Source organism: Thamnophis elegans, chromosome 5 (genome assembly GCF_009769535.1).
Source record: "Thamnophis elegans isolate rThaEle1 chromosome 5, rThaEle1.pri, whole genome shotgun sequence".
NCBI classification, from domain to species: domain Eukaryota; kingdom Metazoa; phylum Chordata; class Lepidosauria; order Squamata; family Colubridae; genus Thamnophis; species Thamnophis elegans.
In genome coordinates this window covers 25,384,970-25,506,217 of record NC_045545.1, presented here as the reverse complement: position 1 = coordinate 25,506,217, position 121,248 = coordinate 25,384,970, and the positions used below count along the sequence as shown (strand labels likewise).

At 37.6% G+C, this 121,248-nt stretch overlaps 4 protein-coding genes across 7 annotated transcripts; 2 read left to right on the top strand and 2 right to left on the bottom strand.

Moving 5' to 3' along the window:
* The first annotated feature begins 9,570 nt into the window (after positions 1–9,570).
* Positions 9,571–13,451, top strand: TCTEX1D1 (Tctex1 domain containing 1). The gene is made up of 4 exons (XM_032217326.1): positions 9,571–9,683; positions 10,268–10,359; positions 12,425–12,549; positions 13,248–13,451. The coding sequence occupies exons 1-4, from the start codon at positions 9,571–9,573 to the stop codon at positions 13,449–13,451; spliced, it is 534 nt and encodes a 177-aa protein (XP_032073217.1).
* Positions 13,452–15,703: 2,252 nt separating this feature from the next.
* Positions 15,704–17,169, bottom strand: INSL5 (insulin like 5). The gene is made up of 2 exons (XM_032217265.1): positions 17,001–17,169; positions 15,704–16,061 (listed from the first exon to the last, which is right to left on the bottom strand). Exons 1-2 carry the CDS (start codon positions 17,167–17,169, stop codon positions 15,868–15,870), a joined length of 363 nt encoding a protein of 120 aa, XP_032073156.1. The 3' UTR covers positions 15,704–15,867.
* A 4,237-nt stretch (positions 17,170–21,406) lies between these two features.
* Positions 21,407–61,847, bottom strand: WDR78 (WD repeat domain 78). 2 transcript variants are annotated; one of them, XM_032218125.1, is made up of 17 exons: positions 61,519–61,847; positions 50,465–50,648; positions 46,443–46,633; positions 43,810–43,916; positions 42,957–43,113; positions 40,486–40,625; positions 37,295–37,450; positions 36,363–36,560; positions 34,644–34,885; positions 29,541–29,627; positions 28,904–29,055; positions 27,882–28,039; positions 26,795–26,910; positions 25,153–25,251; positions 23,090–23,316; positions 22,455–22,608; positions 21,407–21,561 (listed from the first exon to the last, which is right to left on the bottom strand). In XM_032218125.1, exons 1-17 carry the CDS (start codon positions 61,569–61,571, stop codon positions 21,511–21,513), a joined length of 2,472 nt encoding a protein of 823 aa, XP_032074016.1. In that variant the 5' UTR covers positions 61,572–61,847; the 3' UTR covers positions 21,407–21,510. The 2 variants fall into 2 exon arrangements, with proteins under 2 accessions (XP_032074016.1, XP_032074019.1); XM_032218128.1 differs by lacking the exon at positions 61,519–61,847 and adding an exon at positions 61,031–61,110.
* MIER1 (MIER1 transcriptional regulator) lies at positions 61,034–110,796 on the top strand. 3 transcript variants are annotated; one of them, XM_032218130.1, is made up of 13 exons: positions 61,034–61,093; positions 74,900–74,924; positions 84,730–84,875; positions 87,533–87,679; positions 97,490–97,610; positions 99,427–99,491; positions 100,549–100,621; positions 102,080–102,231; positions 102,682–102,763; positions 103,524–103,618; positions 107,916–108,043; positions 109,310–109,449; positions 110,159–110,796. In XM_032218130.1, the coding sequence occupies exons 3-13, from the start codon at positions 84,777–84,779 to the stop codon at positions 110,476–110,478; spliced, it is 1,422 nt and encodes a 473-aa protein (XP_032074021.1). In that variant the 5' UTR covers positions 61,034–61,093; positions 74,900–74,924; positions 84,730–84,776; the 3' UTR covers positions 110,479–110,796. The 3 variants fall into 3 exon arrangements, with proteins under 3 accessions (XP_032074021.1, XP_032074020.1, XP_032074022.1); XM_032218129.1 differs by lacking the exon at positions 61,034–61,093 and adding an exon at positions 62,005–62,171; XM_032218131.1 differs by lacking the exons at positions 61,034–61,093; positions 87,533–87,679 and adding an exon at positions 62,005–62,171.
* The last annotated feature ends 10,452 nt before the right edge of the window (positions 110,797–121,248 follow it).

Sequence of the window (121,248 nt, the reverse complement as noted above, 5' to 3'; positions counted from 1 at the left end):
TCCTTAATAACAATATAACAATGGACAAAAACGTAAGTATTGCTCTTGCTTAGTGATATGATTGTTCCTTACAAACATCCTTCTCCTAGTTTTATGTGAGCAAAGCTAGCGATTAAACGGGAATATTTTACTCCTAAGGCTCCTCATTCTAGCCATTACTACAGGTAATTCTTCTAAAATAAAGGCTTACCAAGATCTATAAAACTAGGAAGGACTTTATAGAACATTTTAACCCAAATCAGGTTATAACTATAGTTTTGTGTCCAGCTTGATATTTCATAGCTGGAAACAAAATGTATTAGATGAAAGTCAGAACATTAATCAACAGGGTAAGCATACAGATATATGAATTCTGTGCTGCAGCTGAATGAATCATCTTTATAAAAAGCATATTCCAGAAACTCTGCTTCATAAAAGAAAAGTAAATGAAACATCTAGCATGCCATTTAAGCAAGCTACAATGGGAAGCAATTGCCTATATTGGTGTGCAAGGACTGTCAAATGGATCGTGTTATCATTATAGCTGTAAGCAGAGCCCTATTCTGGTGCACACTTATTCGCAGGAAAGTCTCATAGCAGATCTGTGATGGGGCTGCCTGCAAATATCCATAGGATCAGGCTCCATGTAGAAGAAATTATTATTTAAAAAAAACATTTCTATTAAAAAAAAATAGATGTTTTGTTTCTTCTAAAGCCAAGCCATCATAAATTACTATATTAATTTCAAGGACTTCAGTAAAGTCAGGAAAAAGTCAAATTGGTTTTAAGCCCATTTAGAAAATGAATATCATCTATGCTGCTTAGGTAGCCAGCTAGGTTTGGTGGACTTATATTTTTATTATGAATTTAAGACAGCAATTAGAATATAAAAGGTCTTTGTTCTTCCTCCTTTTTGTTGCTCTTATTTAGTAGCAGTGTCTGTTGGTTTTCCACTGAGACTGCTTAGTAAAACCTATTGATCGTGAAAGCACAAGAGGTGTTGTTTTTCATGTAGCTTGTTGCAGAGCTGGATATGGATTAGCGCTGAGAAAGAATGACTGGTCCAATGATCACCCCAATTAGCTTTTGGGCCTAAGGAAGGACTAGAACCTAGATCTTTGTGTTCTTAATTCAACACCCTAACCCACAGGTGTCATACTCGATCGCATCACATGATGTATTGTGATGGTTTTTTGCCTTTGTGGAACCGGGGTGGGTGTGGCCTGCACGTGACAGATCCAGTCCGCGGGCCACCAGTTTGACATTCCTGCCCTAATCATTATACATAGTCCTGGACCACAATTGGGACCAGAATTTTTTTTGCTAAGTTAAGGTGGTTATTAAGTGAATTGTGCCTGATTTTACAATCTTCTTTGCACGGTTGTTAAGTGAATCACTGCGATACTTTAGTGAATCAGACAGTTGATAAGCGAATCCGGCTTCCTCCATTGACTTTGCTTGGCAGAAGCTGGATGGGAAGGTCAACATGACGGTCACATCACAAGAGGACACTGCAATGATTGCACGGTGATTGCCAAGTTCTCAAATTTTGAGCATGTGACTGTGGGGAAGCTTGCAATGGTTGTAAGTGTGAAAAATGGTCATAAGTCACTTTTTTCAGTGCTGTTGCAACTTTGAACAGTCATCAAATGAATGGTTGTAAGTCAAGGACTACCTGTCTCCTCCCCTGGCTTGCTTCCTACTTCACGCTTCCACATTTTCCTCTAATTTTATTTCTTTGATTTATTGGAATGGGAGAATAGCCTTAGAAAATTGCGGGGGGGGGAGCAGGTGAGGGGAGATGCTACTCTGGGAGCAATCAGAGTAAAGGGGAAGTAATCCACCACTGAGTAATTGGCCAGAGAAAGGAAGTTAGAAAAGATCTTTCCTAAGTTATCAGAAGGTAGAAAGTGACTGCAGGAGATTTGTACTTTCAGACTTGCAAGATTCTGAGAATGTACCTTTACAATAAAATAGAATTAACTTATCATGTCACGTTTCCTGTCTGATCTACTTGGGAGGCTGATATTTATGATGTGCCTCTGTTTGAAAGATTGGATTTATTTTGAGAAGTCATTCAGACATTTTTTTTGTTCATGGTGCCATAAAAGTACTGCTTTCATCATCTACACAGCACTCAGATAGTGTATATTTTAATTGCTCAAGGATAAGACATACCATACTAATTTGAAATTATGCTGTAAAGTATGTATGTGCATATATGTATGTACAGTGTGTGTATGTATGTGTATATACATATACAGACAGACAGACATACATACATACATACATACATACATACAAACATACGAGAGAGAGGGAGGGAGGGAGGGAGGGAGAATGCTTAACAGGTAGTCCTGGAATTACAACTGTAATGGAGCCTGCCCATTATGCTTGTAAATTATCACGATTATAAAGTGAGTTGGTCATGTGACTGATTTTTCTACCTTTTTCTCCATGGTCATTAAATGACGCAAGGCTTTCCATGGGGCCAGTTTTGGCAAAAACTGGAAGCAACTGTTAGTTTTTCATGAAATTATTGTAAAATACTGTCATAGGTCCATAGGACACTGCAAATGACTATAAATGGGGTCCAGATACAGAGCCCTCCTAAAGTGTGATCTTTAGGTGATTGGTCATTAGTCGAGGACTACCTGTACTATGCTTTAATATGTGTATTAGAATACATTTCAAGCATCATTTAAGAGCCATGGTAGCTCAGTGGTTAGAATGCAGTATTGCAGGCTAATTCTGCTGACTGCCAGCAGTTTGATTCCCAGTGGCTCAAGGTTGACTCAGTTTTCCATCCTTGCGAAGTCGGTAAAATGAGGACCCAGATTGTTGGGGGCAATAGGCTGACTCTGTGAACTGCTTAGAGAGGGCTGTAAAGCAATATGAAGTGATATATAAGTCTAAGTGCTATTGCTATTGCTATCATCTTTGTATAGAAAAGTATGTGTGTTTCAATTGTTCCTTTACATCATGGAGGTTCACAAAATAATAGTTTTCTTTTTGCTCCTGGTGAGTAGACTAGGCTCATCTTGTTCTTGGATATGCACTCTCCCAATAGCTTGAAAATCTTGCAAGTCTGGTACTCTCCGTGTGTGATTTTCTATTATGATTCCTAGGTACAGCAGCCATCGCTAATGTTAGCTCTGAATCTGGAGAGTTATACTCCAAGGCATATGAAGGGTAAGAGAGGGATATCCTGATCCTGTGTGTCAAGATCGTTCCAAAGGATGGAAATATCTACTCTGTAACATATGAAATAAATGTACCTACTGTTGAGGGTGTGTGTATGTGTTATATGTGGGTGTAATTCTTCTGCCTGGGTTCCATCTGAGACTTAGGGGAACTACTTTTTATTGTTATGTCAACCATCACATCTACTTTATGAAGAAACTGCACATACATTTTATTTATCTTTATGAGCTATGTATTATCAAATTGATCTGGGCAGAAGACATTTCTTAGATATGACAAAATAAATGCATTAGCTGAGAAATGCATATTTTTATAATTTTCATAATTATATTTTAATAATTTTCCCCATTTTAAATTCCTAATTTAAAAATTCATCATGGTATTTTATCATGATAGCCAAAACACTTGATTACTTCAAAATCAAACTGTTCAATCATTGAGTCAAACTATTTTTGCTTCCAAATGTACAACTCTGTTCCTGGCAGATTCTGAAAGTATCAGTTGATGCAAGAGCTAATTCCAGTGATGCTAATCATCTTAAACGATTAAGAATGTGTCCCATAGAGTCAGTAAAAATGCAAACCACTCTGAACAATTTCTCTTTTTTAAGTGGCAAGAAGGATTTGCTACAGTTGAAGGTGGTACCTTTTAGATTTCAAATGTTAGGGTGTTTATTTATTAGATCCATATCCCATCTTTCATTCAGCTCAAGATGTTACACATGACATCATTCATCCCATTTTTCCTTCTAACAATCTTAAATATCAGCATCTAAATGAGAGGAGCAAAGCAAGGAATGTGCATCAAAATAACACCAAGAGCACTGCAATACAAGCCCTATTTTCTATGTTCATCACATCGCATACCCCACCAAAGATATACACCTTATACCCAGTGCCACTTTCACCATTGTGACTAGTCTGAAATCGCCTAATGGATTTTTGTAGCCAAAAGGAGTCTAGAACCTAGGTTTCCCCAATCCAATATTACACTGGCAATGATTAAAGTTGGTTATTGATTGTTTGGTGAGCATTTCAGTGCAGACCAAGCAATCTGTGGAAGTCTAAAATCTGCCTTACATACTTATTAACTTCTTAAAAATTGTATAATTGTGCTTCAGATGAACGTGCATATGAGAACTGTTACCTTCAATCTGTGAGTCTAAAAATGCATCTCAGTTGGGGACACTAACACACTAGTAATATTAGTGCATTAGAAGATACTAATTTTCTGAAGTTATGTTTTAATGGCTGATAAACTGTAGGCATGCATGTATTTTGGATTAAAGGCTCAGAAAAACTAAATATTAAATTTCAGTCATGTTGAACTGTTGTATACTTTATATTAAAAAAACATTATTTACCGGCATGCAGTTTAGCATTTGCAGATCCTGGGTTTTACTTCTAAAAGATACAGTATTTGAGTCCTGAAATAGATTCCATGGTGTTTTATCAGATATCATACTGTATCATTTTATATTTAAAAAACCTGTGTACAAACTGTTTATAGATATTTGTGGACACAAAATACACATGTATATTTTTAAACATTAAAGTTTAAGTCTGGACATCTCAGATTTTGTGTGAAATGAAATACACTATCCTTATAGTCTAGTTGGCTGTTTACTGCTTAGTTTATGATGAAACATTGCTGCCAATATGGTGGTATCCCTCCCAAAAAATGTAAATTGTAGAAAACGTTTGTGGCATCAAGAGTTCCTGCCTCAAAGTTCTGAATCAAGCCACTGGTGATATGAATGTGTTGTATTGACTTGTTGAAGATAATCATAAAACCACATATTTTGAATGTTTCTTTTCCTTTTAGATTAGAAAACAAATGTCTATTTTTTTGTAAATAATGATTTTTATAAATGGATTTTCTTCATAATTTCCCTTAAACATCCATTTCACAAAAACCCAAAATATGCAATTGTTTATCACACATATTATACAAATAGGGTTCCCATTTCAGAACAAACTTTATGAAAGTTACACAAGGAGAACATTAAATAACAATTAAGCTGTAATTTAAATGTGACTTTCTTTTTCCCTTTGAAAATAAATGAGAAATCTAAAAGTAACATTTTGTTTTGGCTTTTTGTTTTACTTCTTCCAACTCACATTACTTTTAATTAATAGCTCTATTTGTTTAATACTCTCTTAACATTAGCAGTACTGGTAACACTAATAATAACTAATGTACAATTAGTTTTTGAAGAAAGTCTGAAACAAATGGTGCTTCAAGGAGTATTACAAAAGAGGTAACTATGATGTTGGTATAACTCTTCTCCCATTGAAATGTTCAAAAACACTGGCAATTAAACATGCTTTTTATTTGAGGCAGAATCAATTCAGAAGAACAAATTCATATCATGTCTGAGGGTGCCTCCTCTTGATATGGGAAAACCACTCACAAATCCTGGTTTTGACAGCATCAATTCAGCAATGTTAGAGACAGGTGATTTTATTGTGGTAGAACTATCAAAGGAGCTTTCTGCTGTGGTGAAGAAACTAATATCTCAATAGTTAGTTATATTCCATTTTTCCAAGTTGATTTTTCACCTTTCCAATTTGGCCAATAGCCCTGGAATTTCCAAATGATCCCCATCTAATGCTAACCAGTTTCTGACTTTACCCAGTTTCTACGATCAGCCAATGTAAGACGCTACCATCTGCGAAGATATCACATCAGTTAAAATGATGGTGATAATGATGTTATCCGTTGAATCATGCCCAATTTTCGGCGAATCTCTGGACCAGCTCTTTTCACATTTTCTGATCTTGAATTAACTTGTATGACTTTTTCAGGGTTTTTTAAAGTCTGGCTGCTATTGGCTTTGATAGTATCTAGCCAGCAAGTTGTTTTGTGGCCTCATTTCCATTTATTACTGATCATTCGAAGCATAACTGCTTTTCTAATAAATTTGATCAGCTGCTATATTTTTTTGCAACCCCACTGGTTTCATAGCCAGCTTCAATCCTCACATGCAGGGAAAGGAAGTGGATAACAATGTTTACGCTCTGTAAGTCTACCAAGCTAATGTAAACCCAGCAATCTTTTCTTTCACTTTTATCTTCAGCAAATCATACTTATTTCAGGAGCCCAATACAATTAGCTAAATAAATGGGAAAGCCTATCTGGGTAGCCATAGTCTAGTGGGCAGCTAGTTTCTCTAATGAGAAAATAAACCAAGTGTGAAAGATACATGCAGAGATGCATGTATGTCCAACCACACAAAGACATGGAAGTAGAGGAAAAAGATGGGGCTGGAAAGAATTCAGAATATTTGCTATTTTCAATGTACTAAGACTAGTTTTCACTGAGCCCCATGCGGTGATAAGGGCACATCAAGTGACATATATGGGGGAAAAATCCCTTGGGCAATAAATTTTCACCAGGACATATTGTTTTGTATTCCATTCTAGGTCTTTTAAGTTGTCTTCATGTGTACCCAATTTTAATTATGTTCCTTTTAGTTCATTTCCTATCCAATATCAGCCTTAAAGATGACCACAAAATGTATCTATGATGTAATTCTTAACAATAAAAGAATGTCCCAGACATTTAGATGAGAAAGGGATAATTAGGTTGATGCCTGTGTCCTTACAGGAGAGAGGACTGGGTGACTTTGGGTCAGTCACTCCTTCTATGATCTCAGGCTTTGGCAATAAGCCAGTCAGTCAATTCCTGTCACAACCAGTAGATCACCACTCACTTGATCTGGGGGGGGGAAAGCAGATCCGGCACTTGAGGGAAAACGCTAGGAAGAAGCAACAATTTTTATATATTAGGCAAACACTGTAGGTCATATTCTCAGGAAGCCAAAGTTGCCTCATAAGCTAATAAACTATTAAGGGGTTTTCCTCAGTACACACCCCCCCCCCCCCCGGCCCTTCCAATCGTGGGGAGGATCAAAAGGCTGCTGGCCTAGATATTCAGAGACATGAACTGCAAGATACTGGAAGTCCGGAGTGGGACAACTCACCAGGGCCAACTTGCCGAGCGGACAACTCACAGGCCATTTTAACAATTCAATTTAATTATTCGAAATATAGAAACAATGATTTCATTTTTTGTCACCCACATTCCGTTCTGTCCCTCCTTTGGCATCCTTTCTTTGATGATTCCTATTCCACCATGTATTTGATATTAGTGTAACTCTTGTCCCCCAGCAATTTGTCCCATGGCGAGTTGTCCCGCGCCAAGTTGCCTGCGGCGAGATGGCCGTGACTTATTGTCATAGACCCCGCTGGAGAACGCGGCTCGGGGCAGCCCAGAGAAAGGCTACAACGCTTCCTCGCCCCGAGCGAGGCCGACCAAGAACCCCGAGCGCGCAAGATTCCAAGGCGGAGCAACCTCGTAGCGGGGAGAGAAAAACGGGAGCCGAAAAACCCACTCGCGGCTCGGGAGGCAGAGCGGCAAAAGGTGCAGCTCGGGAAAGGAGCCGGCGGGGTAGATGCGCGCGCAGAGCTTTTGCTTTAAACTCCCTTTTTGGCTGGCGGCTAGTCCGCTCTACCGCTTGAACGGTGGAGCGGACTTCCAGTCGCGTTCTTCGCACGCTGCGCCCTGGCAGCCTTCTCTTCCACCTCAACATGGGCGCCTGAAACCACAAATGCCAACCTGTCTTTCTCTCGCCGCGAGTCGCTCCGCTCCACTCCCTCACAGCCTCTCTTGGAGGCGGGGGCAAGGCTAAGACCGCCCTTCCCTCTCAGCCGTCGAGGGCCCAAGTTGTCGTCCGGGAAACCAGCAACATCTCCGGCTTCCCAGGGTTGCTGCGGCGAAAGCGGTAAGGACCGCGGCAACCGTCTTTCGGGTGCCAGCGTCCGGATAGCTGGCAAAACGCAGCAAGGAGTAAAAGGTTGCTTCTCAGTTGGATGCCACTTAGCGGTGGTTCGGATGGTTGGCAGTCGAGATAGGACGGCGCGGTGAGCAGTCTGGCGGACTAGTTAATGGGGTAAAGAGCATGTTTTTGTCGGCACTGGGTTGGGTTCGGACTCAAGTTGGAGACCTGGAAACGTCCCACAAGGACAATGAAAGCCCCTTGATCTCCTCCAGGCGATCGGTCGAAGTCGGATTCCCCTGGGAGAAAGACTGTAGAGATGATCAGCCATCTAGGTCATGCTTGTCCCAAAGGTGCATTTTCAGGAGGCAACTGGACTTGTCCAGTTGCCTCCTGAAAATGCACCTTTGGGACCCCTGAGGGAATGAATTTTTGCAGACCTGGTGGGGTGCTTCATTTAAAGCAGAATATAGCATTTGAAATAATTAAACAGATCACTGATTTCATTTCACTAGGCATTAAAATCCCCAAAGAAATTGGACTTTCTTGTTTTGTTTTTTCTTTGAAGACTTAGCTTCTCACCCAAGACCTGAAGAAAAGTTTTGGATGAGAAAGCAAAACGTTTCCAAAGGAAAAAACAACAACCAAGAAAGTCCAGTTGAACGGACAAAAATAGAAGGGCAAAACTTAAGTTTAAGTTTTATTTTATTTATATGCCGCCCTATTCCCTAAAGGGACTCAGGGCGGCGAACAACTCAAACGGGAAGGGGAACATACAAATACAAAACAGACATTTAAAATGACCAACAACCACACCTGTCGAGAGGGGAAGGGAGCTCATCAACCCCAGGCCTGCCGACACAGCCAGGTTTTAACAGCTTTTCGGAAAGCCGGGAGAGAGGTGAGGGCCCGAATCTCCGCGGGGAGTTCGTTCCAAAGGGCCGGAGCTGCAACAGAGAAGGCCCTCCCCCGGGTCGTAGCCATATGGCATTGGCTGGTGGATGGAACCCGGAGGAGGCCGATCCTGTGCGATCTAATGGGTCTTTGGGAGGTAAAACATCAATAGGGATATCTCCTGAGGAGAATGTAGAGTTTGTGGAGCATGAATTGAATGTTCAACTTATGGATTTCTTATAGTATTAAAAAAAAACTGGAAAACACACTGAATGTATGATAGAAGTATAATTGGCTGTGGGTTTTCCCAAGAATAAATTTGCTATTTTAAAGTGTCACTTGTTGAATCTGGATAGTAATAAGTGCAGATTTTGTATCCCTGAATTAACAACTTTCTCTAAAGTACTCTTGATTTTTGTTAGTCCCCCGTTCCTCTCATTTTGATTGCAAACAAGGGAGTTGCAAAATCTTGTTTGTAGTGATGCTGTGATCATAGGTGGTTCTCAATTCCACTTTGCACGTTACAAAAGAAAAAAAAACATAATTATGTGATGATATAATTGTTTTTGCCGAAGACTTTAAAAGCTAATGCAATGTATATTTATGCCTTTTCAGTTATTTGATTTTGTAAAATGGACATTCATTTCTTTATCAGCTGCCAATACCTTTTCAGCTAAATATTAAGTTTAAAGTATAATTCATGTCTAGTAAATATGTCAGAGATCATGAAGGATAAAGCCACCCGCTTGGCCAAGAACAGAGGCAGCACATCTTCTTTGGGGAGCCATGAGATCAGAGCAAAGGATTTCTTTGGAAGAAACAAAGAGTAAGTAGCAGTGTTATATTTTCTTATTTTTCATCTTATTAATTCTTTGGTAGTCTGTTGGGTTATTTCCTTTGGGCACCCTGAGGTTAACACTGTTTTATATTTAGCCATGGAAATGCCCGGTGATAGTTAAAAACTCCTAGAGTATTTAGCTATTTTTAAGAAGCTGTCCTGTCCTGAGAACCATATTGAATAAAGATTCTATAGTTATTTCATAGCATGTTGTTCTACCATGGGGTATGTTCCAGTTGCAAGATGAGATTGGAAAGAATAGACAGAATGGAAAGGAATAAAAATGGCAGTTTTCAAGTAACTAAAAGGTTGTCATGTAAAGAACAGAGTTGTTGTAGAGCAATATTCCTCAACCTCAGCAACTTTAAGATTTGTGGACTTGTACTTCTCCAGGCATGGGAGTAATTCTATATCAAGACTATACTTATTATTATGAACAAAATCAATGGAGCTTAACATACCAAGAATCCCTATTCTGATAGTTCTTACATTCCTTGATAATACTTGAACAGGTTGTTCATTTTTAAATTAATATGGCAATGAATACAGTTATTGTTGGTTATTATGTTTAGCTCTGTAAGTACTGTGTCATATATGGATGAACCTGGCCACCATGAAGATAGCCTGCGTCCAGCTATTCAGATGGAGAACACATACCGATTAGGTAAATATAATTTTCATATTGATTGTCCAGTCCCCCATGTAAGATATTTAGGACTTACTGTATTCTCTAGACCGGATTAACTTATGCAAGACTGATAATAATGGTGAAACAAGTATATTTAATAAAGGTGATGGCACCAAGCAGTAGGAGCAGCCTAGGTATTTCATAACCAGACATCATTCTTCGGTTTCTAGGTCATGCTGTTTCCTTCTCTTTCCAACTTTGACATTCTAATCTCCAATTAGAAGAATATATCTTACTTGCATGTTCCATCAGTTCCAGACTAAATTTGATTGCCAAAGTCATCAACCTCTAAAGTCATTATCTGTCTTGAGCATCTTCTTTTATTATTGCTACCCGATATAGGTGCTTCTTCTTTTAGCTGGGAAGCTGGGTTCAGCTTCGTACCCTTAGTATGAACATTGAGAGTATGCCTGCAGGCTCTTTGAACATCCCTCCCAAGATTACCCTTCCTAGTAAAATGACACAATATGGCAGGCTTTGAGGATGGATATACTTTACAGTAACGTCCTTATATTTTGTTAAAAGCAGGGTTAAAACTGTTTACTGCAAAATAAAGTTGTCTTCCTGCTTTCAATTGGGTAGGAATGAAAAACATAGATGCAGAACAAATAAGGTATACAATTTAGAAAAGTATATGTCGGAAGGAAATCTGTTGGGAAAAAAATTGATCGGCAGCAAGACATCCATAATCTTGAAAAGGCAATGTTTCAATAGAGTTATAAACTAATAACTCTATTGAAACATTGCCTTTTGAAGATGATGGATGTATTTTCAATTTTTTTGGTATGGAGCTGCCAAACTTTTTATCAATTTGGAATGATTTCATAATATAATTTCATGCATATACTGCACTTTGAAAATAAAGTTATAGGTTTAAAAAAAACCATCCAAAGATTATATATAGCATACCTTGACAAATGTATAGTTACATTAAAAATAATTTTAAAAGAGAAATCAAATTTTAAAAAAGGGAAGGTTCATAAACAATAATATGGTCCTTTACTCTTTATAAAAATGCTATTATTCAATTCTTTTGTAAAATCAACAGCTTTATTTAAATCCAGTTTGGAAAAAAAGACATTCACAGATACTAAATATATGCATTCTGCTTTAATGTAATTCAAAGTTTCAGGGAGATGCTCATTAAAATATAAAGTTGCCATCCAACATGAGAGACTAGCAAAAAGCACATTTAACCCAGAAAGCTACTAACAAAAGACATAGCTCTGAATAATTCAAACATCCAACAGTTTTGCAGTGTAACTCTTTTCCATCAATTGGTTTTGAGAAGGAAGGGCTAAGGAGTTACTTTTTGAAATCACAGATCATTTAGCTGCTTTGTCTCAAAGCATTATATTCAGTCCTCCATGCTGTTCAATATCTAGATTCAGTCACCTGGGAGATCAGAATCTTGGAGTGAAGTGCCATCAGCACATCAACAAAATCCACCATTATTCTAAAAACCCTCTTTTCTGAGTTGGGCTGAATGGGGGGAAAAGTTGAAATTAAAATTTAACAATAGAAATGCTGATGATAGATAGGAAATTTCTTAGGGCACTTGAGCATCACTGAATCCATTTTTTTCTAAGAAAGGCTCCAGAGATCTCAGCAGATTCTCAAAGAGAACACACACAAAAATTAAGGACCTCTGCTCTAAACAGCCTGAGGACCAACTGTTTGAAGGAGAACATCCCCCCCCCCCCACAAGTGTAAATCTGTTCAGGCTTTAAGAGCAGAGGCCCTTTTGAAGATTCCCCTTTTATGAATATCACAAAATGGGCATCTGCAAGAAGGTCCTATTCCTAAATCCTTTCAGGCTATGGAAACCACTTCCTTAGAAATTACCCTAGCTCCATTTTCTCTCTGTGTTTAGCAAATTTATAAAGAAGGGACTCTTTTGTCAAATTTTAACTGATGATTAATATTAAAGTCAGTTTACACACCTTTCCTATTTCTGTTTTAATAATTGTTATCTACTTTTTAATCAAATAGAAAGGAATGACATGGATTAAATAAAATGAGTTATCTCTCTGCTTCTCAGGTCCTACAAAGTATTTCCCAGTCACTGCTGTGAATAACATCTTGAAGGATGTGGTAGTAAGTTATCTACAGGAAGAACAATATGAAGCAGAGTTGTGCAGGCAAATGACTAAAACTATATCTGAGGTACAAAATTATCACTAAAGTAAGAATTAAAATCAGTATTGGAATAGATCTTATAGAAACTCTAAAGTGCAGATAGAGGGGAATCTATCTTAAGCTTTATTTGAACGAAGTTTCAATTGTTTTTCAGTAACACAACCCAACAATGGGACATTAAGAGTGAAATATTAAGATAGCTTTAAAAATATTTGATAATTGTGTTAGCCTGTGTCAGGACATATTCAAATGAACTTTTTCAGCTATGATTTTATATCTCAAGTTATTTGTTGAGAAGCTCATAGTGCTACTTTACTATTCTTTTGTAAAATAAAAAAAGAAATTGCAAAGAACTTTTCAGGCTAATCAGAATGTACTTTTCTCTATTATATACCTTTATATATTTCCCATATATTGAATACGATGTCATTGCTGCATGAGGGAACAGCTGAAGGTCAAGAATTTATGATGCAATCTATAATTTAGGAATTTATAACTGTCTACACCATAGGAGTAAATTGCCCTGAATAACTGTAGAATCAGCTTTTGTGACTTTCAATCAACAGTACTTGATCTTCTAAATTATTTGGAATTATAAATCCAATTTCATAATCAATTGTACTTAAAATGGAATGGTTTTAAACAGATTTGTACTGTATTCTAAGAATTTCTAATTCTAACTCTAACAGTAACTAAGAGTTTAAGCAAGTATATATTTCTCCTAGGTAATAAAAGCCAGGATAAAAGACCTGATGGTACCAAGATACAAAATTATTGTGATTATATACATTGGACAGCTAGGTAAACAGAGCATGCAGATTGGAAGCAGATGCCTTTGGGACACTACAAGTGATACTTTTTCTTCATATTCTTTTAAAAATAGATCATTGTTTGCTCTTGCAAATGTCTATGCCCTTTACTCTGAATGATGATGCAAAAGATGTGAACTGAAAAACAAATTAGATCTTATTTTTTAATTATACTTCTATCCACATTACCTCCACTACCAATCCACATTACCAATCACCTCCACTAGACCGATTAGATCCCACAGATTAGGCCTCCTCCGAATTCCATCCGCCGGCCAGTGTCGACTGGCGACTACCCGGAGGAGAGCCTTCTCTGTGGCTGCTCCGACCCTCTGGAACGAACTCCCCGTGGAGATTCGAACCCTCACCACCCTCCAGGCCTTCCGCAAAGCCCTTAAAACCTGGCTGTTCCGACAGGCCTGGGGCTAAAGAGCTGTTGCCCCCGTCTCGAATGGTATGACTGTTGTGTGTTTTTAAATTATGCATTGTTATGTTTCGTTTTTTAATTTTTTGTTTGTACCCCCCTTCCCTGATTTGAATTGTGAGCCGCACTGAGTCCCCTTCGGGGGAAAAGGGCAGCATATAAATATAATAAAATCAAATCAAATCAATCAAACATTAACATGGTGATAAGTTGTATTAATAAACGAATGTGCATAGTTGTTATGTTTACTAAATAATCTATTAATTATGGAAGAAAACATTAATTAATTTTTGAGACACCCGTATTTTAATTGCAACTAATGACCCAGCTATTTGGTCCTGAATTCAATGGTGCTTAAAAATTTGTGAACCCTTTTGACTTTTCAGTGGTTCTGCATTAATGGCGTGTGGTTTGGTATCATTTTCCTCAATAAATAAACAAGTATGATGTTCCTGATTCATTAGTTTAATTAGGTTCTCTTTAATGTGGAGAACAGGTCCTATTTTAAGTAATATTTGTGCAGAAATATTGAAAATTCAGAGGGGTTCACAAACTTTGAAGCACCATTGTAGTTTTCAGGAAGAGATTCAGTATCCCTGTTATAATTACCTGTGATGGAATAATAGGTTTAAATGTGAGATACAATTACCTGTTTACATTCTTGAATAATGATTGGTGTATAAGCATAATAAGCAGATTTGTTTATACTTACACAGATAACTATTTTGAAAGGTAAGCTGATCCATTAGAAACACAATTTGGCTTTTCGCATAAATGTATGTGTTAATAGAAAGGCAGTGGGAAACTATATGGTAGTGTACACAGTAGATAATAGCAATAGTAATTTGTGTTTTTTCCCTTTCTTTTTGTAAAATGGTTAGATAAGAACATGACTGGTTAAGGAGCAGCCCACTTCCTAAGAGGCTGCCTATTGAGCAGATACAACTAAATAATATAAATATAAAAATATTTAAAAATCACTTGTTAAATGTATTGATAAACTGTATAAAGTTTCAAAAAAGAAATACAAGGATTCAATTTGAAATAAAAACATGTAGAAACCATTTATAGTTACCTTTTGTCTATTTGTATTTATGTTTTTCCATTAATAAGTACATGATAACTCGTCTTAAAAGATCAAGACGCACAAGAATAAATAGCCCAGATGGTAGCACATGATTTGAAGCTGATTTAAATTTCAGGCATGAAATGTTGGAATCACAGTAAGGCAGTCACAAAACTTTGCGGCTTATGAGTAGAGGTATCACAGTCACCACCTGAAATCTGTAGTCCAATGGAGGCAACACCCTCCCCCAATTAAAATGCATTTGGAATGAGGCTGTGAGATGAGAGTAATGTGAAATATGTAGCCCATATGACTGCTAGCTGCAGCTGTTCTGGAACACTGACCATTTCTTGAAACCAAATGTTTTTCAACCAAGAATATTGGTAGGCCTTTCCCTATCTCTGTAAAAAAAAAAAATTACAACATTCTCTTTCCTGCATTCCTTCCCCAAATAGTTTTTTTCTTTTTCCACCAAATATTTATCATCACTATTTGCAAGTTTCCTTGCAAAAACCTCAGAAGTATCTTTATTTTGAGATCAGTCCAGGCAAAAAGTAATTAGAAGAATAAACATTGAAATGCCTAGATCGGTATTGTCTCTTCTGGCTGTCATTCCAGGATTTCAGTCAGAATTTCCATTAGCTTTATCATGGATTAAAGCTCCTAAACTGAACCATCGAGCTCTAGTCATTCATTCAAACTGTTCTTTGAATTCCATAAGAAAGTGAAACATGTTCAGAGATATTTTTTTTAATTTGCAAGCCCAATAGTATTTTTATGCATTGACAAGAACAGTTTAGGGAAACTAATTTATTGAATTGCACATTTATTTCAAAAGTTAGGAAACAAAGCAACTAACTTCAGATGGCTGATACACAAGTATGGATAATATGTTTCTAATTTATGTAATATCCTAAACAAAATAGGAGTTAGGAGCATCTGCAGAGCTGGGGAATACAAAGTGTAACAGAAAAGATTTGAAAATGCTATATTCTAGACATGATGCGTCTTAATTAGATAAGCTTCCATAGCAGGACTTTAATATTTTAGCACAGTGAATTTATAGTGTTTGCACTACATCCAATAGTACAACAAGTGATTGTAAGCTGCACAACATCCTTGCTTCTTTTGTGTACAGACTTCTGTTGCATGTCTTGCAAATCTTTCTTAGACTCCATGTAGTACTGGATTAATTCGTTGCTTTGGGATTTTGACTTCTCCATGTAATTTCCATTGGCATCTGTGGAATGAGATTAAATTATAAATATGTATGCATTTCTTGTTCCATTACATAAAAATGAGAGGCAAGCAAGTTCAGATTTTATGTCCATAAACCTAAAATTTAAAACTATTACCAAATAAAAGTTGATGTTTTTAAATTTTTCCTGTGTGCATAGTCTGTGTTGTTAATATTTAGAAGATCAACCTGGAAGTTTCAGTCTAAGAATTTATACTGGAACAACTGCATTGCTTTCAGAAAGCTTTGCTTTTCCAGAAAGTATATCCTAAACTGAAGCTAACTTCTTTTCAAAAGAATGAAGATGATTATATTTTCTTCCAAATGCTTCTGTAATTAGAATAGGAATTATATATTAACTTCAAAAGATCAAAAGCAAACTGATTTTGAGTTTTGTAATCTTGGTCATGCACCTGATTTCAGTGAGCCTTAAGAGATGTTGCTTCATTCACCAAAATATATTTCTGAAGACTCCTTTAAAGTTCTGAATTTCTATATTCTATATTCAATTCTCTATATCTGTCTGTCTGTCTGTCTAGCCATCTATTTAAAACAAAATAATCCCAACACCTATCATTAAAAATAGCTTGTAGAAATCTAAAAACTGATTTATATGTATTATCCTATGCAATTTTGCTCACAATATTATGTAGCATATTTCAAAGCTTGCATAGGTTGAGACATAGGGACTTGAATAGATAACTGCCAGCTCTGGTCCATTTAAGAATCTCTTCTGGTGCTCCTACCATCAAAATAGGGCAGAATGAGATTTCTCCATGTTAGTTTCTGTTTTATAAGTTATAATGTTATTACTTTTATAATATAACTCATCTTTAAAATGTTTTTTATTAAACCATAGCATAGTAAAATCAAGTTAATGGTAAATTTATTTATGACTGATTGCTTGCCAAATTATGAATATTTGGGAAATTATATGCTTACCTATGAGCACTTCTGAGAAAGGGTCACCAAGTTGTCTTCTCCACCGTGATCCTCCACAAGCAAAGACAACAGCTCTGACAAATTCTCTCCCACAGAGTTTAATAGTTGTTGCTTCAGAATGTATGGCCATGACACAGAGGAAAAGCAGCCCTACTAGTACCACCTTCATTTTGTAGATAAAACTTGTAGCAATTTGAGCAGGAAAGAAGTAAAGAGCCGCTAAAGGTTCATGCTGAGATCTGGCATCAATTTATATGTATCTGGGCTGTTGGTTGAATGACGTGGGCAGAACTAGTAAAATATTTTCTGATGGCTTTAAGTGCTGTAGGTTATGTGCCTGGGTTGTTCTCAAATAGTTACTGATGTTTCAGTATATCACTATATTGGCTAAGAACAGCTGCACAGTCAGTGTTCCAGAACATTTATAGAATTATTCTGAATTATTCTTATTGATTAGATCAATATTATAAATGTGCACTTCATCCAAACATCCCAAAGTTTCACTTGTGATATTTAACTAAGTGCAAGTTATTGTGGCTGCTATAATTTTTAAGCAGTGGACATTGCTTAGCTAGTAAGAACATTCCAGGTTGCTTTGGAACATTTAGCAGAATTATTGGATTCTCTGAATTTCCAATGCTTTAATCATATACTGTATGTGTTGGTCCAGCAATTGATCTTTTGTATTGAAATTTTGCAGATTTTGAAAACCATCAATGAATAATTTTGGAATGAGAGAGAATAATTTTGTGTTTTGATTTGTTTTTCTGTTTCTATTGCACTCTGATATAATCTATTTTAAGATAGTATCCGTTTCTGAAATTATGGATTTCACGCAAGGATGACATAGGATGTTGCAAAGAGTTGAAATTCTGAGAAAAAGCATTTAGATCATAAAAGTATCTTGCTTCAGCTTGCATGTGTAGATAAAACTAAAATAACTAGGAGCAGTTACTCACAATTGTTGAAAGCAATTGTTGATGATAACAGAATTAACTTTTGACAGAACTCATAGATGTCCACAGCTAGCCATAGTGATATTAAAAATAACATGCATGGATGACAATGTAACTCAAACTCAACTTATATAATTGCATCCTGGTATCCATACAAAATATGTTACACAGACCTTGCATTGTGTCTTCATGATCAATGTTTTGCCACCTGACTCCACATGCCTATATCAAAACAATCATTTTTGATTGCCTGATCCTTGAAAAGTGAGTTGAGCTTGCTAACTTTTGTCTTTTCCATGGACTCTATTTCCATCACTAGAAACAAGAGAAACAGCCAGATTGGTCTAGTAATTAAGGCACCAGGTTAGAAATAAGGAGACAGTGAGTTCTAGTCTCAATTTAGGCATGAAAGTTGACTGGGTGACTTTGGGCCGATCACTCTCAGCCAATTTACCTCACAGAACTGTTGTGGAGAAAATAGGAAGTGGAAGGATTATTAGATATATGTGCTGCTTTGAGTTGTGTGTAAAAATAATAAAGGCAGGATATGTATAAACAAAAGAAATGGACACAAGATTAATACTGTTATCAGGCTAGTAACCTATTAGAACAGTAGGATACCATCCTAGGAGAGCTGTTTCCAGCCCATTTCCAGTCTATGTGCAGTAAATCATGCAAGATGCAATATTGGAGCACGAACAGCAAAACAATCCCCAGGTACAATGACAGAAATCCCTGGTAAGCGTAACATGAGGAAACACATGTAATCTTCAGTTATGTTATTCTGTGAAACTCACAAAATTGCAGTTTGGGGTGCAATGCAAGCTACTTTTTGCCCTCTGGAAAAAGAAAGCACCCATATCTTTTCTGTAAAGAAGCAAGCTAGCTAGTTCAGAAAACCTTCTATAATTAAGAAAAGCAGCCTGTCAGTGTGCAAATGTAGATCGTCTTCATTTTCCTTTGACAAATTCTGATCTGGATTGTTTGATAAATTGCAATTGTAGTTCATTACACACTTGGTAGTTTGGGTTTGGAGATTTTTTAGAATTTATTATATGGTGCTTTTTTTAAAGGGTGTTTTGGGAGGTTGGCATGTGTACTCGTTTTATGGATTTCTGCCCATAAATCCAAATCCTTTGGAATATCTACTAAAAATTAATTTAAGAATAATTTACCTTTGGACTAGAAAGAAAGTAACTTGCTCAGAATCCCTTGAATAGTGGCCAGCTATAAGTATAAATGGGTCGCTTTCTAATTTTTTTATTAGAAAAAGTAGCTGAGACTAGTTGCTCATCTATTTATGCTTTGAAATACATAGTAGCTATAATATAAAGAAACTTATTGATACCTTACATCACACATATTCTCCAACTTCAAGGCTTGTGTTGATGACTGTTAACTTAGACATAGAATACTGTTAACCTTGATATTTTTCAGTTTACAAAAGCATTAAAATATTCAGTTCTTTAGTAGAACCAACAAATAAAAACGATCTCTATCTGCTCTTAAAAGAAAGGATGCATCCTTTTGTCACTTTTAGAAGGATAATGATTAACACACTGTTCACTCTAATGCATTTCCTCTTTAGAAACACGACAGGAGACAGTTGTCACATAATTTCTTCATAAAAATGTGTAAACTGCACTTAGGGAGGTGTTAATGCTTTCTAACCAGTTTATCATTTGTTCTATTTAAGCATTCAGTTCTTGTTGCCATGCTTGGGAAGCCAATTTGATGCTACAACTAAAAATTATAGTATTTGTTTGTGACCGCTCTCCAGCTTTCAAGGTTTAGAATTATTCAATAATGTAGAACTTTTAAATCAGTTAAGAATGGAAAAGCCATATGTCTTACATATGGAGGAATTGGTCTAGACTGGGGTGGAGATTTTCTGTTAACTGCAGATTATTGCAGACAAGACCAGTTGAGGTTTTGTGTTGGAGATGGGGAAGGAAAACTTGTTCAGCAATAGCCCTTGCCCTTTCCAGTGTCCAGTGCTGTTTCTAATAAAGCTTTGAAGACTCAGCAATATTCAGAGCAAATTCTGATAAAGAGCATGTTGCCAGGTTTAAAGAAGTCCCATTCCTAAATTTGCCCTTAAGTTGAATTTGTATATAAAATGGAACATGTTTAGTTATGTGTTTGTCTTACCATGAACTGCTGAAAACAAGTTTAGTGTGCTAAATGCCCCAGATTTGTATAGCACAGCACGCCCTTCAAAATACCTTAAAAAAAAAAACCACAACCCACAAAAGCCAAACATTCCCCAGAACTGATCTCCAAACCTCCTAACCTTCCAATCTCCAGCACTCGCTTGGTTTGTCAGAGCGCGCACACACACACACACACAGACATACAAACAGGAATACATGCAAAGTGTGAGCTGAAGAAGAGAGGGTGGAAATATAGCAGTTGGACAATAGAAGGGGCTGTGTTGCACAGCTACTCACAAGAGAGAAACACCACTAGGACCACCCTGGCTGCAGCACAGGGACTCTCCTTTCCAGCCTACACTTGCCTTTCTTTTTTTGAGACAGATCTCTTTGCCAGATGGCCATCCACCATAGTGAATAATGCAGTAAGCCTATTCATAACTAGGAGTTGTTTTTAACATGGAGGTTCATAATCTGGAGACTTCCTATATTTATATGACCAAATTATAAATTGGACTCCCTTAATTTGATGCTAACTGATCAATACCAGTATGGATCTTAGTTACCTATGGAAGAAAATTTGGGTTTTTCTTTCTTTGTCTTTCTCTTAACATCCCATTCCCCTACCCAATAATTTAAAAAAAAATTAGAATAGCATCAACAAAAACAATCCTGAATCCAGGCATAATTTAAACACTGACTTGCCTTTTTCTAGATGTCATTCATAGCAAAAAAGAATATTTTTCATTATTTGTGTTTGAATGCTTGTGTTTGTTTCTGCAGGTACGCTTGCATAATAACTATTCATTCAGAGGCCGTTTAAAGTTACAGTGGTGCTGAATGTGGAGACTTATCTACAGTCCTTGAAGTTGTGGCCATCGCAACACCATGTAATCTGGATTTGAGGGATTTGGGAGATTTGTAATTATAATGATTGCAGTGTCCTGCAGTCACATGATTGCCATTTGTGGCCTTCACTGCCACCTTCTGACAAGCAAAGTCAATGAGGAAGCTGGCAGGAGATAGCACATGGTGGTGATATGACATCCCACCTAGCTACCGCAACCAGAACTATTAGTACTGTTATCAAAAGTTGATGTGGACACGTAATATCATGCTTTATGACCATGTCACTTAATAATGGAATTCCTGGTCCCAATTATGGTAGCTAACTGAGGATTACCTGAAATAAATTATTAGTACTTTCCATAAAAACATTTAGGGGCTTTTTAAAACATTCATCACAGATTGTCTTTGTAAGTGTGTTATATATGGAAAACAATTACAGACATATACATACAGAACCACATACATATTTAATAATTACATTTTTGTGGTGAGTTATTAAACACCATGTTTTACATCATCTTCACTTTTATTAAATATTTCGGTTAAAAAAACCTACTCTGGACTGGCTAGATTAGAGCCGATCATATCATGCAACATATCCATCTGAAAAAGAAATAAATATATACATAGGTATAAAACATAAATATTGAAAGGCATTTTGAATACATACACTATGCACTCTGTTCTAAAAAATCTTAAAGAAAATTAGCGTGTAAGACTTTAAATGAGAATGTCCAGTATTTATGGTGTGTGTGTGTGTGTGTGTGTGTGTGTATGTATGTACATAGTTCTTAAATCTTTTTTTAATCTTTTAAGAGCCGAGGTGGCGCAGTGGTTATGGTGCAGTACTGGAGGCCACTTCAGCTGACTGTTATCTGCAGTTCAGCGGTTTTAATCTCACTGGCTCAAGGTTGACTCAGCCTTCCATCCTTCCGAGGTGGGTGAAATGAGGACCCAGACTGTGGGGGCGATATGCTGACTCTGTAAACCGCTTAGAGAGGGCTGAAAGCCCTATGAAGCGGTATATAAGTCTAACTGCTATTGCTATTGCTATTTCATATTTCCCATTTTGTAAACAAGTTGAAAATGATGAACTTGGATCTTCTATTTACAGTGCATCACAACTGTCAATCCCAGACTGAAACAGCTGAATCCCATTATCTTGTACATCACTTTCTGCCAATTGATTGACTGATTGTTTTTCTTCTGAGACAATATTTCTGAGCTCAAGCAACAGAACTCAACATTAGGTCATCCTAGTGCTGGTGCTTTAATAGCTTGTCTTCAATTTATAGGCAGAAACAATGCCTTAAGAAAAAAAAAACCTGTTCTGCAGTTTCATTCCATTGCCTTAGCATCCACAGCAAATACTGTCTGAACAATGATGCAGTTATAGGTCATTATTCAGCAGATTCAAAATAATAAATTACTACTAGGAGTTTAGTTGCTTGCATCAGGTGCAAAGCAATGCTGACTTTTCATGCAATGAAACGTACCTTCTTTTTGTCTGAGACGCTCATATTTTTCAGTGCATAAACAGTGACTAGTCCATCACTATCCCCAATCAGAAGGCAATCTGCACTTTTAGCAAAAAGCACAGTTGTGAATTTCAAATTGCCAGTAGCAGGATTCACAATCAGGGGATCCAACCTATAAATAGCAAAAGAGGTGCAGTTGGAACTGGAGAGTTGTTTGGCATATTCCACTGCAAGGCATAATGTATGCAAGGTACCTGATTATTGTTTAATGTTATTTATTTATTTATTTATTTATTTATTTATTTATTTATTTATTTATTTATTTATTTATTTATTTATTGTTTCCTAAAAATGTTTTCTATTATTTTAATTATGTAACATTTTACCCACTTTTCAGACAATTGTCTTGCAAAATAGCTTACTACTAAGATTATTACTTAAGAGAGACATACAAGGGAAGGGGAGATGTAGAACAAACAGATAAGTTCTTCCAGGTCAGAAATATGAATAATGTGCTGGATAAATTTATTAACATGGTGGCAACGCAGTTGGTGTAGTCCAATTATAGCCACAGGACAATAGAAATGTAGTGTATGATCTTTATTCTATTTAGTGTTGGTCGGAAATCATTTTTAGGAAATGCTGTTACTTACGTGCTCACACTTAAATCCCAGATTTCTACCCTGGTTTCATTCACTGCTGCAAACACATAGGCGGAACCTGGAGACCACATGATATCATAAATAACATTGGTAGTGGAAGTAAAGATTAAAACTGGGCGAACTGAATCCTGGCGCCACAGCATGATAGTCCAATCTGCAGAACAACTTAGAAACACTTCCGTGCTGAAAGGATTCCATGTGATCTTATACACAGGGCCCTTAAGGAAAAGTGAGAGAAATGTAGGTATTGAAATGCAAAGTTAGTACATTTTTGGAAATAATCATATTTGGATATATTCACGAATAGGGCAACAAAGATCAAGAATGATATAGCAATATTTATGCAAAAGTATACTGCTCAACTAGAAGCTCAAAAAGATTTTAGAAGGTAGTAGAATTCTGAATGCTAATATGCTGAATGACACACTTTTAACCAGATTAACTATATTGATTACAATCCGGAGGAAAATGAATAAAGACATAACTGGAATCTTTTACATTCTGATACTTGTGCAACTTCCAGATGGATTGGCAAAGGAAGCAGATTAACTTTTGGTTCAGTTCCTGCAGAGCGAGTTTTGTATGCTCCCTTGGAAGTTGTGGACTGACCAATTTTTCCTTAATGGGAATACCCATTCTGTCTCTCCTTGTAGTTCTAAGATTTACATAATCTTCCTTGAGCCCAATACAGCAAAGTACTTTATCACCATCTACCTGACTTTCTAAGAGCAATGAGAGTTGCTTATGCCACTCTCTACCCTACCTGGTCGAGTCACCTTTTTTGTTCCTTACTGCTAACATAAATGCAATAAGGAAATTATGACAATAGGGAGCAAGGTATTGGCTTAGATGCATGATCCTCCACTGGCTGGCCAGGTGGTTGTTCTATTCACGAGTTCCTTATCTCTCACTTCTAGTGAAGATCTGTGTGGCCATGCCACGTTACTGAAGAAAATAAGTGGTAGGCAGTGGGAGAGAAATGCCCATGGGAACTAGGCAAGAAACAACAGAAGCCAATCAGTCCTTCTCCTAGGTTAGCAACAGAATTTAAAGAATGTCATTCTTAAGATCCTGCTGGTTGCCGCATATAAAAAAGCCATCGCAGGTGTAATCCACACAAAAGGGAAATAAAACACATTATATGTTTGCAATATATGTTTGCAATATATGTTGCATATGTTAAGTCTGGTCATTTACAAAGAAAAAGGAAAGAAAAAACGAGGGAAGTTTTCCTGAATGCAAAGATGACTGCGAAGATATCATTCCCCCTGTCTTAAAGAGCCTTGGTAGCACAGTGGTTAGTATACAGCATTGAAAGCTGCTTCTGCTGACTGCCGGCTGCCAGCAGTTTGGCAGTTCGATCCCCAGTGGCTCAAGGTTGACTCAGACTTCCAGCTTTCCGAGGTCAGTAAAATGAGGACCCAGATTGTTGGGGGGCAATATGCTGACGCTGTAAACTGCTTAGAAAGGGCTGTAAAAGCATTGTGAAGTGGTATATAAGTAAGTGCTATTGCTATTAAAACCCTTTTGTGGGGTATGAAACAATAGCAGCAGCATTTCCATATCTAAGCACATTTCTCTCCCCCCACCACTTCAAATCTCAGTATATTCTCAAATAGACAAAACCAGGACTGCATATTTCTGAAGTAGTTAGAATAAGGGAGAGTATATATTCTAAACAAGCCTACAAACAGATACCAAGAAAGATTATTTTGAGTCACAAACCAGGGGAGGCAATAGTTCCTTCCCACCAGTAGAGGAGGGAAGAGGGGCAGCAATCCCTAAGCTCTTCAGAACTGGAGCAGAACAACAGTTTTGTTCTGGTTTCAGGGAAAGCAGGGCAGAGTCAGAAAAAAAGTAGACTCATTTCCCAAACTAGCCCATAGCATGAGTCTGGAAATCTCAATCTGCTTGTGGACTGCTGGAAAGTCCTCAGATTGAGATATTTTAACAGAGAAAGAGTGAGACATTAAAAGAGAGAGAGAGGGAGAGGGAGAGAGAGAGAGAGAGAGCAGGATGGTTTATTTGATCAGGTTTGTTTTAATTTTTCTTACCTTGTGTCCTCTGTAGGTCTCCAGGTACTGCTCATTATAAGAACAAGAACATTTATGAATATAACCTTCTTCAGTTCCTGCCATGTAGATATTAGTGTCCTGAAACAAAACCAAATTCCTGTGGGCCCTTTTATTTTATTCAACTTATATGTCTTTGTGAGAATTTTTAATATAGGAAGGTTGCTTTTCTCCTTTCCATATAACATTTGAAATTATTAAATTCTAATATAAAGGAATTTTCAAACGTTTAAATTACTGAGCTGACATAATCAGGTGTTTTACTAAAACAATATAGAATAACCAATCATATTTATAAAGGCAAAAAGGGTGGATGTCAGGGGATAGCAGAGAGTAGGGAGGGATCTACCATCATTTTCCAGCATTCTTTCCAGCATTTTTCAGGGCAGCATAACAAAATTGCACAAGCTGACAATGAGCAGCTTTCCACTTTGAATGCCATCAGCTTAATCTCCTCTGACTTTGGGAACCATGTTTGAAAACTGCTAATGAATATTTCCATAATATTCCATTTTAGCCTCAAACCTACTATAGCCATGATGGCGAACCTATGGCATGCGTGCCACAGGTGACACGTGGAGCCATTTCTTAGGGCCTGCGAAGTGTTTGCCCTGTCAGCTCCAACATGCATACGCACACTGGCCAACTGATTTCGGCCTTCATTTTCAACTGTTTTTCGCCCTCCAGAGGCTTCCCTGAAAACGGCCCAACAGGAAACCCGGAAGTCCATTCCCAAACTTCCGGTTTGTATGTTGGGCCATTTTTTGCCCTCCGGAGGGTGAAAAACAGACCTACTGGGCCCACCGGAAGTCAGAAAATGGGCCATTTCCAACCTCCGGAGGGCCTCCGAGCGGGTGGGGGAGGCTGTTTTCACCCTCCCCAAGCTACGGGGAAGCGGGGGGGGGGTTCATACGTGCATGCGCAGGGAGCACAATGCGGGAGGGCATTATGTTATGGGGGTGGGCACGCAAGCAAGCGCAATAGTGTATGCACCTGTGCTTTTGGCACCCAAGGTGAAAAAGATTCGCCATCACTGTGCTATAGTCATGCCATACTTTATTTCTCTCCTCAGAAAGAGATCCTCTTCTTTCATGATATGCTATTTTTTCACATACTGTATGTGTTTTCCATGATGTATAAAGAAATCTGTATGTCTTTTCACTTCTTGGGAAGTTACCATATGTGGGGGGGGGGGGATCCTGCATGAAAATATACCTAGTTTAGACATATGGATGAGGTAAATTCCTGTTTTCATTCTTTTACTACTTCTTGTTGAGCAGAATGTGGTGGTGATTAAAGGATATACTGCTTTCAAGTTTCCCAAAAGCATGACTACCCAAGATTTCTGGACTTTCCATCTGATACCAGGTAATAAAGAGCCAAAGGTGTTTTACTGCATTGAATAGAGCATGAAAGCTCTGCCATCTTTGAAAAGATGCCCATTTCTCTGCTTAGTTTGGAGATCTAAAAAGCTGTGCCATGCAGCTTGTTCCAAACAGTTGTTAGAAACAACCCATCAGTATCAGGTGCTTCACTATTTGGAATAATGTTCTTGCTATGACTTACATGATAAAATATTTCAAACCAGGGAATATGAATTAAGATGTTATAATCAATTAAATACCTTTGGATGAAAATCAAAGCATAGTCCTGGAGCCTGTCGAGATATAAGTGCTTCACTTTTCCTTTCTGTTCCTGTTTTTTTCTTTTCAGCTGTAGTTCTCTTTAGCTTCATTAGGTCTATAATTTAAACAATTGCAAATATCAGGCCTGATTACTTTTTCTCACATACAAACAATGCAGAATTATTTGTTTGGAATAAAAGGGGAATGTTCTTATCACTTTTTAAAACCACATGCAAAAAATGATGATGCACCATATGAACATAAAAGAGGGTTTACGCTCCCCACCTACAATGCCACTCCACTACAAAATCTCAATCGTGAGCACAATCTCATGCTTATACAATCATGGGTGGCGTGGGAACGACTCTCATGCAATGGAACTGCTCTCTATGTACATTTTAAGTTATACACAGTTCTAAAATACTACAGTATCCCTCCAGTCCCACCAACAAAATTATCCAACAATTTTCCCAACTTGACATCATCTGAGTGGGTTGGATTATGACTCCCAAAATTCTGAAGGGTCTCAGTCTAACATTTCTGGAAGGCACAAGTTGGGAAGAGACTGATCAGTGCATCTGAATAGATGCATTTAGCAGTTTTGTGAATAAAAAACATGCAAGAAGCAAGAATGATAATATTAGCAAATTAATTCCTTTTAGAAAACTGGATCTTATCACTCAATTATCAAGAAGAGAAGTGATAATGTAAATTCTATGACATTAATGCCAGCTATTTTGCAGATGTGCTCAGCTTGATCAAATGTTTTATGTGAACAAAAACACATTTATTTTTTATCTCAGTTTTTATTTTACCAGCCTATAGCAAAAAGCTGAAGAAGGAAAATGAAAGAATAATGCAGTCCTTTATTTCATTTTTGCTAATGATAGTAGATATCCCTGTGGGTATTTTTGCATAAATGTGAAAAAAGTTAATATAGACATAACAAATCTGTCATTATAAAACTATTTTTATAAAATCCATTAACATTAAGATAATAAATCACAAATAAAAATCAACACAAACCAGTCTTGAAATGCAACCCTTAAATTATTTCAGATAATTGTATAATGTGAATATATTTACCTGTGAAGCTCAGTCCTTTCCGAACAAACCATTTAGTTATTCTGCCATCTGCTGAAATGGAGACGAGGATCTCCCCTTTGTCTTCTCCACTTGTTCCCCTGTCTTGTTCCACCCATCTCAGCTGCCACACAGGCCCTAAATGTTTATCGTGGGATTCGCTGAAACATATTTTTGTAAAAACACAACTCCTGGATTTATACAGCAACTAAAGCATAATGGTACAGATGAAAAAAAAACTTCAGGGGTATAATTATATCCCTTATTTTTATATTATATAAGCAGGCGTACATGCAGCTTATGAAAATGCATTATCAACTTGAGACAGTTACCTGACATGTAAGCATAAAGTCGGAATTTTGTACACACCAGCACTATCTCTCTTACTACAAAGAAATTAAAAGAAGATAACCTCTGATGGTGAAAGTTTTTGAGGTTTAGACTAGATCCCAACAAATAACTTCTGTAACTTAAAAAAATTCTTAACATTGAGGAACGCTTATCTAAATAGAAGGATGAGAGGCTTAAACAGTTTGGAAATGTTCTTAAAGATTTACCCTTAAGACACTTGAAGAGGAGTATGTTTCCTACCCATCAGCAGCACATTTTAATTAAATAAAATATACATATAGACATTTGAAAGAAAATAAGACTCCTGCTTTTTTGAGAGATATACTTTAACTCTATTTGTTTGGAAGTGGAAGAAGATATCTGTTAAAGGACAGCATCAGATGAAATGGGGATATCTCTCTGGAAAGTTGTTTCTTTCAAAGAAAACTGCTGAAATTGAGATGAGGATCTCCCCTTAAAGCTGCTCACCATTTAAAAAACAGGAAGAATACCTGTCATCCCTCCAAATTTCAAATGAGCCACAACCATGCCATACAGACCAGGAATTAAGTATTAAATTAAATATTACAAAATGAGGCCTTAGCACTGCTTATAACCTGTATTTTCCCCCCAAAACAATTCATTATAACAATAAGAAGTTTGAGGAGGAGCTTAGAAGATTTATGGTGTCATACCTGTTATCTAAAACTGAAATTTGATTTCGGGACTGGACATTGTAAATTTCTATTGTCCCATTAAACAGTCCAACTGCTAGGAGGTTTGGATTGGCTGTAGAGAAATCCAATGCGGTTACCCCATGAACACAGTTGTAGATACGTTCTGGCCACTGAACAGATTGTAAAAATAAAAAGTTAAATAATAAGCCATAACATCAATGCACAATGGTACACACATTATTAAAAACAGTATAAGCCCTAGTCATTAATTTAAATAACATTTGTTCTACACCTTAAAAGTTTATGTCCCAAAAATACGTATTGTAATAATGTTAAAAAAACCACAATACTTTTAAATAATTGAGTAAAAAATTAATTTAAATTAAAATTAGGAAATTATTTCTAAATGCTAAAAGATAAGATAGGACTTCTGAGATAATATGAATTTTATTAAGCAGCCTATCTTTCAAAAGAAAGGCAGGCTTGTCAATGAATCATCTGGATTTTACCAAATGTTTTGTTATGCATTGGTCTGAGATTGTAAAAAATATGATATTAAGCAAGCATAAAAAATATATTGCATCATTATCAATTGCAATAAAAATGTAATCAATTTAATTAAAATTATTTTTAATATTTTAAATGTGCGCATTACCATAGGGTTTTTCAGTGACCAGCAGCATGCCAAGCCTTTCTTCTGCTCTTGAAAACGAAACTGCCCATAACCAACAGCTAAAAGATCCTAAGAGCCAAGAATGTAGATTACTACCAGCCAACATAGCATTGAAATTGCCATGACTTCCATTTTGAGCAGTTCAGTAAAACAAGCCAATAAATAATAGAGCTTTTCCCACAATGAGATGCCCTCCACATCCATAGAGACTACCATTTCTAAATTTCCAGTCAGTTTGGCACCAAATTGAGCATTGCATTCTTCAACCTAAAAAGTATCAGGTTGAACAAGTTGTCTTATTGGCACAAAGCAGCCTTGATAGTGTCAAATTAATGCTAATACAATCACAATTCTTCAGACCCTTCGTTCCTTATTGAACAGTTGTCTAGATTTGACAGAAGATTTCCAGACCCAACTCTGCATACTTAGCATCTTTACTGCCAGTAAGAATGAATACAATAGCTCTTTGCAGGAGGCAAAGAGATCAAAGAGAAAAAGTCATTTTTCACGGTTTAAACTTTAGGCATCTCTCCCTCACCCTTTCCACTTGGGGGCCAGCCTAGCTGATTGAGATATGGTTACATACTGGCCTTCCCTAGTGTAAGAACTGCTGCTTTCAGTTTTACCAGCCCTTACGAGTAAGACCAGCTAAACAACTCAATAATAACTTATTACTAAAGCGGGACAGAAATAATGTTACCAACACTGGCAAAATATATATAAATATATTTATATTTATATATAAATATATTTATATTTATATATAAATATATAGATTTATCCAAGTTACTCTGACAATGAGTGGAAAAACACATATTTTTCTTGCTAACAATATATATATATCTGTGTGTGTGTGTGTGTGTGTGTGTGTATATATATATATACACACACAGACACACACACACACACACACACACACATATATATATATATATATATATATATATATATATATATATATATATATACACAGACACACACACATACACACATCATATACACTGTATATTTCTGAGGTTATATATATATATTTCTGAGGTTTTCGCAGGTGTTAGTATGTAGGTCTTTGGTTATTCGGGTTTTCTGCGTAAAATTGGAAGTATCCTGGTGACGTTTCGACGAAGTCTTATTTGTCACCTTCAGGCTTGTTTACTTGGCTTCATGCTTCCAGGAGCAATGTGAGATCTCAGCTATTTCTTTCTTTTACCTGCCAGTGGGTGTTTGAGCTGATTGGGTGGGAGCTTGGCTGTGTTCTGATTGGGTGGAGGTGTGTTCTGATTGGTTGGGGGTTTGTGCTTCATGTATGGATTGGAGGGGTTTAAAGTGGCTAATGGTGCAGTTGCGGTCTGGCTTCTGGTCCTTGGTCGTGCCTCATCATCAGTGTGGGTTTGAGTCTGCTTTCTGTGTGGATGTGTGGTGGTGACATCCTGTGTGGCTCTCGTGAGTGTGGGTCTGGTGTCATTCCTTGTGTTAGGGACTCGTTTGTCAATAAGGGCAGGTTTCCAAATGGCTGGTAGGCGGGAGGTATCGTCTCGTTTGTTCATGCTGTGTGGGCGTTTTTCTATCTCGATAGCTTCTCTGATTATTTTGTTGTTAAAGTGTTCAGCTTTGGCAATAGTTCTGGTGTTTTTAAAGTCAATTTTATGTCCTGTGGCTTTGTGTTGGACCATGAAAGAAGTTGGTTCCTCTTTTCTGATTGCGTTCTTGTGTTCTTCAATGCATGCACTTATTCTTCTGTTGGTTTGTCTGATGTATGTGGTGGGGCAGGTGGTGCATGGGATTTCATATACTCCTTGATTTTCTAACTCAATTTTGTCTTTGGGTTTCTTAGGATGGTGGATATTTTTTGGTTTGTGCAGAAAGCTGTCTTGATGTTGTGTTTGTGGAGGATTTTGCTGATTCTGTCTGTGATGCCTTTTATGTATGGGAGGAGGGCTCTTCCGTTTTCATGTTCTCTGCCCTGGATTTTAGTGGGGGTTTCTTTTTGGATTAGGTCCATACAATCCATACATGAAGCACAAACCCCCAACCAATCAGAACACACCTCCACCCAATCAGAACACAGCCAAGCTCCCATCCAATCAACTCAAACCCGCACTGGCAATTAAAAGGAAGAAACAGCTGAGATCTCACATTGCTCCTGGAAGCACGAAGCTGAGTAAACAAGCCTGAAGATGACGAATGAGACTTCATTGAAACGTCGCCAAGACACTTCCAATTTTACGCGGGAGAAAACCCGAATAACCAAATATATATATATATATATATATATATATATATATATATATATATATATATATATATATATATATATATATATATACCGTATTTATCGGCGTATAACACGCAGTTTTAAAACTAAAATTGCAAGCTTAAACCCTGCCTGCGTGTTATACGCCGATACTCCGGGTGGCAGAAGCCCGGGACCCAGTCAAATTCGCTGCGCAAGGTGAAACGGCCGGCAGCAGCCCTGCTCTCCTGCTGCGGCTTCTGTTTCAATAGGGAAGAAAACTTCCTTTCGCTTCCCGGGCTTCTGCCGCCCGGCAGAAGCCCCGGGACCCAGTCAAATTCGGGAAGCGAAAGGAAGTTTTCTTCCCTACTGAAACAGAAGCCGCAGCAGGAGAGCGAGGCTGCTGCCGGCCGTTTCACTTTGCGCAGCGAATTTGACTGGGTCCCGGGCTTCTGCCACTCGGCAGAAGCCCCGGGACCCAGTCAAATTCGCTGCGCAAGGTGAAACGGCTGGCAGCAGCCTCGCTCTCCTGCGGCCAGCGTCCGTTTCAGTCGCTTCCCTTGTCCGTCTTGATTGCTGGAAGCAGTAACAAACGGCGCGTCCGCTCCGCATCGCCCTGACAACCACCCCAGCCGGCGGCTGCCAGGCCTCACTGGAGTCAATTGCAAAGCTGCGTTCAGCGCTTTGAGGACCTGAGGCATCTTGGGAAATGTAGTTCCCTATCAGAAAGAATGGAGTAGCTGCGAATTTGTAACAACATAATATAACTTGGTGCTTCGCAGGTTACGAAAATCTCGTTTGATTTGCACACTGTTTTTTAAAAGTTAGATAAAGAAATTATGCTGTGAAAGCGACTAGATAGCCCCCTCCCCTTCCTGTGTGTGAGAAAGGGAAGGAGAGGAAGGAAGGAGGGAGGGGGGAGGAAAAGAAGAAGGGAGGGGGGGAGAAGATGGAAGGAGAAAAGATGGATGGAAGGAGAAAGAATGGAAGGAGAAGGAGGAAGATGGAAGAAGAAAGGAAGAAAAAGAAGAAGGGAGGGAGAAGGAAGGAGGTAGGAAGAAAAGGGGAAGAGAGGGAAAGAGCAGAAAGACAAAGAGGATGAAGTTGATAGGCAAGAGGAAGGGGGAAGGAAGGGAAAAAAGAGGGAGAGAGTGAAGATGAGGAAGAGGTTTTTGGTTTTCCAAAAAGCAGTGATTCTGATTAAGTTTTTTTGCTCAAAGAGGTGTTTTTTCATTTCATATTTGCCTTTTAAGAGGAGTTAATGTTATAATTCATGTTCTAATGTTATAAATTTTAATCCAACATTAAGTTCCGAGCTTCCAAGTCATTTATTTTTAATGAAAAAAATTTTTACTCAAATTTTTGTGTTAAAATGGGGGGTGCGTGTTATACGCCGGTGCGTGTTATACGCCGATAAATACGGTATATATATATATATATATATATATATATATATATATATATATATATATATATATATATATATATATATATATGTATATATATATATATATAATCAGAAAGGTTGAGAAACATTTATCCAGGAAGAGCACAGAAGAAATGAAAGTATGAGAAAAAGAAGAGAAGGGTGTTAAGTTATTAGATAGGTGAAAAAATATTGATAAATACGGCTAGAGAGAAAGTCTGGAATTCAAGAGCCCTCCCCGAAAATAAGCCCACCCCCAACTATTTAAGTGCATGTGCAACCGGTCGCCGCCATTATGACTGTACCACCTACCGGTACAGCTTGCAAGGCAAAAAGAGGGCCCACTGCAAAAACAGCAGCAGACGAAGCAAAGTGCTTCCACCTACACCCTTCCCTCCTGTGCAAAAAGAGCCTGCCACAAAAAGAGCGGCAGGCCAGCAATGCGATCATCCCCTCCCACCTGTTCCTTCTCTTGCAAAAAACCACTGTCCACCCCAATCTAAAGGCAGCCTGCCTGGTTCTCTTCCCCGCCGTCCCTTTAGCGAGGGGTGACTGGTGGGGAGAAGCGAGGTGCGCCTCTTACCTTTTCAGGTCCATTGTGTTCCTCGCTCTTTTGTCCAGTGAATCCCCTTGTAAAAAAATCCTCATGAGTTCAACTCGCAAGGTTTTTTTTTTTACAAGAGGCTTCACTGGATGAAAGGGGGAGGAAAGCAATGGACCTGGAAAGATAAGAGGCGCGCCTCGCGGCCCAACACTGCCTACCTCGCCCCAATGGTAAAGGCAGCCTGCCTGGTTCCCTTCCCCACTGTCCCTTTAACGAGGGGTGGCGGGGGTGGAGAAGCGAGGTGCACCTCCTACCTTCCCAGGTCTGTCACGTTCTTCGCCATTGTGTCCAGGGAAGCCCCTGGTAAAAAAAATATTCCCACGACTTCAAGAAGTTTGATTGAACTGGCGAGAAGGGTTTTTTTTTACCAGAGGCTTCCCTGAACACAATGGCGAGGAACGCGATGGAACTAGAAAGGTAAAAGGTGTGCCTGCTTCTCACCTGCCCCAGAAAATAATAAGCCCTCCTCCTATAATAAGCCCAAGGCCATTTTTCATGGGGCAAAAGAAAATAAGACCCTGTCTTATTTTCGGGGAAACACGGTAGAAAAGTAGAATATTTCTCTGCGCTATATTCTTCTCACCACAGACTTTTCCTGTTCTTGAAAATGACATAGAAGGTCAAGAATGTCTGCTAAGGTAAGTATAAGAGGAAAGGAGATTCCTGAAAACTATGTAGAAACCTTACACAAATGGAGCTCCTTTGACCTGATCACTTGTACTGGGGATTTAAAGGTGGAAAGAAGTGGGAAAGTTCACTTCTACCAGCCCAGTTGCATACCCTTAAACATAACATTTAATATTCAGAAATTTGGTGGTCTCTTACAGGGTTGAACTTGTTCCAAGCCATACAGCTCACATTGTTGCCTTTTGTTAAACTGCATCCATAGGACCACAAGGCTTCCATAAATGGTGGTGGTAGTTCTTCTTGTCGTTCACCAAACTCTAACAGCAAGGATGATTTTATTGATGGGCGTTCTTCAGCCTCTTCTTCCTCCTGCTTTTCCTCTTCCTTTACTGATACATTATCAAATTCTGATTCACTATATTCAGATTTGGCATCTGGCTCTAAGAATATAAGCAGAAAAAACCAAGAAAATACTGATATCATTATATTCCCCAACTGGCATTGCTTATACTTGCTCAGGTCAGTGACAGCCTGACTAATATCTAGATACTAATGGCTACCATGATGTTCTCATTTTCTCCTTTAAAAAAAAAAAGGTTCCCAATGTCCACAGGTTACTTGTCATTGTATCTACCATGTTCATATCTCTTCTGAATTAACAGGATTTTCATGCTTTGAAAAACAAGGACCTAGTGTTAAGAAAAGCTTTTAATGATTTGTTTATTTCCAGCAGTGCCTCCAAAAAATAAGAGTGGTGATTATCTACAGATCAATAATTTGTTATAAAGAATGCCCAAAAGGGAGGAATGGAATGGTAGAACATCATTCATTCATTCATTCATTCATATTTTCCTCTTTCTCTCTGAATCTACTAAATCTCAGGGCAGTTTACAATTAGCAACCAAATAATTTTAATAAAAGGAACAGAACTATAAAGTCGGGAGGAGGGAGAAAGAATTCTTTCTTTACATGTCTATAGCAAGATATGTTTCTCTGGATTTGAGTAGGAAATTTTGTCTAGATTTTAACTGTTCTTTTCTTTTCTTTAAGCTATCAGTATAGTACTATATGTCATTAAGACATGTTTTGGGAAATGTTGCCTCTGTATGCTTCTGGGAGGACTACCAGCTCTCTTTCTGTAAAATGTTTTTCTGGCATCAGGGGATCATCCTACCTCTTTGTTTGTACTTATGATTTTATGGTGGAAGTTACTTTAGTTCCTCTTTTGTGAAATGGATTTGGTCTCAAAATATGAAAGTTCATAAAACCTATGTGCACTGCCTAGGGGCTCAAACTCTTCTTCTGCCTTTTACTTATAATACACACACACACACACACACACACACACACACACACACACAAACACACATGAAGATGGCGAGTGAGACCTCGCTGAAACGTTGCCAAGACAATTTCAATCTTACACGGAAAAAGACACGAATGCAACAAGACCTGTGTGTGTGTGTGTGTGTGTGTGTGTGTGTGTGTGTGTGGAGTTTGTCTTGTAAGGAGAATGTTCTTTGTAACTGACCACATTTATCTTGACATTTGGAGAAAAGTCAAGCCTTGAGGAGCCCTGATTTAACTCTTCAGCAACAAAAAAGAAATAATGGGGGTGACACTGATGTCTTTTTGAGGTGTAACCTACTAACTGAAGATCTTTGTCCTTGACTGTAGGTAAACATTCTAATACCTTATTTGTAAACCAGGCTAACATTTTCTTTTCAGGAAGCAAATTAGGACTTGTATAAATAAAGTTGATTCATAAGGGTTTCAGAACTCTTTCCCTACTATTTCCCTACTCTTTCTTCTAAGAATAACATTTCTGTATTGTGTACTAACTTAAATATTTTTTTACAATAAGAGAAACTGTTCCTGAACTCATGCTGATGAGTAAATACCTGATGACTTATGTACCTATGAGGATAGGAAGTTGCCGATAAGCTGCAAGTTTAGCCTGGAAAATATTCTCCATTAGGACTCTTTCCATATAAAAGAGATCTTGATTAAATTTATCAGATTTAAATATAATTTCTGACTGGTCTTCTGTTTCTTCCTGAATTCGGGAAAGAATTACACTTTCAAGATCAATAATGGAACTTGAAGTAAAGCTTTCTGAAAGGAAAAACAAAAAAAAACAGCAAATGTTACAAAGCGAACACCTGACATATTAGAAGAAAGAGAAAATAATGCTCCATTTTTCATTTTCTGAACTGACTTGGAATTTTAACGGCAAATAAACATCTATTAATAAATAATATATTAAATGTTACAATATGCTATTTTATTTTATATTCTTCTATTTTTCCACAGAAGATTACTCTGTGACATTTCAGTCTCCAGTTCAATCTACAATTTGGATGCATGTATATGTGTGTGTTTCTGAGTGCCTATGAGTGCTTTCCATGCACACCATGAAACCACTTCAATAGAGATGGAGTTCTAGGCTATAAACTATTCCTTCACTATTTATATATTGTTAATATAAAAATAGGTATTAGTGCATTTTTTCATAAATGCTGAAATGCTATGGACTGGAGAGTAAACTCCATTTTTAAAATGGATTTTTGTCTAGATTAACATTTATAGAATTACTCATTAAGATTTATTTGATCCCATATCAGAAAATTGCAAGAAAAATAAAAAGAGAATTCATTACACTGTGATAACTGAGAGTCAATAGCAATAATACCTCATCATTTAAAAAGATATAATCTAGTTAAACGGGTAAAACCCCCACCCCCACCCCCATATACTTTTTAACATATAATCACGATATACAGATAATATGTAAGTCTTGATTTGGTTGGGAGAAGATACGGAAATTTAAATACAGTATGTAAAAGTACCTGTTTCCACAGAACCAAGGGATATAGCTTTGTCACGCTCTTTGGTTGCAGTTGGTTTACCAGCCACTGTAGTTAGTGCTTCACTAATTGTTTCTGCTGTTGCTTCTTCCAAAGCATTAAAAGAATCAAATAAATCCCAGGTAGTGGCCATTATGTCTATGGGGAAGAAAGAAGACATGATTAGTTCTGGTTTTTTTTCTATATGTAAGTACAATATATTTATGTTACAAGGAAATATTCCTGATATATTTCATAAAAACAAACTGGTTGAATTTCTTTAACTGGTTTAAGAAGCTAAGATAACTATAACTAGATATCACAGAATTCTCATGTTTTCTTTGTAGAACTGCACATTCTTCCGGAAGATCATAAAGGATGTGTTTACATAAAATATGTCACATCAGTTTTCTAAAGAGACGTCTCCATTTTAATTTTTTTCAATTATCTTTTAGGAAGGTTTATAATTGCTTCCACTCACCTTGGAGGGGCAGCATTTTTGCACAAACCTACCCTATACTTTTAAAGTACTTTTTTAAAAAAGTAAAAGCATCCTTGACTACTGGTGGTTTGGTCCATGATATTTTACTGGCAACATAAAAAAACTGGTTTGCCACTGCCTTCTACTGGGATTCCCACCCTCCCCTAATTTCCATGGCTATCCAACAACCTTGACAGTTCCTTTACCCAGATACTAACTAGTGCTGACTCTGCTTACTTCTGAGCCAAGGTCAATTTGATTCTGCTGCCACCTACTGAGGTTTTAAAATAGATACACCTATACAAAAAAGAAGTCACTTATCTCCTTAGTTGTACTGACTAGAAATTAGGCTCACTTGAGCCATGGAGAAAGCAAAGGAGAATGGTGTTTAAAAACTGGAAAATTGTGAGCTCCAGTCCCTCCATAGACATGATAGGTTTAGGTTTATTGGATTTATATGCCGCCCTTCTCCCAAGGACTCAGGGGGGCGTACAACATAAAAGAAAACACATATTACAAAAATTAAAAGGGACATTAAATAAAGCATCCCAAAAAAACACAATTGATATAAATTTAAAAATTAAATTAAAATTAACAACCAAATTAATCCTATATTTTATTCTATTCAGGCCAGGCCAGCTTGCTGGAAAAGCCAACTTTTTAGGGCGCATCGGAAGGACTGGAGGTTGGGGATTATGCGAAACTCCGGGGGCAGCTCATTCCAGAGGGAAGGCGCTCCCACAGAGAAGGCTCTCCCCCTAGGGGTCATTAGCCGACACTGTCTGGCCGACGGCACCCTGAGAAGGCCAACTCTGTGGGATCGCACTGGACGGTGGGATGCTACTAGTGGCAGTAGGTGGTCTCGCAGATATCCTGGGCCTAAGCCATGGAGAGCTTTAAAGGTCAATTAGTACCTTGAATCACACCCAGAAGACAACCGGCAACCAGTGCAGGCTGCCTAAAAGGGGTGTACCTTGGGAGCACCTAGGTACCCCCATGATCACCCACGCAGCTGCATTCTGGACCAGTTGAAGCCTCCGGGTGCTCTTCAAGGGCAGCCCCATGTAGAGAGCGTTACAGTAGTACAGAAATTTAGAAGACTATTTTGAGTTAATCAAAATTAAAAAATAGAATATAAGTCTTAATAAAAACAAGAAGACCAGCAATAATGTCCAACACTAAGCAGAAACTGAAGCTAAAAGGATTATTTCAACAGGACAATAATCAGAAGCATACTACAAATCAATTATGAAGTACTTCCAGGAAAGAACAATAAAAAATTGGGAATAAATTGCACAGTTCCCAGACTTGAAGATTATTGAAACATATTTCTTGGCTAAAAAAAGAAGAGGACAACAACAAGGAAAGCTGTGGCAGAAAAAAAAAATCAAAACAATTCTCAGTTGGTTACAGGAAATGTTTGGAAATTGTATATTTTCAGGGAAAGATTACTTTTGTCTTGATATAAAGGGTGTCCAAATTTTTGCACCAATGATATTCACTGTTTTTCTACACTATTTATTTATTATACTGTCTATCTAACATCCACTTGAAATCATTCTTGGCCATCTACATAGCATTGGATGTATATAAAAATACACATACAAGTAGTCTTCAGGTTACAACTAGTCGTTCAGTGACCATTCAAAGTTACAATAGCAATGAACAAGGGGAACTTATGACCAGTCCTCAGAGTTCCAGCTGCCACACATCCCTACAATCATGTGATCACCATTTGTGACCTTTCTTGCCAGTTTCCCACAAGCTTAGTCAATAGGGAAGTTGATAGAGAAGTCACTCCTGCAAGTCACTCCTATCACTTTTTCTCCCAAAGATCCCCACGTGGAGTACGAGATCCCAGGATCTGGTGCACCATAAGCCCCCTGCCTGCACTTTGTAGCACCTGCCCCTAGCCCCCATTAGTTCACCCATAGCCCTTGATGGTCTGCTTGGGCTCATAAGTGCCTGCCTATGACACTCATGTATTCACCCCCTACTTCTTACTCACTGTCCTGCTTGTTTTAAGATTCCAGTCCTCTCTTAACCACAAAGTCTTTGGGTTATGACAGCATATTGCTAAGTAATGCAGTCACATAATGATACTGTATTTTATGACCCATATTGCTTAACAACAGAATTCTGGTGCCAATTTTCGATAGCCTGTATTTTCACCCCTAAACGACTCTAATGCCTGCCACATGATTTTAATAGATAGATACATTAAATTACTAAACGGGCATCAAATCTTACTCCCTGCTCAGTGTGAAATCATTGTGTAAACATTTAATTTATTCTTTCTTTCGATCTCCATATCCTTACATCTTATTTAGCAACCAACCTTTAATTCAATATTCAAGTGTTCTATCATTCAAGTCTATCCACTTTATTATAATATTTTTTGAAAATCAATATATAGAATACTATAGAATACTCATATGTAGAGTACTAACTCTGCAAACACAACTTTACAAAACATATAGATGTAGATGTAATATTTTATATTAGTCGATACAATTTCATAAGAAACCTTTAGAAGCAATATTAATTATTTCTGCCTAAAGAAAAGAAAAAAATGCATAAAGCCCAAACAATTTTCTTGTTTATATATTTGAATAGGAAACTAAAAAAAATATTCTGGTGTTGCTTCCAAAGTTGAAACTATAGATCTTTCTATACAATGTTAATGATCTATAAATAATTCCCACTAATTTACCTTTGTCAGCCATTATAATTTTGTCACATTGTACTTCCTTTATCTTTGGTGCTCCATTCAATGTTTGCATCGTTCTATTGGCATATTGATCATTGCCAATTCTGTTTTTACAGAGTTCCATATAAGCAATATTCCTTTTCCTTTGGAAAACAAAAGATATGCATTCACAGTGCTGATGCAAATATTTCAACTTCAACCAGATATCCTTTTTCTTTGCAGATATCTTCTTAGAAATAATATGTCCATAAATATTGTACATGAAAACTCATTCTTAAATGGTACTACAATAGATATGAAATTCTGAAATTGCAGGCCCTTAGCTGGGAGTAAGTTCTCTGTTGGATTTGCTTTTAAGCAGATATGGAAAGAATTGCACTGTGAAATGTTTCAGAATTCTTTTGAGGGAGTTCTGAAATTTGCATTTTTCTAACCAGATTAACAGCTGTGAATCAGTAAATAAACAATATTGCTTGTTTTTTGACACTGCACATTTTTATATTTCTTTATGCACAGCTTTGTTTTACTGCAATTGCCCATTCGATTCTTAGGATCTAGAGAAGCAACCATGGTCCCTTTACAATTTATGGATTTCAACATATGGCTGGCTCAGGAATCTGGGACTTGAAGTCCACAGGTCATAAATGGGCCATAATTGCCCACCTCAATCTAGAAGAAATAACTGTTACAGCCAGTGGTGGGTTTCAATTTTTTTTAGAACCTCTTCTGTAGGTGTGGCCTGCTTTGTGGGAGTGGCTTGTTGGCCATGTGACTGGGTGGGAGTGGCTTGACAGCCATGTGACTGGGTGGGCATGGCCAACTTGTAAAATGTGGTGAAACTCACTTAACAACGCTCTTGCTTAGCAACCAAAATGTTGCCTCAGAAACTCCGGCATTTGAAGCACGCAAATCTTAAAGCTGTCAAGTTACAAGACCCTTGCACCCCTAACCTTTTAGAAAAAAAACCCAGGGGTGTTCAAACTTGACAGCTTTAAGACTTGTGGACTTCAACTCCCAGAATTCCTCCTCTCACTCTTCATCTTGATGATGTGCGGACGGGCGGGGGGAGGGAGCTGGAACCGGTTCTAAACGGCACTGTAGATTTGTGGAACCTCTTCTATAGAAGAGGTTAGAACTGGCAGGAACCCACCCCTGGTTACAGCTCACTTGCAGATAGATATAATGAGGCAAATAATATTTGTGTTGTTTTCCCATAGCTGACCAGACTGTAAAATATTAGATATGCTCAGTGATGGCAGATTTATAGTATGAAATCAATCATTTGAGAACGTATCAAGCAAGGAACAGATGACTGGCCTGCTAGCTTACCATTTTCGACAGTGACTGGCAGTGATTGAGAGGATCTTGTGGGGTGAGACACTTGTGATGCAATACAAATGTGATTTTCAGAATTAGGAGCTGGCCAGAGATTTGGTGATGATGGCTATTGAAATACTTCAAGTTCTCTTTAATCATACATGCCCTCCTTGAAAATGCAACCCTTCATTCTGCTGTGCAACATGATCATTTTTTAAAATCTCAGTCATACTTCATGCATTATCAGTGATTGCTAATTTAATGAAAACATATAAAGGACTTATAATTGGGTATCTTAACATTTAATGACTTATTTCTTTTTAAAGTAGCTTTTGAGATTGCAGGAAGGAGTTGAGAATCATAATTCAAAACATCTGAAAGGGCATTAGTTGGAAAATACCATCCTAAAACATAATATGAACTACTGTAACTTGTAGATTAATATAGAATAGATATAATAGTTAACTACAGTAAGCACATACATTTCTTCTTGTGCAGCCATGACATGGTGGAAACTTTCCCTTATGGTTTAAACTACTCAGATTGGATCTCTAAATTAACTGTGACTTATTAAAATAATCCAGCTTCATATAAGAACACTCTTCAAAACTTGAACTTTATATGAACCCATCTAGTTCTATAAATCTATGTCCATGCAGTCAGCAGGAATTGAGCTAAATTCAACGGATATTTGATTTGACATTTGCAATTTCACCAGATTCAGATATAAAGCTAAAGTGTAACCAGTTAAACAAGAGATTATCTTTTTCAAGTACCCGTACAAGAGGAAACAGGAAATGGGAATGCATAAGATAAAAGCTGCTTTAGATAATGCTAAACTATAACTCAGTGTAACAATAAAATACTTTGTTGCTAGGAAACACACTAGAAGGCAATATGTGGCTCTCAAAACTTGTTCCACAATTTCCACAATTCTTCAATACTGGTTGTGTTGCCTAGAGCTGCTGGGAATTGCAGTTCACTAACCTAGAGTGAACATAGATTGCTCTTCATTGATACAGCAGAAACAAAATACATTTTGTTATATTTGTAATACAAACCATCATAGGAACAATTTCTGAAGTTATAAGCCATATTTCATTGCAAACTTGCTAACAAGAGGCAAGGTTATGTAATAACCATTGCACTGTACTTACCTGACATCATCAGCTTCTTCAGATTCTGAGGATATCATATCAGTTGGCATGTTAAATATCCAAATTGTTTCTGTCTCAGTCAGTAATATATCCACAGTCTTTTCTAAATCGTGCTTTGTCAGTTGTTCTAACATCTCCTCTCTTCTAACCTGGACATCTACCATGAGAGAAAATGAATTCATACTTTGCATTTAGAACAGCATGTATAAGTCATATGCAGGTTATTGGAACAATGAACATATTCTTTTCTTTTATATGAATAGGTTTTTCTTCTAAAATGTAGAGACTTCCTTGATGTATAGACTTGCTAGAGAGTGTAAATACCTAAAAGCAACATTCAGTATGTTCCTCAATTCTTGATGTTGCTTCAGGAACATTTGGTAAAAGAAGGTTTCAATGTAGTAGGTATAATTCTATTCATCAATAAACTGGTACGGGCAAGTAATACTTAAAACTAGCCAAGACACGATATCAAGCACTTTTTAAAAAACATGTTACCAGGGAGACATACAGAGGAGATACAGTTCAGTAACATCCATAGCATAGACCTCTGATCAGAGAGTGTATGGTATTGACCATTTTACACTAATCACCAGGATTGTTATTTACTGATAACGATGCCTTTGATTTTATTAAACATCAAAACATTTTTGTACTATAGTTATTTTTATTTTGTTGTTTTTTATTATTATTACTATCATCATTAGATATTTCTTCCATCCTTTTTTATATAATTTATAATTCATGTTGTATTGCAGGCTGCCATGAGTCTGGCAGAAGTCAGAAACTTATATTAATGGTGCAGAAGGAGAAGGAAAAAATGATTATTCAAATATTTTATGTAGATTTTTACCTGTAAAACTAGAAATTGTGTCTCGTCTAAATCCGGGCTCCACAATCTCTTCTGCCATTGATTCAGAAGAAGCAGTTGATTTTGTAACACTGCCACTCCCATAAGTTCTGTAGTTTCAATAGAACATTTTATAATTAATGGAAATGAAACAGCAAATGACAAAGAAGGAATATTACATATCAACAAAAACATATTCACAGAACTACTGATGGCTTAGTAGTTTTCAGCTGCTTATAACATTATCTACTAGAGGACAGAACATTTACATGTAATATATTTGTACTGACTTTGTTATAGAAAAGGCAAATACATAAGAAATGAGGAGACAATGAAAATGGAGCAACAAGAAAAAGAAACTTTAACATTGCAAATGATTACGTTTGGAATTGAAAAGATCTTAGCAGTAACAGAAAAAATTGAGAAGAGATTTGAGAATATAGAACGCAGCACAGTAAAATTTGATGGAAAAATTGAAGATGTTTATCAAATGGAAAAAGTGAAGGACAGAGTTCTAAAAATTGAAGAAAAAAATAATCAAAGAAACAAGAAAACTGTTGATATTGATAGTAAACTGAGCCTGGCTGGAAATGAAAAGAGTGGAATATGGAAAGGAGAGATAGATGGACTGGAACTCTATCCCAGACTTCAAAGTACAGAAGAAGAAAAGAGAGAAAAATTGATGGAATTAAGGAGAGAAACTTTATCAGAAGCAAGAGTGATAACTAAAGATAAGCTGATTGAAGAAGCAAATGGAGGGTTTCGAGTTTACATAAGAAATGAAATGAACAATAACTTGCGAAGAGAAGTCTATATAAGACTTACCAAGAAATTAATCAGAATGCTAATGCTACAAATGGCAAGAGACATAAGACTGCACTATTACTGGAAAGACACAGGTTGATGTAATGAAAGCTGATAATAAAAATTGAGTAACTTTAGTTAAATTTAGAGTATTATGTATAAAATGAAGTGATAATGGTTATACTTAAATAAATGATTGATAATGATAATAATGCATATATATGTATTGGTTTGTTAAGAGGAAATTCTATATAAATCCAAATGGAGAATATGAAAGGAAGTTTAAAAATTAAACATAATCAATTTTTTATTTAGAACATAGATGCAATTTTATTGTAGGATGTTGGGAGGAGTTAATGGAATGCCATTATGTGGTTTTGCTCTAAATTGGAATATTTCATATAAAATGATGTAAAAACAATTACAGTCAAATGAAGGCTGAGGTATGATGAAAACAATGTATATAAATACCGCATACTTGATTTAAAAATATGTGTATCGATATGAATTATAGTTGATGACTGTACTGTGGAAGGGACGCACAGAAGGTTTTGTAACCAACCGTCACACTTTCTACAATTTGTAATGGAAGATGGTTTTGTGTTTTTTGTTTTTGTCTATTAATTTAAAAAAAACTATTAAAAAAAAAGAAATGAGGAGACGTTAATTTGAAATCCATTCTTCATGAAATAGTTCACAAAATATTTCTAGTCTACTTCACATAATATGATTTCTGATTAAGTTATGTTTCCAAATTAGTTTGCTTGCCACAAGGACAAGAAGAATGATACATGAAAAAAAGAATTAATTAATAAATTAAACTGCTTTATAATAGAATGCAATTCATTTCTTTCTATATATTTTTGTAGGACCCAGCAATTAATTCTTCACTTGATGAAGTCTATGGGCTAAAGTTCAATAAGAATGAACAGGTAAGCTCCGATTCATATATCTTCTTCCCACCACAATATACATAACAGAAATTCCACCAGTTTATGTTTTCTATCAACTATGCCTTAACAGTTACAAACCAGATCTTATAAACTATTTCTCATTTTAGGAATTGTATTTTTTTTAAAGAATGCTTCAATTATTTTAATTACAATGGGGGGGGAGCTGGCTTGCTTTAAGAAATGTAGTTTAAGCCACTGCTTGAGTTTCAGAAGCTATTAAATGTGGAGTTAATCTACCGCAGATGAAGAAACTTTCAGTATCTTGTCAAGAAGAAAGCCTTTAGTTTTCTGCATCTGTTTCTCATATATTGGTAGGCCCAAGCTTTCCAATATTTTAATAAAATTATATTTTTCTTGTTTTTTGTTGATTCAATTAACATCTGTTCTTTGTGAAGCTTACAACAAATAGCAAATCCTTAGTTACAATATGGTATTCAGCAGAGCTGCCCACGTTTACCCTTGCTTTTTGACTTAATTCTTGAAACTTTAGCTACTATTGTTAGACAATCTTCAGATATTATTGTTTCTTTGGCACATTATGAAAATTTAAATTGTAAATTTGATATTTCAGTTCTCTGCCTAATATTATACAGATATATAGTATATTGGAAAGTATTCTGGTTATAAGATCAATTGGGATAAATCATGTGAGAAACAACAATATTCAAGAACTTTATGTAGATGCTACATTAGAATAGGGCTGTCAAACTCACTGCCTGCGGGCCAGATATGTCACCCACTGGCTATGCCCACGCCCAGTTTAACAAAGGGGGAAAAAGTCACAATATGTCATGTGACACTGCTGAGACAATGGGAATTTAACAACCCTGCATTAGACAAAATCAGTATGGGTTTTGACAAAGTGATGTCATATCATACCTGGAAAATGGACCTGCTAAACTAATACTAGCTACAGAAGTTTGTTGCATTGATAAAGAAGACAAGAAATCAGGTTGAGTCACCCCAGCAAAATCATGTACTGATAAAATTTTGCTTGGTCTGTGTGCGACATTCAATTCTGAACGATAAAGTGGACGAGGTGTCACATCTTTTCCCTGATCATCAAAAACCTGTAGATGTAATAAAAGACAAAAGTATAGTAAAACAGCTGACTTCCCTCAGCCCCAGTCTAGAAACCAATAGAAAATTGCAATTGTTACCACTAAGAAGATAATATGATATGGCTTAATTCAAGACTGCAGCTTTGAACTGATATTCTATACATAAATTTAGAAGAAAGGAAAACAAGGCACATATTGATTATAACAGCACATGCTTCCAGATTTCAAATTATAGCATTTTTTCCATAGGACCATTTTATTATGAATGAACATAAAATTTCTTTTTTCTGATTTTTAAGAAATTACCAGGCTTAAGCAGATATTAGGAAAAAGGAGAGCTTTTTAAAAATTGGCTTTAATTGATTGGATAAGCTATTAATGTGAAGTCTTATTTATTCTAGAGTTGTCTCCTTGTAATCCAAATTGTTCCGATGGAATGTTGTAAAACAATTTTCCAAGCCATCATAAATAAGCAAAGAAATAGTTAAATACATAGTTATATAAGAACATAATTGTGAATTAAAGAAAACACTTGAATATTTTATTTTAACAATATTTAAAATAATGGTTTTCCCCGTTAATTTGATTAAAAAGATTCAGATCTTTTCTTTAAAGAGTGGGTGTCTCCTACTATACCAGATATGCTGCTTTTCTTCATTAAATCTTTCAGGGTACTTTTAAGAGTACATTAAAATATTAGGAGTTAGACTGCATTAAAGTAGCATGGAGACTATATAACATCATGGCTGAAAAATTCACAAAGCACATTAAGATTCTTATTCTGTTTTAAGAGTTTTAGGTAATTGTTTGATTTATAAAATGAATAAATTGTTCAGCCAATGTGTGAAATAGGGACTGAATGAAATGCCCAATTCTGCAATCCACTTATTTATAAAAATAAACATTTCCAAGCACATGAAGAATATCAAGTTGAATGACTCTTCTAACTAATTTACTGATACAAGCCACATATTTTGTAGTTAATCCAGCTATTTCCTATCATTTCTATTACATTTTTTTTAACGGACTATTCCTTGAACCTGAAAACATTTGTATGCAAACCATATTCATTCCAGATTATATATTTGTTTACATAGCATTATCAATGTGCAAGAAACTTTACAAAATACAAGATCAGGAGGACTTACATGTTAACAACATGGAATAGCTAGAGGATAACAGAGGAAGAGAAGGAAAATGGACTTCAGAAGAATAGAGAAAAAAGTTTAACTATTTTTACTTCCAAATAGCTAGACTGTTTACAAGACTTAATGAAAATATGGATTTTGAAAGGAGTAAGTATGATATAGGTGTTTGAGCAACAGAACAAGCCCCAGGAACATCTATGGAAATTCTCGTCATCCAGGTGATGGTTGTCCTAAAGGTGCTTTTTTCAAGAGGCAACTGAACTTTGTAGTTTTCTTTAAAGATGTTTCGCTTCTCATCCAAGAAGCTCCTTCAGCTCTGACACCATGCCCAATATCCTATCAGAGATGAAGAAGCTTCTTGGATGAGATGCAAAATATCTTCAAAGAAAAACCACAAAGTCCAGTTGCCTCTTGAAAAAAGCATCTTTGGGACAAGCACCAGGAACTATAAACAAACAAAAAACAAGCAGAATCATTAGAATGGCAAGATTAATCATTTGAAATTTCTTCTGAAGTCATGAAACTATCATTATTTCACTGTTAATGTAAAGGGAACTGGTTTAATATTATCTCAGTAAAGATTGGGTGACATTGGAAGATGCTGTAAATCACTAATTGAAAAACAGCTTGTGTTACAAAAAATGGAGTTTCTTATGTTTGTGATGGGTGACCATATAAATTGAATACATAACTAAATAAATAAAAGTTAGTACAGGATACTAAGAACAACATAAGCTTTCCTATGTACTCAAAATAAACTATTTATCAATTGCTCAGTAAAGAGGGTAAGGCTAACAGACTTACAAAGAAAAGGGAGAACTACCAAGCTTTTCATTTTAACTGAGTCTTTTCCAATAAAAGACTTATATTCTACTAGCCAGTTATGAAGAATAGTTTGAAGGAATAAGCCTTGCATCTTCAGCTTGATGTGGGGTCAGGGGACACCTAGTTGTTCTGAATATACCGTATTTTTGGACTATAAGATGCACCAGATATAAGACTCACCTAAATTTACAGGAGGAAAACAAGAAAAAGATTGTTTTATGCCTCCATGCATTGCATTTTCACCCTCCGTGGCCCCCAGAAGCACTCTGCAGTGCTCCGTGCGGTCCATTTTCAGCAAAAATGGGCTTTTTTTTGGCCTGCAAAGTGTTTCTGGGGGCGGTGCACTGAGGGCTTGGGAACTCAAAAACAGGCTCATTTTTTGGCTAAAAGGGGCTGTGTAGAGTACTGCAGAGTGTTTCTGGGGGTGGGGGAGGCAAAAACATGATGCGTGGAGGGCTTGGGAGGCCAAAAACGCCTGTATTCGGTCTATAAGACACACCTACATTTTCACCTACTTTTAGTGGGGAAAAAGGTGTGTCTTATACTCTGAAAAATACGGCATTCAAAATTTCAGAGCCAAATCCATTAAAAATATTTTTAAAAATTGCTGATAGCCTGGCTAGACATCTAGCTATTCTTTATATTACATAAGTAATATAATTACATATACTTATATAATGTGTTTTAAGTAATATAACGCTAATTATTACATAAATGGAAGAGGACAAATGTCTCTTATATTTAAATAGGATGAAAGGAGGATACAAAGAATTGCAGAGCAGTCAGTTTATAATTGGGAAGATTCTAAAACAGATTGTAAAGTAATTGTAAACAGATAATTAAAAGCTATATAGACCTGGTGAAAAAAGATACAAAATCTTACAGTCGTTCTCAATGGGTCTACAATGGATGTTGTACCATATATAAACTCTCATAATTAAATGACAGACTTACGTTTATACAAGAATTAACTTTTGATTAAAACAAAAAATATGTACTATATCTGCAGCTTAGAAGACAACTAAGCAACTCAGGCTTTGGGTTTGATCGAGTATTTTATGTTCCGTTGTTTCCAGCCTTAATATTAAAACCACATAACCAGGTATATAATAAGAGCACAAAATAATATTTTTTTTAAGAAATAGATGCAATTCTTACATTTCATTTATGTTTACAATAGATTTAAATATTCTTTTTTCAATCATAATTCAATTTTAAAATTGTTGCCCATTGCTTGAATTTTTATTATTTCTTCAAATGATCTCTGGATAATGGTTAGAAAATAGCTCATTTCAAGAGATAAAATATGCAATCACATTTACTGTTACATCATGGAGCAAAATGTTACTATCTTGAATTGGCATTATTATTTAAAATAAATTATCATTTAATTTGATGGAATGATATCAAGGGAAAATAACACTCATATTTCTCACTTATAGAACTATTCAAGAAGAAAGATTTTAATTTATATGTTATCTGAAATAATAATAACAATATGTTTTTGTGGCAAAAGAAAGCAAAGGTAGTACCAATAGTACTGGCACCTTGGATGCAATCGTAAAACAACTGCAGTATTACTTGAACACCATCGGCATTGACAAATTCACCATTAGTTACAAAAGGCAACTTTGCTCACAACAACTTACATCCTGCAATGATACCTCTAACACCATTGAACATCAACATCTGCCTATCCTTGGAAGGATTTGACAGGTAGATAAGAATGCCACATTCAGTCACAAATCTGGTTGATTTGTGTGATGAACCAATACATTTCTAACATTTTTGCATCTTTAATAGCCCTTTATCTTAGATTTAACCGTTAATTAGATCTACATTTATAATTAATATAGTGCCTGATTACCTGGACAAGAGGTTTGCTGGGTAAAGCACCCTTTTCCATTTTTGGTTCTGAAGTGATTATGATACTCCTGCGACCCATTGAACTAATTTTACTGCCTTGCATGGCACTAGCGAAGCTCAATCGTCTTCCAGATGCTGAAGATGATGGTAACTTCTTATGTGCATTTTGTTCTTTTGTGAGGCTCCTGGTAATAATTAGATGAGTATACAGATTAGAAGTTACAAGGTTGATTCAAATTAATTTGCTCTTTAAAATGTGACACATTTACTGTAACTCATTTCTCAAAACAATATTATAATTTATCATTTCTTAACCAAGCCAGGTGTTATTGGACTATAACTGAGAATACTTGGTGACAAATATAAAACTATAGTCCCGTGATGGCGAACCTATGGCACATATGCCACAGGTGGCACACGAGCCATCAGCTCCAGCATGTGCATGCCGGCCAGCTGATTTTCAGCCTTCTGGAGGGCTGGAGGAGGCCACTTTCACCCTCCCCAGGCTTCAGGAAAGACTCCGGAGCCTGGGAAGGATGAAAAAAAGGCCCAACGGGCCAACTGGAAGTTTCGAAACAATGTTTTTGGCTTCCAGAGGGCCTCTGGGAGGCTGGGGGAGGCCATTTTTGCCCTCGCCGGGCTTCAGGAAAGCCTTCAGATCCTAGGGACAGTGAAAAACAGGCCCAACGGGCCAACCAGAAGTTCAGAAATGATTTATTTCTGGCTTCCGGAGTGCCTCCACGGGCCCGAGGGAGGCCGTTTTTCCCCTCCCCAGGCTCCAGGAAAGCCTCCAGAGCCTGCGGAGGGTGAAAACGGCCTCTCCCAGCCCTCCGGAGGTGCTCCCTGAAACATTCTGGTGTCAACGGATGTGTTTCTGGTCCCCAGAGGGCCTCTAGAGCCCAGGGAGGCCATTTTTGCCTTGAGAAAAGCCTACAGAGCAGGGCAAACCCCCCATGCCCAGGGGGGTCGCATGTGTATGTGCAGGTGGTGGGGGTGCATTGCATTGTGGGGTGCACACATGAGCACACAATTTTAGCACGCGAGGACAGAAAGGTTCGCCATCACTGCTACAATCAGTACATTTTAAGGATCCCAGATTAGTAAAGTGTGCTATAGGTCTTTATAGTAAACAGTATCCTATGGAAAGGTTAAGATATGAGGTGCTTAGTTTTAGTTGACAAACTGTATGAATCTAGATAGCATAAGATTATATATGAATGTAACAATTGTGATTTCTTGAACAATCTACAGTTGAACAAAACGTGGGTTAGAAGAACTATGTGTGAACCCAAATGGTGGAAAAGTTCACACACTAGTTTGTCATCCTCAGTGAACATCTTTGTAGAGGAACTGTCTCACCTGTGAAAACTGGTTTCTATATGGTGAGTTATTTGAAACTATCAAGTTTTTAAATCTTAACCTCCATTATCTAAAGTATGTAATCTGAATTCCATATTTTGAATGTTTCAAGACTAAGGTGATTAAGGGTGTTTCTATGAGTGCCATAATCATTTTATAATATAGACAAACATGGGAAAATGGACATCTAGATTGTTATACCTAACATCTCTTATTACTATAGTATGGTTTTATACAATTGCATATCATAAGGAAAAAGGAAAAAGTAGAATTATGGTAGATAGTTTGTGTTCCAGTTTTTCAGCATTGTGCATCTGTGCTTTAGTGGATACACATGTTCATGAATTCAATTGATGGCTAATTGCTATAATTTTCTAATAACATCATGAAATGCAAAAATATCAATCTATTATACCCAGCTGTTATGTAAGTAAATTATTATTTTTTTAAAAAAATCCTTTCTTACTTGAGCATATCACAGGGCAAACTCTGGATAAATTACAATGTTCATATAGAGGACTAAAGTAGGAAAGGACATCATGACTGATTTAGATACTTCTACCTCTATCTCTAAGTGTGTGCATCAACACACACGTCCACACACATATTTTACATGTGTTCAATGCCACAATGTCTTCATTTTAGAATTTGTATTTTCCCATTATATTTTCTATCTTTTTAGTCACTAAAATCTATTAAGGTAGGACAGAATAGATGCTCAATGTATGATCAAGAACCATTTTTCTGCAAGAACTTTTATTGTTTTTGAAAGAATAAATAATTGATAAAAATCCCAATATGGAGACAGATATCTTATTCATTGTGGTTTAATATTATGAATTTGAGACTAGCCAATTCTATTTCTTTCATTCCCTTTTCTAGCATGGCTATTAGGAAGGGTTCGGAATAACTTGTGTACACACATACCCTATTAACCTTTCTCAACCACTTGCAATCTCTTCAAATAAAGTTTTAAAAAACCCTTAATCATAAACTGATAAGCACAATTAATGTATTATTTAAGAATAAAACTTAAATATTCTTAATTTAGTAATGATCCTAAAATTTAATTGAGAATATTTCAATTAATACATAGTTGTATCTTAGTACTCAACTTTTTGAAACTCATTGAGTTTGGTACTCAATGCATTTTGACATGAAAATTTTGTCCTGGTACTCAACACACAAGCTAAAACTTGTTGATGTCAGTTGCCTTGTTACTCACTATATTATTCCTCATAGGAAAAAATTGTTTGGTACTCATCACACTTCTCAGAAACAATTAACAATGAGTACCAAGGTATCGCTGTATTTATTATTTAGCAAGCTACACTTTTACTTCAGAATGAAAACTTTTAGAACATGAGAAAGGAATCAATTCAAACAAACAAATTAGAATCAGAATGACATTCTATATTCCAGTTTTTAATTGAGGGGATTCTTACTCTTACCAAATGTTTGAGGAAGACAATTAAACTGCAGGAGAAGTCTGTTTCTATAAAGACCATGCCTTCTCTCCACCCTCATGTCCCACTGCTGAAGTCTCTTGCCTTAATACAGGCAACTTGAGTTTTAGGAATACTGCCCTTCAGATTTCAGGAAGAAATACATTTATCCTATAATCCCACAAACTGGTCCTTATTGACTGCTATGGATTGCAATGCTTATAAGCCATAACTACTTGTCCAAACTGATTTGATGAACATCGTATCTAAAACAGTAGAACAGCAGCATATTAGGAAAACCTGTATTAGCTTGTCACAAAATGACTACAGATAGCCTCCTCTCCATTGAGCCTGCTTCAAAACCACCCCTTTGCTTCAACCATATCATGCCACTTACGTATTGATTAAGATGCTAAACTTCTTGCTCAGGTCATTAGTCATTTCCGACATGATCAAGTTGTTTCCAGCTCCTGAATATGTCTCCCAACACAATGGCAGAGAGAACACTGAAGCTGCCAAATATGCAGCAGTTCTTATTGCCAGTATATCAGCACTCTTGAGAAATAAGATTCAGTAAATGCCTAGGCCACTAGTTTTCTGCTTTAAAATCCAAATTAGGTACAAAGCTTGACTCCCTCAACAGCTACTGTTGAAATAGGAAACTGTTTATGTAGTAACCATGGTAGCCACCTTTTCCCCAAGTAGCTATATGATTGGCTGATAATATGAGAAAGCCTGGATGAAAACTGAGATTGGATAGCCTGTATTTGCATTTTTTTCCCCTCTTGGTTATTTCAGGGACTTAGAATCTACTCTGGAAATGTTATTACTATTGTTACGGTAGTTTCAGATTTGAAAGTTCTGTCTGCCTTTCATTCCATGTAAATAAAAGGGAAAACTATGCAACTAAACCTCTTTGTAAATTTGATTTTCTCTCATCCACTGATGCTGCATTTTGAAGTTAACCTGCAATATATTACTAACACGTAAAATAGATCATCTTCCTCAGGAACTCTTTAAAGTGTGTTGTTCACAGCGATTTGAGGCTTAATCTGAAATCTCATGTAATATTATATTGAGATAAATTTGACACAAGGGTGTTTTTGAATGTAATTTTTTTCTGTCATTATTCTACCTATGTTTTGCTTAAACTACAGTATATTCTGTATTGTATATTTCACTAGTATCAATTGTTGTACAAAGGGCAAAAATTGGGGCTATTCTTAAAGATTATGCAGAAGCTTGGGCAGTTCTGGGTGCTAGTTTCTCAGGACATATGATGCTTCTGCTTCATGACTGTATTAGCTACTGTGCAATTCAAGGAGCTGGTGGTTGCCTTTAAAGTCCTTCACGATTTGAGACCAGGGTTCTTATAGGACTTTCTCTTCCCAGTGGTAACTCTCTCATTAGATTTGTCAAAAGCAGCGTACTCAGGTCACAAGGCATTAAAGAAATTGGCTTTGTTGTCAAAATAATACTGATAATGTAGGCCAGCCCACTTTTTATATTAACTGTGTGGTATTTAATTCTTGGTTGCTGTATGTTATTTGTTTTTCATTATTGACTGCATTTTAATTGTTCTTACATTGTTTTCATTGTTAACCATCTACTCTAGAGTCATGTATACAAAAAGGGAGGACATTTATTAGTACATTAATGCTATTTGTTCTATGACTTTGTTCTATGTGGGATGGGTAGGATATACTTTACACATCTTCACTCTCAATCTGAGCCCTTGTTACTGTGAAGCTGTATATACTGATCCATGACAAAAAAAGAGCTGCTCTTTATTTTTTATTGCCTGACTTTTTGTAACAAGGTAAGAATAATAAAGTTTATGCCATTAAGAAAGTATCTAGAAAGATTAAAGAGAAAATTAAATTTATAGCTTTTATATTTAAAAATATTTCTTGGAGAACATGCCAGTTCAGGAATCATATCCAAAGATAAGTGTCTTCTTTCTGATTATTTCTTCTGTCATATCTATATGATATATACTTTCTTCCTACAGATCTTGCATTACTGGTTTTATTTATTTGATTTTTTAAAAATCCCATTTTTATTACTTTATATGTAACTCAAGGCTGCAAACATACCTAACACTATCTCCTCTTCCTATTTTTCCCACAACAACCCTATGAGGCTTAGAGTAATTGGCTCAAAGTTATCAGGCTGGTTTTTCATGTCTAAGGCAGGACTAGAACTCAGAAATTCCTGGTTTCTAGGTTAACTTCTTAACCACTGTACCAAATTGGTTAACAGATGAGCCTATTTTCTGAAAATTATAGTTTCTTTTTGTTTACTTTTTCTGAAGATGCAATCATTGCTGCCTTCCCAAACTAATATTACATGTTATAGTCATTAAGATTCCCATGTCTTTTAGGTTTATCACTTTTTACAGAGGCTATACCTAAAGCAATTTCAATGGCAGTTAAGCTGTAGATTTTCATTATATGACTGCATCAAAAATTCTGAATAGCTAAGCAAATGAAGTTCTTCTCTTTCTGCAAATAATATGCAGTCCAGTTCAATGCATCTTCCAATGGGGCTGGCATCCATATTATGCTATTATCATAAAAAGCAATTTGTGAGTATACCTATGATATTTAAATTATTTATACAAGTTTTGCCTTCAGCTGAGTTTTGATTAATATTCTTGTTAAAGACTGTTTCATTTCCTTTTACATTTTCATTGAATGTTTACTAGTTAGCACTGACATTCAAATAGTCTTTTTTATGCAACTCAAGTCTGTGTGTTTCTTCAAGAGTCATGTCTTTCAAGTGAAATAGGGCTAGATCTATTCAACCCATTTCTGATAGCATTTTGTAGTGAATGTTTAATTCAATGAAACTTACTATAAAGCATGCATTTAATAGTAAAATAGTTAAAACAATAACATTTTACTACCAAGAACATATTAATTGGATTGGGTTGAGATACTCTTTTCTTACTCCATATTTGGTTGTGGAGACATATGTCAATTATTGAAGCAATGGAATCTATAATTACAGTGAATCAGAGTTTTGAAATGAAACCTCATTATTCAAGGCTACTAGATCTAATCTCTATTAAATCTAGAAAATATAAAACACTCTTCTTATGCTATTGGTATCGCAAGATATTTTCAGACAAAATTTGATAGACTTATCAGTCATTTAAAAAGATCAAGGTTCAACTTAAAACTATTAATGCACTTGGCAGAGGCTAATTTGTGCGCTAGTTTGCTCACAGTAGGCTCAGATTTGGAATCAGAGGAGGAGACTGATAACAAAGAGCCAGACCCAGAGACAGCTTCAGATGTGCCAACAATGAGCAGTCAGCTCCAGCACTACCAAACTGTCTGAATAAATAGAAGAGGTAGGGCAAAACAGCAAACAGCAGATAAAACTGCCATCTAAAGACAACAGTGCAGAATTACCACACCCTCCCAATGCAGAAGCCCAGTAGGGTGCAAAGAATGGAGCAAAGGCTATGCTCCCTCAGATTCTGAGTTCCAGGACTTTCTTCCTCTTTTCTGTTTTGTGAAAACTTATCGGATCAGATCAGGCTATTGTAATTCAAACACACTGAACAAATACAGAGCTGAAATAGACACACCTTTACTCCTATTCCTGACCCAATACATTATTAACTAGTTTTGTGCCTGTTAATTGTTTTGCATTTTTACTGCACAGAACAACACTAGCAGAAAACCAAAGGATTAAAATAACAGAATCCAGATAATGAATTTATAAAAAAATGGGCAATATTTACCTTTTCTTAGATATTCCACTGAGAAATTTGTAAAAGTTTTTCCGATTTGTGTAGTTTCAGAATTTGTAAAATTCTATTTTACAAATTTTACAATTTGTAAATGTTTTTTGATATGAGATCTTCATTAGTGCTGGAACTAAGACTCTCCTCCTCATTATAATTTATTAGAGGACTTCGGGGACTTTTAATGTTTACATATATCATTTTTAGGGGTTTTTAATGGTCTTGTAATCCCGTCTGATAGAGTTGGGGAGGCTAAATGGAACTGAGCATTTACTGGTCAGATGCCTTTCCTGATACCTTTGTGGAATTCCCAGCAGATATTTTCTCTTTGCAATCCACAAACAACTGCCACTACTTAGGATCAAACTCTCAACTTTCTAAGTGGAAGGCAAGCATCTTCACCACTAGGTAGGTCCCCACACCATTCATATAGTTTTTAGTATTTATATAACTATACTTTAGGCTGCCTAAAGTCAATTAGGAGTGGGCAGGAAATAAATTTGCTAAATATTGACAGACTTTATGAATAAATTTAAACTTAGTAGCATATTAATCCATAGAAGGAGAACCAATTTGGTTCAGTGGTTAAGATGATGGCCTAGAAACCAGGAGACTGTGTGTTTTAGTCCCTTCTTAGGCATGGAAGCCAATTAGGTGACCTTGGACCAGTCTCTCAGCCCATGATGTCATTGACAAACCAATCAATTCTTGTTGCAACCAATGGGATCAACTCAGTTAAAATATAGAATCATAGGACTGAAAGGGACCTTGAAGATTTTCTAGTATAACTCTCTGCACAAGGCAAGAGCTTACATCATCTCAGTTAAATGGTTATCCCATCTATTTTTGAAAACCTGCAGTGATAAGGCACCCACAACTCTGGGAGGCAAGCTATTTCATTGATTGTTCTGTCAGAAAATCTTGTATTGTTGGATCTCTTTTTAATAAGCTTCCACTCATTACGTCTTGTCCTCACCTCATGAAGTGTTACTAAAAAAATCATACATTTTTATTGTGCATACCAATTCCATGACATGTTTACTTACTTGTGAATTCCTTTAGGTTACAATTCTACTACCTACAAAAAAGGTACAATAAATTTTAAAGTAGATGTGTACTGGGTTGTAGTTATACAGTGGACACAGGCTATTGACTATTTGCATTAAAATGTTTGATGGTTCTGGGATCACGCACCAAAATCTTAGCAATTTCAAGAGTGCTGCATCCCTCTGAAAGACCTTTTACAATTTCTGTCTTTTCAGAGTCAGTTAAATCTCTTTTTAAGCCCATTTTGCCTGAGGAAAAGAAGTTGTCTAATAATTATGCACACCTTGATAGGTTGTTGATCTCCTTAGGCCACATGCTCCCTCATTACAGAAATACATATCACCTGATCTGCTTATATCCACTAAGCATTCAAGTTTATACAACTTGGAGGTGGAAAATATGCATACAAAGGATGTCATGGTCAAAATACTCACTTGTCTAATAATTGTGCACACGGTGTAGAGGTTAATGTATTTGATTGACATCAGAGAGTAGCCATAGCTGCTCACTAAATGAATTTCAGCCCAACTTACTTCACAAGGTTGAGAAGAAAAATAATAATATAGAACTCTATGTATTGCCTTGAGTTTTTGAACAAAGATGGGATATAAATACATATGCATGTTTGTTCATGCACATAAATCAATAAAAAATTTCCAGGCCTTTCTTCATGCACCTTGAAGTTATTGCTTCTTTAAGAGAAAAATATCAGCACTGTCTATAACATTCTTCAAATGTCCCTTCTACATAGTTGGTAATTCGTAGAAGAAGACACATTAAGACACAATAAAACCACATCCTGGATTTCAACATTAAAAGAACAGATTGTACAGCAATGCACTTTTATGATTATATTGAAAATTCCACTGCTTTCATCTTTGCATTTACAGTGCAACATTTAATGTCCTGTTGGAAATCCTGCTGAGTTCAGCAGAATTCAATCTTATGCATATTTATTGGAGAGTAGAATAGTTGAATGTAACTAGAAACTGTCCCATTGAAATCAATAGATACAAAACAGGCAGTGCTGGGATTTTTTTTAATGGGTTAAAGCACAGGTGTCAAACTTGCAGTGTCACATTGCTGTCAAATGACACTCTGTGACGTTTTTCCCATTCATGGAGTTGAGGCGGGCATGGCCTATGCGTGACACATCCAGCCTGAGGGGCCACCAGTTTGACACCCCTGAGTTAAAGGCAGAGGTGGGTTCCTACTGGTTCGGCCAAGTAAGTAGTAATTTGGCCTACCACACCCCCAAACCGGTTCTATCGCCAGTGCCGCCATCTTAATTTTTGGTTCTGTGCATACACAGAACAATCTTCATTGCAGAAATTTATTTTTATTTTTCTTAGGTTGTCCCCATGCGTAGACCTTTTTTGTTGCAAATGTGTGCGCCGAACCAGCAGTAATGCCAGCAGCAACCCATCCCTGGTTAAAGACTTACTTGGACTTAATCTTCGTAAATGTCAACGTCCACAAGGCAGTGACCGTTGCATTGTGAAGGCCAAAGGCAGAACGTCACGGATTACAGAGTTGTTTATCCGTGTGTTGTCCTGCCATTGGGTTCTCAGCTTGTTTCACGGTTCCGTCGCTACGGGAACCAACACTCCCCATTTATCCGGGCTTGTGACCGGCTATGGTTTCCCTGGTTAAAGGGTCTTCTTTACATCCTTAACTATGTTAAACAGCTCTGAAAGTTTTCAGCCACCAAACGTCAGAAAACCCAGGCTCCTTTGTTGGCACTGTATCACCAAACTTCGATGGCTCAACCAATATAGTTGTAAGAACTCCAAAAAGGAAATCATTTTGCTTTGGTGGGAGGAATGGTTTGCAAATTGCTGAGTCCTAACCTGAGCCTTCTCCCCACACGAGCAGAATGACAAACCATAAATTAGTTGCTTCAGTCCTTGTTTCCTATGACACTTACACTCTTGGCTCTTTTCACTACGTAGTCTTTTAAATATACAAGTAGTCCTCAATTTATGACAATTGAGCCCCAAATTTTTGTTACTAAGCAAGATAGTTGTTAAGTGAGGTTCGCCCCATTTTACACCTTTTCTTTCCTCAGTTGTTAAGTGAATCATAGCAGCTGTTAAATTAGTAAAACAGTGGTTAAGTGAATCTGTCTTTCCAATTGGCTTTGCTTGTCAAAAGGTAGCAAACATAGATCACCTGATTCTGGGACACTGCAACCTCATAAATATGTGCCTGTTGCTAAGCATCCAGTTTTGATCATATGACCATGAAGATGCTGCAATGTTCTAAATGTGAAAAAAGGCCATGTCACTATTTTCAGTGCCATTGTAACTTCTGTCACTAAATAAATGGTTGTAAGTCAAGGATTATCCATATGAAATAGTATACAGGTAGATCTCAACTTACAACCACAATCGAGTCCAAAATTTATGTTGTTAAGTGAGAAATTTTTTAAGTGAGTTTTGCCCCATTTTTCTTGCCTCATTTGTTATGTGAATCGTTGCAGTTCTTAAATTAGTAACACAATTGTTAAATGAATCTGGTTTCCCCATTGACTTGGTTTGTTAGGTCACAAAAGTGATCACATGACCTTGGGACGCCTCAACCTTCATAAATGTGAGTCAGTTGTCAAGCATCCCAAATGTACATCAACTTACCCTGGATATGCTTCAATGGTCATAAATGTGAAAAATGGTCATTGGTCGCTTTTTTCAGTGCAGTTGTGACTTCGAACAGTACTAAATGAACTGTTATAAGTCGAGGACTACATGTGACGGAACAAATAAATGCTACAAAACTAAAATCATCTCCATTTACAGCTGAAACCAGAGGCTAGCATTACTAGCCTGGCTGTAAGACAAATAATTTTAGAAATAAACTAGCCTGGCTGTCATAATCTTTCTGCCATTCGATTTTGGCAGCAACGCCAACGCTTCAAAGCAAGAAGCCGAATCCTCCCCCCCCCCGGTGGCTCGTTTCCCACCTGTTCATCCCCGCTCCTGTCTTCGTGAGGCGGAAGCTGCCATTCTTAGACCATGGCAAACAGGTACGTGAAGAGACAAATCAGAACCGGAATAGAGCTAGAAGGGACCTTGGGGGGCTTCTAGTCTAGTTCCTCTCCCACCCACTTCAAGTAGACTACACTGGAGGGGCCGGGGAGGGGAGACGGGGCGAGCCCTGATCGACTCTTCCCGCCTTTCGGGAACGATCAAAGGCAGCGGTAGCCTGCCCTGGAGTGGTTTTAGCACTTTCCCCGTCACAAGTCCCCCTCTCCTTGCTTCTTTATTCCCGGGCATTCGCGATACGGAAAGTGGCCACGGCTACTTATTTGACCCAAGTATGGAAAGAATTTGGGCTCCATTCTTTTACCGCGGGGGAAATGCGCGAAAGGAAACGTGCGAAGAGAGCGCCGAAGAGGATTTGGGGGGGGGGGGGGGTGTAACTTTGGCGAAGCGGGAGCTTTTGACTCACCCCGGCCCGTCTGGGCGGGTGGGTTGAGTTGCGGTTTTGTACAAGGTGCTCATTTTAAATAAAAAATAAAAAAAATCGGCCGCCCCGCGTTACGTTGTGGGGAGTCGTCGTCCGCCCAGAGAAGTCGGGACCTCGGCCCTGGGTGTGGACTGCGCGTGCGTAGGCCGTTTAAAATACCTCCCCCACTTCAAACGGCCCCCGTCCCCGAAGAGACCGTTTCTCTTCCCGTGTTCGGGGAAGGGGCGGGGGTGGGTGGGTTGAAGCGCCTTCCGCGAGCGCGACGCCGGGAAACGGACGCCGCCGTCTCGTGACTGAAGCGCTCGCTCTGGTAGAGAAAGGGAAGGGCAGGCAAAACGAGCGAACGGACGGGCGGGCGGGCTAAAAGCGGGCGGGGGAGCGGGAGAGGCGGTGTCGCGGGCGCGCCCACCTCCTTTGCGCGGTGACGTTGGGCCTCTTCCTCCCCCTGGTGGCTTCCCGCTCCCTCCTCCCTGCATCCACTGCTGCCGCTTCCCAGAGCCTGTGACCCATCGCCGCCGCCGCCGCTGCCGCTGCCGCAACCTTTCCGTGCCATTTCCTCCTCTCCGCCGCGGCGGCGATGTGATTCCCCTTCTCCAGGCTCGGCCCGCCTCAGCTGAGCGGCGAATATGGCGGAGGTAAGTGAGGGAGAGTCGCGAGTGGCGGCGAGGGGATGGAAGGAAAAGGAGGGGAAGGAAGGAGGGAGACGAGGAAGAGGAGAGGAGGAAGAGGAAGAGGAGGAAGATGCGGCGGCCGGAGAGGGAAAAGACATATGAGTCGAGACTCTGGGGCCAATCGGGAACTTGTTGCGCGGCCGCTGCCCTCCTTTTCCTTTCGCTTCCCCCACAAGTTAGTTACCGAGATGGGAGGAAGGTCCCGAGATGGGCCTGGGTGGCGTCTTGCGCCTAAAACTCGCGGGGCCCCGGAGTCTGGGAGGACGCCCCGGCCCTGAGGGACCCCGGCGTGGCGGGAATGGGTTGGGCAAAGGGGGCGAGAAACGTTGACATGACCCTTTCGTTTGCTTCTGGGATATGAGAGGTGCTTTCCTGTATGAAAAAAAAGGCTGCTGCTGCTTTTCTTCCTGTTCGGGACAGTCTGGATTCACCCAAATTGTTTCCCCCCCCCCGTTCAGCAGAAGAATGGGAGATCTAGGGAGACCCGAAAGCTTCGAGGGGCGAGTGGGAAGTCAAGAGAGGCTTATTTTGCTGAAGCGCCTCCCCCCCCCCCCACTTCCGATGGTTGGATGTTTTAGCACAGTCTTTGAAAGTCTTTGAAGTGGGGAGATCTCTGTGCTGCTCCAGCATTTGGCAGGATACTTTCTAACAGGTTAAGTTCTTGGCTTGTGGACATTGGAAAAGGCCATTCTCCTGATGGGATGGGGTTTATAATTTGCCCAAACTGTTAACATTTGTCATTCCCCTCCCACTTGAAATTCAGAAGCTTAAAATGGTGTTTTAGGCTCCCATGGTGAGGTTGAGCAACTTATAAGACTTGCTCAAGGTGGCTGGGTGCTGGAGGTGAAAGCACCTGTCCAGCTTTTTGTGGGTGTGGCAGGGACTGGCCTTGTGAAAAGTTGGATGGAAGACCACCAAGGGATACCAAATCTACAGGGTAGAAAGGATTTTTTTTAAAACAAATCCCCCCAAAAAGCAATAGCAAACAGTTTCTGTTTTGCTGCCAAGAGAAAAGCATATGGATGTAGTTGAGCTTGTTTAGGAAAGCTTGTTTTAATCCTTTATACTACCATTTGTAGCACCTTTGATTGATTTCCACAAGTAATGGGGTATTGTTTCAAACTGATAGTAGTATAGTTACTAGGGTTTTTTTGTACAAGGAAAACCCCTTAAAATCTTTTATCCCAGCTTGGATGAATTACTTATCTCAAAAATTGCTAACCTGATTTAGCACATGTCTTTGAAAAGAAGCATCTTAAAAAGTGTTATAATTATTCCAAGTGGAGCCAAACAAGTACAGTGCTTTGATTCCTGTGTTGTCCTCACCTTTGCTAGCTTAAATAAGATTGTGTGTGTATGACATTTTTGTTTAAAATGATACCAAAAACGAAAAGACGTAAAAGAAATTGGTCTATATTTACAATTACATTAATATGTGAAAAAATAGGGAAGCTTATCTCAGAACAGGCAAGATAGCAGTTTTCAGATATCCATCAAAATTATAAATAACAAGGAAAAGATCAGAGAAAATTAATCACTTTAGTTGAGATTCAGAAAATGAAACTGATTAGTTTCATGAATATGTGACTCATGTTCAAACTTGCCTCTCTTCACAGTTTCCTTTTTGAAACTTAATGTTTTTTACATCAGTTTGATACAATGAGTTAAAATGGGTATATTTAACTTTTCTTTGTTTTATTAAAATGTTGAAAGTTTCTTCTGTTTTAGTAGTAGCTTTTGCTTGGTTTTCTTTTCTAAATAAAGTAGTGCCACCTTTAAGTTTATCATTTATATAATTCAATTTTTAATAGTAGGGCTGACAACTTACTATGAATATGTCCTATTGTTTTCTGGAGTTTTGTATCTACTTGTATATCTGTATTAGTTTTATACTTATTTAGTCAGTTTTATGCTGACTAAATAACATTTCTATTTTATTCTAACAGAATGGTGAAAGGAAATTCAATCCAAAATTGGAGCTCTTAATTATATGCTAGAGGAAGAAATATATGCATACACATGAACCATATTTTACATTGCTTCTGAAACAAGACACTGTTTTGAAGTAATGATCACTGCTAGATAATCAGACTATCTAATGATTTTTCTTTTCCTTTGTTTACTCTTTTGTTATCAGAAGGATTCCTAAAGTAATTTACAAAGGAGTATATTTTTAAACAATTTTTATAATCAAAGCCCCCCAAATAGTATATTAAAAATAGAAACAATTTGTAACAATTTCATTTAAACAAGATGAAATATTGAAGGTTTTTTTTCCCCTTAGGGACACACATGTTTACTGAACTCATCAAAAATTCTCCAAATCATTACCTGATCCAAATAAAGAAGCATTAAATAAGGCCAGCATTTCTGGGGAAAATATTTTTGAACAGTATTACCATAACAAAAAAAGTCCTGAAATATGCATGAATGAGAGTATTAATAATATTGCTAGCTATTAATTTTGCTATAGTAGTTTTAAAATAATTCAAATAGTCTTTAATTATCAAAATATTTTAAAGACCAAAAAATCTGATCATGTAGTGGTTTTTATATATAGAATTAAACTATTGATTTTTAACTGAGAAAAGGTGTTGCATTGTAGAATGTGGAAAGTCATACATTGTTTGGACCTTTCTTGTCATACAAATTTTATACATTGCTTTGGTTTTGCAAAGCTAGTTTTTTATGTTGTAAGAAAAAAAAGCAGGCATTTCTGGTTTCTATAGTTTTTATTTTCCCAGACTAATCAATAAACAATAAAATAAACTATTTTCCCCACTTGGGTAAACTAACAGGAAAACTACATTTGTAAAATGTAAAAGTAAGGGATGATCTGGTAAGTCATCGCTGGATTGAGTTTCAAGCTGTTACCCCTGAGGATGTGGACAAGGCCATGAGAGCTGTAGGTGCCTCCACATGTGTGCTGGACCCGTGCCCCTCCTGGCTGGTTGTAAACAGCAGGGAGGTGACATGAGGCTGGATCCAGGCGGTTGTTACCGCCTCTTTTCGGGAGGGGATCTTTCCCCCCACTTTAAAGGCGGCGGTGGTGAGACCCCTCCTGAAGAAACCATCCTTGGATCCAGCTATTTTAAATAACTATCGTCCATCCAGTCTCCAACCTCCCCTTTGTGGGAAAGGTTGTTGAGAAGGTGGTGGCCTTTCAGCTCCAGCGGTCCTTGGAGGAAGCCAGTTATCTCGATCCGTTCCAGTCTGGCTTCAGACCTGGCTGCAGCACAGAAACCGCTTTGGTCGCGTTGACCGATGATCTCTGGAGAGCCAGGGATGGAGGCCACGCCTCCATCCTGGTGCTCCTTGACCTCTCGGCGGCTTTCGATACCATCGACCATGGTATCCTTCTGCGACGACTGCGGGAGGTGGGGGTGGGAGGCGCTGTTTTACAGTGGTTCTCCTCTTACCTCTCGGACAGGTCGCAGTCGGTGTTAGTTGGGGAGCAGAGATCGACCCCTGGGCCCCTAACGTGTGGGGTGCCCCAGGGTTCGGTCCTGTCCCCCCTTCTTTTCAACATCTACATGAAACCGCTGGGTGAGATCATTCGACGGCACGGGATAAAGTACCATCAATATGCGGACGATACTCAGTTGCATCTGTCCGCCCCATGCCAACTCAACGAAGCGATGGATGTGATGAGCCAGGGGCTGGATGCTGTTAAAGACTGGATGGGGGTCAACAAGCTTGTGCTCAATCCAGAAAAGACCGAGTGGCTGTTGTGCTTCCCTCCCATGAATTGGCCAAGTACTCCATCTCTCAGGCTGGGGGGTCAAATTATACGCCCCTCAGACAGGGTTCGCAACTTGGGAGTCCTCCTGGACCCACAGCTGACCTTCGAACATCATTTGTCAGCTGTGACCAGGGGGGCATTTGCCCAGGTTCGCCTGGTACACCAGTTGCATTCCTACCTGAACCAGGAGGCCCTCACAACAGTCACTCGTGCCCTTGTGACCTCTAGGCTGGAATATTGCAATGTGCTCTACATGGGGCTGCCCTTGAAGAGCATTTGGCGACTCCAGCTAGTCCAGAATGCTGCCGCGCGAGCGATTGTGGGTGCACCTCGGTTCACCCACGTAACACCTATCCTCCGCGAGCTGCACTGGCTACCTGTTGATCTCCGGGTGCGCTTCAAGGTGCTACTTATCACCTATAAAGCCCTTCATGGTAGTGGGCCTGGGTACTTGAGAGACCGCCTACTGCCAATTACCTCCACTAGACCGATTCGATCGCATCGATTAGGCCTCCTCCGAATCCCATCTTCTAGCCAGTGCAAACTGGCAACTACTCGGAGGAGAGCCTTCTCGGTGGCTGCTCCGTCCCTTTGGAACGAACTCCCCGTGGAGATTCGGACCCTCACCACCCTCCAGTCCTTCCGCGCCGCTTTAAAGATCTGGCTGTCCCGGCTGGCCTGGGGTTAAGATTGTAGCCCCACTCGAATTGTGCGATTGTTGTGTTTTCTTTTTAACATGCTGTATTGTCTATTGTTTGTCTTCTCCCCCTCCCTCTTTTGAATTGTGAGCCGCCCTGAGTCCCCCCAGGGAAAAGGGCGGCATACAGATAAAGGCAAAACAAAACAAACAAACAAATTTCTAAAAGCTAGTAAAGGTTTTTACATTTTGTTTTAAGTTTAGATTAACTGCAGAGTTTTGATATGCATTCCTTATATGGTTGAATCAATAGTATGTGGGAAATTAAAGCTGTCGAAAAAATATGGTGATTGACAACTGCTTAAATGGAAAGTTCCTCTTAGAAGTAAGAGTGCACAGAATTCTCTTTAGCAAAATTAATTGAGATAGATGGGATGAGCTTACTAGAATTTCAGCAATTAGTTATTTTCAATTTAGAATCAATATATAAATTAAAATGCTCAACAACATTGAGACAAATTGATAGGGAAGTGGATTTCTGACCCGATAACAAGGAAGCTTACTTAGGTTGTTTATATGTCTTTATCAGTTGGGGAACTAATTCTGACTCTACTTTTATCTGCTTATCATTATGTCAATGGTTATCATTGGTTCAAAACTATGGCGGCCTTTGACTTATGACCATAATGGTTCTTGAAATTACAACTATTGTACCACCCTAGGGTCACATGATTATAATTTGGGTGCTTGGCAACTGGCTCACATTTATAATGGTTGTAGCATCTTGCAGTAAAGTCACGGTTTGTTACATTCCGATCCGGCTTCCAACCAGCAAAGTCAATGGAGGAAGCTGGATTCATTTAACAAATGCTGTTATTCATTTAACAACCACAGTAAAAATGGTAGTACACTCCAATTCAGTCACCTGATTATTCACTTAGTGACCACATCACTTAATGACCAAAATTGCCATCTATTTGTGATCATAAGTTGAGGATTACTTGTTGCAATAAAAATATCAATATTTACCATGCAATTAAGCTATACAATACCAACTTTGAAAGAGGTATTTAATTTAAATAACAACATAGCATCGCAGAGTTAAAAGCAGGGGCATACAAATAGCGAAGGCAAGGCTTTTTCTCAGTTAAAAATTAATAGTTTAATTCTACAGAGCTCAGAAATACAGGATACTCCAGATTCTTCTTTGCTCCATACCTTCAATCTTTCAAAGAAATAAGTCTGGTCTCTCAGTGCTCCACCAAGAGAAGAATGGCATGTGAGGGTAGAGCTGCTTCTACTTCATCATTCTCCACTGTTGTTCCCAAGTAAGCTGTTGCCTCAACAACAGTAGTGGGGCCATTACCGACAGTCACCTTCTAGTTGTTTGCCAGGAATGGGATGCTTTGTAATGACTAAGAGAGTAAGAGGAGATCTTTGTGAGGCTTAAGCATGTTGTGACAGCAGCAGAGAAGATGAAGCAGCTCATGATGCCTCTCTTCTCTTTCTCAGAACCAATCTCAATTGGAGAGAGGCAACAACTTAACTTTCAAATTTCACAGCTCTTTGTGAGAGTTTTGCTTTGAGGCCCAGAGAGCTCTACATACACTACATGTTCTGACAACGTAGATTATTTATTTGTTGAAAGCAGAATGAGAAGGGAGCCAATTTTTTTTTCCTTTGGTAGTAAATTTTGTAATTATGCTACAGAATCTGGCTTCCAGTTATGATAATAAATTACCCATATTTATTTATTGCATTCATCCTTCCACAGTTCAGATAGCCTCTTGGCATTAACATGAATATGGAAATAAATGATACTTTACATTTCCTGGTCTCACATAGTTTAGAACTTTGTAGATCAACACTAGTACAAAAGTCTCCCTGCTGTCTTTTACACTAGTTCCATTTCCTGATATATAGTTTGTTATATAAATCCGGTTTGCCTAGGATGGTAAAGTTAAAGAGATCTTGAAAATCACCTGGCCCAGCTCACTGTTCATTTTACTATTTTTTTTTTAGTGAAATGATGCTGTTTTAGCATGCTTGACAGAAGGCTGCCTAGCTTCTCCTTCAATACCTCCAAAAAAGAAGAAATATATAACTACTTGAGGCAATCTGTTTGATTGCCAAACAGCCCTCAAATTTTGGAATATTTCCTCATTCTATTTATACATTTATAAGTTATTTCAATCAAAGTGACTCTAAATGATGCTAAAGCAATTTCTAATGCATTGGCAATAAAATACAACAATAATAAAAGAAAAGCAATATCTTATTGTGTTTTAAAATTATAACACAGCATTCCTACACTAGGTACTCTATAATAATCAGAAAGGAAAGGTGCTCCAGAAAAGCCAAGTTTTATGATCTTTTGGAGCATCATGACAGTGGGAGCTACTCTTGCCTGGGGTCACTCTCTCAGCTCAACCCACTTCATAGGGGGATTGTTGTGGAGAAAATAGACCTTTATATACACCTATATTGATTATATAAAATAAAGGTAGAATATGCATCTGGTAGTAAATAAGTGAATACCATTGTCTTTTGAAAAGCTTTTTCTGTTATAAGCAAAGCAGTAGAAATTCCTAATTATAGTGCATGAACTTTGTAGTTTGAATAATTATAGGTGAGGATCAACTTTTTACCTAGATTTTTCCATCCAGTTGATGCTATTTATCCTTGGGCAGTGGTCTGGTAATTAAAGTGTCTGGCTGGGGATGAACTTCATCCCCAGAAAAAAATGGACTATCAATATAATAATCCTAAAGGTATGCCATTAAATCATTGGAGATCTATGTAGTAACTTCCTTTCATGACTTACTGTGAACTCAATATTCTTTTTGAATCAATTCAAATAATAGTCTGATTTTCAGTGTTATATCATTATTTTTAAAATGTAATCACCAGAAGCTATATCCAATACTTTTTGTTGTGTTTATTGGATATATATTTGAGAGACAGTAGGAAATCATGGCATTTCAAAAACTTATGCTTGCTTTTGTATATTAGGCCTCTAAAATCCACAGTTGTTTTATTCTGGATAACAGGAACAGTATAATATTTACTTTGAATAGTTTATTGATAGTTGTACAAGTGCTGTTCTTTTTATTTGAAATTTCCAGGGCTTCTGACTTTGTGGCACACTGGAGTTATGGAACTGACAACTGGACCATACTCAGCTATTTCTTACTCTGTTGTGATAAAAGAGACTTGGGACTCTGTCCATCAGCATATAATATTGAACAGGATGAGACAAAACTTGCTGTTAGAATAGAAGCTGTCAAAAGAAAGATCAAGTTTGAAAATAGGCAGAATAGGCCAAGGGTGCAGGAAAAAAAATCCAAGAAAATTTTACCGCTATTCCCCTCTGGAGTGCCATGTAATGTGAGCTTTTCTTTTTAAAAAAACAAACTTTGAACTCCATTCTTCCTCTCTGCCAGTCACATGACTTAAAAGTGGAGCTATTATTAGAGGGTTGGAATGAATTCTGAATGCTATGCTCTGCATCCCTAGCTTTTAAAAATATGTTTTTGGTAAATTTGTATCCAACTCTCATTGTCTCTCGTACCATAATCAGAACTGATTCTTATCTGATCTGAATGTGATCTGGAACTTTTGGGACATGAGCGAGATGAAATGGAAAATATCTATTTATGCAATAGTGGCAAATATCTAGGTAGTTTTAGAAATACTTTGTATATTTCACAAGTTCTTCTATTTTGCTTGATTTTTTTCCCTTCATTAAGAACCAAGTATTTTATTGTTTGAATAAAAACTAAACTTGGGAGTAAAAAATTGAGTAAAAACTAAGCCTCTAAAGGATATGATTCCTAATTTTGCAAAACTATTGAGAACATGCTTAACATTTGTTATGAAATTTTGTGCTTCTTGAAAGGTAAAGGAGGTGGAAACATATATTTTGAAGTGATTGACTGACTGTTGAAGCAGCTCTCTATTATTGTACATGGCAGCTTCAGTGGATAGAACATCAACATTTATGTGTAGTTGATGAGCAGTGTCTAAGTACTGATATTAAGATAATATCTTAATGTCTTTAGTATAACTTCCTAGGCACTTTAGTCTTTGAGGAAGATCCTACTGCCAATAACAAAACATTTAAATTCTGTTTTGATATTACATATACCATATAATGTTGTAAATTACTATATCTACTGTTGCTGAATGCCAGATCCATCTGTAATAATACTAGCTTTATTCATAAGTTGATGAACCAATAGTTTTCCTGTGCACTGCTTGGAGAGTCCAAGCAATGGATTAAATTAGTCTGGTTGCCCTAGGACTGAAGAATCTTTTTCCTTGGCCACGCCTCCTGGTGCTTGTTAATGCCAGTTTTTTTTCCTCAGTCTGGCCGATTAGGGACTAATTTAGTGAGCACCAGCTTCTAATTTAAACCAAGCTTGGACTCTCCTATAGTTTTCTTCTTAGTCTTCCTTTTCCTTGCCATTTGAATTTATTTCTCAGTTTTTTCTTTTTGTTTTCCTTTTGAAGCCTTTTTTTCCTACGCACTGCTTGGAGTGTCCAAGCACAGGTTAACATCAGCTTGCTGCCCAAGGACTGAATTTAATATTTTTGTAGCTCCACCTCCTGCTCTCCTGAGAGGCTCAGTTTCAAAAAAACTCAGTCGCCCTAAAGGACGCATTTTGGGGAGATCCAGCCCTTGTGCAGCAAGCTGGTTCTCCTAGTCAGTGTAGTGTAGCTCCTAGAATTTTATTTTTACTGTGGTTAGTTAGCTTAGATCTTCTGTTTTCCCCTTTAATTTCTCCTCCGTTCTAATTCGGCTTTTCGTTCACTTTAAAATCAGCTGTTTGGCGCGAGGCAGGCTTCCTGGAGTGAGGCTGCCTTTCTCTATTGTAAAGGCGGTTGCCGTGGGGGGGCTCGTTTGCTGCTAATGAGCCCAGGTGACGGATAGAGAGGTAGGGTCCCCAGCGCGGAGCATTAGGCTCTCCAGCTTCCCCTGGTGTCGCTCCAGGCGCGCGTGCATTTTGCGGCTGCCATTTTGAATCCAATTTGGTGTGCTTTTTCTCTGAGGCTCTGACCATTACCGCGCTGCCTGTCCTCACTCGCAGATCGCAGCGGAGAGCATTTAATGCAAGGGCCTAGTTTTTGTCAGGCAGGCTCTCCTCTCAGGAGCCCCAGTTGTCCAAATCCATGCAGGTTGTAGTGGCACATGCAATCTCTCAGGGTATTTCGGATGGGATCCAGCAGTTGGCCACTAAATTACCCTTTGCCACTGCAATTGCCTCCTCTGCTCCCAGGGACCCTGGCAGTTCCAACAAGCCTTGTGCCACTCGCTCTCAGGAGCCCCCGGTTAGGGAGGCTTCCCCGGCCCCTACTGGGATCAGTTAGGTATCCGATGGGGAGAAGGTGGAGCAAGACGCTCCGGACCTCTCAGAAGATGAGAATTCCACCCCCGAGGCGGGTCTTTTCAACCCCTCCATGTTTAGGGCTATCCTAACCAAGGCTAGGGCGGCGGCACCCCAAATGGGTCTGCTGGCGCCAGCTGAGAAGGCGTCTTCGGCTCAGGGTACCAAGGACACCTTTGGGCCCCAGGACCCAGGTGCGGGACTTTTCAAGGAGGCTTCCCCTCCTCTGGATCTGGTCCCAGCTCCTCAGCTGTTTTTAGACATCATTCAGCATCAGTGGGCCCAGCCGGGCACCATGGCCAATCCTAGTGGTATGGACAAGAAGCTCTATTCTATGGAGGCCCCTCTGGAGGAGTTGCTTAAGCTTCCCCAGGTAGATGACCCCATTGTCTCCCTCACGTCTAATTCTGCCCTTCCGGCTGATTTACTGGAGGGCTTAAAGGCGGAAGACAAGAGCGCAGAGTCGGTCTCCCATAAGACCCACCAGGCCACGGCATGGGCCATGAAGGCTTCGGCGTCCTCCTCATATTTTGGTAGAGTGGCTCTGTTCTGGTTACATAAGTTGTTGGCCGGCCTCCCTGCGGGCGATACCAGAGCTAGGCACGATGTTAATAAAATCATAGCGTCCGTAGAATATTCTGCCGATGCCTCTCTTGCCGCCACCAGGTTCTCTTCTAGAGCACTGGCCTCCAACGTAACTTCACGCCGTCTGCTATGGCTTCGCCACTGGCAGGTGGACGCGAAAGCCAAGTGGAAACTAGCTTCTGCTCCGTTTAAGGGAGGAAAATTGTTTGGAGAGGCCTTGGACCCCTTTCTAACGGAGTCTAAGGACAAGCGCAAGGTTCTGGCCCCTGTCACCAAGAAGCCGGACCGCAAGAGGCAGCCCTTTCACCGCAATTCCAATCGAAGCCATGAGACTTCCACCTCCTCGGAGGGGGGGGAACAATCGGTCCTACCCTCAGTCCCAGGACCGCTCCCAGGATAAATCCTCCTTCAGAGATAGGAACAGACAGCAGGGCTTCCGCAAACCATTCCGCGGGGGGTATTCCAACCATCCCTTCTGGAAGTCGAAGTGACCGTCAGCGGGATCCTCCCATTGGCGGCCATCTCCATCTTTACGCCATCCAGTGGGAGGAGACCACGACGGACACCTGGATCCATCACGGCTTGACCCTGGAATTCCTTTCCTTCCCTCCAAGGATCTTTGTCCACATATAAGAGATAAAGGAAATGGAAGGGGGGGGCAGAAAAACTTTATTTGACAGTCTCCAATTAAGGAATATTCTTGTACCTATGTTCTAGTCACCATACAATCCAATCTTTCATAGACCTATGATAACAGCTTTTCTGGAGGGCCTCTGAAGTCTATTTTTTTGCACATTAAGTGGCATTAGCATCAAGTGTATCTTTGTGTCATTTTATTGCTATATTATACTGATATACTGTATTTGTTACAATTTTATTTCTGGGTTTTATTATATGTTTATAGTTAATAGTTTGTACACTGGGAATCACTTAAATTATATGGTTTAAAATACAGTAAATAAATATCATTGATAATTATCAGAAAACAAATTAAAATCATCCATGGATATGTCATATATTCTAAATTAAACCATAGGAAATTGCCAGGCTGAGCCTAAAGGAGGAGTCAAATGTGGCATCAGGCTGTCCCTTCATACCCATAAGAGTCCAGCCCACTTTGAATTCCATTTACTGTTATTTACCGCCAATTTGCTTCGACTGTTATTAATTTAAATTCTTGTAGAGAGCTTAAGCTTTCAATAAACCTTTATTTTGAACTGCCTGGACCCCTGATTTCCCATGCCTGGTGTAATTCAGAAACTTTGAAATATTATATTCATATATCCTATCTATCTATCTGTCTACCTATTTATCTATTGTGTCTGTATATGTGTCTGTATATGTGTCTGTACATATGTGTATGTCTATACACACATATACATAAATATATATACACAGATACATACATTGTTTTTTCTTAATTTTTTTTCATAAATTCTTTATTTGTATTGATAGGCGAATTTTTGTGTTTGTGACAGATATAGGATTGTTAGATTTTTCATCATGAAAGATGAATAAGGTAAAATATATCTTCACGAGCAATACCAAAATAAAATATGGCAGACCAGACATAAACACCATATTAAATACCATGAACATGCTAAGTGGTAATGTTTCAGATAGACAAGATTGAGTTACCGATGAGTACTCGAGTATTAGAAATCTGAAATATCTATTAATTTTCTTAACAGTTGTGTGTTTGACTATTTAGGCTAATACTATTTTAAGAGCTTTGCTGTTAGGTTCCCTGTAAGATTTTTTTCCCTTTAATTATATATAGTTCTTGACTTATGACCATAATGGAGCCTGCCCATTAAATTATAAGTTTTGAAACTTGTAAAGCAGGTCATCACATGCCCAACCCAAATTTGTTACCTTTTCCAGTAGTTATTAAGTGAATCACCATGGTCATTAAGTGAGTTTTTGGTCATTAAATAAATGTATTATTCACTATGAGGCATTTTGTCAAAACCAAAAGTAACACCAGTTTTCAGCAAAACTATGATAAATTGCGAGCACACAATGGCTGTAAATGTGGGTCAGTTACTGGGTGCCCAGAATGCAGCCATTTGACCATGGTGTTGGGGGACTTGGCCAATGGCATTTTGTAAATGGGTAATAAGTATCTTGGGGGGGGGGAGGTCATAAAACAAGAACTACCTGTATTTTACCTATGGATAAAAATGATGATTGCAAGTATTTCCATGATGAATTTATTTTTCTTTATGTAACAATTCAAACAGACATTTTCTAGACAAGTATATGCTTGATTTAAATACAAAGTTTTAACATTGTAATTGGTGTTATTACTAATCATATTTTCTTTTTCTCTTTTGGACAGCCATCAGTTGAATCAGCAAGCCCAGGTAATGTTTTATTTTAATATTTACTAAACTGGAGAAGATATAAGTTCTTTATTCAAGTTCATTTTGTTTGTATATATTATAGAATGCACAATTGTTGCTGTAATTAAATACACTGAACTTTATTTAAAGGTCTGTGTTCCATGCTAAAAGGCAGTTTGATCTCAAGGGACCACTTCTAATAATCATTACATGCTCAGCAAATATTAGAGATGTACAAAGCTTTTGAATGAAGTGCTTCACAATTGTGCTTCTCCTCAACAAAGCAACTAGCTGTGCATGCAGATAGCTAGGAACAGCTTCGGAATCAGCTATACTACACTTGTAGAAGATTGTTGCTTTAATTATTTTAGGAGACATGTTTCATTTGAATGTTTTGCATAGCCCTAACAAATATGCCTATGTGAGGTTGCTCTTATATATTTCTAAAAATTTACCTTTGAACTATCACTAGAATTTGGAAAATATGCATGTGACTATGGTATTATCTAACAAATTTCAGATTAATGCAAGAAAGCAACTTTTTAAAAATGAAGCTTTATTATGCCCATAACTAAGGTCAAGTGCCAACATGAATAATGTTATCCACTTGAAATAGAATTGTATTGCAGGTTTATTTATTCTTCTTAGGTAATACACACATTTTTGTAGAAGGTTAACCCTTTCTTTTTTTTTTTTTTTTTTGTAATTTTTTTTTTTTTCTGGTACAAATCTTTTTTATTTCCATTTCATTCTATACAATCACATGTTTACTGTGGAACCGAGACATAACATTGAGTAATAAACACAGCCCTCACTTTTATAGAGAATGCCCCCTACAATACAAACCCAATATACCGCCTTAGCCCACCATACACCCTCTTTCATCCCCCTCCAACTTTCATTCTTCCTTCTCTCATACCCCTCTACACCTACTTCCCCTCCCCCTCTATCTAACCCTAACCCTATCACTCCCTCTCTTAATCCATTCCCTCCCTTCCTTCTCCTCCTCCTCTCTCTCACTCTCTCTGCTCTCCTTCTTCTTTCATTCAGCTCCTCCCTTCGGTATCTCTTACTTTCCGATATAATCAGTTTGTTCTGTTTTAACACTAACATTAATAAAAACCACAGTATACAAGTGCAATCATGCTTTAGAATTTAACACATATTATATTTCCCCCCTCCCCCCCTCCCCCTAGATCCCCGCCTCCCTTCCCTCCCCCCGACTTCCCAGAGCCCATACATGGTATAACTTTTTGACAATCACAGTCTAAAATATCTCTACATTGAACTCAGCTTCTTGCTGTTACCCAAATTTTTAACAATTTACGTTATTACTAATTTTAAGCATAAGCTATCTGGAATTTCCTAGTCCCATATTTGCTTTGTATATAATCAATCCATTTTTTCCAGTCTCGTTTATACTTCTCATTTGAATGTTCTTTAAGATATGCTGAAATTTTTGCCATTTCGGCTAAGTTTGTAACCTTTAAAGTCCATTCTTGAATTGTAGGCAGGTCTTTCTTCTTCCAGCAAGAGTCTTGCTGCCGTTATTAAGTACAGAACCAAATTAATCTCTACTGCTACGAAATCAGTACATATACCTAGTAAAAACAGTTTGGGAGTGAATTTTATCCTTTTTTTGAAGATATTTTGCAGGATCCACCATATTTTTATCCAAAATGCCTTGACATTACGACATGTCCACCATATATGAAAATATGTAGCATCAAAAGAACCACATCTCCAACATTTAGGTTGAACATTTGGATACATAGAGGCAAGCTTTTTAGGATCTAGGTGCCATCTATAAAACATCTTATAAAAATTTTCTCTCAAGTTTTGTGCTTGTGTAAATTTCACATTTCTTACCCAGATTCTTTCCCACGTTTCAAGCATTATTGGTTCCTCAATATTCTGAGCCCATTTTATCATACAATCCTTAATCAGTTCCGTTTCAGAATCCATCTGTATTAGTACATTATATATCCTCTTTATATGCATTGAGCTTTGATCTCTTATTTGTTTAAACAAATTATCCTCAACTTTTACAAAGCCAATTTTTTGATCTGTTTTCCACCTAGCCTGTAGTTGACCATACTGAAACCACGTTTGAACTACCTTCTCTTCTTTAAGTACCTCTAAAGATTTTAGTTGCAACACCCCTCTTTCTGAGATAAGAAGTTGTCTATAGGTGGTTCTATCATGTTTTTGTTCTACATTCATATTTTCAATTGCAAAGGTTAACCCTTTCAAGACATGCTTAATTAGCAAAAGAGATCTCACTTGTATTTTGATTAAGTTATTTTATTTGGGGATTAACTTAATTGATACTAAAAGCAAAGTCATTAACTTGAAATGATTTTAAGTCCTATAAAGAATGATTTTAAGTCACCTGAATTGTTTAGTAAAACAGGTGTTGATAGGAATGGATGGGGTAACATTCTTCAAACATGTAAAAAGAAGTGACATAGGCACCCAAATTACATTCTTCATTATTCCCAGGTTCAGGACAAAAATAATGGATTCAGAATAAAGTAAAGCCAATTCTGATTCACTATTAGAAAAATTCTAATTATCCAAAGTATGTTGGGATTACCTGGTTGTGTTTAAAAAAGATTTAACAATCATGACTGGGCCACTATAATCTGACATTTGGTACAGAACCTGAATGTTCCTTTCAACTCATATTCAATGCTTCTTATATTTCTTCTACATAATCTGAGAAATCTTGAAATAAGACTGTACTTATAGTCATTACATATGACGTTAATTTTATAAATTATGATATGGAATATGAGATTAATATTCCCTATCATAATGGCCCAACGTACAAAACGGCCCAATGCGCAAAGTGGAAGTCAGAAAATGGGTCATTTCCGGGGGGCGGGGAAGGCTGTTTTCATCCTCTCCAGGCTTCTAGAAAGCCTCTGGAGCCTGGGGAGGGCAAAAAACTGACATACCAGGCCCACCAGAAGTCGAAAAATGGGCTGTTTCCAGCCTCCGGAGGGCATCTGGGGGGCAGGCGAGGCCGTTTTCACCCTCCCCAGGCTCCTTGAAAGCCGTGTGTGCATGCACGGGGCAGCGGGAGATGTCACATGCATGCGCAGGCGGCATGGTGCGGGGGGCATTAAGTTATGGGGGTGGGCACGTGGGCGTACGGCTTTTAGCACCTGATGCAAAAAAGTTTCGCCATCACTGGCCTATAGTGATTGAACACCTACAATTTCTGAAGGCAAACCGTTCCACTGAATAATTGTTCTCACTTTCAGGAATTTTTTAAGATAAGATTAGAATGTAAACGTAAAATTATAATTTTAAGGTAAAATTAGAATGTGTGAAATCCTATTGGTTATCTAATGTATTGATGGAGATATAAGAAATGCTTGTGATAATAGAGGTATTTTGGCTGCAGCAGTAAATGTTTAGTGCTTATTGTATGTGGATGCCATGTTTTTGGCTGAGAATAGGAATGACTTTCAATGAGTATTAAATAGACTGTTTAATGCAGATTTGAAAATGGTATGAGACCAAAATAATGGTATCTAAGAAGAAAATTGGTGTGCATGCTTGAAAATTATAAATAAATGACAAAAATTAGAGCAAATACAATTTGTGAACTATTTAGAACTCTTTGTAATCCTGCAGTACCTTGAGAAGTACAGTGTGCTCACAGCATCATTTAAATTCTGTTAATATATTCTGGTTAAAGAAACAAAGCATAAAACAGTACATTGTGTCATGTCTTTATCAAACACATTGAGTCAATAATCACTACCTATTTTAAAAAACAAACTATGTGACTCCCTGGATCTGTGACCATACACTGTTAAGTTTAACAGTGGGATAATCAGATGTCAGAAGTTTCAAGTTTTGAAAAGTAAATTATGTGTGAGTTTGAGGGGAACTTTCATGTTAAAAAAGCACATTAGTTACCACCGCTGGAGTTCACCTACCATGTAGCAGATCTGCAGAAACAAATCACACCTTGATCAAAAAAGCTCTCTGTGGCCTCAAGAAAGAGTTAATGCCAAAAAGCAAGGAGGGATGACTACTGGAACAATGTTCTGTGGATAGCTATAACAAAAAAAGAACTTTGAATAATTTCTCTATTAGTGAGAAAAGAAACGTTTCATTTCAACAGAAAAACTGAATCATGATTTTGAAACATTGCACATACTTCGGAGTTGGTTTGCAGTCTCACAACTCATACAGTTGCAATTACTGAAAGAACAATGGATTCTGGGTTCTACTAGAAAATTCTACTGCAGATTGTCAGGATATCCATCTGTGAACAGAAGCTTAAACAAATATGGGTCATACAGCACAACAATAACCCTAAACACACAAGTACTACAACAGAATGGCTGAAGCAGAAGAAATTTTGCAATTTGGAATTGCGAAGTCAAAACTGATCTTAACTCAATTGAAATGTTGCAGCATGACATGAAATGAGCAGTTCATGCAAGACAACCCAAATCACTGTTACAGCAAGAATGATCTATAATAATGTAAGCTGATAAAACAGGAATAATCAACATGTGCAGGAAATGTTTAGTTGATGTCATTGCTAACGAGGTACTACTAGCTATTACATTTAAAGGCCAAAAAAAAATTATACATTTCTACCCAAAGTTACTAAACGTTAAAATTCACATACTTTTTCTAAGAAAGGCTATGAAGACTGGTGTACTGTATTCAGCAAAAATATGACACAATACTTTATTTTGGGGCATTGTTCTATCAAAATCACTTTATTATTAGGACAGATGAAGTTTTGTTCACAATTTAAATCACAGAACCACAGGATTACAAATACTTTTAGAGGACTCACAATATTTTTCTCACTATTGTAGTTGAATTTATATAAATAGAATGCTTACTTACAATGGGAAAATAGGTAGAGATACGTTAGTATGTGCAAATACTGATTAAAACATAAAGGGTAGTATGCTGTTTGTTGAGAGGAATGAGTGTTGAAAGAAGAAACAACTGCTTGTCTATAAGAACATATTTTTGCCCACTTTGACAATATGGAAATTAAAACTGGGAAAAACCTAAAAGCAAGTTAGTACAGTAAGAATCGTTATTTAAACATTATGCAAAGTAAACAAGAAGGGATGGAGTCAGGAATGAAATGATGTGGAGATGATGATCAGTAGAACAGTAATATTTTTAGCTGGTTTAATCATATGTACAGAGTGAATTCAGAGTGAAGTATGTTCTACTTAGCCAATTCTTTAAGACCACACTTGGAATGTTGCATTCAGTTTTAGTCAACTACAATATAAAAAAGATGTTGAGACTCTGGGAAGAATGCAGAGAAGAACAACAAAGATTATTAGGGGTCTGGAGGCTAAAACATATGAAGAATGGTTGCAGGATTTGGTTATGTCTTGTCTAATGAAAAGAAGGACTACGGGTGACATGATAGTGTTCCAATATTTGAGGGACTGCTACAAAGAAGAGAGTGTCAGCCTATTTTCCAAAGCACCAGAAGGCAGGACAAGAAGCTGTGGATGGAAACTAATGAAGGACAGAATCAATTGAGAACTAAGGAGAAATTTCTTGACAGTGAGAATAATTAACCAGTGGAACAACTTGCCTTCAGAAGTTGTGGGTACTCCATCTCTGGAGGTTTTAAAGAAGAGATTGGGCCACCATTTATCCAGAATGGTATAGGGTCTCCTCTTTGTGCAAAGGTTTTGACTAAAAGACTTCCAAGGTACCTCCCAACTCTGTTAATTATATTACTCCATTGCAGGTTGGCTAATGTTTAAATGAAGGTTTTTAAAAATAATTATTTCCCACTTTAGTCCCAAAGGTACTTTTTTCGCAAAAGGCAACTGGGCTTTTGGGATTTTTTTGTTTGTTTTGTTTTCCAGTTCCTGAAGAACTGAAGAAGCTTCTTGGATGAAATCTGACTCTGATGCCATTTTGTAGTTACTGGGAGAAATGAGTTGGGTTGTTAATCATTCACCCAAGCAGTCAAAGATATTCTTTCTCCAATAAACAAGCTGGCCATATTTTTGGGGGGGTGTTTGGAGAGTTGGATAAATGTTTTAGACTAAAAGGGGGACTATTTAAAAAAAAATAAGGCAATGGATACAAGAATCTCTTTGTAGCTAACTAAAATCATCACACTACATTGAATTAAATTAAAACTTTAAAAAATTAAAATAGGACTAGGGCTGAGGAGATAGCCAGCCAGGTACTTTACCAGTATCAGCAGCCACCAGCAGAAGCAACAATTCTGCACTGAATGAGTGCAGATTGTAGTGATCTTTCAATATTCTTGCTGTCTAGGTCAGTGGTTCTCAATCTGTGGGTCGGGACCTCTTTGGGGGTCGAATGACCCTTTCACAGAGGTCTCCTAAGACCATCGGAAAACACATATTGTCAATGGTCTTAGGAACCACCAATTTTATGGTTGGGGATCACCAGAACATGAGGAACTGTATTAAAGGGTCGCAGCATTGAGAAGGTTGAGAACCACTGGTCTAGGTTGTCTTCTCCAATAGCAGATGGATCCAGAATGTGCTACGTGTTCTTTATAGGCCTACATATTCCTCCTCCTGCACTCATCCTAACCGAAGAATTCAAACAATCAAGATGATAAACATTCCAATAGCAAAAGAAAATAGGGCATTCAGTCAGACAAACATATAAGGAATGGCAGACCCAAACATATATGTATACATATTTCCATCTAACATATTTGAAGCAGATTGTCCCAGATTCCAGATAGAGCAAACCATAAGATGCTCATAGATTTCTCTCCACAGATTGTCCAAATTCTTCTGCATGGAGCAGTTTGTACATCTCTAATCTGGAGTATCTAAAATATAAACAGACCATTTTTTAACAAGCCTGTTGTAATTCAAGTAATTAAAAACTATTAATGATTAAGCGGGGCTTCCTGTGCAACAACTTTGACTTTAAAAACTCCCATGATTTAATTATATTTTATTAATTATATTTTATTTACCGTATTTTTCAGAGTATAAGATGCACCTTTTTTCCTCAAAAAAGAGGCTGAAAATCTGGGTGCGTCATACATCGAATACAGCATTTTTTGCCTCCCGAAACCCCACCCTTTCACCTAGCCTTATGGAGGCTTTCAGACAACTCCTGGGGGCTGGGAAGGGCAGAAATGAGCAAAGAATGGGCTGTTTTTTGCTCCCGCATCCCCCAGCAGCACTCTATAAGCTTCCATAAGGCTATGCATGCAAATATTTTGACAAAAAAACAGCAAATTTTTGTGAAAAATGGGGTGTTTTTTTGCTCTTTTTGTCCCCCCCCAGGAGCACTCTTCAAGCCCCCCCCCAAGGCTATTTATGCCTTTTATTTGAAAGAAGGGCCCATTTTTGTGAAAAACGGGCCATTTTGGGGAGGTTTGCAGAGTGCAACCCCCCCCCCCCTTTTCGGAAAGCTCTTTAGTTAGAGTGATTGAAGAGAAGTATATTGATCAAGTGCTGTGCCAGCAGAAACAAGTCTTAGGTGCAGCAGGTTGTCAGTGATTTCCTTCTCCAGCACATGGATAAATATGCCTGGAAACATCTATCTATCTACCTACTCTCTCTCTCCCTACCTACCTACTGTATTTCTCTCTCTCTCCCTCTATCTACCTACCTACTCCCTCTCTCTCTCCCTACCTACCTACTGTATTTCTCTCTCTCTCCCTCTATCTACCTACCTACCTACTCTTTCTCTCCCTCCCTACCTACTATACTTCTCTCTCCCTCTATCTACCTACCTACCTACCTGCTCTCTCTCCCTACCTACCTACTGTATTTCTCTCTCTCTCTCCCTCTAACTACCTACCTACTCTCTCTCTCCCTCCCTACCTACTGTACTTCTCTCTCCCTCTATCTATCTATCTACCTACCTACCTACCTACCTACTCCCACTCTACCTACCTATCTACTGTATTTCTCTCTCTCTCCCTCTCTCTCCCTCTATCTACCTACCTACTTTTTTTTTAATTTGCCTCTTCAAAACCGTGGTGTGTCTTATACTCCGGTGCATCTTATACTCCAAAAAATACGGTGCATTTAAAATGAGAGAAGAATGACAATTCATATAGTCTCTGAAGATTTACTCCATATGGTCAAAGGGACATATCTGGAAGCTATATTTTTCAAAATATGTCAAATTGTATCACATGATGTCTGTAGCAGCATATTTTTCCCTAATGGCAAATAAGTGCATTAGGTAAAGAGGGCTAACATGTTATTTGATACAGAAGTTCAGTTCAATGCTGAAGAAAGTGCAAACCATAATTTCTATTTGTAAGCATACATATGAGAACCACCAGCAGCTAGAAGATATTACCACATGGTTAGTTTCCAAATAATGAAGAACATTTATGTTTGCATAATGCAATGTTGCGTCCTTTTATATTGCAGGTCATTGTTTATCTTCACTTCAGGTTGAGGGGAGCTTTTCAAATAATTTCATATATATATATATATATATATATATATATATATATATATATATATATATATATATATATATATATATATATATATATATATGTTGTATTTGTGCTGATAAATAAATAAAGGGAGACTAGTATAGATCTATTTCAAGCTATTTAGCTCTCATCAGCTAGCCATACCCTTACTGGGAATCGAACCTGTGCTGTATTGCATCTTAGGCAGATGTGTTAACCACTAAGCCACAGAGCTCGACCCCTTATCAGCCAAGCCAGGGTGAAAGGTATCTATTTAGATTTACTAAAAATTATATATATAATTTTTAGTGGAATAGTGAAAATTGGAATTGTTCTTATGCTGCAAATAAATAAAGGACTTTTCAACTGCAGCTAGAACTTTGGCTAGTACAAAGCATAACTATATAAATATTATAAATAACCTTTCAAGATTATAAAGATTTGAAATCTGTTTGTGCAGAATGTATCATTATCCTCCCAATCTGGAAATTTGAATGTACATTGTTCTAAGAGAAAGAAACATTTTGTGAGCATAGGCACTAAAAAGCTTATAATTAGTTTTTTCTGTCCTATACATTATTTTGTCTGTCCTATATATTATTTTTCTATAGAAAATCCATAGGATTTACACCAGAATTTTGTATTCTGAGATTGCCCACCACAAAACTAAACTTGCAACATTTCGTCTGTGATATCCCCATGATATTTCCTTCATCTCATCCTTAGCCCAAGTGAGACATACTTACGTGATCTTTAGCTATGTTGTTCTGGCACTGTCCAGGAACAGCCTCATAATGTGCAAAATCCATTAGTTTCACAACCTGTTATCTTGAAGGGAGGTTAAATGCCTTGCAGTGAATCAACTTGCAGTGAATAGAAGCAATAAAGACAGGATAGTGATTGACAAGGGAGAAAGCAAATGCTATGTCCAATTGTTCATATAGTTTTCTGCTAGATCAACGTGGAGTGCATAGCACTATAGTGGAGAAAAGTCTTGAGTAGAATTACTATGTGAATGAAGGCAAAGATATGTGTTCCAGGATAATGTTGCAGGATCCAATCTGAATGAGTCACTGGGACCAGAGGTTTGTCTTCCGAGCTTTCAGACTTCTGCTGGAACCCATCTTCAGGGAACTTTTTTCTACAATGAAGTCCCCTGAAGATGGGCTCCAGCACAAGTCCGAAAGCTCTGGTCCTAGTGACTGACCCAGATTAGATCCTGCAGAATTACTATCATTGTTCTATGATTTCTTCAAGTACTGTATTATCTTGCCTTAATTGTTAAACTATTCTTGATTTTTGCAGTCATGTAATAATACTGTACTTACATCTATGAGATGATCAATTTTGTGGTTATTAATCAAATTCTAGGAGGGTCTGCAACATCAGATGACCATGAATTTGACCCAACAGCAGACATGCTGGTACATGATTTTGATGATGAACGAACGCTAGAAGAGGAAGAAATGATGGAAGGTGAAACAAACTTCAGTTCTGAAATAGAAGATCTTACAAGGGTAAATATTTTTTAAAAAAAAACTGCAAATATTATACATATTCTCGCAAATGCCTGAAAGCACATAGACATTTTTCAAAATTTCTGTGACTTCAGAATTCTTACCCTATATTACATTTTTTGCACATTGCTCCACTTATGGTATAACCTGTTTATATTTAGTAAGAGGTTGTATCATGACTGTGCTTGTGCATTAAGTTAATGTTTCTGAAATGAATATTATCCAAGTAAAAATAGAATTATGTAAGTATTATATATCTGAAATATCTGTGCAGTTATTTTGAATGGCACACTTAAAATGGTGCTTGAAAAATAATGGAAACAAAAATTTTATATCTCAGTAGGACATATAAAATATTATATAGCCATTGTAGCATGTTTTCCATACTCCTAGCTCTTACAGTTTTTCATAGATATTAAACATTATGGAAAAGTTTAGTCATCTCTTTCTAATATGGCATAAAATTTGTATAGGCTTTATTTAGTATAAAGTATTTTAGACCAAAAGTATTTTAGATGCAAAATCTTCAGGTTACTTCATAAAGTAAATCTGAAAGTTAAAAAAAAAGAAATTGATAATCATAAAACATTAAACGCTGGCATACTTGTGATTAAATTGTATCCTAAGCAGTTCCTGGGACTGTTAGGATGAAAAAGCGAGTAAACAAATATTTATCCATTGTGAATGATAAAAATCAAGCTGCATTTAAAAATTTCTCTGTTTAAGCAAGCAAAAATGTTATTTAGTAAGTGGAATATGTCAAAAAGAAATTGACAGTGCTTACATTAACTTTGAAGATACTATCTGCTAGTTAAGTTTTTTTAAAAGTTTCCTCTGAAAACAGTTCAGAACAGTTTTAGACTTGTTCTTTATGTAAGGATGAAAGTAGTTTGGTTATTGACTAATTGTATCATCAGATATGGGATTAGAATTATATTGATGGTTATAAATTCTTGGTATATGCACTTTTTGAAAAAATATACAATAGTTTAGTTATATTAGACTGAAGTGAAAAATATTTAGGTTGTTTTCAGGTCAATGATTTCTGAGATAATTACTTCTTCTTGAAATCAAAGAAATAGTGAAGTGAAAATGCCTGGGGAATAGGAGTGAATGTGAGATTATGAGAACATTGTAAATTCCATGTCTGTGTTCCTAATCATTTATCTAGCAAGTGTCACCATGAAAATGTGTGTCCCATCAAACTGGTGCAGCTTCTTAATGGAATAAAGAGTCTGCACTCCAGTAAGATGTTAGTTGCTTATAAAATAGACAGCAAAGGTCAGAAGTATTGACTTTCAGTGAAAGCCTAGTACAGATAAAGTGCTAGTACATATTAAAGATATTGCACATATTCAGTTCTATGGATAGTTTGATCAATATTGAAAATTGTATTGTTGCCAGTTACATCAATTTTTGTATGATTTGATTACATACGTTTAGCTCAATATTGTTTTATTGAGTACAGATAACAGATTATTAATTGGTGAAATCATAACGTAAAAGGTGTTTTTAAAAATCTTTGAGCCATATCTGTTAGAATTTCAGAGACTTGGAATTCACAAGACTTGGAAAATGCAGTTATGTTTTGAATTATCTTTATTTATTTCATTTATTCAATTTTTATTACTTTATAGCTAACCCAAGACTGTGAACATACATATTATCCATTCATCCTTCTGTTTTTTCCACAACAGCAGTCCTGTGAAGTAGGTTAGGTTGGGTTGAGAGACACAGTCACCCAGCCAGTTTTCATGCCTAAAGCGGGACTAGAACTCACAATCTCCTGATTTCTTGCCTGATGCCTTAATCATCAAACTGACTTTTCTTTTTGTTTTATTTGTTTGATTTATTCCAGTTGCTCTTTCTTTAATATTTTATTTTTTATCTCTATAGTCGTGTGTGCATATGTTGTGTATAATACCCATGCAGATATTTATCCATAATCTATATACATAGTATATTATGTACATGTGTGTTATGTGTACCATGTTAATAATTGCTGGCCTACATAAATATTTTTCAGGATGAAAAATTACCTATTAGAATGAATAGGTTCTTATAGTATATTTCTGGCACTATAGGACAATTTTGGCACTAATTATATGGCACTAATCAGCCATGTAATTAATTTGTAGAGAGAAAAAAGATAAACTAGCTTTCTGAAAAACACTTATAACTGTAGATGTACATTTATATGTACACATTTGTTACTACATTGAAAAGACATTTTCATGTGTGATAATTTGACATCTGTTGTCTTGCCTAGCATTAACTTGTTCAAAGTCAATATAACACAAACCAATCGCTTGTAGCTTTTTCTTCCTTGTTGCTATTATCAAATTGAGTAGTGTATGTGTGTGTGTGTGCGCGTGTGCCTGTGTGTGTCTTACTATTTCCTGTTCGCACAGAGTAGAAATTGCTCTATCCTGCTTTTCCTATCCCTGATTGTGATGTGGCTATCCGATCAGACTGCATCGGTATCCCATCCTGCCTTCTGCTATTAACAAGCACATATATACTTGACCCCTGTCACTATAGACATATGAAGTTCAACATATGCTCACCAAGGAGCAATTGTTGCCAGTGTTGATTAGTTATCCCATAATGGTTTTATAATTGGTTAAATTCTCATATCCTGTTTTAATTCTTTTTAGGAAGGTGATATGCCAATTCATGAGCTTCTTAGCCTTTATGGTTATGATGGTTCTGTACCACTACCAGAAGAGGAAGAAGAGGAGGAGGAGGAGGAGGGTGAGGGTGAAGATAATGATAACAACAGTGGGTGCAGTGGAGAAAATAAAGTGAGTTAGATTTATTAATTTAAAACTTGGTTTGTGTTTTATGTACATGTGCCTTTGGTAAGCAAGAATTTAATTATTTGAAATCTGCAATATATAGAGAAGCTCTTGTAGATAAAAGAATGTAAACCTAGTGTGTAGTTTTGATTTTCAGATTTAATCTTGTGTATATATGTGCAGGGTCTTAAAGATTGGAAGGCAAGCTGGGATTGACTGCTTCTTAGGGTTATTTTGAAGAAGCACAGTGTTACAATAGTTTTGTACATGTTAGTGTCTTCTCTGTTTTTTGTTTAAGCAATTCTTGAGTGTTGAGACAAGATGAATCTTGAAGGCTTTATGAGACTAAATCTAGGCTGTGAAGAAAGCTGGAGCTTGTTGTTCCATTCACTTAGTTAACTGTTGAATAGGAGAGAACTTATATTTGTTTAATCAGAGGGGACTGTTCACGGTTAAAATTATTAGTGACTTATTAGTGACTTTCCAACTTCAGCCTCTGCCATTATCATTACTTATGAATAAAATAAATGAGGAAGCATGCAAACTGCCCGCTTTAATTTCAAATACAGTCTGAGATCCAAGAAATAAGTAACTAACTTCATAGAAAATTGGAGTAGGGCAATTGAGATTGCTAATCATATTTTTAATTTTGGAGTAGAGGTATTGGGCTATCATATTAGAAAGGTTCATCTTTTCACCCTGTTATCTGGGAGTATTTATTGTTCACTTTTGATCTGCAAATAAATGGCATATTTTATAATTATTGCAGTATATTACAATAAAGAAAATGTTAATTAATTTTAAGTAGTACCAGAAATGTTACCATGTTACATGATTAATCAAGAGAATAATATGGAACAGTGCAGAGCACAAAAGACAATGCAAAAAATCTAAGAGGCATCAATAAATAATAGAAATATCATATGAAGTACTACAGTATTTTTTCCTAAGAATTTTATTAATCTTTGGTCCATGCATTTAATCTACTAAAAATATTTCCTTGTTTACATTGCTCCATTTCCCGTAATAAAAATGCTATTTTGCTGTATGTTGTTAGAATAAAAATTGGATAAAAATCCTATTTTGTTCTGAAAGTGCTATAATAGAGCATTTGGTAAATATATAGTGCCGTGCTAACATCTGCTATTGTTCCAGGCTTTTTCTTTTGTTCTTGCTTTCTTTTTTCAAATGAAACAAAATTTCCCCAATGCAAACAATGTAAAGAATTACCATAAACATTTAGAAATTAGTTTTACAATTGCAATTATCATATTTTTTGGAGTATAAGATGCACCAAGATTTTGAAGAGGCAAATTAAAAAAAAAAGTTTTTGCACTCTGCAGACCTCTCCAAAACGGCCCATTTTTCACACAAAAAAGTGCATACATAACTTTTAGGAAGCTTGTAGAGTGCTCCTGGGGGCTGGGGGGGGGACGAGCAAAAAACAGAGCTTTTTTGCAAAAATGGAGCCATTTTTGTCAAAAAAGGGCAATGCATAGCCTTTAGGAGGCTTATAGAGTGTTGCTGGGGGCTGGGGGGGGGGGGAACGGCCTGTTTTTCGCTCATTTCTGCTCTCCCCAGGCACCAAGAGCACTGGAAGCCTCCTAAAGGCTATGCACAGCCATTTTTGCAAAGGAGGCAGGATTTGCAAAGGGGGCGGGAGGCCAAAAATGCTGTATTCAGTATATAAGACATATCCAGATTTTCAGCCTCTTTTTTTGAGGGAAAAACGTGTGTCTTATACCCTGAAAAATACGGTAGTTTGAAAGCACTCAGGATCCTTCACATCCTTAATTTTCCCCCAAAAAGTTTTCCTTTTTTCCAACGTGGGACTTTGTCCTTTTTGCAAACAACAAGCTATGAAAGCTGATGGGGAAATACAAAAAGGGAAATGGAGTTGAATTTTTCTCCTTAAAGCCAAGTCTTTTCTCCAGATTTTAAGCTAAAATATGTCAAGCCAATTTGTTAAAAATTGCCTCTGTAATATTTATTTAGGATATTTAATTTCAGTTTTTTTCTTAAATTGCATTGAATTGGCTTTGTTTGCCTTCATTAATAACTTAATTTAACAGTTACAGGACATGTGCAACTTTAATACTTTTTATTGGTTTCTTGGCACCTTGAAGCGACTTGATAAAACTGAGGCCTGAAAGCATGTGCCTGCCTGCACTTACACACACACCTAGAGAAACTTTTTTGCTTTCTATTTGCAATGGTATATAGTGAAACAGAACAATATAGGTGTATGACCAGAGCTTAATGATAATAATTGTGTGGAATGTTTACACCCACACCCACACATACACACTAAAAAAAGTTATTGCCCACAGTAATCATACTCCAATGACTTATCAGATAGACTTATCATGTGCTCCATCTTGGTTTCTCCTTGAAAATAGTTCAGAGATAGTTGCTTGCACAAAATTTAGTCAGGATTTGGTGACATAGATCAATGTTTCTCAATCTTAGCAACTCTTAAGATGTGTGGACCTTAAATTCCAGAATTCTTCAGACGGCATGCGTAAAGTTATGAAGGTTCAGAAATACTGACATAGATAAAATATTTCTGTGAACTCATCTTTTGGTAATTTTCTGGCCATATTATGGTTATCTTTCATAACTATTAAAGTGCTTTTTCCACTTCCTTTTTTTGATATGTTTTTTTTTCTACTTCCGTGTCTAGCATTCCCTGTCCTTTTTAGGCAGTCTCTCCCTAACAAGATCTGGATTATTTTGAAATCAGTCAAGGTTGGATAGCTGCTGCCAATATTTGGGCTACATTGCATAATAGCGACAACACTTACACTTGTATACAGTTTCACAGTGCTTTACAGCCCTTTCTAAGCGGTTTACAAAGTCAGCATATTTCCCCCAACAGTTTGAGTCCTCATTTTACTGACCTCAGAAGTATGGAAGACTGAGTTAACCTTGAGCTATGAGAATCAAATTGCTGGCAGTTGGCAGAAGTAGTCTATAATACTGCATTTTAATCACAGAAGACAGTTCTGTTTGATCACTTGATCACTCATAAATATCTAAATTCCCTAGATTGAAATTACCTGAAGAAGTATATTTCCTTGCATTATTCTGCCATTGTTAGATATTTGCCAGGAATACCTTTTGGAGCACACCCTGAATAAAAGATGGAGTATCAATACTGAATTCAGTGGAATTGTCAGGAGATGTTGAATATGTTTTCCTTAGAGAAAATTGATGTTTGTTAGTCTCCTGTGCCATTGGTAGTAAATTTTATTCAACAGGTTTTGATTGGCAGTTGGGACGATGTTTTAGAAATGGATAATTGAAAACCAACTTTCTAATATATGAACACTTTGCATATTAAAGTGTTTGTATATGCAGTGGCTACTTTGGCATTATATTTTGAACAATATGTCTCTGTGTGTATGTACATATGCACACATGCACACATGTGTGTGTGTATACACACATACACACACACACACACACACACACACACTGATAATTATTTCTTTATATCCAGTATGAACTGACATTTATAGAAATTTATTTGTATGACTATTGCATATGCCATTTTCTTTTGTCCAAGAAGGTCTTCAGATTAAAATGCTCTTCCTGCCAATTCTCATTTTTCACTTAAGAATTGCAGAATTTTTTGACAAATTGATATATCCGTACTTCCAATTGGAAAGCTGAATTAAATAAATTTTTGTTTCTGATTGTGCTGCTAAGAACTTTATTTTTTCCTATTTTGAGATACTTTGTTTTAAGTAAAACCTCAGTTATTTTTTATAGGTAGATAGAAAATAGCCCACTTACTGGCTCTACTGAAAGATATCACACAACAATTTTCTAATTAACTTTATTCAATCAATCAACCAATCAATCACAAAGGCACCTTAACAAGTTGAATGCAAAGTAAAGTTACTTAAGTGTAACAAAGTCTTACTGTAATTAATGTGAAATAATGTCTGAGGCAATGAGACCTGTATTTCTCTGCATTTTTTAAAAAAAACTGTTTAATTTATAACACAAAGATTATGGGAATAGAGGACTTTATAAGCTAGAGGCATATTTTAAATGCAGTTGGTACATTTGTAAAGTAGCTGTAATAATAGGTATTCCCAGTCATATAACACAAGTTTTCAGAAGGCAAATTAGGCTCTCACAGTGCTCTCTACTAACCTTTTTGTGGAGACCAAAGGCATTCCTGCAATGAAATATAACCTGCATTAGTATATTGCCTTTTTCTTATTTGATGCTAAAGGCTGGCCTTTTGTTTTATAGCATACTAACAACATATTTTACTACTAGATCTGTTTCAGAATCTCAGATGAAGTGGCAGGAACATTGAACACTTAAAATGCCTGTTTATAGGAGAGCTTATAAGCAATAAGTTGTTTATCTCTAGTTCATAAGTTGTTAGGAAGTAAAAACATTAAAATAGATGGACCACTGGACTTTCTTTTCCCCCACAGATTGTGGAAGATTTGAGATATATCCATTAAGCTAGAATCAGAGTTAGAAAGGAAATGGTGGTGATAATGAAATCTTTTTTTCATTGCACCTGCATAGGGAGTTGATGGAAGCAGCCCATCTGAGCACTGAAGAATTGAATAGGAATATGTGGCCTGCGCTTCAGAAATTAGTACATATATAGTATCTACATCTGAGATTGTTCTTGCTTGATGCTGCAGACAGACTACAAACCAGTTTGTGGGCTACCAATTACATGTTTCATGTTCTGTCATAGAATCTTGTTAGAATACTTCAGTCAGTTGTTTTTAAAACTGCAGAGTTAAGAGTACATTTTCTGATAATGTTCTTCAAAAAATGAAACCTGCACTTGGAAACATTGAAAATCACTCTTATCAAATCTGGGCAAAGCAAATCTTTCTTTCTTTCTTTCCATCTATCTTTCTATTTATTTAGTGAAGTTTCTTCATTGAAACTGGGATACATTACTAACGGTATTGTCCAAAATAAATAAAGGTTTGAAAACATTTGTTTCTAAAATCAGATCCCAAGGAGGCAGATGTAATCATATTTATATCTAAATATTTAAAAAAATAGTATTAGAAGGAAGACATGAATGAATGACACTTTATACCATATATAAACTGGGAGCATTAAAAAAAGAACCTGATACAGCTAAGAAACTCCTGTAAGGAGTGTTTATTGCTTTTCTTGTTTTCTTGCCATTTTTAGGTGTTTTGATGGTGGCTGTAGCTAAGAGTGCTTCTGACAAGCGTCAGCTCTTTAATCACCTGCAGTCTTTTAATGAAGAATGCATATCAGCCTCAGTTATCCTTATAGTCATTTTAGCTTGTAATATAGTGTTAATATTTGTGTATTTTTAGCTTCCTGTATATATCCTATAAAGAACAGGTAATGTACAAGAAAATGACACCCCCCCCCATTAAATAATTATTTGTGGATGGGGCTCTTCCATTCCCTGTACTTCTTAAAAGAGTAGAAAATGATGCTGAAAGTAAAAGTGGACAGGAAATTCAAGCAATTGCAAAGTTCACTGTTGAAAAGCATTGGTGCCTTTGAAGATAAACCATTTGCTAGAGACTGTTTTCATGTTGAAATTGTAATATATCTGACGAAAACTATCTTTTATTTCCTTTTCTTTTCTTTGATCTCTTTCCCCGCCTCCATTTACATCTAGTTTTGTTTCCCTCTTTCTTTTTACTTTCTAGAGCTGCCACTGCTGACCCCATCTCCATCCTGTGATTATTTTATCTTCTTTTCTTCTGGCATTACTTACAAAAGCTAATGCAGAATAGTGGGCTCCTGTGCTGGCTTTCTCTTCACATACATTGATTGCTATTATTCAGTGCCAATCTTAAGAAAATTTTTTTTAAATCCTATTAATTTCTGTCCAAACAGTCTCTTAAATGTTGTCAATAAATAATATAGCAAACATATGTGGGGACCACATGGCTTGGCTAGAGGAAAAACAGGTCTTGGCTGGTAAGGATTCAGGACACAACAGTTCCAAATCAATTGTAGACTAATCAATTATCCTAAACCATGTAACAGAAATTTTAGATCTCTAAAACTTATAATAGAAATCATCAAACACGTCTATGGATTGCAATCTTATTAGATTAATTATTTCATTCTGTAAAAGTATATATAAACAAATCAAATGTACGGTGAATAGAAGCATTTCAGCCTAAATTCCCATTGTAAGAAGGTTTAAATAAGCCTCTTTTTAATTTAATATGCATATCAAGTCCCTAACAAATACCTAACTTCTGACAAAATGTTCATTTCATTCCCCCAGGACTAGGAAACAAACCATTACCTATTTTTCTTTATGCAGATAATATCATCATCCTCTTCCTGATACATGCTGACTTCAAAGTTAATCTTTACAACTAGTCCTCGACTTACAACCATTTGTTAGTGACTGCTCAAAATTACAATGGCACTGGAAAAAGTGACTGTTTCACATGTATGACTGTTGCAGCATCACCATGGTCATGTGATCAAGGTCAGGTGCCTGCAACTGGTTCATATTTATGATGGGGTCATGTGATCACCTTTTGTGACTATTGACAAGCAAAGTCAATAGGGAAGCAGATACATTTAACAACCATCTTACTTTAATTAACAACTGTTAAGTGAATGAGTGCATTCATTCACTTAACAGTTGTGGCAAGAAAGGTAATAAAATAGGACAAAACTCACTTAACTGTCTCACTTAATAATGGAAATTTTGGGCTCAATTGTAGTTGAACGTTGAGGACTACCTATCTATGGAAGAAAAAATAGGAAATAATTGTAGTAAAACAAAAATAGTCACATTCACAAAACAATACATACAAATCTCTCATAAATAGAAAATCAAATGCAATCAATTTAACAGATATTTAAAGGTATTAAGAGAACTGAATGACAATTCCTAAACATTGAACAGTGTAAAATATTTTTTTTCCATTCCTCTGCTAGAAAGACCGAGGAAACTATTTCAGCTTGTGCACAAAAATCTAATGATTAAATTTGTCAAGCACCATGAAAATAATCACATTCCTTTTGGAATCACAGTTTTCAAGACCAGAGAGCCGAGTTTAGTGCACTTTAGCATACAAATTTGTGTCTATAAAGTGGGGGGAGGGGAATTGAAGGTAATTCAGTACAAATTCTTAGGAGGAATTCTTCACTCATTGCATTTCAGTGCAAGCTGAGGCCAGAGCTAGGTTGCACTACAGTGAAAGCCCACACGAGGGTTTGAAACACTAGTTAAAATTAATTTTGAAGGAGAAAAGTATCTATTCTAATTACTATACGTTGAATCTAAGCTTGACTACTCATGAAAAAAAGCACATAACTTCAGTCTGCTGTGGAATCTCACTTCACTGGAGTCTGGGAGGCCCTTATAAGAAACCATGCTATGTGTTCTTGATCTAGGGTTTACACTAGAAGCAGAATTTCCTATAACACTGGCCTGTGGAACAGGATTTATCTACTCCTTTAAATATTTATATATTTTCTCCCTCGCAGAAGAACATATACTCTTACCAGCTTTTGGTCTTTCCATGAAGCTTGTAAATAGGAGGTAGAAATGGCACTTTGTACTAAAGTTACTCTTCTTTATTAATTGCTTCAACTGTGCCATGGAAGAAACACTTTTTCCTGTTAGCTGATAAAAGCTTAGAAATCTTTTAAAAGGTAAAAAAGCACTCTTCCCTCATGATCACTGTAATGAAAATCTGTAGGATTACTTTTCATATAGATTGTTCCATGTCAAAAGATAATTAGCTGTGGTTTTTCTCTTATTATTTTGATTTATGACATGACTATATACCGTATTTTCACGACCAAAAGCTGCACCGGATTATAAGCCGCAGTATCAATTAACGTTAATTTTTCAAACTTTTTCCACATATAAAGCGCACCGGGTTATAAGCCGCACGTTTCCCGACGCTTCTGGACATCTGTTGCAGTCGCGAGGAGGAGCGGAGAACAGCGCGAAGGTTCTTGGCGCTCCAGGAAGCTGCGAAAGCAGTTGGGAGAGGCGCACGGCTTGGTTTCTCCTCCCTGGACGTCGCAGCAGCAGCCCCAAACTCACCGATCTCAGTGTTTTTCGCATCGGGGTGTGCTGCAAGAGCATGCCCCGATGCGAAAAACACAGAGTTCGGTGCGCTTGGGGCTGCTGCTGCGACGTCCAGGGAGGAGAAACCAAGCCGTGCGCCTCCCCCAGCTGCTTTCGTGGCTTCCTGGAGCGCCAAGAACCTTCGCGCTGTTCTCCGCTCCTCACAAATGCAATAGATGTCCAGAAGCGGCTTTTGGGGCTAATGGGGATTGGATTTCCAGCTCGATAGCCCCTGCCGCTTCTGGACGTCTATTGCAGTTGTGAGGAGCCGAGGAGAGTGCGGAGAACAGCGCGAAGGTTCTTGGCGCTCCAGGAAGCCCCGAAAGCAGCTGGGGGAGGCGCACGGCTTGGTTTCTCCTCCCTGGATGTCGCAGCAGCAGCCCCAAGCGCACTGAACTCTGTGTTTTTCGCATCGGGGCATGCTCTTGCAGCACACCCCGATGCGAAAAACACAGAGATCGGTGCGCTTGGGGCTGCTGCTGCGACGTCCAGGGAGGAGAAACCAAGCCGTGCGCCTCCCCCAGCTGCTTTCGGGGCTTCCTGGAGCGCCAAGAACCTTCGCGCTGTTCTCCGCACTCTCCTCGGCTCCTCACAACTGCAATAGACGTCCAGAAGCGGCAGGGGCTATCGAGCTGGAAATCCAATCCCCATTAGCCCCAAAAGCTGCTTCTGGACATCTATTGCAGTCGTGAGGAGCGGAGGAGAGTGCGGAGAACAGCGCAAAGGTTCTTGGCGCTCCAGGAAGCCCCGAAAGCAGCTGGGAGATCTTTTTCCACATATAAAGCTCACCGGGTTATAAGCCGCACTGCCGGTTTTGGGTCAAATTTTAGGATTTTCAGTGCGGCTTATAGTCGTGAAAATACGGTACATAGAATATTGGTCTATGGTCACGAATAAACTTTGATACTTGGTGGTATTCCTATTTCCTCTGGAAGTTGCAGAGAAGTCTTTCATCCCCATACTTTTCTCACATGAGCCATGATTGTCTCACATGAGATTATGCAGAAAAGAATCAATTACTTTCACTGAAAATTTTACCCAATAGTCATTTATGTTTTTGTTTTGATTTGTTTTTTTCTTCATCCCCTTTTTGGGAGTGTAGCTTATATGTTATATATATATATACAGAGATATTTTTCAGCTAGACTTAGCAATTCTAAATTAACGAGGGAAGAAGCTTTCAACAGTGTATTTGTCTACACACAAACACACATGCGTGGGCATGAATGTGCATATAAATCTGTGCATGTACATTCAATCTGTTGTCTCTTCATTTGGGGGAAACATAATTTTTTAGGGAGATTATTTCTGTCCTTTAATTATTGGTTAAAATATTTTAATATCTTGGGAGAAGATAACCTCAAGAACTGTTCAAGTTCATAAATAATAATAAAGCTATCCAATTAAATATGAACATAAAATCAGTTATCCTTTTCTTGGTCTCATCCTGTATGATATAAAAGGATGAGTAGGTGAATTTTTTTTCCAGTGATAATATTGAAACTGAAATATTTCTTGTGAATATTTACTAGGCTGCTTCTATGTTTAGTTTTAAGATATACTGATTTTTATGTTTTAATGTATAGCTTTGGTTCGCTTTATTTGCTGTATTCATCATTTAATTGGACCTTTGATTTAAGATCACTGTTGTATTTATTTTGCTGCATTATGTTGTTAGAAGCCAGGTAGAGTAAAATAATTGCTTTTATCTTTGTTACATTGTTTCTAAGGAGGAGACTATCAAGGATTCATCAGGTCAAGAGGATGAGACACAGTCCTCAAATGGTGATCCAGTTTCATCTGTAGTACCAGAAATAATTCGCCCACGTCGTTGTAAATACTTTGATACAAGTATGTATTTATTTAATCAGTTTTCAAGCATTTTCAAAATGGATGGAAGTTGTACAAATATTTGGGCATTCTCATATGCAGGAAATGAACATCAGGAGAGCTAGAACCATTGCAACAATGAAATCTGGAATTTTGAATCAGGTTGATGATTGCAGTACTTACTTTTATATATTAGAACAAATTTAAAGGCAGTGGTTTTTTTCCTCTATAGTTGAAATCTTCTGGATGTAGGGAAAGAGTCTCTCTTCTCGTTTCTCTAATATTTTAAAAGCATCTGCAAGGAGAAAATGTTTTCTTGTGGAATGACAATGTTTATGAACTTCAGAGCTCTTATCAACTGCTGGTTGGAGACAGTAAGAACTTTCTGTACAAATAAAAGATTGCCTTTTCCTTTCTCATAGAGAAAGGCAGATAGTAGTTGCTGTTTGTCTTTACAGTGAAGGTACTTATCAAGGATAAATTGTATAGGGAGGGGGAGAATGATCTTCTCTAAAGTCTCTAAAGTCTTGTCTCTTGATATCATTGGATCTACTGAGGAGAATGGATCTACTTAGAAGGTATTTTCTCTGTAATGCTGGTTGGTGTTAAAACTTCTGAATTCTGTATTTAAATCTCAAGATCTACTGCCCTACTTTCTAATATATTTCTGAGAAGAATATAACTTGCAGTTATGTGTAAAAACATAATCCAGGTATATATAGCACATATGCTGCTATTACTGCATTCAAGTGAGAAAATCCTCTGTGTTCTGGAAGAGAGCATTTCTAACAGCTGGATATCTTTTTCTTGTTTGCTAGTGAGATAATAAGCTCTGAGCACTGTCACACTGAATATTGAAGGGTGGGAAAAGGGGAAGGGGGTCTTGAAGAGAGGTAAAGGTGGCTGGCTGATTTGTTAAACAGAAATTTTCCATTTCTGATATTCACAACTAATATTTGGAAAACTGGCTAGAGAAATAGACGCTTAGCTGATGTTATTGCTGACTCAATCATTGCTCTAATAGTTATATTTGTCTATATGAATGCTAAGAATTTTAACTAATTTTTCTTCCATTACTGTCTGTTTTTTGCTTAGCTTATTTCTAATTACATATATGTATGTATGAGCAGAAATGCTCTTAACATAAAGTTAGTCCAAAAATGCAGCAATTTTTTTTATGCTTTCAAAACTAATATATGACATGATAATTTTTAATCCATGAATCTCTGCTTTAAAATGTCATTTTGTTTGTCCTTTGTTGTATGGAATTTGTGGGATGATTAAATGATTTTACAATGAATTGCTTAGCTAATATATTCTGATCCATTTGTATAAATCCTTATAATGTATATCCCTGAAAGAATATAATTAACTTTTAGTTGTATGAACCTTTCTCCTGATTCCTTATATAAAGAACATTTCTATTTTTTTTAAAGTATTGCATGCTAAAACTTGCCTCTGATAAAAAACTTGTTTTATATTTTAGTACTATGTTTTGGGGACTTTCAAGATATAGATGTTCCTAGGCAACATCTTTAATGTATCAGTTCTTTAGCAATGCTATTTGCCTAAAATAAATATATTAGAATGTACATTTCAATATTTTTCAAAATCGGAAATCTCCTAGCTTAGTGTAGTTCAGAGTATTATGAGTCAGGACATACCAACCACAATTAGTCACACAGAGTTGGTTGTGACATCACAGTTCATTATTTAATTAACCAACCAGATATGGCACTTGAAAAATCTGTCTGTAAAAAATATTTTGTTTGAAAAAATGTAAATTCAGGATAGCTATCCCTATGTAAGTGAAAACTGTTAATTTTTTAAAATATAGATAGTGAAATAGAAGAGGAATCTGAAGAAGACGAAGACTATATTCCTTCAGAAGACTGGAAAAAAGTAAATATGAGCTTTATGATAAACTGTATCAACATAATATGACTATTATACAAATTAATTTGTGGGAAAAATATTTCCTAACATTATGAGTATTCAAAGCTCCTTACGAAGCTAGTCCCAGCTAGATGGGACTCAAGGAGCCTTTGCAGTGAAGCTATTTGAAGATTAAATTTGAATGATCTCACAGACTGAGTACTTTGCCAGAAAATCTGAAGCATGCAGCTGTAGTTTATTTTAAAAGTTCTGAATCTGACTTAAATAAAATCATTGTTAAAATCTTATTAAATAAAGTGTATTGAGCATTTCAGAAGATTCTGTTAATACAGCAAGGGAGGGTTGGAAAAATGTTTTTGTTAGTTACATCTGCAATTTTATTATGTTGCATTGGAATTTCCTCCCCTCTCCCCTTCTTTATCCAAATGATTGTCACTGGGGGAAACGTTTCACTGTTGTGTCTGCCTGATAGCTAGGGTCAGACTGAAAATCTTGTTTTGACTCTGCAGATTTTTGTTTTTAATCTGATTTTCAAGGCTAACAGTTCAATTTTGCAGATAAATTGGATCATTTATTACTTAAGTGTACTTGCTTCATTCTCATATAAAAAGTCAGAATTCCAGAATCTTTTCTTATTCGTGAACAACTTTAAATATAGGTTGTAATCTGCTTTGCCAATATCCTAACTAGACAGACTCTGGAGTTGTAGTTTATAGCTGCTGCAAACTCTTTGCATTTGGCAGCAGTAATTCTAGAATTTGGATCGAAAGTTAACTTGTTCTTTGTTCCAAGTTCCTGAGTTGTTTAGCCATTCAAGTAAGGAGCTATTTGGCAGTTTTTGAAAAAAATCAGTGGAATCTGGCATTTTTATTGGCAAATTTGGCTACTATTAAGCCTGTGTAATTGTTTACAATACATAAAGAAATCAATATACAAAAGAATATACTTATTTCATACTCTTAAAATGTTTTATTGCAATTGGTATTTGACTGTCTTTCTAATTATTGAATGGTATGGTGTTTGATCTGTGATTATAGATAATTCATACTTTTTTCCCAAACAGGAAATTATGGTGGGCTCCATGTATCAAGCTGAAATTCCAGTTGGTATATCTAAATATAAAGAGAATGAGAAAGGTAAAGTAATTGGCAATTCATTTTAATTAAGGTTACAATTAAGAATAAGATACAAGATACAAAGAATATATAGGGAAGCTTTAGATTTATTCATACTGAGGAAATAATACAAAGGAAACAGAAGCTGGCTCTGAGCGCCATTTTAAATGAATTGGTTTGTTTGTCTTGGTGTGTTTATAATGCTTTTAAATTAGTGTTATATGTGAACTGAAATCACTTTGATTTATTTAAAAATATATAACTTCAGAATTCCTAACATCCCATGAATTACTGATCAATAAGAATATTTCAAGATGCCTGAATTACAGAAGCTATAATAGTGAAAGCATTTTTCAGAAATTGTAGCTGTGGTACTTTGGAAATTGCAGAAACTCTAAGAACAACTTATTGGTTGAGCAACTCCAACACTTCTTTCCAGTTGGAAATTTGGTACTGTATATATTACAGTGAAATAAATATAATTCCAATTAATTCATAACATTGGTTCTGCCTGGTTCAATGCTTAATGATTAATTAGCTGGGTAACTAATACCTTGATTCTGTTATTGGCTATATTAATGGACGACTTTGAATTATGAACTGTACTATTTCATGTCAGGGTAAAATGATGTGTTCCGAAACTAGTCTGAAATATTTCCTATAGTTGAGAGCCAGTTTGATCTAATGGGTAAGGCACCTAGAAAACCGGAAACCATCAGTTCAAGTTCCAACTAAGCTAGAAAGCCATCTGAGTGATTTTAGGCCAATACTTCTCTCTTAGCCCAATCAACCTCATAGGGTTGTTGGTGTGAAGAAAATAAGAAGAAGAAGGAGTATTGCGTGTATTTGCCACTTTATTTGTAAAAATAATAAAGGCAGAATCTAATTAAATACAGAAAATATGTAATAATTTATTTCTCTTTTGCTTTGTGTGCTTTTTTCCCCTCTCTTCCATTTATATGTTAAAGGGAAAAGTTATAAGATTAAAAGACACTTCAGTTTTCATTATATGGTTTTATATGAGGCTAGCAGCATTCATAGATGTCATATTTGGTAACATCTTCTATAGCTGGCAGGATATAATATAATTTTAGAATAGTTTCTGCAAAGGATGTTAGGAAGTACGGATCAGGATATTTTTGCTATTATATTCCCAAAAAAGTTTTTAACATTCAAGTACTAGTTTTTCCTTACATATAAACATTTAAAAATAATAACTATGTAATATGTAATGTTGTTAGAAATCTAGTTTGTGCTTACTTGGAACTGGGTGAAATAAGTAAAAAGGTAAGCAGTAAAGTACACAAATGAGGCACTTTCCAGAAGCTCTTTGCTTTTCCCTTCTTTAAGTCAGGTCTCCTGTTTTTCATTAATATTTTAAACAATGAGAAATTTATGAGTTGCCTGCAAAGAATGCAAAGAATTATCTGATATTTAAGTGTTGTTAGGAAACCTGTAATTATCTGTCTCTAATTTTAGTGTATGAAAATGATGATCAATTGCTATGGAATCCAGATTACTTGACTGAAGATAAAGTGATTGAATTCCTTAATGAAGCCTCCAGACGTACAGGCGATGAAAGAGGAATTGATGCAATTCCTGAAGGATCCCATATTAAAGATAATGAACAGGTAAAATACATGGAAATCTTCATTGGCCAACAGGGCTTTTCCACTGTCTAAAAAGGGAGTTGGTTTTTAGCAGCAGTCCTCCTCCCCATTTTATTATTTACATTTTCGTTAAAATTTTCCCTGGAGGGGTGTGAGCTGTCCAGAACAGTGGAAGAAGATTGTGTGGATGATTTTTTTTAAAACCACATAATCGGGGAAAATTGGTTCCCTTTTTCCATCAACAGAGGCATTTTAAGCAGGCCACTCCTTCAGGATGTTACTGCAAAGTAATAATAGCCTATATCAAATCCATAACATTTTTGAATATCCTGAAGAGGTGGTTCTGTATTTTTATATTAGATATAGAAAAGCCTGGAGATCATAGTTCATATTGCTTGAGCTCTGTCATTTTTAACATTAGAATTTTAAAATTGAAACCTTAGATGACAATTTGGACTTCTTCTTTTGCAGGCTTTGTATGAATTAGTGAAATGTAATTTTGATACAGATGAAGCATTAAGAAGATTGAGATTTAATGTAAAAGCAGCTCGGGGTATGTATGATTTTTTTAATGTGTTTCACTATTGTGAATTTCTACATCGTTTTTCAAATTTGTTTCTTACATTTACATGCACACACAGCCACAGTGATTTTCATACTTATTTCAGTTGAATATTTTATTCTCTTAAACTTCAGCTCTGGTATATACATATATTACAGTAACCATATTTTCCTTCTGGTAGATATGGAGAAAGAGAGTTCATCTGAAGATGGGGTGGTGGAGGAGGTGGGACGGGAAGAGGACAGGGAGGACCTAATTCATAGCACATCTTTTGCTGTGGAGGTATTTCCATACTACCTTGGTTATCTTGAAAACTAGTACAGCATAAAAAAAAAGATAATGATGGCAACTCATGGCATTGTATTTTCACAATGCATCGATTTCTGTAAAAGTGTAAATGTAAAGAACTTCTATGCTCTGAAAATGAAAAATGACAGAAAGAAAGGAACAGTCCCTTGCTAGATTCTGCTTTCTAAACCAATTAACCCCCAACCCTATCCTAGGAAATAAATTAGGCAGGAAGAAGATGCTTACAATATGAAGCATTTGCTCACCTTCTCCATGTACTCTTTTAAGTACATTATAAGGAGCTTCCCTGTTTCCAAATACCTTTATCTAAATAAAAAGAGAAAGTCCAGTTTCAAACATGAGATATGCTCTCACTTTTAATATTTAAGAATTCATAGACTTCCTTCTTTGACTTTCACTTGCAGTTTCTTATTAATTTGTGTATTGTATTATTTTAATTCAGAGGAGCTATCTGTTTGGACAGAAGAAGAATGTAGAAATTTTGAACAAGGTTTGAAGGCTTATGGAAAGGATTTTCACTTAATCCAAGCAAACAAGGTTAGTAACTTGTATAATAAATTCACAGGTCTATGACTAAAAAGCTGTTTGATTATTTTCATCTAATTTCCATGTATTTTGGTGTGCTGAAAACAAATAAAATATTGATCAAACTACTAGACATCATGATTTGCCACAACATGCAAAATTGTCTTTAAATTTATCATTTTTTTTTAATTTTTGGTATTTTTTTATTTTATGGGTATTTAACCAAATTTAAGGTCCAAATTACTATTAATTAATTCATATGTGCATTTAAGTCCATTTAAGATATAAAATGCCAAAAAAACTTTAAAGGGCTTGTCCAAGTTATGTAAAAAAAATATATAGCACTGTAAATCTGATGGTCAGCAGTATATACATAAGCTAGCCAGTTTTAAGTCTGTGCTAATGGTAGAAGGGGTTAATCTTTCCTGAAGAATCCAGTGGGAGGGAGACACAGGGCAGATAGCAGCATCTCCGGTCAGTGCAGGGGGCGTGGCCAGCACTGTGACATCTTGTGTACAGACACAGAGCTGCTCTCTCCTGCATGCCACACTTGTGCACGGATCATCATCAGGTTCTTGGTTCACACTTTATCATCGCAATTCATGTTAGCTCGTCATTCTTCAACCTTTATGTTATGGCTCCGCGAAAGTGTTTTAATTTGCCAGACAGTTTCTGTTTCATCTGTGGTGATTATACAGTGTTGAAGCAACAGCAGAATATTACAGACTTTGTGAAAAAAGTATACTTTGCATACTTTGGACTAAAAATTGGAGATCAAGATAAAGTTTGGGCCCCTCATAAAGTGTGCAAACGGTGTGTTCAGGACCTCCGAAACTGGTTCAAGGGTAAGAAAAAATCTTTCCGTTATGGGATTCCTATGGTATGGCGTGAGCAAAAGAACCATAGTGATGACTGTTACTTTTGTTCATGCGATATGAAAGGGTTTAATTCCAAATGGAAGCATTCCATTTCATACCCCAATCTTCATTCAGCCATTCGTCCCATCCCCCATGGCACAGATATACCAGTACCCAAGCCCCCTGCTACCTTGGAAGAGATACCTAGCTCTGATGAAGGTGAAGTCATACCTGAACCAGATGACAAATCAAGTTCTGACTTTGAAGATGATACAAGACCAAAATTGTTTTCTCAGGAGGAGATGAATGATTTGGTAAGAGACTTGAATCTTCCCAAAGATGCCGCTGAGTTACTCGGATCAAGGCTGAGAAGCAGGAATTTATTGTTGCCAGGAGTGTCATCTTCATGATTCAGACATCGTGAAAAGGAGTTCGTTCCTTACTTCGCCCAGGAAGACAACTTGATTATTGCATCAATGTCGAAGGTCTGATGGGTCAATTTAAAATCTAATATGATTCAGAGCAATGGCGTCTTTTTATAGATTCTTCAAAAAGAAGTCTCAAAGCAGTTTTACTCCACAACAGTTTTTACGCTTCCATACCTGTAGGTCATTTCGTACACTTGAAGGAAACCTACGAGAACTTGGAATTGGTTCTTCGTAAACCTAAATATGAAGACCATGGTTGGCAAGTGTGTGCGGACTTGAAGATCTTGTGCATGCTGCCAAATACCCTTGTTTTCTGAGTCTATGGGACAGTCGAAACTGACAAAATCACTGGACCAAGAAGAATTGGCAGCCGAGAGTGCTAACAGTCGGTAAAAAAAATGTCCTCCAAGAAACTTTGGTACATTCCCATAAAGTTCTTCTACCACCTCTCCACATAAAATTGGGATTGATGAAGCAATTCGTAAAATCACTTCCAAGAGATGGAGAATGCTTCAAATACTTGGTCACCAAGTTTCCATGCCTGTCAGAGGCAAAATTGAAGGAAGGTGTGTTCGTTGGACCAGATATTAGAAGGCTTATAGATCAAGAGATTGTCAATACCATGACGGATCCTCAAAAAGAAGGGTGGATTGCGTTTAAAGAAGTCGTACAGAAATTTTTAGGCAATAACAAAGATCCACACTACAAAAAGATCGTCGGAAGAATATTGAAAGCATTTCAAGCTTTCGGTTGCCTGATGAGTTTGAAATTGCATTTCCTCCAGTCCCACCTTGACTACTTTCCTGAAAATTTGGGAGCTGTGAGTGAGGAACAAGGTGAACGATTCCACCAAGACATTAAAGAGATGGAAAGGAGATACCAGGGAAAATTGAGCATTACAATGATGGCAGACTACTGTTGGATGCTTCAGAGAGACATTCCAGATGCTACTCACAAGCGTAAATGCACCAAGGGGAGCCCCACAAGGAAGAAGAATTGAGCTTAGTGTGTGTAGATGAGCTCATTTCAGTTCAGAAAAGGATTTTCATGAAAATATTGTAATAAAACTTTAATTTTATAAGTCTATTTCCATTTATTTTGAGGTATTGCCTTATTTAACATAGTTACCTAAATTGTAAGGAAATGTGATGTCCTATGACAAAATGGAGGTCATTTTCAGATTCAGCACACCAAAAAACATAAAGTTTATGTGGAATAACCAAAACAGCTCTCAAAAAAATTTTTTTTGCAGACCTGTGTAATGAAAGCATTACGTGCAAAAATGTATGTGGGAGATTTCAGTTTTCTTTCTCTCAACCAGTGACGTGCAGGCAGGGGAGGCAGGGCCTCACCACTGTCATGAAAAGAAAAGAAAAATTAAAAGGAAAAAGGCTGAGGTGGTTGCTGCCAGAGTCACAGTGGATGACTCTGCTTAGTGCTTAACTGTTTAAAAAAGCCTCTTTAAAAAGTGCTCTCTGCGGGAGGAGACGAGAGAACCACGTGCCTCATTTAGTCTATATGATCACTTGAGCAGAGTTAAGCAAGAGTTAAAAGGCAAAAAATTCCTTATGTAGAAGAGGCACGTGGTTCTCTCGCCTCCTCCTGTAGAGGGCACTTTTTTTTAGAGGCTTTTTTTAAACAGTTAAGCAGAGTCATCCACTGTGACTGGCAGCAACTACCTCAGCCTTTTTCCTTTTAATTTTGTGCTTTTGGCTTTGACCTCATGAGAGCTCAGAATGACAAATGCAGTTATTCTCGGTTATGGGATGTTATGATCTTTTCACAGATTGAATTTTCCTTGCACAATTTAACAGTGATTATCACTGAACACCAGTGGCTATCACATAACCGTCATTAACATTAACAACTGACCAAGTTGCCATATAATCACTTTCTATCCATCTTAAACAGAGAATCTTGTTAACTTTAACCATGCTTAAGTTTAGGGATAAGTTAGAGAACCTGGCATTACCATGTGACAACCTTGGAGAAGCTGTTAAATCCCATTTCACCCAGAGGATCCTACAATGCTGATGCATGTCCTGCTCCCTTATGTTACCTCGTTGGAACTTCAAGCAGTCATTATGTACTGTTTGGCAGTACCTTGAAATTGTATTACTTAAAGCAGACATTATGGAGGCATTATGGAGAAATTACAGTGGCTCCTTATCTTTGAAGTACTGCTGCCAAATCACTGGCTCTAATGTCAATGTATCAGGACATTTACTATTGATTCCATCTCTAAAACCCCTTTTGTTTATATTCTGCAAAAGATGTTACACTATTTGATTGCAGTTCTAGTGGCTTATGCAATTATGGCACTAATTCTTTTGGGATATACAGTAATTTATTGAGATAATGTTCCTTTGATTGTACAGAATTCTGTTAGTCTCTTTATAAGCTTTTGCATTCCAGAAAGACATTCACTGTTTTCAAGGCTGTTACCACTTTTGATTAGCCCCCTGCTTATGGTCCATCGTTGTTGTCAATTAGCTAAAATGTTGAGTTTATCTTTTTCCCACACCTTTCTTAGCTACTAAAAAAACTCATGATTTTCTGTATTGTGTTATTTCAAATAATTTTTCACCACATCTACTCCATGACAGTGGAATTCTCCAACAAACTCAACAAGACTTTATTCTTTAATAGAAGCCATAGTTTCTTGTTCACTTTATTAAAAACTGATTTGCCTGAGACTTAACTTACAGAGATCTATTTTTGATTATTGTTTGTATTATAGTCCTACTACTTTATTCTAGTATTATTTAAGAAAATGAATATGTAGGCAAGATTAGAGTATCACCACAATTATGACAATGACAGTGGTAAGGGTGGTATGCCAAGCATTACAAATTCAAAAAGGGGTGTTGCATGATGTTTGAGTTAAAAAAAAAAAAAGCAATTTGCTGTCCGCTGGCTTTAACAAAAATGTTCCATATTGAATATTCCCTTTCCTATAGATATGTTCTTTATTATGAATTTTATATTAAAGTGGATTATATTCTTGGTGTGTAATAAACACAGGTACGAACAAGATCTGTTGGAGAGTGTGTAGCATTTTACTACATGTGGAAAAAATCAGAACGATATGACTTTTTTGCTCAGCAGACAAGATTTGGTAAAAAGAAGTACAATCTCCATCCTGGTGTAACGTAAGTCGTTGATTACATGTTAGTTTCCTCATCTTGAGCTGGTTTGAAATCATTTTTTTAAAAAATGACAGCTTTCTAAATTAATTAGAAATGAAAATGTTTCTTTATTGTTGTCAATATCAGTTTAGAAAAGAATAGGAAAATCAGTGAATGGGAATTTTAACTGAGATTCTTTTGATCTGAATCTAGGATTACACTCACCCTCTCTCTTTTGTAAAAGCATTATGCAAAGTGAGGACCTTGCTGAGTATGCCAGTTCCCTCGAGAATTTCTGTGCACATTTCAACAATAAATAGCCCCAAGTCACCTAGGAATTAAAAAAAAAAACAACCTTATACAATAGACAACAAATAAAAAGATCATAAAAATAATTTAAAAACTCTAGCAGCTTGGCATAGAATAGCTACTTTAGACAAGCCTTTGTTGTGTTATTTACTGATAATAAATCTCCATTCAAAATTTAAAATGAACTTAAATGGACATTTTCTACTAAGGTATATTATATTAGAATGATGCCTTGGGATTACTGGTTATTTAACAACCATACTTGGAAGTTGGGACTGGCAACCCCATCAGTAAGTTACATGGTTGTTAAGCACAATATCATATGATCGCAATAGGCTTACAACGTCACTTCATCTATGGTTATTAAGTGAATCACTCATGTTCACATCACATGACCACAACTTGCAGTTTTACTGGTAGCTTTTCCATTGACTTTATTGGTCAGAAGTCAACTCTGAGGCATGGAGATCACATGACTGCAAGATACTGCAACAGTCGTAAATATGAAGACTGTTTATAAAGTTATTTTTTAGCACCCCAATAACTTTGAACATGACTAGGGTAATCAGTAAGTGAGAGTTACTTCTATTCTCAAGTACTTTCACCTAGAAATAGCAATCATGAGCATCAAATTCTATGCCAAGCTGTAAACAAATTAATTGTTGAATTTCTAGGGTTTTACTCTATTATTTTTTATCTTATTACATATTTATTGAATTTGAGCTTTTTATCTTAAGTACGATAATAGAACTTGCCTAGATCATATATAACACCATGTCATTTTTATACTTTTGCTTTAGCATAATAGGATTTAATATTAATGTGCAAAGCAGACAAATTTGTCTTCTTCAATAATAACAGTGGTTTTAAAATCTTGGCTTAACATTAGGTGAATGCAGATTGTTCAATGTAGGATTGTATCACATGGGAACATTAAAGTGAAGCATTTGAAGAGCAAATTTCTTTATCATTTTTTTAAAGGGACTACATGGATCGTCTTTTAGATGAAAGTGAAAGTGCAGCATCCAGCAGAGCTCCTAGCCCTCCTCCTACAACTTCCAATAGTAGCACCAGCCATTCGGAAAGAGAGGACAGCACAACCAGCAATAGTAATCAAAATGGTAGGTAAAATATCTTCTTCCATCTAAATTCTCTAATGGTACATTATTTAAGCCAACAAAGTACATCTTTGCAAGTAATTTTCATCTAATTTTAAATTATTCTTCTCTACAATTCCCTATTTTTGTCATTTTTTAAAAGATGGACGCTGCAATATTCAATTCTGCAAAATTTATTTGGCTCATGTACAGTCTGCAGACTCTTAATCACAGGGCTACCTTAAATTTTTTATTTATTTGTCTGTCGGATTCATATCCTATCTTTTTTAAAGAACTCAGTGTGGTACTCCTTTTATCTCTTGTTTTCACTTTAATTCCTTTGTTGTGAAGTAGCTTGGACTGAGAGAGAAGGATTGGCCATATCTACGTTTTAAACTTCCAGCACCAAGGATAAATTTAAAACTGGTTTCCCAGCCCACTGTAACATCTCAATGCAGTTCTAGAGACATCTGAAATAATATTATTAAGTAAATAGAAGCAGGGGAAAATGCATACCAGATGATAAGCATTATTTAAATTTAGCTTGGGACATCATGTCATCAACCACGTTTGTAGTGTGTCACTTATACTGTTTAAAAGCTAAATACTTACAAATTGGCCAAGCATGTATTCTATATATTTGATAATGTCATATGCATAATTTGTTTTTGTGACTTGTTTTTTAAAGATGGGAGTTCTTTCTTTTCTGTTTTATATTCTCTTTTCTTTCTAGGTGTATCTACTAATGGGCCAAGTGAGTTATCAAATAAAGATGACGTGAAAATTGAAGGACTGCACATAAATGGACCAACAACTGGCAAAAAACCACATCCTGTAGATTTCGATACAAATGGTTATGAGCCTGAAAACCTTTCCAATCATTCTAAACTTCCTCATTCAAATGCAAGGCATGATCTTGAAGATATGAATGAAAGGCCCATGAAAAGGAGAAGAATCAACAGCAGTGACAAAGAGTGCACAGCTTCCTCTGAAATTTTCCAAGAAACAGTAGCCCATGGAAATTTTGAAGACCAGGACACTGTGGGTGACTGAATACGTTTCATTCAAATAATATTATGGGATGTCTGCATTTTCAGGGTTAATAGGTTCTCTTTACAGATTCAAATCCCATAAAATAATTTATGGAGATTTTGAAATATATTTAAATTGCTTCCTAATCCAAGCTAAGGTTACCTTTTAAAATCCTGAAATGCAGATACAGCATGTGGGAGAATTTTCTATCAGAGAGCCGGTTGCTATAGAATCGGTTGAGAGGTTGTTGGGATTTTTTTCCGGCAAATTTCTTTAGATGACTTCAGGGCACTAACCTGTTATCTAAATTATACTTTGAAAAATAACTTAAAATTCCCAAGCAGAATTGATAAAATGGACATGAAGAAAGAAGCAATATTGAACAGTTTAAGAAATGCCTGTAAATCCTGAAAGTTGCATGAGAATTCATTGATGTGTGTATATGTATATGTGTGTCTATGTGTGTCTATATGTATATACATACATATGTGTGTGTGTGTGTTTATCTGTGTGTAATTAATTAATTATATATATATATATATATATATATATATATATATATATATATATATATATATATATAATATTATATTATATACACACACACACATACATGGATACATATATATATATACACACACACACACATATATATGAATGAATTATATTTTAAAAATAAACCAAGAGGTTTGTATGTAAAATTATTGACATCAGTGATGTCTTTCCATATTCTTATCTGGAAATAAGAAATACTTTCTGTATTTTTCCAGATTTTGTAGCCTTTGAAAGATTTTTACAATACTAAAAAGAAGTATGTAATTTTCATAACTTGTACAGTATGTTAAACTGATCTTCTGAGAGTTGATCTTCTGAGGATTTGTCAGCTTCACTTTATTTTGCTAAAGCTTTTTTTATTAATAAAGTCATGTTTCAGAAAGCAGTAGAAATTTTAAATATTTAAATTGCTTACCCAAATTACAAATATCAGAATTTTCAAACTTTTATCTTGGGACAAATAGTGACTTAAAAGTTTTTAGATTAGCATGATGCTATAATTGCACAAGTGTTCTTGCTTTTATAATTGTTTTTCAGATTTCTTTTTATGAGATAGTCTAAAAAAATCAGCTAAAGGCTTTAATGTTTAAATCTTATTAGTCAAGGTCATCCATTACCTTATTTTATCAGCTTATATGTACATTTTGGGTGAGCACAGTAGAATTAGGAATTGAATCAATTAAATCTGGCTACCTTGATGAGGAACAAATGTTAGCCTGCATGCCGAGGGGCCTTATGCTGCATCAACAAATCCATGGATTAACTGCTTCTGAGGAAGTAGAAGAGTGTGGGTAGTAGTTATTACGGTGTGTATGTGCACTAATATGCACGGATTTGAGGTACTGTAAAGGTTGTTAACCTTTTTTTACATTTGAAACAAATCCTGTCAGTCTGGGGATATTTCAGTAGTGACAGTTCCCATATATAAAAGAATTTGGATTATGGCCATAATGAAGGTGTACAGAATCAATCACTCAATGACATATAAAGTCTTTCATTTTTTGGTTGCCACATTGGCTATATAAAATAAAGTTTTATTTTGTGCTTGTCTTGGGGCTTACTTGAAATGTTACAACTATAGCTTCAAGTTGATCTTATTTAATGATTTGGCAAAATAGAGTTTCATTTTAATTATGAAGTCCACTAGATTTTTAGATTGTCCCAACACAATTTTGTTGTAATTTCTGGAGATTTTTTTTTTAGCCTTCTGCTTTCTCATGAAACACTTTTGATGAATTCCATGCTTTAACATTGTAAGACTAGTATTTATTGTCTGTTGGCTACAAGCAGTATACATGTATAGATAAAATATTTAATCTTCTAAATTGTACTGCTTTAGGGAAAGTGCCATGGCTGACCAAACCCAGTTTTGTTAATATGAAAATCCAAAGTTTTTGTAGCCTCGTATCAAAGATTATGTTTTAAAAAGCATATCAAAGCAAGGCAAGGCAATGCTTTTAGAACTCTTATTGCAACTTTGAAGGCCTATTTTCTGTTCCTTGTCTGTATTTTTGCAGGTTGGAAATGCTTGCAAGACTGTTCATAGGAAAGTTTATAAATATATTGTTCTCAGGCTTGTAAGTAAAATATAGCACTGTGTACATTTTTCAGAAACTTTACTTTGGTCTTTAATCTTACCTTTGATGGTATGCCTAAGAAAATCCTGACATTCCATACTCAATATGTAATGCTCAGCTGTTTTTAAGTATTTAATTATAATGTGCATCTCATTTATGCAGGTGTTTATACAATATTTTATTCATGTTCTTTAAAATGCAGCCACTATAACTTGATAAAGACATTGCACTATTAGTACTATTTAAAAATCTTGTAATTTAGCAACCAGTTCAAACAGCTTTTAGTGCAGTTTGGAAAAGATGAAACCCATTGCTTCCAAATTGGTTTGAAAAGTCAGTACAGTTTTGTATAGTGATTGTAATGTATATTTTAAGCACTATTGTGTCCTGATCCATAAAGTGCATTGTGTGCAGTCTGAATCAAACCTTCAACTCAACAGGCCTGACTGTTGGCTTTATAAAGGGTTTAAAGTGATATTTTGAAAGAAATCAAAAAAAAAATTGCAAAGTAGTTTTTATAAATTTTTCACATAGTAATTTTGCACTGTTGGTAATACCTGTGTCTCTTACCTAGCTCCCTGTCTGCAATTCTGGAAAAGCTTATTAAAGTATTTTTTTAAACATATTGCTTATATAAATACAAATATTGAGTACTTACGAGTGGAATTTGTTTCTTTTAAGAGAATGTGAAAATGCTGCTTAATATGGGCGAGAATACTTGAATTGTTCAATAATAGTTTTAGCAAACCTTTGCACTTGAAAAAATTATGTGCTTCACACTAGTTTCAAACTAAACTTCAGATATTTAATAGGGTTTTTTAAAAAAATTAGAAATAAACTGAGATGTATACATTCTTGCTGTGAAATTAGACCTGTAATATCCAAGTCTGAATATTTTTGTTGAGGGTATTTACCAATAAAATATAATCATTTCCTGATGTACAATAGAATATAGAGTTCAATTAATTGTTGTAATAAAAAATGGAGATCGCTATTAGAAGTATTGATAAATTACTAGTCCAGATAGAATTTGTTTTATAGATTTTTTTAAGATTTATTCAAATCTTCAGCAAAGAAAAATGAAAACTTGTAACTGATTTAATAAGGAAGAATTTGGTAAAGCCAGGATCTTATAAGGCTATATTCATATAAGTACAAATTTAAAAATTATAGTACCTGGAGTTAATAAGGTGTTAGGAAATTATTTTAAAAATCAAAGAGTTTCTACTTTATGACAATTTGCATGGAAAATCAGTAAAATGCTAAACTGTGTCATGTTTCTATTTTATATAAAAATTTTATATAAAATAGAAACAGGAAATAAAACAATTGTAAAGAATGACCTATTATCTTCCTAGTTTGATGTCTTATTTGAATTGCTTGCTGTGGTGCAATTATAGTACAGTACAATAGGGTTTCATGCAAGGTTGGGTAAGTTGGGTAAGTTGGCAGAAAACAAATCATTTTTAGGTAGAATCTAGTACTTTTCATCCTCAAAACTACTCTTTAGTTTATTCTCAAGGGTTGTCACAGGTACCTAGAAATTCAATAAAGATAGAATAATGGAATGTGATTATTGTGATTAAGACAGGAGTGGGTTCCTACCAGCGTTGGTACTGGTTCACTTCATGTGTGCTTAACCAAAGAAACTTCATCATGGTTAAGAGAAATAATACTCAGATATAACAGGAGGTGGGAATTATCTTTATTCCCTTTTTTATTTCTGATTATAATCAGATGATGCAATCAAGACTCCTCCATTGTTCAAACTAGTCTTGAGATAAAATATCAATTAGCTATATATTTTTGTTGGTTTGTATAGAAACTTAATAATATAGACCTGGAAAAGTTTAAATCATTATCTAAAGTATTAAAATTTCCACATTATATATAAGGACGTTATTTTTAAAATAAGTATTATATAATAACTTTGAATAAACCTTCAGTTCATGGACACTTCTATGCCATGTTTTCCCGAAAATAAGACAGTCTTTTCTTCTTTTGACCCCCGAAACAAGCACTTGGCCTTGTTTTCAGGGAGATAGACTGTTGGCTTACCTGAACGGTTGTTCTCGGGGCACTGCGAGGAGAGTCCAATAGTGGGTTAACACAGCCTATCTGCCCTTGGACTGAGTGATGTTTTTCTGTTGACCACGCCTCCCTTTGCCTCTGCATGCTCAGTTTGAAAATGAAGGAGACAGTCCTGTAATCAGTTACAGTCAATACAGTCACATCGTGTAAGAGAAAAAACACCCCGGGCGGGTTTGGACTCTCCTCGCAGTGCCCCAAGAACGACCGTTCAGGTAAGCCAACGGTCTTTCTCCAGTGCACTGCTCGGAGAGTCCAATAGTGGGACATGCCCAAGCTATTGAGTCACAGGGTGGGGAAGCACCGGAGCCTCTGGCATTTCAGCCACTCTTTGTAATACTCTTCTGCCAAAAGAGGCTTCGGCTGAGGCAAAGATGTCAATTTTATAGTTTTTAATGAAAGCCGTGGGGGAGGCCCACGTGGCCACTCTGCAAATGTCCAGAATAGAAGCCTGGGTCGCCCAGGCTGCAGAAGCTGCTGCGCTCCTAGTGGAGTGTGCGATGACCCGGCTTGGAGCAGTCTTGCCCTGGTGCTCATATGCCAGCTTTATGCAAGCGCGTAACCAACGACCCACTGTGTGTGAAGAGACTTTGTGGCCCAGAGACGCAGGGAGGAAGGAGACAAAGATCGCCTCTGAACGGCAGAAGTCTTTTGTTCTCTTTACATACATGCGCACGGCTCGTCTCACGTCAAACTTGTGCCACTCACGCTCCTTAGGGTGAGAAGGATGGGGACAGAAGTTGGGCAAAATAATTTCTTGAGTCCTGTGAAACAGAGAGTTAATTTTCGGAGTAAAGGACGGATCAAGTCTCAGAATTACTCTGTCCGGGTGAACCACGCACAGATCCTCCCTGACAGACAGGGCTGCCAGCTCGGATACCCGGCGTGCTGACGTAATCGCCACCAAGAAGGCCGTTTTTATGGTTAGATGGCGGAGACTGGTCGTGCGCAAAGGCTCAAATGGGGCTTTCGTCAGGGCCTTAAGCACAAATGGAAGGTCCCATGACGGATACCAGTGAACAGCTGGAGGGCTGATGTTCGCTACTCCCTTAAGAAAGCTCTTGATCTGAGGATGTTGACTCAGAGAACGGGAGGAGCCCCTGGCCAGGATAATGGACAGCGCTGCAACCTGACGTCTAAGGGTGCTAACAGCAAGTCCTTTATCTAGACCCTCCTGCAAGAAGTCTAGGGTCTGAGGAATCGAGGCTGATGAGGCCTCTATGTCTCTAGCCTTGCACCACTGAGAGAAAGCAGCCCAGGTGGCATCGTAGATTCTAGTAATAGCAGGTCTCCTGGACGCTTGTATCATTCGAATGACCTGGTCAGAGAACTTTTGTTTCCTCAGGAGTTCCCCCTCAAGTGCCAAACGGCTAGCTGTAGCCACTGGGGCTCCGGATGGCTGATGGCCCCATGGCTGAGGGAGATTTGGACCCAAGGGATTCGCCATGGTCTCTGAACTGAGAGACTGACCAGGTTTGTGTACCAGGGCCTTCTGGGCCAGAAGGGAGCCACGAGGATGAGGTCTGCCTTTTCGGCCAGGAGCTTGTTCACCACCTGAGGAATGAGCGGAAGTGGAGGGAAGGCATACAGTAGTCCCTGAGGCCACACTGACCTCAGCGCGTTTGTTCCCTCCGCCAGGGGCGAGTGATAGCAACTGAAGAAGCGTGGGAGATGTATGTTGTTGTGTGCAGCAAACAGGTCTACTTGCGGTTTGCCGAATCTCCTCATGATCTGCTGGAACAGGTCCGGGTGCAGGCGCCACTCCAAGTGGTCGATGCGTTGGCGGCTCAGCCAATCTGCTTCCCAGTTGCTGATGCCGGAGATGTGATCTGCACTGAGAGAAGCCAGAGATGACGCTCCGCCCACCTGCCCAGAGCTTCCGCCTCGAGCATGAGGACCTTTGATCGAGTGCCCCCCTGCCAGTTTATATGTGCTTTGGTCGCCACATTGTCTGTCATTAACAGAACATGAGCCCCTTTTACAAGAGCAGAGAACCTTCGCAGTGCGAGGCGGGCTGCCCTCAGTTCCAGCCAATTGATGCTGTGAGCAGCCTCCCTCTGAGTCCACTGGCCTTGGGCTAGGTGACCCTGACAATGGGCGCCCCACCCCAGGAGACTGGCGTCCGTGGTGACAACTAGTCTTTCTGGCTCCTTGAGCAAGCAGCCCTTCCTGACTGCCTTGGACCTCCACCATGCCAGAGATCGGATCACCTTTCGCGGGAGCCGAACATGCCTGTGTGAGTTGCTGATCTTGGCCCTCTGCATGGGCAGCAGGAACCACTGCAGCTCCCTGGCGTGGAGACAAGCCCAGGGGACCACCTTCAGGCACGATATCATTATCCCCAGGAGCTGGGACAGCTGGATGATTGGTACCGACCTGGCAAGGCAGCAGTGTTTCACTCTGCGTCTCAGGTTCGACAGCCAGTCTGGAGAGAGAAATACCTGCCAGGAGGTGGAGTTGATGACTGCACCCAGGTGCTGTATACAGGTGGACGGCTGGAACTGGCTCTTCTCCATGTTGACAGAGAAGCCATGTTGCTGCAGCGTCTGCACAGTTAGAGTGACATCGCGGTGTGCCTGCTTGGTGGTGAGAGAATGAATAATTATATCGTCCAAATAACATTCCAGACGAACCGGATGACTGCGGAGGTGAGCCGCTAACACTGCCAGTATTTTGGTGAATGTTCTGGGCACAGATGATAGCCCGAAGGGAAGCGCCCTGTATTGATAATGCTTCCATTCCAAACAGAACCTCAGGAACCGCCTGTGGGCCTCATGGATGGGGACATGCAGGTAGGCCGCTTTGAGATCTATTGAGGTCAATAGGTCCCCCTCCCTTACACAGTCCAGGATGGAGTGGAGTGACTGCATCTTGAACCTCTTGTAAGCCAGATGCTGATTCAGGCTTTTGAGGTCCAAGATGGCCCTCCACCCCCCTGAGCTCTTGGGCATAAGAAATAGGATAGAGTAGAAGCCCCTCCCCTGCTGATCTCTGGGGACTGGCTCTATCGCCTCTATCTCTAGAAGATGGCGGATTTCTGCTCTCATGCGCTCCCTCTTCTCTGGGTTCCTGGGGGTAGGGCAGCGAAGAAACTTCCTCTGGGGGAAGGTTAGAAAGTCCAGGACAAGGCCCCTCCGAATGGTGTTGAGGACCCACTTGTCCGATGTTATCTCCTCCCACCTGTCGGCATACAGCCGCAGCCGACCTCCAATGGGGGGATCCCTGCGACCGTCACTTTCCCTTACGAAAGGGTCGGGAGCTACCACTGTTGTTTCCGCCTCGGAATGGTCTCCGAAAGGAAGACTGGGATTGGTTGGCACGAGAACCGAAGGAGGATCTGTCTTGATGCCTATCCCCCCCTGCCTGAAAGGATCTCTGGTAGGAAGAAGGGTGAGAAGATTGCCCTGCTTCCTGATTTCTGTAAGGTCTCTTACGAAAGGACCCTGCCCCTTTACGGTCATCCCTTTTAAGAGTTGTAGGAAGGATTTTACGTTTGTCTTTAGTTTCGGTGACAAACTTGTACAGAGCCTCTCCGAACAGAAGGCCTCCCTTTAATGGGGCCGATGCCAGCTTCCATTTGGCTTTCATTTCAGCTTTCCAATGCCTAAGCCATAGGAGGAGGCGTGAAGTGATATTGGAGGCGAGGGCCCTGGATGAGAATTTGGCAGCTGTCAAGGTGGCATCCGCCAAGTACTCGATAGCAGTAATAATTTTGGTCAGCTCATGGCGCCATCTAGACTTCCTCGGGGGCGGCCGAGATCTGAGTTGGCGCAGCCAAAATAAGGTGACCCTGATAAAGCAGAGGTGGATGCCTTAATGGCCCAGGCAGACGCCATGTGTGTTTTCTGGCACGCCTTTTCCGACCTCTTATCTTCTGCCTTTAGTCCCTCTAGGAGTTCCGCTGGCAGGCTTGAGTTGGAAGTCAGGGACACAACCGGGGCATCTACTTCAGGGAATTTCAGGATGTCTTCCATCTTTCCCTCCAGTGCATACAGTGCCCTGTCACCCCCACTGGGGTTGGTCAGCGTGCCTGGCTGTAGCCACTGGCGCTGCACCGCATTAATAAAGAGGTCAGGTACTGGAATGACCTCAGGTGCTGCTACTGTTTCTTTGAACAGGCCATGTTTGTGATCCTTGGATGTAGAAGCCTGAGCGGCCTCAGGCTTGGAAGTGGGGCCTAGCTCCGTAGCCGTCATGGCCTTGTGCAAGATGGATTTAAATAAAGACGGCTTAAACAGGCCAGTGAAGGCCGGTTTGTCAGGGGTAAGGTCTTCGTCTTCAGAAAGAACGAAAATTTCCCCTTCCTCCTGCTCAGAACTGGAAAGCTCAGAATGAGATGGGCTGGAGGATCCAGAAGAGGATACAGGCTCTCTGGAGGTGGAGGCCTTAGGTTGGCGCTTTTTCTTTGGGGCCTTGGCCTTGCGACAGCCCCTGTGCTTAATTCCTTCAGCTATCCCCTGAGAAATGGCTAAGGAAATCACCTCCCTCATCTCAACCAAGAGAGCAGGCCTTTTACCCCTCTTCAGTTTCTGCTTGCTGGGCCTGCGATGGCCAGCCGTGCCAGAGCTGGATTCACCCTTTTCACACTGGGAATCCTGGATGGAGTCACATTCCTCCCCAATGGAGGAGCTAAGGGAGTCAGGGTACCCCCAAGAAGCCTCTGGAGATGGATCCCTTGCCCTATAGTTATCCCCAGACAGGAATTCACTGTCCCTCATGATCAGGGGAAGCTAACTCCCTGCTGCGATGGTTCGGGCTAGGTTCTGGCTGATGGGGCCTAGAGACCTCCCTGGGATCCACTGTGGCTCCTGGTGACCTTTCATTGGAGCCCTTGTGCCCTTTGCCTTTTTTAGCTGAGGGATCCAGCTTGCTGCGCTTGCTGGAGGGCCCTGCCTGCTCCCCTAAGGCCTCCCTGCATTCCTCTGCCATGCTCAGGGCACCCATGGGGCCTGGAAGCTAGCTGGAGCTGGGATGGGCACGCGCTGGCCAAAGATGGCTCAAATGACACTTGCAGACTCTTCAGGAGGGAAGGGCCGCCTGTAGGTCGGATTCCTTCCTCCCACCGCCCTCGGGTCCCTGAGACTCAGCTTCTTCTCAGGAGGGAGAGACTAGCTGGCTCCCCAGACTAGTCTCCAGTCTCCCTGCGGTGTTCTGCAGTCGCTGAGGGCTGGATGTAGCTCCGCTAGGGCTGTCTGGGTTCTCCGCTCTTCCTGCTTTCTCCATTCTCAGCCTCGCTCCGGAGCGATCCAAAATGATGGCGGGTGCGAGCGCAGCTGCCTCCCGCTTTTTCGCCTCACAGCCCAAAAAAGCGCGCAAAGGTTTTCGTCGCCGCTGTTGCCGGGCAGAGTTGAGAGCCGAGATGGCCAGCAGCTAAGAAGCCTGCAGGCTCCTAGAACCTCGGTTGGGGTTTTTTAAACCCCTGGGCTCAGGTTGGGAAGATCTCCCACCACCCCTGCCGCTTGCCAGCAGCCGCTGGGCGAGGGTTTACAGTCCCCTGAAGTGCTTGCGACCAGCAGCTGCAGAGGAGGCCCGGGTGCCCCCTTAAAGCGACACAAACCTCCAATCAATCTGACAGTTCTTGTAGTAGATAGATAATTCTCTAAATTAAGAAGCCAAACGTGGTCCAAAGTGGAAAACTTTCCAGCCTATCTGACCTTAGACTGGAGCACTCCCAAAACAGTCCCAACAGGCGGACTGAGTTTTCAAACTGAGCATGCAGAGGCAAAGGGAGGCGTGGTCAACAGAAAAACATCACTCAGTCCAAGGGCAGATAGGCTGTGTTAACCCACTATTGGACTCTCCGAGCAGTGCACTGGAGAACTTATTATTTTTGAGGTGGAGGCGGCGGCGAGCATGGTCACTTCATGGCTGCTGCTGTGTTGCAATATTTTCAGGGAGGGCTTATTTTGGGGGGAGGGCTTATTACAGTGCATGCGCTCAAAAGCCCAATTGGGCTTATTATCCAGGGAGGGCTTATTTTGGGGGAAACAGGTAGTTTTCTTGGCAACATTACAAAAACAATTTGGCCTTTTTAAATAGATTGTACTCATTTGTTAAATATATAGCCTATTTTTCTCGAAAGGTTTAAGGTAGGAAACTTACACTGGGTGATTTTTTTATTGAAACAGCAATCTTGTAAGGTAGGTTGAACTGAATGATGGTTTAATAACCCGCTGAAGGTCAGTCTGAACACAGGTTTCTCTGGGCCAGCTCAACCACTTCACAATGTGATGAAGAGATGCTTTTATTCATATATCCTAAAATATTTTCTCAATATTAAAAACTACATCTACTTTTTTTGAAGAGAGAAATAACAAAGTCCTTGAAGTGGCACATACCAACTTAGTGTGGAGGATGTATATGTATCTGGAAGACAACTCCAGGCTTTCTCACATATTATACATCATACTTCAGAGGACCCAATTCACCTTTCTCAGTCCAACTCACCTCACAAGGATGGTTGTTGTGGGGAAAATAGGAGGAGGAAGGTGTGCTGAATGTTTGCCACCTTGAGTTATTTGTAAAAAAAAAAAATACAGATGACGATTTACAAATGAGAGGGAAGTACTAT

Bases quoted from the DNA above. Each gene is read 5' to 3' on its own strand.
- TCTEX1D1 (XM_032217326.1), top strand. From the start codon at position 9,571: ATGTCAGAGATCATGAAGGATAAAGCCACCCGCTTGGCCAAGAACAGA. The intron at 9,684-10,267 runs GTAAGTAGCAGT...TATTATGTTTAG, and splicing joins TTCTTTGGAAGAAACAAAGA to CTCTGTAAGTACTGTGTCAT. The intron at 12,550-13,247 runs GTACAAAATTAT...TATTTCTCCTAG, and splicing joins TGACTAAAACTATATCTGAG to GTAATAAAAGCCAGGATAAA.
- INSL5 (XM_032217265.1), bottom strand. From the start codon at position 17,169: ATGAAGGTGGTACTAGTAGGGCTGCTTTTCCTCTGTGTCATGGCCATA. The intron at 16,062-17,000 runs GTAAGCATATAA...CTCATTCCACAG, and splicing joins TTTCTCAGAAGTGCTCATAG to ATGCCAATGGAAATTACATG.
- WDR78 (XM_032218125.1), bottom strand. From the start codon at position 61,571: ATGAGCACCTTGTACAAAACCGCAACTCAACCCACCCGCCCAGACGGG. The intron at 46,634-50,464 runs GTAATCAGGCAC...TTACATCTACAG, and splicing joins CCAGCAAACCTCTTGTCCAG to GTTTTTGATGATCAGGGAAA. The intron at 43,917-46,442 runs GTATGATATGAC...TTGAAACTACAG, and splicing joins TTAGCAGGTCCATTTTCCAG to AACTTATGGGAGTGGCAGTG.
- MIER1 (XM_032218129.1), top strand. The intron at 87,680-97,489 runs GTGAGTTAGATT...ATTGTTTCTAAG, and splicing joins GGTGCAGTGGAGAAAATAAA to GAGGAGACTATCAAGGATTC. The intron at 109,450-110,158 runs GTAGGTAAAATA...TTTTCTTTCTAG, and splicing joins CAGCAATAGTAATCAAAATG to GTGTATCTACTAATGGGCCA.